General features: G+C 39.7%; 4 protein-coding genes and 1 long non-coding RNA gene across 5 annotated transcripts; 2 read left to right on the top strand and 3 right to left on the bottom strand.

The window, feature by feature from the left end:
• Positions 1-16,602: 16,602 nt before the first annotated feature.
• LOC126106814 (casein kinase II subunit beta) lies at positions 16,603-52,001 on the bottom strand. The gene is made up of 2 exons (XM_049913208.1): positions 51,048-52,001; positions 16,603-19,465 (listed from the first exon to the last, which is right to left on the bottom strand). Exon 2 carries the CDS (start codon positions 19,365-19,367, stop codon positions 18,702-18,704), a length of 666 nt encoding a protein of 221 aa, XP_049769165.1. The 5' UTR covers positions 19,368-19,465; positions 51,048-52,001; the 3' UTR covers positions 16,603-18,701.
• On the bottom strand, positions 26,192-50,501 carry LOC126106815 (casein kinase II subunit beta). The gene is made up of 2 exons (XM_049913209.1): positions 50,481-50,501; positions 26,192-29,702 (listed from the first exon to the last, which is right to left on the bottom strand). Exon 2 carries the CDS (start codon positions 29,602-29,604, stop codon positions 28,939-28,941), a length of 666 nt encoding a protein of 221 aa, XP_049769166.1. The 5' UTR covers positions 29,605-29,702; positions 50,481-50,501; the 3' UTR covers positions 26,192-28,938.
• A 9,405-nt stretch (positions 52,002-61,406) lies between the features above and the next one.
• On the top strand, positions 61,407-61,946 carry LOC126106725 (uncharacterized). The gene has a single exon (XM_049913105.1). It carries the CDS (start codon positions 61,407-61,409, stop codon positions 61,944-61,946), a length of 540 nt encoding a protein of 179 aa, XP_049769062.1.
• Positions 61,947-67,748: 5,802 nt separating this feature from the next.
• Positions 67,749-69,523, bottom strand: LOC126106817 (uncharacterized). The gene is made up of 3 exons (XR_007523395.1): positions 69,049-69,523; positions 68,814-68,945; positions 67,749-68,138 (listed from the first exon to the last, which is right to left on the bottom strand). It is a non-coding gene; the product is annotated as an uncharacterized LOC126106817 (long non-coding RNA).
• A 16,942-nt stretch (positions 69,524-86,465) lies between these two features.
• LOC126106816 (uncharacterized) lies at positions 86,466-88,563 on the top strand. Its single transcript, XM_049913210.1, has 2 exons — positions 86,466-86,746; positions 87,858-88,563. The coding sequence occupies exons 1-2, from the start codon at positions 86,504-86,506 to the stop codon at positions 88,275-88,277; spliced, it is 663 nt and encodes a 220-aa protein (XP_049769167.1). The 5' UTR covers positions 86,466-86,503; the 3' UTR covers positions 88,278-88,563.
• The last annotated feature ends 12,803 nt before the right edge of the window (positions 88,564-101,366 follow it).

The following is a 101,366-nucleotide window of genomic DNA, read 5'->3' as shown; positions in this document are numbered from 1 at the left end:
TCAGCCATCCACTAGCATGGTCTTTTCACATAACTTGGCAACTGTTACAGACTCTTGATGAAAAAAAGACTGTTCTTGTGTATTTGAATATTTTGTAATATTTTTTTTTCAGTTAAGAAACCATATTTAAAGAAAGTTGTCACTTTTTTGTTGTTGTTCTATTGCTCACTATGTGTATAGGCTTAATGCAGTCAGCAGCAAGGCTGTCTCTCTAATTTGTAATCTATAAACCATTCCAATTTATGAGATCTTACGTTCCTTCGCAGGAACCTGTAACAGATCAGGACAGAATGTTATGCGACATTTAACACTGTACGTAAGATAGACAGGATGTGTGAATTTGGATCAATTACAGTCAGCAATGGAATCTTTTCTTTCTTTCTCTCTCTCTCTCTCTCTCTCTTTCTTCTTTTTTTTTTTTTTTTGGGGGGGGGGGGGGGGGGGGGAGACATCTTGTCCCATGCCAGACTTTGAAGTGGACACAGGGGATGTGCTCATTTCAATGTATTTACTTGTAAGAAAAACAATTTATTTTCAATAACGGTGATTTTAACGTAAGTTGGTCACAAGTTATGAACAGAACTAGTGTCATCTGGTTTTTGAGGCTTTAAATAGATGGTACTGCTGTGCCTAGTGCTCCTTTGTCATGGTCTTTCATTCTTGTAGAGAGGTGTGGTGATTTGGATAGTGTTTGGCAGGAATTTAACTTAATTTCTAAGTGGTGGTACAGCCACAACGTTTCAACACTTTGCTTTGGTTCTTCTGTCAACTAGGGGGTCCAGCTTGCAGCATGATGTGTCAAACTGAAACGTCCTTCCACAAGTTATAGGACACAAATGTGAACAGATTTTATTGAAATGGTTGATGTTGACCTCAATTTGCACCTCAGTTGATAAAATGGCAAATCAGAAAATGGGTGATCCCAAAGAAATAAAAGCCAGCCAAGGTGACAGTGTGAGATTACCCACAGACTGCTACTAGCGGTTTGGACAAAGATATAATGGACTGCCTCCTCAACTGTGTCATTACTGAAGACATAAGTGATTTGTCCTTGGCCAGTTTCTGAGCAAATAATCAAATTACAAGCTTAACTCACTCAACATACTTTTTCTTCTTGGTGCCAGTAGACCAAATTTTTTTCACTAACAGAAAAGTTCTCTTTAGGGAACCTGGTGTGGGATGGATCGGTGTGCTGTGTTAGGCCCTTGGACACCTAGATATCTGAACATGACACCCAAGAATCTATTTTTATGGGGTTATATGAAAAACAGTGTATTTGTTTCTTTGGCCAAAAACAATTCCAGAACTCGGGTGCATTTCTAAGATGCTCATGTGAATGACTCCACATGTGCTTCAGATGTATGGTATATTTGGAGTATCACTAAATTGTGGTGATGATTTATGGTGGAGGGAGATAAACAGCTAGGCCATCCCTTGCATTAATGTTATACTGAAGAAGATTTTCACAATGTATCAAAGGAGATCAATAAACTAGAAAACTACATTTGATACCACCACAGGAAATGTAAAGCAACCCCACAAAGGTGAGGTTAAGGAAAAGCCCATAATAAAACCCCAGTGAGACACAGGGATAACTAAATAAAATCAGGGAGAAAATTTCCTGTAAGGATGCTGTTATATAAGGAACAAATAACTGTGACTGGATGACGACTTAGAAGTAATACGTGACCCAGCCACTCTGTGACACATTAACATCTCACACTAAGTATTTTGGGAAGAATTCCAGACACCACACAAAATCTTAAGACTCGTTATCAGTTAAAATAGAGGGAAGATCTTGTGGGAGACCCAGTTCAACCCTCAGATCATCATATAAAACACACTCAGTTAAAAGATGTCATACTGACAGCTGTGTCCTGCATCTCTGACATACTGGGGGCTCCTCCCAGCATACGAGGAAGCCATGCATCAATGGACAATGTCCCACTCTGAGCCGAGTAAGGGATACTTCGTCACACCGTCGCGAGTGGATGGAGGTGATCCGTGGCTGCACTGAAGTCTTGATGGAACGTAGCTTATTGTTCCTCACTTCCAGCCACTGGGACTCCCACCAACAAATGGCCTTCATAGTCACAAATGAAGTGACAGCCTACCCAGGGACTGAACAGGGACAGGAGGAGGAAGGGAGCAAGCCTCATTAGCACCAGCATCAGAGAGTTCATTTCCCTGTATGCCTATGTGCCCTGGAACCCAGCAAAAAATGACTTCCTTGTTTTGCCTTCACAAGAGGAGAGTGTCCTGCACTTGTCGCACCATCCGATGTGCTGGGCACATCTGTCCAACCGCGAGAAGGGCACTTTGAGAATCGGAGCAGACGATAAATTTTTTGTCACAACACCGTCCCATCAGCTCTATTGCCCTCAGAATAGCAAACAATTCCGTGTAATAACTGAAAACTGTTCTGGGAGCCCTACCCTGAGGACAATGTCGGGGAACACGACGGAACAACTGAAAACATCTCCCTGCTTAGAACTGTCCATGTAAATGGTAATAGAATATGGGCGGCTATGTAAAATTTCATTACATTTAATTTTAAAAACATGGTCTGGGGTACAATGCTGCTTGTAAGCAGTCAGTTCTAAAAGCAGTTTAGGCCTTGGTAGTAGCCAGGGGGAGACCCTACTCCACCCCTGGCTTTGGACCTTAATGCCGCCCCCCCCCCCCCCTCTCCCCCTGTAATAACTCAAGGCCCCCCTTGCACGAACCCCAAATGGCCGTGTTGCTAGTGGTTGATGATCAATCAGCCGTTCCAGTGGCATCTGAACAATGTAACTGGATCACGGCAATGTAGGAACGGGCAATGCCCTAGATGCTTGGTGTACCACGAGAAGACGACGTCGAATAGACAGCGGAGGCTGAGCAGCCTCTGCACCCAAGCTAACAGGGCTTGTGCAATAAGCCCCTGTTGACAGCCTAATACCCTCGTGGTGAACTGCATCCATCATTTTAAGGTATGAAGGCCTTGCTGACCCATAAATCTTTCATCTGTATTCAAGCCAGGGTCACACAAAGGCCTTATAAAGTTGGAGCAGATGCGCTCTGTTGGCTCCCCAAGACCTATGACTTAAAACATATAAGGATGTTTAAGGCCTTGAGACACCTTTTCCTTAAAAGTGAGAACAGTGTCCCCGTTTCAAAAACAGGCAAATTAAACAGACAGTGGGAATGATTAAAATCGACACAAACTGTTTTCTCTAATGAGAATTTCGTCCGCCGCTCGTGGTCTCGCGGTATCGTTCTCGCTTCCCGAGCACGGGGTCCCGGGTTCGATTCCCGGCGGGGTCAGGGATTTTCACCTGCCTCGAGATGACGGTGTTTGTGTTGTCCTCATCATTTCATCATCATCCAGGAAAGTGGCGAAATTGGACTGAGCAAAGATTGGATAATTGTACGGGCACTGATAACCACGCAGTTGAGCGCCCCACAAACCAACCATCATCATCATCTAATGAGAATTTAAAACCTGTGGTGCGAGACCATTCCTCCAACCACCTGATCATCATTTGCGATTGCCAAGTAGCCGTGGCGAGGCTGGAGGATGCACAGAATATGGAGAAGTCGTCCACAAACAAGGAACATAGTACTGGACGTCCCACTGTGGTTGTAATAATATTGATTGCGATGGAAAAAGCCATGACACTTAAAACACTCCCTTGAAGGACACCATTCTCCTGCTTCAAACGGTCAGACAGGACATTCCCAACCCTGTATCTAAAATATGTGTCAGAGAGAAAGGACCGCACGAAGGTCGGTAGATGTCCACGGAATTCCCACTGATGGAGCTGCGACAAAACATTATGCCTCCAAGTAGTGTCGTAGGCCTTTTCCAAATCGAAGAAAACACTGATAAGGTGTTGCTTAAAAAGGAAAGCTTGGTGAATTGTAGCTTCGAGCAGGGTCAGGTTATCGAGAGTGGAGCGATACCTCCTGAACCCACACTGGGAGCAACTGAGTAGGGACCTGGTTTCCAGAACCCACACTAGGTGCCAATTGACCATACGCTCCACTGTCTTTCCTACTCAGCTTGTTAGGCTAATACTACGATAACTACCAGGGTCCATCCGATCCTTTCCTGGTTTTAAAATTGAGATTAAAATAGATTCCTGCCACAAGTTGGGAAAGTGGTCAGTTATTCAAATTTTTATTGAGGAGCTGAAGGAGGGCTCTTTTGACAGTCGGTCCAACTGTTGCAACATGCTGTAGGTTATCATGTTGTTTCGAGAGGTCATATCACAAGCAACTGACAATGCAGAATCCAGCTCCCACAGAGAGAGAGACTGGTTGTATTCTTTCATGCTGGTGGAACAGAAATCAAGGTCAGCCTTCCCCTGTGCCTCCCGATATCGACGGAAGGCGGGATCAAGGCTGGAATCGGCCGTAATGAATTTATATGATTCAGCCACTGTTTGAGCTATATCCCTTGTCGATGTTTCAAAGAGACCCCTCTATTCGTACAGCTGCTATTGGTGGTCGAGAGTTGTGCCTTGAGATCCTCCCAATGGCTTCCCATACTTTACATGCAGGTGTGGACCTATTAATGGAGTTCAGGAACTCTTGCCAAGACCTCTGCTTACTCTCCTGAATTATTCTCCTCGCCTTTTCACGCATCATTTGAAAGTTTGCAAGATTCTCATCTGTAGGGCATCGATTGAATCTGCGCATTGCTGCCCTCCTGTGGCTGATTGCAAAACAACACTCATCGTTCCACTAAGGGGCAGGTCACTTCCTAGGCATTTCCACAGACTTTGGGATGGATGCATCATCAGCATGGTGAATCACAGTTGTAATGTGATCCACCCAGTCCTGGATGCCGTCACATTGCTCGAAAACAGCTAACTGACTGTAAAGCACCCAGTTAGCCTTTTTGAACAACCATCTCGGAGGCTTTCTTTCAGAATCAGCTCCAACAAGATGGATCCAGATATAGAAATGGTCACCACCATGAAGGTCATCGTCCACTGACCACTGAGCATTGTCCCCAAGAGCAGGTGAGCAGGAGAGGTCTATGGTGGTAGATGAACCCGTAGTGGTGCTAATATATGTAGCTTGACCCATGTTCAAAAGTATGTGATCTGTTGTGTGGAGTAGATCCGCAAGTGTCCAACCCTTTGGGCAAGTGGTGTGAGAACCCCATAGTGCACTGTGTGCATGAAAGTCCCAAAAAACGAGGAAGGGGTGGGGGAGTTCATCAAGAAGACGAATGAGGACCCCACTGTCAATGAGCACAATAACTACACAGTGAAGTCAACATGGGCCCCTATCCGAACAGCAACCGCTTGTAGTGTTGTCAAGGGAATAGGTGAGGCGTGAAAAGTGTCCTTTATGAATACTGCAACCTCACCTTTTCCCTGTCACCAGTAAGGTCCTCTTTTTTGTAAAGGTGATAGCTTCCAAGTACTGGCGGGTCAGTCTCTTTACAATGAGTCTCTTGAAGGCAAACGCAAAAGGGTCTGTCCTGTACAAGGAGTCTCAATTCCTCCAGACGAGTCCTGTATTCATTGATATTTCATCAATGTGGTCTTGACTTACCCGTCTTTGCGCCAAGGTGGTGAGGCGTTTGTAGAGGTCAGATGCACCAGAATGACGTCTGACGGCACCAGGCTCAGTTTCGACCCAAATATTGAGTTCCTTTCCCCACTCCCTTTCCCAGCAAGGATGTGGGGAAGTGGGGGCGGTTAGAGCCACCTTCTTTGAAAAAAGAGAGGCACTGTTTTTGGGGTGCCTTTGGGCTGCACGCTATGGAAGCATTACTTCAGTTTGCACCACAGTTGATACAGGGTGTTTCAAAAATGACCGGTATATTTGAAACGGCAATACAAACTAAACGAGCAGCGATAGAAATACACCGTTTGTTGCAATATGCTTGGGACAACAGTACATTTTCAGGCAGACAAACTTTCGAAATTACAGTAGTTACAATTTTCAACAACAGATGGCGCTGCAGTCTGGGAAACTCTATAGTACGATATTTTCCACATATCCACCATGCGTAGCAATAATATGGCGTAGTCTCTGAATGAAATTACCCGAAACCTTTGACAACGTGTCTGGCGGAATGGCTTCACATGTACTGCTTCAGCTGTTCAATTGTTTCTGGATTCTGGCGGTACACCTGGTCTTTCAAGTGTCCCCACAGAAAGAAGTCACAGGGGTTCATGTCTGGCGAATAGGGAGGCCAATCCACGTCGCCTCCTGTATGTTTCGGATAGCCCAAAGCAATCACACGATCATCGAAATATTCATTCAGGAAATTAAAGACGTCGGCCGTGCGATGTGGCCGGGCACCATCTTGCATAAACCACGAGGTGTTCGCAGTGTCGTCTAAGGCAGTTTGTACCGCCACAAATTCACGAAGAATGTCCAGATAGCGTGATGCAGTAATCGTTTCGGATCTGAAAAATGGGCCAATGATTCCTTTGGAAGAAATGGTGGCCCAGACCAGTACTTTTTGAGGATGCAGGGACGATGGGACTGCAACATGGGGCTTTTCGGTTCCCCATATGCGCCAGTTCTGTTTATTGACGAAGCCGTCCAGGTAAAAATAAGCTTCGTCAGTAAGCCAAATGCTGCCCACATGCATATCGCCGTCATCAATCCTGCGCACTATATCGTTAGCGAATGTCTCTCGTGCAGCAATGGTAGCGGCGCTGAGGGGTTGCCGCGTTTGAATTTTGTACGGATAGAGGTGTAAACTCTGGCGCACGAGACGATACGTGGACGTTGGCGTCATTTGGACCGCAGCTGCAACACGGCGAACGGAAACCCGAGGACGCTGTCGGATCACCTGCTGCACTAGCTGCGCGTTGCCCTCTGTGGTTGCCGTACGCGGTCGCCCTACCTTTCCAGCACGTTCGTCCGTCACGTTCCCAGTCCGTTGAAATTTTTCAAACAGATCCTTTATTGTATCGCTTTTCGGTCCTTTGGTTACATTAAACCTCCGTTGAAAACTTCGTCTTGTTGCAACAACACTGTGTTCTAGGCGGTGGAATTCCAACACCAGAAAAATCCTCTGTTCTAAGGAATAAACCATGTTGTCTACAGCACACTTGGACGTTGTGAACAGCACACGCTTACAGCAGAAAGACGACGTACAGAATGGCGCACCCACAGATTGCGTTGTCTTCTATATCTTTCACATCGCTTGCAGCGCCATCTGTTGTTGAAAATTGTAACTACTGTAATTTCGAAAGTTTGTCCGCCTGAAAATGTACTGTTGTCCCAAGCATATTGCAACAAACGGTGTATTTCTATCGCTGCTCGTTTAGTTTTTATTGCCATTTCAAATATACCGGTCATTTTTGAAACACCCTGTAAAATGGCAAATCAGAAAGTGGATGACCCCAAAGAAATAAAAGCCAGACAAGGTGATGCTGTGAGATTACCCACCAACTGCTACTAGCAATTTGGACAAAGACATACTGGACTGCCTCCTCAGCTGTGTCATTAATGAAAGCATGAGTGATTTGTCATTGGGCAGTTTCTTAGCAAATAATCAAATGACAAGCTTAACTCACTCTAATACTTACCCATCTTAGTGACATAGACCAGATTTTTTTCACTAACAGAAAAGTTCTCTTTAGGGAACCTGATATGGGAGCACTATGGACTGGTGACACTGTGTTCTGCCCTTGGACACCATCTGAACATGACACCCAAGAATCAATTTTATGGGATGATATGAAAAACAGTGTATTTGCTTCTTTGGTCAAAAACTATTCCAGAACTCAAAATGCAATTCTATGATGCTTGTGTGAATGACTCTACATGTGCTTCAGAATGTATGGTATGAAATGGAGTATCACGAGATTGTCTGTGTGACCGAAGTCATAAAGAACACCTATAAAGTACGCTATTTTTACAACTTATTTTTATATTCTCTGTAATTCTTGTTGATGTATCACTATGCACTAAACAGTTATAGCCATATGTGATTGCTATATATATTTTGAACTGCCCATAATGATACACTTCTTGTATTACATATCACTCTGGAAGAATGATGTGTATCTTTGTGTATGTAAAATGATTTTAATGGGGGAGGGGGTGGGGGGAACAAAGCTTATATAAGAGAATACAGCTATTGTGTGGATTTATTGTCCTATGTGCACGTACAGAAGCATATCTCCAAAATGGGGTGGATATCACAGTAACTTCACGAACGATCACAGTAGTATTGTGAGAGGCAGCACCTGTGTGAGCACAATGTAGACACTCCATGAATTGCTGACCTTCGTAGCAGTAGTAGTAGTAGTAGTAGTAGTAGTAGTGGGTAGTCCCTAGAATAGATGCACACAGGTAAAAATTGATATATCTGTAAAACAAACAAACTGAACTGTCAATTCTGATTCATAATTCTGAAGTTTCTCACATTTGAATACAGAGTCTGAAGTACTTTATTATGTGATCGACTTCATAAACAATTTTGAATATATAAAAAAACAAAGGAACGAGAAAGCGCCGGTAGAAAGACACAATAAAATAACACACAAATTTCAAGCTTTCGCAACACAGGCAGACACACTGTGTGTGTGTGTGTGTGTGTGTGTGTGTGTGTGTGCGCGCGCCCGTACGTGCGCGAGTGTATACCTGTTCTTCCCTCCCCCTCCCCCCCGCCCAAGGTAAGTCTTTCCGCTCCTGGGATTGGAATGACTCCTTACCCTCTCCCTTAAAACCTACATCCTTTCGTCTTTCCCTCTCCTTCCCTCTTTCCTGATGAAGCAACCTTGGGTTGCAAAAGCTTGCAATTTGTGTGTGTGTTTGTGTGTTTTTTATGTGTCTATCTACCAGCACTTTCTCATTTGGTAAGTCACAGCATCTTTGTTTTTTAATATATATATATATATAAAGAAAGATGATGAGACTTACCAAACAAAAGCGCTGGCAGGTCGATAGACACACAAACAAACACAAACATACACACAAAATTCAAGCTTTCGCAACCAACGGTTGCCTCATCAGGAAAGAGGGAAGGAGAGGGAAATACGAAAGGATTTGGGTTTTAAGGGAGAGGGTAAGGAGTCATTCCAATCCCGGGAGCGGAAAGACTTACCTTAGGGGGAAAAAAGGACAGGTATATACTCACGCACACACACATATCCATCCACATATACACAGACACAAGCAGACATTTGTAAAGGCAAAGAGTTTGGGCAGAGATGTCAGTCGAGGCGGAAGTAAGAGGCAAAGATGTTGTTGAAAGACAGGTGAGGTATGAGCGGCGACAAATTGAAATTAGAAATTAACGGAGATTGAGGCCTGGCGGATAGCGAGAAGAGAGGATATGCTGAAGGGCAAGTTCCCATCTCCGGAGTTCTGACAGGTTGGTGTTAGTGGGAAGTATCCAGATAACCCGGACGGTGTAACACTGTGCCAAGATGTGCTGGCCGTGCACCAAGGCATGTTTAGCCACAGGGTGATCCTCATTACCAACAAACACTGTCTGCCTGTGTCCATTCATGCGAATGGACAGTTTGTTGCTGGTCATTCCCACATAGAATGCGTCACAGTGTAGGCAGGTCAGTTGGTAGATCACGTGGGTGCTTTCACACGTGGCTCTGCCTTTGATCGTGTACACCCTCCGGGTTACAGGACTGGAGTAGGTGGTGGTGGGAGGGTGCATGGGACAGGTTTTACACCGGGGGCGGTTACAAGGGTAGGAGCCAGAGGGTAGGGAAGGTGGTCTGGGGATTTCATAGGGATGAACTAAGAGGTTACGAAGGTTAGGTAGACGGCGGAAAGACATTCTTGGTGGAGTGGGGAGGATTTCATGAAGGATGGATCTCATTTCAGAGCAGGATTTGAGGAAGTCGTATCCCTGCTGGAGAGCCACATTCAGAATCCTTTCGTCTTTCCCTCTCTCCTGATGAGGCAACCGTTGGTTGCGAAAGCTAGAATTTTGTGTGTATGTTGTGTGTGTGTCTATCGACCTGCCAGCGCTTTTGTTTGGTAAGTCTCATCATCTTTCTTTTTAGATATATTTTTCCCACGTGGAATGTTTCCCTCTATTATATTCATATATATGTCAGAACAATCATTTAAGAACAGTAGAAATTGTCTTATGCCATTCCTTCCGGCATAAATCATGCAATTTACAGTTAACAGTGACTGAAGAAAAACAGAATAATATTTAGTATTCATTGCTTGAAGTAAATCTAAACTCTGAGACACAACGAGAATACTACAAACTATTCTCCTTCTGGTTCCTAAAAGGGACTTTGGTTTCCAAAACTCAACATTCCCACTGTTACACTAGTTGTAATATTCCAGGCTTGTAGTCGCTACACAGTTTGCATAGATACTATACTTATATATATATTTTTTTTTAAACCCAAAGGATTCTGTGTTTAGTGCAATAATCGACAATGAGATTTATACTTTATTTTATTATTATTATTATTAGCGAATGTCCCCATGGGAGAACGATAAGCAGGTGATTAACATTTCTTAATGTTCTTCTTATTTTCCCAGTATTTCTTCATTGCCTCCCCAAAGGCCTTCTTCCTTTCTTCGGTCCACTTTGGTCGGAAAGGTTTAGATTCCGTCTCTGGAGTAAACTTCCACTTGTCGATTTTTCTTCTGAATGTATCCCGGTCTGATGTGTTTGTTATGTCAATTTTTGCCTTTTTCAAATCCTTCTTAACTTCAGTTACCCAGGGTATTGTTGCCTTAAGTGATGTCATATAGTCCAATAGACGTTTAGTTAACCTGTTTCCAGGTAATCTGTCTATATGTCCATAAAACTTCATCCGCCTCTTCCTGATATCTGCCTCGATGTTTGATATTTTTTCGGTTGTCTCGGTAGTCTGCAGCCTGTATCCATCTTGTGTGTATCGTGGTCCTAGGATTTTTCTAATAATTTTTCTCTCTACTTTCTTAATTTCGTGTAAATCTAATTTTCTATTCAGGGAGTGTTTCACTTGCATATGTGACTGTTGGTTTGATGACTGTGTTGTAGTGTCTGATTTTAGTGCCTTTTGATAGACATTTCTTGTTATATATATTTTGAATAAGTCCGAATGCTTTCTTGATTTTCTGTAATCGGTTTTTTTGTGCTATTTTCTCAAGTCCTGTTGGTTCAATAACTTCACCGAGATACTTAAAGTGCTTGACTCTAGTTATTTCACCATACTTTGTTTTTAGTTTCGAAATATCTAATTTTGAGCAGATGAATTCTGTCTTCTCAAAGGAGATTTGCAGGCCAACTTTCTCAGCACATTCTTTAAGTGTCTCAATTTGTTTTACTGCTGTTTCTTCACTGTCAGTTATAATTGCCAAGTCATCTGCAAACGCTAAATAAGGGATGTTCAATTTTCCTTTACCTCTTCCTAGTTCAATTGGCTTCCACAAGCTTTGTTTCCTTAGTGTTACTTCCCACTCTTTCATAACTTTGTCCAAAACTATATTGAATAATAGTGGTGAGATCCCATCTCCTTGTCTTACTCCTGTTTTAATTGAGAATGGTTCCGAAATTTCCCCTCTGAATTTAATTTTTGATTTGGTTTCTGTTAGTGTTTGTTCAATTAGTTTTCGGGTTTTAGTGTCTAGGCCTCGTTCTTCGAGAATGTGACATAGAGACTGTCTGTCTATGGAATCGTATGCCTTTTTGAAATCAACGAATGTGCAGATTATTGGTTTTGACCTGATTGCTTTAATCTTTAAAATAGTTTTAAGGTTGAATATCTGTTCCGGGCATGATCTATTAGGACGAAAGCCTGCTTGGTAGTCTGAAATTGTATGTTCTAGTTGTTCTTGTGCCCTCTTTAGGAGACATGCAGATAGAATTTTGTAGGTAACTGGTAAAAGTGAAATGCCTCTGTAGTTGTTTACGTCTGATCTCTCTCCCTTTTTGTGCAATGGGTGAATTAGTGCACACTTCCACTCCTCTGGGATATTTTCTGTCTGCCAAATTTCTTGGATGATGCTAGTGATCTCTTTTAACGAATTTGGACCAAGGTTTTTCAGTAGTTCAGCTACAATTCCATCTTCTCCCGATGATTTATTGTTTTTGAGTTTTCTAATGTGACTATAAATTTCTTCTTGAGATGGTGGTGGTGAAGTCTCATTCGTGTGTTCTGGTTGTACTCTGGGGAATCTTGTACTTGGTTGTGGGCAATTTAGGAGTTGTGAGAAATATTTAGCTAGTTCTTGGCAATTTTCTTTGTTAGTTAGTGCCAATTTTCCATTCTGTTTCCGGAAGCAGAGATTTTGTGGAGTGTATCCTTTGATTTGATTTGCGAATATTTTATAAAAATCTTGAGTGTTGTGGTTCTTAAAGTTTTCTTCAATTGTGTTTAGTTGTTCATTAAGGTATTTTCTTTTAGTTTGTCTAAGTATTTTAGCTGTTTGTTTTCTCACTTTGAAAAATGTTTGTTGTGTGGTTTCTGATTTGTCACAATTGTAATTTAAAAAGGCTTGTTGTCTCTCTTCTAATGCGTTATCACAATTCGAATTCCACCATGGATGCTTGGATATTTTCTTTAACGGAATCAAATCTCTTGCTTTCTGTATAATTTTCGTTCGGAAATCTTTCCAGTTGTTTGTTGGTTGTTTATCCCATGCTTCTGTAATTTCTGATTCCTTGATATTTTTCAAGTCAAATTTGGGAATTAGTGGTGATTTCCTTTGGCGTTTCCTTTTTGGAGTGAATTTAATTTTAACTCTGGTAAGGTAGTGGTCAGAATCTATATTTGTCCCTCTGCGGACTTGAACGTCGTGTATTTCTTTCTGGAAGTCATAGGAGATCGCAACATGGTCTATTTGAAATTCACCAAGCTGAAGGTTTGGTGATCTCCATGTTTTTTGTTTATTGGGGTCTTTTCGAAGTGATGTTGTCACGATTTTTAGGTTGTTTTGCTGACATAACTCGATGAGTCTCATGCCGTTCTTGTTTGTGAATTTGTGTGCAGGGTAATTACCGACTGTTTTTTTATATTTCCTCTCTTTGCCAATTTGCGCATTGAAATCCCCTAGAAGAATTTTTACATCCTCCTCTGGAATTTTGGACATTTCAGTTTAGAGTTTTTCCCAAAATTTTTCTGTCTTCTCCGGTTCTTTTTTGTTGGCAATGTTGGTAGGTGCATGAACATTAATAAATGTATATATTTTGTTGGTGTGCTTGATTCGCATGGTCATTAGTCTGTTACTGATTTGATTTATGTCTATAACAGAGTCAAGGGTGTCCTTATTTACAATAAAAGCCATGCCAAATATTGCAGCTCCTTTGCCAATTTTCTTGTCTGTTTTACTTTTAAAGATACGGTAATTGTTGTAGTCTATTGTTTCTGAATCAGTGAATCTGGTCTCTTGGAGAGCAAGGATTTGAATTTTCTGTTTGTTGAGTTCTGTTGTAAGATTATGAAGTTTGCCTGTCTGAATTAGTGTCTGAATGTTAAAAGTGCCAATAAATGTATGGGACTTTCGTGGACGTTTACTAGAGAACTCCGACTTTCTCTGTCGTACGAGCCCAAGCTCCCCAGAATCCGATAGCTTGGTTGTCGCCACAGGGCGAGTGGATTGGCCACCTGGGGTAATATTAATTTTACTTGTACGAATCATACTGCTTGTAATTAAGTTCCAGCTAATGCTGGGTAGTTAGAACCAGGGATTGTTAGTTCCTGGAGCTTGGTGTTCAGCCGCACCTCACATGGTGAACAGACGCTGGCCAGAGTACCGGTGGTTGCCACACAGACGTGTCTGGGCTTTTCAATATGCTTTATCTTGTTGATAATGCTTGCCTCTTCCGCCAGTTCCGCCGTACCGATGATCTTCATCTCCGTCTTCCCTACCGTTGAGGTCTTCGCCGTATCCCTGGCAAGGGACCCTCACAAGGTACTATCACCCGGGCCAGGTGAACCAAGGTTTTTTTACGAGGTGTTACTCCTCCCCCTCCTCCTTTTACATTATTTTTTTCACCAAACTAATGCAACTGTTGTGAGAGAATGAAAAGGAATTTGACAAGTACTACCCAAATGTAAACTGGTCAAATACACTGGGAAAATCCCTTAGGAAGGTGAGGAATGCAGGGAGCATTCAACAAATCTAACATCCAATTTCAAACAGACAAAAAAGTCTGATCAAACTAGGCTGCATTTTGGGGAGTCTGAAAAGACAAACTAGTCATGTATTTAAAATTACTGTAACCTCACAAGCATTCTCTTGAGGACAGACCAATATTTTCCAATTTTATAACAGAAATACACAAACTAATAAATAGAGTTAAAAGTAATATGAAGCTGATAGTAGTTTTCCATGTTTTAATATTTTGGCTGAAAATAATAATCAAATAAAATTCTGCCATAAACTTGCTATGTAAATATTTGTCTTTGGAAACATTTGACTTACTATAAATATTTATAGACAAATCTTGAACGTTTAGTTATACTGAATGTGAGCCACCAACTCACTCACTTAACAGAAGATACCAGACTCTTCTTCGTGTGTTTTTCTTATCTGACACCCGGCTAAAAATATACAACACAACAGTTCCAATTTTTTTCTGCTATTATGCAACTCAAATCAGTATAATAAACAAAATTTATAAACCAGGCATTTATAAACACTTATAATTAGAAGTAACTGTTAAACGTAGCAGATTTATTTCACTGTTAAGGAAGATAGATGCACTTGTGTGCTTATTAAAGATATTTAACAAAGATAAGCTTCAGATTCCGGGAGGCATACACAGAATGAGAGTACAGAGCATCTTGATCTTGCAAATAGCTAGAAAAATGTTGGGAGGGATAGAATTATTCAGTACTCTAGTAGGATCATCAGATAAGATTCTCAATTACCATATTTACTTGAATCTAAGCCGCACCTGAAAAATGAGACTCGAAATAAAGGGAAAAAAAAATTCCCGAATCTAAGCCGCACCTCAAATTTGAGACTCGAAATTCAAGGGGAGAGCGAAGTTGGCCCATTGTAATATGAGACACAATTTAGGTCGAATGAATGACGATACAGCTACAGTAGTTTGGTTCGCGTCGTAAGCTTAGCAGTTAAGCTTTACCACGTAGCCATTGCTATGCGTCAGGCGCTCCGTCCATATTTATACGGGTACCCTTCCTTTTTCACGTGCTTCATCTGGTTTGAATAGATTGCTTATTTTGCTTTGATCTGATAAATGCCGTTTTCTTTGTTATAGATGTTTGTGTCACTCTTAAGTTGAAAATGCATTACTGCACTGTGTCATGCATTGTTTGTCGCATTCTGATAGTGCGTGTTTACGGCCTGTCGGGGCTCGCGGCATGGCTTGATTTTGTGCGCGCTACCGCCGCGTACAATTAAAAAAAGAAAGAGAGGAATCGTCTCATTAGCGTAACAATGGCAAGAGACTGCTATTTGTTGTTACTTACACTGCTGCTTTCTTTGATAATGATCAACAAGAATCAAATAATAGACTGTGTATGATAGAACATGTTCTGAACGAGAGTTAGGCGAAAATTTTTCTCGGTTTGAAAATCTTTGCGGCCGCTTCTTTATTACATCAAATTCTGCACAGAAATTAGAGTCATCTTAGATTTAAAAATCTAGTCACTTGCCGTGCTTCATTTCTGACTGTAAGAATAATACGAAAATAAACATGACACGATACGTATATTCTTCCGCGTTTGCTGTTGTCTCACTCTAGTTTCGTAGTTTATTAGGCAGACAGGATTTAAATGAGATAGCAGCAAACACGAAAGAATACATGGCAAAATGTTTATATTCGTATTATTCTTATGGTGAAGAGAATACTGTATGTGATTCATATTTCATCAGGTTCCTATTAGCAACCATTTCTTCTCACAGATAGGAAAAAATTCAGAACGTAGAGTTGGCCATATTGACAAACATCCCGAACAGTCTTGCCAGTCAGATTTTCGTAATACACTGAAATTGTGCTACATTCGAAATTTAACAATACGGAATTTGTATTTACTTCGTTGGATAATGTATGAAAATGCAGTGGTCGAAACTCGCGGCGGAGAAAAAAAGCTCGTCTTCCACTTTTTTTAAAATTTATTTACTGACGCAGAGGTTTTGGCGCCAGTATTTATCTTTGTGCCTACAAAGCATGCCTGCGTAGCACTACATATATTCGACGGCAGAAGTTAGTTGTGCCGGCACGTACCAACATTTTTCATAACTTCCGCTTGCTTTGCACTTGATTCTAAGCCGCAGGCAGTTTTTTGGATTACGAAAACTGGAAAAAAAGTGCGGCTTAGATTCGAGTAAATACATTTTTCATAACTTCCGCTTGCTTTGCACTTGATTCTAAGCTGCAGGCGGTTTTTTGGATTACGAAAACTGGAAAAAAAGTGCGGCTTAGATTCGAGTAAATACGGTAAGGAAAATATAAGGGAAAAGGACAAGAGGAAAAATCAATGAAATAAAATGAGACTATTCACTGTATAAACAGGATAGTAAGAATAACTGAATTTAAATTTGGAGAAATCCTCCTTTGCGGTTATTTCACAACTTTGCAATTTTGGTATTCTCTTAAAATTTTAATAATTGCTACATTCAGAAACAGTTTTCACTTTCATCTGAAAGGTGCATCAATAACAAAAAGTCATTTTTGAAGAAATAAAACTTAGGTAATACAATACAAAATGGAATTTTTATTAACAAGTACATTTTATCATTATATAGACAAGAAAAACCTTTTTTATTAGCTCTGCAGTTTTTCTACTTATTCCCCTTTGGCTTATATAAACACTGTGACATTAAAACATTGTGTCTTTGTATAATCATCTCAGTTCAGTTTACTTCTCCAGACCATTAAATTGTAAATAGATAATCATAATGACACACAACATTTTTAACAGTGAGTTATAAATAAAACTGCAAAACCAAAAAACATGTTTTTGTCATTACAAAGAATATCGTAATGTTATGATGATACTACTATTAATTTACGCGAGAGTAACAAGTTAGTTTTGCACAACACTGACCGACTTTGGTGTTTGGATAGTCAGATTCAAGACAATAACTTACTTTCTAATAACAATTTGCTAATCACAAAAGGTGTGTGTGTGTGTGTGTGTGTGTGTGTGTGTGTGTGTGTGTGTGTGTGTGACATGCAAAATGTACATCATCAGAATAAATTTGCCAGTGATTCCACAAGGCATTGCAATTGCCACGACCATAGCATCTAGCTGCACATGGTCCACTGTCTGATGATGAGCCTGCAGTCACTTGAAAACTAGTTATTGGTATACTAAATAAATCTTACCAAAAATTCAAAAAAGTTACTGTATGCGTATGATACCTGAATAAGTTCCCAGTTGTCATAATGACTGTGAATGCATCATGTTTTCAGAATAATTACACGTGAAAAAATTAAACACAATAGCTTTCGAATCTCCACCACTTCCATGTCAACTCAATTTGAACCAACTGTTGACACTTTCATGTCAACTGAATCTGAACTAATCAGATCAAAATTATTGACTGTTTGGTGAAAAGTCACACTGTTTTGTAACTGTAAATGATCTGTTATCATTAACAGTCCATTTGATCTACATTATTTGTTTCATTCCACATACCGTTCACTATGTAGTGAATATTATACACATCTCATCTAAGTAACTGTGCAATGCAGGCAGAGCTCACGAGATCTTGGTCCAAATCGAAGGGGTAGTTGTTATAAAAGGGGAAACATGGTACGTCAGCTTATTAGGCCTTTTACGTTAAGGCAGTCTGATTTAATCAGAAACCACAGATTACAAGCTGTATTTTACCATCAGTAAACATCGGTCCATCCCGGTATTTCGCGCAATCTTTCTTAAATTAGCTGCTTCACTGAAAAGACTGCAATGATCAATATTTTCTAGGCTTCCATTTCTAAAAGACAATAATTTCAACAGGCCGGAATAAGTATGCATTAATTACTTCTACATGTACACTGACACAGCAGTAATTGTTGATTAGAACAATCACACTACTGTCATTTTATCAATATGTTATAGACGATACATGAAGTTAAAAAATCATTAAAATTACACTCTAAACTTGATATATCTACCCCCCCTCCTTTCATGGTAATTTGTTGTGCAACCCCCCTCTTATTTAAACTGTGAGGTACTCCACATTACATCCACAGTTTGTATATCACGATCCTTCAAACAATGGCACGTAACAAGTGACTATCAGAAATTCTGAAAAATGTTAAACTAGTAAAAACATCTTTTTTGTACCTACATTAAACAATTCTACCATCATAACAGCAATTTTCTCCGATTACAACAAACTATGATCAGAATAAATATCTAGCACCGTGACATATGATATGGCTAATGTTCTTTTTGTGTGAAACACGCAAACATTTTTTCTCTTGACAGCAAACTGTAGGGGAGTTCACAGAAAGAATATAGAAAGTTTTAAGTAACAGGGTGCATGGAGAAGAAAATGCTAATTTCCCACTTAAATGTCAAATACTCAGTTCATAGAGGAATACATGTAATAAAGAACTTGTTACTGAAGAAGTAAACATCCACAACTAAATATAATAAACAACCTACACAGAAATTCCAGCAACAAAGACAACTGCCAAGCTCCCTCAAAGGAACAGTCATACAATGCATCATGCATGTACTACAATTACGTAGCCTATGTGACACTAAACTATAAATACATAGGAGAAACATCTATTAAATGTTGATCTTAAAACTAAACAACATCCAAAATGTCAAACAATATTAGCGTTTGCCATTGTTGTAATTCATAGCACGAAGTGGGGTTTTGAAATTGCTGGCTGCCTGTTGCTGGATCTGATACGCAAGTGGATGAATCTTGAAGCCATACAGACGGGGAACAAACTGATTAACGGGACGCTTCGGTCGGTATTCTGGATGCACCATGAAAAGCATATGAGGAAAACCAGTGCCAAAATAAGCTCCGTCTGTGTGGTGGTGACGTGATGACTTCGGTGTGTAAACATCCATGCACTTGGGGCAGTATGTCTTGACCATAGCCTCCCCAGGTATGTCTGACAATCCGATAGGCAACATAGGTTGACTCTCACAGTACACCCGCGGGCAGTGGCCAAAATCTCCTGACTGGTATTTCTCGATCATCTGGCCAATCCCCCGATTGGTCAATATGTACCGAGCATGTATGAGGCCGTACAGCATCTCCGCCGCCTGCTCAATCAGATCCGACTGGTTCGGATTGTCGTCCAGCTCATCATCTGGCTCGAGGTCGAGTATCATGTCTAGAGCCTGTCGATAATGGGGCACCTGCTCATTCAAGCCAGTCAGATTGAATTTGTCCTGAATGTAATCCTCGTCCACCTCACAGAAGAACTCATTGCCCCTCAAGCCACAAAACCATGAGATCCAGGACACCTCTTCAGAACTACTCATCTTCAGTGTATTATTTGTTGCTAGTCTGTCAGGAACTTGGGTGTCTAATGAGGAATGCCACCTTCATAGACTTCTAGTGAGTGAAACTTTTACACCATCTGGAACAAAGTGTCATAAAAAGAATTTTGAGTCATTTATTTGTGGAAGGTAATGAATCATTGCAATGATCACGAAATAAAATGTACATGTTTACATTTCACAGCAACATTATTATGCAGAATTTTAACATAATCTGTGTTATGTTATATCACTATTTAAGTGACAGAAAATAAGAAATGTACGATTTAAAAAAATATAGTTACTGAATACAGCTAAAATCACTAAACAGAGAATAAAATCCACATTCTTCGAAGTAAGTAGCAAGGGAGGTAACAGTGAAACATTTGGGGACAAATTATGGAGATCCTAATGATGAGGTGGGGCAGATTAAAATAATACTATGTAATCATGGGTAACACAGGCAGTACTCACGATGCTGTAACAAAGGGAGAGAATGTATATGACAAAGAATACAGAAAGGACGCAGACAAAGCCAGAGGAAAGTATGTATACAAGCTATGTAAAGAAATAACATAATTTTTAAAATGAGTAAGGTATGATACGATGAACCAAAATGTGCAAGAACAAGGCAGGAGACATGGAAGAACAAACACATGCAGTGGCATCATAATAAACTAACAAGGTCGAGTAGTCACTGATCATACAATGAAGACTTTCACAACCAGCTGTGCAAATTGCCAGTGGATCTTCTACGTTGTATGGTAATGGTCCATAAAAAAAAAAATGTTTCCAACATATAACGAAGTTCTAGATGAAATGTCTTTGGAGATTATCCTCGATAATATGTCACTTTCAAAAAACTTTCATGAACCATAATCTTACAACCCAGAAAACCCGTCAGCAACGGAGGAGTAACTGATAAGCTAAAACATTAACATTCCAAGATGTATGCAAGTAGGATCTGTAGAACAAGAAGATTTCATCGAAATTTAACTTCTGTGGAATGGGAATAAAAGATGACAACAAATTTCAGAGACCAAAGAATTTTGAGCTATTAATGTAAAAAGTGATAAAGATAGAATATCTGATCTGGCGAAGGCATTATGAGGCAGTGCAAAACACACATTGACTGTACTTGCCAATAACATCCACAAAAGTGGAAGTTTACCAAATGATTTCTCCAGTGTAACAGATTGCACTATTAAAGGCTACAAGAGGGCATACACAACTGTATCATCAGGGCTGCTGCAAGTCTGATGGGACGGCTCTTGTCCTGATAGTGTGAGCAGCAATCTGCATCTGTTTGCTGATGACACTGTAGCATACAGGAAAGCACAATTTTTGAGTGGCTATAGGACGACACAAGACGACATTTGGTGTGATGAATGGCATCTGGCTCTAAATGTAGAAAAATGGAAGCCAATGTAGATGAGTAGTAAAAACAATCCTATAGTGCTTGTATACAGTATTTGTGGTATGCTGATTGACCTAGTCATGTCAATTAGATGTCTAGGCATACACTGCAAAGTGATATGAAATGGAGCGAGCACATCAAGTTGGTAGTAGGGAAGGCGTATGGCTGACTTCCACTTACTGGGACAATTCTATGTATGTGCAAACTCATTAATAAAGGCGGCAACATACAGAACACTTGTACAGCCCATTCTTGAGTACTGCTCGAATGTTTGAGATGCTCACCTGATTGGGTTAAATGAAGACATCACAGCAATTCAGTGGTATGCTGCTAGATTTGTTATTCGTAGGTTTGATCAACAAGCAAATATTATGGAAATGCTCCGTGAACTCAAACTGAAATTCCTGGTGGGAAGACATTCTTTTTGCGAAACACTGTTGGTCTGTACAACTACCACTCCAGCTGTGTGTCACACTGACCTCGACACCTGCAGACAACTGTTAACACACAGAGTCCGCATAAACACGGCACTGTCATTTCTGTCACTAGCTCATTCCGCACATGGGCAACTTTTCAGCACATTTAGCATGACAGTATGCTACCTTTCCAACAGTGGCAACTATAGTGGCCTTGCTTGGCATCTGTCAATAATGCTATCGAAATTGTGTTTTTCCGTGAAATTCACTTCTTAACACCACTATACTACGTAGGCAGACTATTTGTAATTCAGTCTCGAGACTGGCAACAACATACAAAACCCATCGCACTGTATAATTGGATACCCTAAATTGGTCACCACAATTTGACAATGTGTGTCAACTGGCACTGTACGACCAATTCTTGGTGCAGAATATTTAGTTCTACATTACGCATTTTCCTGAAGTACAATTCTTCATCTTTTCATTCAGTATTTGGCCAATATCTATGTTATCTCTATAAATATTTCAAGAACCTGCTTCCTCCATATTTTGAGACAATATAGACAAATTAATTTGCAGCACAAAACCTGTATGGCTCATTTTTCTTCAGTGAGTTTCAACGAATTTTTACCTGGACATGTTTAGCAATAATTGACACCACAGCTTAATAAGGTTTATATTTTCCAGCAAGAAGGAGCACCCTACCTTGGGGAATGGAAGTTTAGACACTTTTGACCTGACCCTCTCGGATAGAGTTGGCCTGAGAACATTTTTCCAGACAAGCAACACACGATTTAACCCTCCCTCCTCCTCCTCCCCCTGCTGTTCCTCAGGCTATCGGTAAAGCCTTCAAAAATAAATCTAAATCTAGCGTGTTTGGAAATGGGTTGTTTTCACTAGTAACTATTACATGCTTCCTGTACATATTCTGCCACCCTCCCCTCCCGCTGCCCTGTTCTGATCTGCTTACCACCCCCCCCAACCAGCCACTTGGGCCTTAAACCAGACCACAGATTTCATTTGGTGGTGGTCTGTGAAGGATCTATGGCATTTGTCTCCTTTGCTGAAAACTCTTAGAAATCTCAAAAATGTGCATTTATAATGTGCTTACAATTTCACATACACTTCAGGATGTACAGTGTGCAATGGAATAATTTTTTAGATGTGGTCTGTGTGAGCAAGTGGCATGATGTACGAGTCTAACACCTAAGAAGCAGGTACGGTTTTCTAAAATTTCTTTTACATTCTCTGTAATTGTTACTGATGTATCACTGCATTAAATTGTTAAAGTAATTTCTAATCAGCAAATTCATTCTGAACTGCCCTGCACATATTCCTCTGCATACTTACACAGGTTCCATTAATTGTTAGTTTCTTGAGGGTTGTTAGTATACATTATGTTGAAATTAAAAGCTTCATCAAGCTCCATGAATTGCAGGAAATCCCATAATTTGTACTCATTAGTCCATCTATAATACTGTGATGACTTCTACATGGTCCACTGTGGTCTATCTACTAAACCCAGCTTCCTCTATTCCTTGATCAAAATCCACTGATTTTCTGAACGATTTTTGATAACTATATGACAAGGGGACCTTCCAGATTGGCCCTCTAATTCTGGACAAAAATTTCCTAAAGCAATATGACAGAATCATTCCTAAAAATCACCTTGGAGATTTCTGAGAGCTGTTAAGTATAAAATTATCATTGCTAATTAATGAAGTATAAAATTATCATTGCTAATTAATGAATTCATTGGTAGCTATGTGGATAGCATAATCATTTGCAACTGTAAAGACACTGGTTAGAATGAAAATAACATTTGCTTATTTTTCATTACTTGTTGTATGAAACTGTATAATAATAAATAATAATAATGGCGTGTGACGAGGGCCTCCTGTCGGGTAGCCGCTCGCTGGCTGCAAGTCTTTCGATTTGATGCCACTTCGGCGACTTGCACGTTGATGGGGATGAAATGATGATGATTAGGACAACACAACACCCAGTCCCTGAGCGGAGAAAATCTCCGACCCAGCCGGGAATTGAACCCGGGCCCTTAGGATTGACAGTCCGTCGCGCTGACCACTCAGCTACAGGGGGCGGACGTATGAAAATGTGAGTACTGGTATTCACAGTGAACTAAAATTTGGTACAAACTTGGAAAACACTTCAAACAAAAAAGAACAGAACAGTTGCTTTAGAGCCTTACAACGTGAGTCTTTCTTTTCTTTCTTTTGCTTGTGCCATTTTCCCGCAATGATGCAGTGTCGGCATGGTTAATCGGATTTGGCAAGGTTAATTTAAGGGGTGGCCGGATGCCCATCCAGGTGCCACCCCGTACCCCCCGGGACGGAATCAGTGTACCCCACCTGTCTGTGTAATCCATGGAATAGTGCGAATGCGTTCAGATGTCTACGAGCCGGGTAACTGAGGCGGGACGTGGGGACCAGCCCATTATTCACCTAGTTGGATGTGGAAAACCGCCTAAAAACCACATCCAGGCTGACCGGCCACCGGCCTCCATCGTTAAGCCGCTGGGCGGATTCGATCCAGGGCCGGCACGCCTACCTGAGTCCAGGAAGCAGCGCATTAGCGCTCTCAGCTAACCTGGTGGGTAGCCTTACAACGTAAGTACTACGCATTACTAAATGACAAAAATGATGTTACTTCTTACATGGATGTGGAGAATTACTAATCTTATGAGTAGAAAACATAATAAATGAAGGCTAACCACTAATTAAAATAGAGACTGTCCTACAACAAGGTAGACTGGAAATTGCTAGAAAAGCATTCCTGAAGAAGTGAAATTTGTTAATGTCGAGTATAGATTTAAATACCAGGAAAACTTTTCTGAAAGTATTTATATGCAGTGTAGCCATGTAGTATGAAAGTGAAATGTGGATGATCAAAAGTTTAGACAAGAATAGAAGCTTTTGAAGTGAGGTGCTGTAGCAGAATGCTGAAGATCAGATGAGTAGATCACATAGCTAATGAGGAGGTACTGAATAGAATTGGGGAGCAGAGATATCCTGTGGCCACAACCTGACCAGAAGAAGGGATCAGTTGGTAGTACATATTCTAAGACATCAAGGGTTCACCAATTGAGTACTGGAGGGAAGTGTTAAGGGTCAAAATCATAGAAGACTGGAGGATGAATACAGTAAGCAGATTCAGAAGGATATAAGTTGCAGCTGTTACTCTGAGATGAAGAGGCTTGCACAGGATAGAGTAGCATAGAAAGCTGCATCAAACCAGTCTTTGGACTGAAGACCCAAACACACAACATAACCATTAATTTGTTAGGTTTCATGACAGCCAACTGGAAAGAGTTGCAGCTCTTACACTGCAATGTAAAACCACTTCACATAAGACTGAAAAGAAAGCCAAATTATGAAGGAAACAGTTTGCCATTAAAATCAGAATGTGAAATGCAATCATAAGAGAACAGATAATTTTTAAAAAAAGTGGAACATAAAACTGTTTCTTCACTCTGTCTATAACTCCGTAATAGAATTTTATGTTGTCTTCTGACCCACAGTGCACAGAGTATAGTAAACACAATATGATAAATTAGGAAGTAAGAGAAATAATTTACGGAAGGTGATGGTTAACTGAAACATGAAATATAGGAGGAGGAGGAGATCAGTGTTTCATGTCCTGTTGACACAGCGGTCATTCGGTCATTAGAAATGGCACAAGCTCGGGTTATGGATGGATGGGGAAGTAAATTAGCCATGCCCTTTCAAAGGAATCCCTGCATTTGTCTGAGCAATTTTAGGAAATCGTGGAAAACCTACATCAGGATGGTCAGACGAGAGTTTGAACCGTCGTCCTCCCGAATGCGAGTCTACAAGTCCAGTGTGCTAACAATATGAAATACAATACGTAATGTGAAAAGGAAGAACAGTGCAGTAAGACAATGATTCATGATGCAATAAAGTTTAATATCTTACTGGAGGTGGGGACTGTATGAACAAAACAATGCCTTGCATTTATTATGCAGTGAGGAAGAATTCAGTATGGGAAAACCCAGGGGTGAAGGGATTGTATCCCTATCATCATGATTTTGATCAGAAGCAGTTAAGCCCTCACTATTTTCACTTTCTCCAGGCCTACCCATGTGGACGAAAACATTACTGCACAGTTACAACATAGCTACAACATCTATTTATTCATCTCGCCCATTTGGATGCACAGCTTCTCCAGAGACTACTGCTCTTCTCTGTTAAACCCAATTAAACAGTTCCTGTTGTCTAAACAGGACATAAATAGTCAGTATACAAATGTATCACCAAAACAAATACAATCACTTCAAATATGGAAGAAACTGTACAATAAAACTGACCTGACAACAGCAAAATGATAAAATGTACTTCAACAGTTAAAACCTCTGCCCATAATTACTTGCTACAAAATTACTTTAATAATGTAGAAGTATACCTTTTAACATAAAGACCTATTGCTATCTTAATAATTGTAAAAATAGGAATGTTGGAGGAAAAGTTTTTTTGTACGTGTATAAGATTATGTTACCATCTTACAATTTTATAAGAAGTTACCCCATCAGTTTGCAGTATGTTACTCACCACAGCATTTCATTCATAACAATGCAAACTGATTTCTCCAAATCATTCAACAAACTGTTAAAATGATAAACAGAGATACAATACATATTAATAGAGCACTGTAAATGTTCGCTCACTTAGGTTACTTGGTTGCCATGACCTTCGCGCGTGCACGCGCCTGTGTGTGTGTGTGTGTGTGTGTGTGTGTGTGTGTGTGTGTAGATCCATCAGTGCAGAATGTGGATTTGTTGGAAACATGGAGACTTCTTAGGTGACACCCCTTCTACCACTTGTTATTGGATCACACTGTGTATTTAGATTCATCTTTTGTTTTGCTTTGCTTTGTGATTTCACTATTTCCTCCAGAACACCCAAATGTAATACATATAGGTGAACAATAGAAATTAGCATGCTTCAAACGCTTAGTATGTGACATTTCATTTATTAAGAAATTTTACATTGCAAGGCAAGTTTTGTACTAAAGAGAGTAATACAAGTACTGTAATGAATACAGAGTAAAGTTGTAATTGCAACAAATACTGAACATACACATTATGTGTGTACAACACTACAAAGGAACAGAAATCTTATTTAATATTGACAAAGACGGAGAAAGTAAAGAAGTTCAGACCTGAAGTAAAATTTGAAACTAGTACTAATTACACACATGGCTTGAGTTCCTACTGAATAAGGTAAAGTTTATATTTGAAGTAGCCCAATATTTCTATCTTAATTAAGAACACATTTCAAAAATATTTATGTACAATTACTGTGCAAGACCAAGTGTTGTTGATGCACGTACCTTTTATACCTGCAAAGTGTAAAACCTTTTATGACTGACTAGTAATACTTTCTAGTTTAATGACATGAAATAATGAAAGTTTGAAACTAAGGTGTCAACAACTGCTGAAAAGTGCATTGTGGAAATATCTCCTTTGTTTTTAATCATATTATCGGAATAGCTAAAAAATTCAGACAATACATACATTCTGCTAAATGGTAATTTATTACCACATTTCTCCAAACAGTTGTGTCAGCAAACACTTGTATAAATTTTGTACTCAAGTATTGTGAAACTTGTCAGCATATAACAAGAACCAAACACAGCAACTCTAATTAATTTGGCATATGAGAAAATTCATTCTGTTTAAAAGTATGAGAGAATAAACAGAAGTGAGCATAATACAATGCTTATTTGCTGTTACACATTTACTGACCTCCTGTATCTGCAATTATAATATTCTCACACCTACATTGTTTGCCTTTGACCCACAAAATTATCACCACAATAGTAATGGATTAACACTTGTTAAAATAAGTGATTCGATTTTGGTACATTGTTCCCAATAATCTTATAATGCAGAGAGACTATGCTATAAGAACATTGTAAAACTGATACAGAGCACTGACTCCACTCTTGCTATTATGAGAGTGAAAGATTATCTGATACCAAGAGCAGAGCAGCTCAGTTGTTCACTGAATACCATATTTTTTGGGAAACTCTCAGAATTAACATACATATTTATTGAAATGATCCATCCATAAACAACAGTCGTTCCCAAACTCATTTCTGTTTCATGTGTGAAATCACCCAGAAGTATGTAACCATCTACAGTAATTTTTAAAATATACTCTGCTTGTATATAATAATATCCAATTACTATAATAAAAATTCTGTTCCATAGTATTCAAGCCTCCAAAGCATCATGCAATCATTGAGTGTGTTCCTACATGAATATCTGATAAAGTAATGCCATATTCATGAAAAACAATCCAATTACAAGAGCTTACTTAAACAGTTCACAGTCATGAGACACTCTATGGTTACACTTAATTCCATCTTATATTTAAATAAATAGTAAAATTACCAAATATGCACTAATTTTGGCAAGAGGAGGATCTCAACAAATAATGGTAACAATATTTGACACCCAACTGTTTTAATCCCTACTCCCTTCCATATGTGGAAATTCTTTTAAAAAATGAAAATCATAAACTTTCCACACGAAGTCAGAATGCCATTAATTGGACACATGTAGTCTGGTGTCACATTACCAGTATTGATGCAAAGGCTTACATGTTTTAAATTATACCCAAACCTAAACTGCCTGTTGAATTAATTAGTTTATCTTTCTGGTAACTTTCAATTACCAATGTAAAAAATATCCTCTGGTATGGCCCTCTGTTACACGAGTGCCATACCAACAAATTTCTTGTTTCAATGCGTGAGACACGCTCATATTATGTATCATTATAACTTTCAATGCTCTCAGAATAAATTTATAACATCAGCTTAAACTTTATTTTTCCTTCAATTTGTAGAAATATTTTTAAAATACTTTTTAATGTACACTGTAATAATAGTTACATATCACAAACATGGGTGGCAGTCCTATTGTGTTCATTAAACCACGTGGTTGTTAAGAATTTATCAGTACAAATTACAATCTCCTCACTACAATCAATATCCCCGGAATTTTTCCAATCCCTTCTGCCTCTACAAACACAAAAATGTCGAGCCCGAGCCCCACTCTCAGTTCCCAGCATTGTATTATTACAAAATAAGGTGGTTTATGAATCTTTTAAATAAATAATTAGAAAACTTCCTAAAATTTTCTTTCCAGTTCTTATTATGTCTTTAAATATTCATCTATATGAATGAGCATCAAGCTGAAAAAATTTTATCCAATTAGATTGAATAATCCTCTCTCAAAATTACAATCCCTGATGCTGAATAACAAATATGGAAAAGATAAATAATTGGAATACATCATTCCTATGAACAATATGAAATGGGTGCAGCGTATAAAAGGGGAAGATAATGTCATGTGATATTCAACGACAACAATGAACTGTTACATATTCTGTTCATAAAATCATTAAATTAATAAAATTCGCCTAACCAAGCAGTAAACACAATTGAGACAATTTTTCCAAGATGTAAATGTACCAGACATAAATACACACAAATTATTCTGTACCAATTTCAGCACAAGAGGAATGATAAAACACGAAGCACTCCACAACACAATGTATGACAAGTACACTGTGATCAAATTTGGCAGTAGCCCATGTAATATTACATTAACCTACAAAGACAAAGAACGAATATCTATTAAATATTGATGCTAAGAAAAAAGCTGAGAAAGCTCTCTCAGGTGCCAGTCCAAATGTTAACGCTTCCCGTTGTTGTAACTGATAGCACGAAGTGGGGCCTTGAAATTGCTGGCTGCCTGTTGCTGGATCTGGTATGCAAGTGGATGAATCTTGAAGCCATACAGACGTGGGACAAACTGATTAACAGGACGTTTTGGACGATATTCTGGATGCACCATAAAAAGCATCTGCGGGAAACCAGTGCCGAAATAAGCACCGTCCGTATGGTGGTGACGTGATGACTTCGGTGTGTAAACATCCATGCACTTGGGACAGTATGTCTTGACCATAGCCTCCCCAGGTATGTCTGACAATCCGATAGGTAACATAGGTTGACTCTCACAGTACACTCGCGGGCAGTGGCCAAAATCTCCTGACTGGTATTTCTCGATCATCTGGCCAATCCCCCGATTGGTCAATATGTACCGAGCGTGTATGAGGCCGTACAGCATCTCCGCCGCCTGCTCGATCAGATCCGACTGGTTCGGATTGTCGTCCAGCTCATCATCCGGCTCGAGGTCGAGTATCATGTCTAGAGCCTGTCGATAATGGGGCACCTGCTCATTCAAGCCAGTCAGATTGAATTTGTCCTGAATGTAATCCTCGTCCACCTCACAGAAGAACTCATTGCCCCTCAAGCCACAAAACCATGAGATCCAGGATACCTCTTCAGAACTACTCATCTTCAGATCTGTATTTCTCTCTCCTTGCTGATCAGTCAAGGACACTTGTGCAGAGGGGCGCCTTTATAATTTGTTAATGAGGTGAACTTCTATATCATCTGGAACAGAGTGCCAGAGAAATCATTTTCATTAACTTAGTCATTACTGTCAATGAAACATTGAGTATTAACCAATATATTTTTCATCTACATCTACAGCTGCAAGCCACTTTTTCTGCATGGCAGGATACTTTCATCCCTTATCACTCGCCCATCCTCTTGTCCCTTTTTACTTTTCTGCAGAGTGGGGAAGAAAGAAAAAAAGGGGGGGGGGGGAGGGAGAAAATGTAAGTCAATATGCACACTAAGTTCTCCAAGTCATTAACTGTAGTCCCTGAGCATTTTGTACAGCAGAAGGTATGGAGTAAGATTTATTGCCTTTTGGGCACTGTGTCAGCCTCTATTGTCTTATCTCCAATTGGAGTTTGCCACACATTTCTGTAGTGTATTCACTACTACTGCTGCTACTGCAGGTATTTGTCACACTATGAGCAAGTCTTGTTATAATCATCGTACTCTCTTTAGCACTTCTAACTGGTAAGAGTACCAAAGAGATGACATGCGTCTACTTACGAATGGGCTACATAGGAATGTTGTATTTTACTTTACAGACAATCTAGGCATCACTATACTGCTTCAAAAGTATTTCAATCTGATACTGGCAGTTACAACAATCAAATGTCATGACTGCTTAATCTTCCATTACTTTAAAAAGAAATTACTCTTGGAGAGGGGTGCATACATAATCATTTCTTTGGTACTCATGTGAAAGTTTCATACTCCCATCGCCATCATCAGAACAACTGAAACAGCATCATCATCAGAATGAACTCCAATTAACGCTTTGTCAGACTCAGTGTTACTTGGTGCCAATCCTTATGCTGTTTTAATTGTTCTGGTGGTGGCCAGTTAAGAGTATAACATTTTTATGTGATCACACCAAAGAAAATATGAAGGATTGCCAAAAAGTAATACCTTCGCAGTTTTTATTCTGTTCTCAAAATCGGTTGTGGTAGTATACGCAACACATATTACTCTGTCAACTTTACCCCTTCACTGACCCAATTTGCAACCCTCTGCTGCTAAAGGGCTCTGAATTGTAGTGAGTAACATAACTACATCACTGTATGAGAAACATCTTGTTGTAGTTGAGTTTCTAACCACAGAAAATGTGACTCCAATTGAAATCCATTCTAGGACAAAAGCTGTTTACGGTGATGATTGTATTGACAGCTGTAATGTACTATGTTGAGTTATTCGTGCTTGTAATGAAGGAAATGGTTGTGCTAACCTCAATGTGTGTGACAGACTTCTGAGTGTTTCCCCAAACATAAAGACCTTCAAGGGCTTCACTTTGATAGTGGCGAAGCAGTGTAAGCACAAGTGAGGTTGTGGCTCCATCAACAACATTTTATAGTGACTGTATCAACAAACTGGTCTCTCACTGGGTGAAATGTATTTGCTGCCAAGATCAACATATTGAAAAAAATTAATATGTAAACATAAAGAATGAAGATGTAGAATGTTCAGAGAGTCTGTTTTATTGTGAAAACTTTAAGAGTTTCCATATGACAGATTTGGAGGCATTACTTTTCAGCAAGTTCTAGTATTAAATATACCAATAGAAAAGTTAATCACAATCTTCACGCAAAATATCATTTTTTCCCCAAAAGTGCCCTGACAGTGGCTGTTATTTGCAACTCCACTAATGATCATGCATCATTATATTAACTTCTGATGATTGCCAATATACATAGGGTCTAATAATAATCCACACTTTCAGTCTGCAAATCCTAGCCCAATCAGATACATATTTGGTCACACACATCTACGTATTACAATAAAAGGCTTTAAGAAAGCCGTGAAATAGGGCCCTCACTAGAATGGAATTGTCTACTCGGGTCTCTAAAACATACGCGGAAAGGGAGACCTGGGTCTTGTATCGGCACTATTCCTGAAATCTTTGCTTATTCCTACAGAGGTGCTACTCAGATTCACCATGTCTAATTTTCAAAGTAGAATCTAAGTTGTTGACCAGAATCGGGAGTACAACATGTGATAATACAAGCAGTTTGGAACACACTGTACAACAGTATCACAGGGATCTAACTGCCTATCTTACTCTCCTCTCAGAAACTGTGCTTTGTAACACGAAAATAAAACACAAAAAACGTCAAAGAATGAGACCAGTCATGGATCTTTATCAGAAATACCACAAACATAATTGCACCTAAATTCAAAAAGTTTTAATCCCATAGTACATTGAAAGATAAGTAAGAGAACAAGGTAACATTGGAACATAAAAGTGTAGCTATTACCTAAACCGACATATTCTGTATTTACACGTTTCTGCTGTGTATCATTGAATACCAGCTGGTGCATTAAACACTATCAAGAATTTCTTTTGGAAGCTTTTATCTACTAAATGTTGATCAATAACATGACAGAAAGAATGAAATTTAGAATTTTTATATTTTAGCAAAATACTTGCATGAACTGAAAGCGCTGCTTAACTATATATATTGGTAGCCTAACAGTTCTTGTATCTCTGCATCCTTTAACTGCAGCTTTTTTATTATAGATATTAGTAACAAGTCAGACCTCTCGTACTCCAATGACATCATAAGCATTTTTTAATAATGACAAACATTTAGTAGTACTTTCTACAACTCAGATGGAACTTCATCTGTGCCAATACTTTTTTCCAATCTTTCCAAGCTGTATCAAAAGTTAGGAGGTGAGCCTAGCAATTTTCATGTTTTTGGCACCATCTTGTTTTGACTGAACTGGGCATTGCTCGGCTTGAAAAGGTGCAACATATTTGTTCCTAAATCACTTCTTTCTTTTCCTCCTCCATAATTTCTCTAAGGAGACAGAATTCAAATTAGTACCTCTGAAAAGGTCATAATAAATTGTGAAAATGAAAACAGTGACTTGTTCAATATTACAGTTGGGAAGGACACGGTAGTAACAAAAGTTAAGTAATGGTACCATGAAGTGTGAGTATACAAGACTGTTGAAACTGGTAAAATATCAACGGTCAAAGGTTACCAGGCTTTCAACCCCCCCCCCCCCCCCCCCAGGCACACAACAACGTGGCAATTTCGTGCTTATACTAAGTGAAGCTGTGATGAAACAGGATGTTGTTGTTGTTGTTGGGATCTTCTCTGTTTCCTCTATAAATCTTATCTGGTACAGGCCCCAGACTGATGAGCAACATTCATGCATTGGTTGAATGAGGGTTTTGTAATCAACCTCCTCTGTAGATGGACTATACTTCTTAAGATTTTTTTTCCAGTGAATCACACTGCAGCATCTGTCTAACCTGTGATGTGGTCATTTCACTTCAAATTCCTCCATATGCATACTCCCAGATGCAGGTATTTAACAGATGTGAGCACTCCCAGTGTTGTTCTGCAGTTATGTAGTCACACAATACTGCATTTTTCCACCTATTTCTGGGCTATACATTACATTAATTTTTTTTGACGGTCAAGTGGTCTAATGTTACTTTTACGCCTCAAGATTTCTGTCTATTAAGAATGACATGCTGTCTTCTATCAATTAAAAATTCTTGAATTCGAGTATAAGGCCAATCTGATATTCTATAGGCTTGTATTTGGTCATACATCAGCAAGTCTGTGGTGACTTCATTTTCTAAAAGATTCTGGTAGGAAAACTGCTCTGGAAACCTTATTTGTATCCTATAATTTGCTCTCGGTAGTTAACTTTCTAACATGGGTGGATAAAGACAATAGATCCCTAATTGATAATTTTTTCTTTGATGAGGCACGAAGCAAGAAAATAACTGTTTACTCAGTAACAAATGCTCTCTCTGATCATGATGCACAATTAATCAGGATAAATGACATAGTGCCTTACAGTGTGGATACACCTCAGTGGAAGACAGGATCATTAGTGACTACAGGGCAAATATTTTTAAGAGTAGTTTACAAGAAACAACCTGGGATGAAATTTATAAAGAACCAAATACCAATAAAAAATTTAATCTATTCCAGGATAAAATCATATCAGTATATGAAAATAGCTTTCCGCGTAAGCTAATCAGGAGGGACATTAAACAGCCATGTAAAAAGTCAAGGATCACTAAGGCCATTAAAGCATCTTGTGAAAGGAAAAGGGAAATGTATCCTTTGGCAAGAACAAGTAGAAACCCTGCAGTAGTTGTGCACTACAAAAACTACTCAAAATTACTAAGAAAATCAAGAAACATGCACATAAAGTCGGAAATCAGTACATCTGACAACAGAGTTAAGGCAATAAGGAACATAGTGAAGCAAGAGACAGGACAACCAACCACAGAAGAGGATAACATTACAACTGAATTGAATGGAAGGGTTATGAATGACAAGTGATAGGTAGCAAATGTATTTAATAATCATTTATTAAACATAGTATAAAGCATAGGGACTAACAGTTTAAGAAAAAGATCACAGCAATATGTTGAAGAAGTAACTCTCATAAAATTACATCATAGTAATGTACCCCTATCTTCAGCTTCTGAAATTAAGGTCATACATTCTCTCAAGAATAAAAGCTCTTCTGGTTTAGATGGTGTTTCCAATACAGCACTAAAGATTTGTTCCCATATAATAAGTCCGGTATTGTCTGAAATATGTAATGCATCACTAACTCAAGGCATTTTCCCAAAGAGATTAAAATTTCCCATTGTTAAGCCCCTTGTTGGTCCACTTATCTCCATTCACAAACGTTGGCCCACTTCTATCCGTTAACAATAGCAGACCACTGCAGTTTCAAATGTACACAAAAACTTAGTTGTGACGATTTGACAGTAAAAGGTTTGTGCACAAATAACAAGCAGTAACATAATCAAGGCTGGAAACTCAAGCGATACAAATGTTGGATGGATAACCTCATCATATCCAGGATACTGAGTTGCAGATAGGCACAACAAAAATGGCTGTCACAAAATAAGTATTTTTACACACACACACACACACACACACACACACACACACACACACAGACAGAGAGAGAGAGAGAGAGAGAGAGAGAGAGAGAGACTGACTCTGGCAGCTAAAGCCACACTTATTGTAACATTACATCCTGGATTTTCCATTGTTTGATTTTATCATCATACAGTGTGCTTGAAAATGAATATCTGAGTTTTAAGGCTCTGTAGTATTTATTAAATCCAACTTACATTTATAAATAATACATCATATGAAAGAGCAACCGTAAGAAGCGTTTAATGTGAGCACCATTTGTCAAGTGGCACAGATCAAGTCGCTAGGAGAATTCTTTCCAAATCTCGAGCAGGGGGAAAAATAAATAAAATAAAAAAGGCCTATAAACTTTCCACTGGAATATGACACAAAAAGCATTCAATTTATGGTAGTATCGTTGCAACTGTACCATCTTGTGGGAGTTTGATGACCCCCAGATGCACACACTGTGTGTGTGTGTGTGGGGGGGGGGGGGCAATTCCACTTATGTGAAATGTCGATTCATCACTGAAGAAGACATGATCCAGAAAATCTTCATGTTCATGCAGTAACATTTTGTTTGCACAGCTGGCACATAAATCATAGTCTGTAGGCTTTCATGCTTGTAAAAAAAACAAAAAGGACATAATTATGAGCATCTCCACACAAATGTCACTGGAATGCCAATTCACGACTAGCCTTCTGAATTGATTTCTTGGGGTTACATGTGAAAGACCCTCACACTCGTTCCACATGTTGTTCTGTAACTGCTGTGCTGAGTGGCAAATGGTGTTCATATTCTACACTTGTAAAGAAAAGCTGAGTCACTTTTTGATTTGATGTATTCTTTATAATTGTTTAAAATCAGTCATATTCATTCTGAAACATCCAGTACAGTCATTTACAGTGAATGCAATAACACTGTCTGGTTTACGATTATCATCACAGAAAGGGAAAATTGACTTTCGACAAGTTACTGCTCAAAAGGTGTAGCTGTGAAGTGATGCCAATTTTTAAGACAGGTCTGGGGAATAAATACTGATGAAGTAGTGGGGCTTGATCATACTTGGGTCAATTGTTGCTATGTTCTCGAGTTAGACTGGGCAGATGACAACTCGAGAACAATGGTAATGCCTTCCAGCTAGTGAAGCAGACTTATTCTACTGGATGCAGACACCTCACATGCTTTTTAAATTGGTAGGATACAGGAGGTTACAGTGTATACATAAATTATGATAAATTTATAAGTGACTCAGACTACCTAATACCAAATATTCAAAAACTGGTCAACAATTATTCTCAATAACACTTCTTACCATTTTGTATTTGTGACAATGCATCTACACAGCAATGTGAAAAGAGATGGTGGATTGACTTCAGTGTCACAACATCAAAGTAAGTGGTGACCTTAATTTTTGTGCATTGTGGAGTATAATATAGGAAGTGTCAACAGGGAAGGTGGGCATCATTTCTGTTTTTTCAAAACCAATTTCAAATGCAATCTTTGTCACTAATTGTTTTGGCTCTTCTATCTGAAACTTTACTTCATCAATACTGTTTGCTAACACCACCAAATCATCTGCAACCCTAAGACGATTAAATCAAATCTTTCTTCCAATCTTAACAGATGGTGGACATGCCTTGTTCCATTCAAGCACAATTTTCTCCAGCATATAATTAAACAGTAATGGAGACAATGAATCACCTGGCCAAAGGCCAGTTCAATCTCAAAAGGTTCAGACAATTCATTTCCGAACCTTACTCTTGATTTAGTATTTTGAAGGGTGACCGCAATGTGGTTGAGAAGTTTCTGATACAAACCAAATTCTGTAAAGGTAGACAGTAGTGATTCATGATGGATACTATCATAGGCTTTTTTTTAAAAAATTGACTAACTTCTTGTTGCTGGCCCTTTGGTGTTTCATTATCCATTTAGACCAATAATTTGATAAGGGCAGCTTTGTCCTGCGCAAAAACTTCCTTAATATTCAACTAATTCACCATCAAGCTGTTCATGAATTCTGAAATACAGAACCTTACAGAATATTTTTAGCAGTATCCAGCAAGGATATACCTCTATAATTATTTGGATCTGATCTATGTCCTACATTGTGTAGTGGACGGATTAAGGCAACATTCCATTCCTCTGACAATTTCTCAGTATTTCAAACGACAATAAGATGTTTGAGTAAATTATGAATAGTTTGTATACTTGCATACTTATAAATTCTGCCATGTGTCTGTTTCTTACCAGCCACTTTGTAATTCCGAGGTGAATTAATCGCTCCTTGCAGTTCATATAGATGTCATCATCACCACCACCACGATTGCCTTCCAGCGAGCCAGGTAGGAACTTTGTGAGCGATATGCCTCCATTGGTTTATGTCCTGGTATAGCTTTCCCCTTCTCCACTATATCTCATGTTACTCCTCTCCTTTTGAGGTCTTCCTTAACCTGATCTGTCCATCTCTTTCTAGGCTACCCAACTGGTCTTCTTCCTGGTACCTTCATCTTCAAACACTGGCGTGTAGTTCAAGTCGGGTGCATTCACTTCACATGACCGAGCCTCTTCAATCTCAAAGCACTCATCCTCTCCTCTGTAGTCAATGTCACCTGCAGGTCTCTCCTTTCATAATCACTCCTGACGATCTCTCCTAGTTTGTTGTAGAGCTGAACTAAGGAACTTCATTTCACATGCTTGTATTTGACTCTCTTCACTCATATTTATGACACAGGCCTCTAGACTATACATCATGATTGGCAGGAGGTAAGTTTTGTACCTGGTCTGTTTGGTTCTTAGAGGGATTTCCTTGTCCCAGATGGATTTCATACTTGGTAGAAGAAGCTACCGTCTCTACCCAAATGGTGATGTCATCAGCAAAAACAAAAGCACCGAGATCTTAATTTTTCTTCTTCCTTGATTTCTTTCATGATTGTGTCCATAAGTGTAATGAAGAGTAAAGGGGAGAGCAAACTGCCTTGCTGAACACCTCTCTTTGTCTTAAACCATTTTGATCTTCCACCTCCTACTTGTACACTGCTCTCTCAACCATCGTACAGCATCTGGACTTTTTTAATTACTGAATCAGGAATATTATGTTTTCTCAAGCATTCCCATATTTTATTCCTTGGTACACTGTCATATGCTTTTTCCAAATCTGCAAATATCATTATCAAGACCTTTCCATTTTCCCAAAATTCTTCATTAACTGACAGAGGAAAAAAATGAGATCAGTTCCCCTATTACTTCTGAACCCACGCTGTTGTTCCTCTAACTGGTGTTCTAGAATTTTCTACAATTTTTTTTCTATGATCTTTTCCATGATCTTTAGGCAGTGTGATTCCTTGGTAGCTGGTGCATTTCTTTCTATACCTTTCTTGAACAATGTTGTTATAATTCCTTTTTGCCATTCATCTGGCACTACGTTTTCTTTCCATATCACCCACAGCACCCGGTGTAACCACTGTATTCCTTGGATTACTGCGGCTTTAATCATATCCGCTGTCAGCTCATCTACTCCAGCTGCCTTCCAACTTTTCATCAGTTTCAGAGAATTCTCAGTTTCTAACCAAGAGATTGGATCCTGCTCCTCCTCTAATTCAATGACTTCAGTGTCAATTTCTTGTGCACCTTCCCCATTCAGTAAGATTTCAAAATAATTCTTCATCTCTTCCCTGATACCTTCCATGTCCCTTGTAATATCCCCATCCTCTGTTTCAATCTCTTTGATGTCTTCTCTATCAGATCTTTTACTTTTCAATAACCTATATAGCATATTTAGTTCCCTTTGCTACCCTGCTCTAGTTTCTGGGTGAATATTTCCCAACTCTTCTCCTTTCTTCTTTCACAATTCTCTTTGCTTGGAGTTTGTTTTGTTGGTATTCCTTCTCCACTGTTGTAACCTTGTGTTCATCTTTTGGCACCAGCCCCTGGTTCTGATTTCTTTTTTCAAACTCCATGCTTTTCTTTGCCATATTACGTTTATAATTGCATCTTTTACTATATTGTTCCACCAACTGTTTTCTTTGTCTTTCACATAACCCTCTGTTTTGCCACATATCTGCACAGCACTGTTAACTATTGATGTTTTAAATACACTCCTGGAAATTGAAATAAGAACACCGTTAATTCATTGTCCCAGGAAGGGGAAACTTTATTGACACATTCCTGGGGGTCAGATACATCACATGATCACACTGACAGAACCACAGGCACATAGACACAGGCAACAGAGCATGCACAATGTCGGCACTAGTACAGTGTATATCCACCTTTCGCAGCAATGCAGGCTGCTATTCTCCCATGGAGACGATCGTAGAGATGCTGGATGTAGTCCTGTGGAACGGCTTGCCATGCCATTTCCACCTGGCGCCTCAGTTGGACCAGCGTTCGTGCTGGACGTGCAGACCGCATGAGACGACGCTTCATCCAGTCCCAAACATGCTCAATGGGGGACAGATCCGGAGATCTTGCTGGCCAGGGTAGTTGACTTACACCTTCTAGAGCACGTTGGGTGGCACGGGATACATGCAGACGTGCATTGTCCTGTTGGAACAGCAAGTTCCCTTGCCGGTCTAGGAATGGTAGAACGATGGGTTCGATGACGGTTTGGATGTACCGTGCACTATTCAGTGTCCCCTCGACGATCACCAGTGGTGTACGGCCAGTGTAGGAGATCGCTTCCCACACCATGATGCCGGGTGTTGGCCCTGTGTGCCTCGGTCGTATGCAGTCCTGATTGTGGCGCTCACCTGCACGGCGCCAAACACGCATACGACCATCATTGGCACCAAGGCAGAAGCGACTCTCATCGCTGAAGACGACACGTCTCCATTCGTCCCTCCATTCACGCCTGTCGCGACATCACTGGAGGCGGGCTGCACGATGTTGGGGCGTGAGCGGAAGACGGCCTAACGGTGTGCGGGACCGTAGCCCAGCTTCATGGAGACGGTTGCGAATGGTCCTCGCCGATACCCCAGGAGCAACAGTGTCCCTAATTTGCTGGGAAGTGGCGGTGCGGTCCCCTACGGCACTGCGTAGGATCACACGGTCTTGGCGTGCATCCGTGCGTCGCTGCGGTCCGGTCCCAGGTCGACGGGCACGTGCACCTTCCGCCGACCACTGGCGACAACATCGATGTACTGTGGAGACCTCACGCCCCACGTGTTGAGCAATTCGGCGGTACGTCCACCCGGCCTCCCGCATGCCCACTATACGCTCTCGCTCAAAGTCCGTCAACTGCACATACGGTTCACGTCCATGCTGTCGCGGCATGCTACCAGTGTTAAAGACTGCGATGGAGCTCCGTATGCCACGGCAAACTGGCTGACACTGACGGCGGCGGTGCACAAATGCTGCGCAGCTAGCGCCATTCGACGGCCAACACCGCGGTTCCTGGTGTGTCCGCTGTGCCGTGCGTGTGATCATTGCTTGTACAGCCCTCTCGCAGTGTCCAGAGCAAGTATGGTGGGTCTGACACACCGGTGTCAATGTGTTCTTTTTTCCATTTCCAGGAGTGTAGTTTCCACTCTTCCTCTACACTACCCCTTTCGATTTTTGCCAATTTTTGTGCTACAAGATTTTGGAAACTTTTCTTATTTTCTTCTTCTTTCAAGTTACACTCCTTAATTTTTGGCATTCTCTGTACAACATTCAATCTTTGAATCTTATAATTTAGGTCAGCTACTAGTAACCTATGGTCGCTATCCAAGCGCTAACTTGGTATGACTTTAGTGTCCCTTACTTTTCCTCCAATTAATTTGTCCCTTAATATATAGTATATAACTGTCTTAGATTTGCCATCCCAGCCATATCTAGTAATCTTATGGCTATCTTCACTAAAAGATGATTCCTTATGCACAGATTTAGAATTTCTTCTCCCTAAACATTTCGTCTTCCATATCCAAAAGGGCCCATTACCTCCTCATACCCATTTCTATCTGTGCCGATCTGAGCATTTAGATCCCCAATTATCATAATGTTACCTTCTCTTATGTGATCTTCCAGTTCTTCAAGGAATTTCGTTTTTTCTTCCTCACTGCACCCTTGCAGAGGTGCATACACTTTGAGTATAGTAAGACTATTCTTTCCCAAGTTCACTCTTGCTCTAGTTATCCTTGCTCTTACAAAGCTCACATCTGTAACTGGGTCAATATCTTTGTGAAACACAAACCCCACTCCATTTTTTTGCCTCTTTATTGTGATCCTGCCAGTTCATATGGATGTAAGGGTATAATTTTTTCTAGATGCATTTCATTTCTCCGACAAGAGTCAAATTCCAAATAATTTTGAGTTTCAGCACTATTTAGCAACTGTTTGATGTATTTAGCCAAAATCACTGAACTTTCATAATTGTTGTGTGTTACCTTTCCATTCATATCCTTTACTCATCATAAGAGTGGGTGGAGTATATTTTGACTGCACTGTTTAAATGCCCGATAGTAATCTCTCATCTTATGATGACCGAAAGCCTCCTTGACAAATTTTATCGAGTTCTGATGAAATTTCCTTTTTGACTCTTAATTTCTTTAGCCATTGATCATCTAGCATCGATTAATCTCTCTCTGCAATTTTCAGTTTTCTTTTATTGGTCACTTAACCAAGCTTTAAGCCTGCGTAGAATTGGAAGATCCCATTCCTCATTCCATCAAGCATGTTTCTTCCAGCTTCACGCGGGAGCAACTTCTCCAGTCAAGGCTTTTAACCCATTGACAGTTGCTTCTAGATAGTCACTGAAAGCTGTTCTAGACCTCTAGTAATATATTGGATTGTTAATAATGTAATTAGGATCACAAGTTCTTTTTCTAGCTTATAAGCTTGTTTTTATTTCAATTTTTTACATGTAGTGGTCTGAATCAATATTGATGCCACAATGACTTTATATATTTCTTTATGAAACTTCTGATCCATGGCCACATTATCTGGGACTCTCCTAGCTTGACACTGGGATATTTCCATGTCCCCAAAGCCAACCCATGTGTTGTACAAAATTCAAACAAACGTTCTCCAGACTGTTTGTAAGTTTATGCACTGGCCATTGTCCCACCACACTTTTGATGTTTTTTCTTTCATCCTATCTTAGCATTAAAATCTCCAAGTAGAATTTTATATTCGTAGCATGTACGGATGTTACAAATTGATCAAGTTCATCCCAAAATTTATCTGTTCCATCCTTATCATTTCTATTTTTAACATTAGTTAAAGCATGATAATTTGAAGAGGTCAGAATGATTCAAGCCTAAGCCACAAGAGGTAACTTTTACTGGGGAGCAAAATAAAGATTTGGAAAAAAATCTATAAATCAAGTTAATAAATTTCAATAATTTAAAATATGCTCACATTAATGGACCATCTGTTGAAAAAGCAACAAAACTGTTCATCAGTACATGCACTTAACTCTGTTCAGTCAATACACAATGATATTTTATTTTTCGAGACAGTGAAGGCCTGAAACATTCTGATCTCTTCATTTAACAGGGTGTCGATTTTGTTTTCCACCTTAGTTGTTAACAATGTCACTCACTGGGAATCAGATGAAAAATACTTGCCTGAATAATAATTATCTACCCTGTCTGTAACAATAGTTACCTCTGGAGACTGGAAGAAAGGTGTGAATCACATGCAGGGCATCATGGGAAATGAATGGCAGAGAAGAGATTTTAGACAATTGGAGCAAAATAATCATTTCATTAAATAAGAAAGTGATAAAGAAACAATGATAATGACAAGAAATGTCAAAGGGATTCTCCACTATCGTCACAGCACTGACGCACAGGCAGATTCAGCTGAATGTTCATAGTGGGTGGTTTAGAATGGTAAGTAGGTGTATAGTGAAATTAAATTTTGCTATGGTTTGACATAAGCAACTTACTCCAATTGAAGTGCCTTTCACCAACAAAATTCCCACGCTGTTTGCAACATAATGGCTGCTAGAATAGAGAGAGAGAGAGAGAGAGTGTGTGTGTGTGTGTGTGTGTGTGTGTGTGTGTGTGTGTGTGTGTGTGTGTGTTCCCCCCTTCCTCACTGTTATTCTTGTCCCAAAGCTGGTTGGATTATTTACAGTTTATCATCACAATTATTTTAGTTATGATAGAAATAAGGAAGCTGATCAGAAAATTTGAATACAGGTCATTGATACAGCTAGTAATCTGCTTCTCATAACAAAACTGAATGGGTAACTGCTTAGATACAGAAGATTGAGCTCAGCATAACGAGTCACATTTAACCCAATTTGTCTTGTGTCAGAGGTCTCTCATACAGAGTTCCAATTTGGAGCAGATGAAAATCTGATTTCTTCTTAATATTTTGTATGCATAATGTGGTCAGCTAAAATTAATAATCAAAAAGTTTCCCACCTGTTAAAAGTTCAATAACATTTACCCGGAAGTGCATTTCTGTGAATCATCTTAAGATTCTGTTTCTGCAAATAAAGATGAAATGAGACATTGGGTCAGCTCTCAAATCATATACTGATGCCAGTTCTATCTACGTATATCAAATAATTTGCGAGTTTGAGTCAAACAAAATATGTGTGTGTGTGTGTGTGTGTGTGTGTGTGTGTGTGTGTGTGTGTGTTCCATATGGGATGAGGAAACTGCACCACACCTCCATGTGCCTCTGCTAAGTGTTAACCCTGCAATACTGAACAGGATACAGAGACTAGTGATGGTGAAGAAAGCTTTATCAAATAAAAATTTCATACTGGTATTGAACTGATGTGAACAGAGAAAGAAGTTCCAATAAGTAAATACCTGTTGCAATGGATTGTCCTGAAGTAAACCAAGGGCCATGGGATATACAGTGAAGATGAAAGTGGAAGAATGTCAAAATTGGGGCGAGGGCACTGAAATGAAAATATACTAAAAAAGGATATGTTGTACTCATCAGTCTGAAGACTGGTTTGAGGATGTGGGTGATGATACATGCCTGTGCAAAAATATTATTGCAAAAGGGATACGTCAGTGGAATGAATATTTCAGCACCTAGAAAAAGTTAACTCTGAGCTGGAAAGAGTGGCATAGGAGAAACTCAGCACAGCTGGACAAAGATGAGTATATGAAAAACAAGTACAGGTATTCTGAGTGCACTAGTCACTTACAGTATGTTTATCAGCAATAAAGAACCAGAAGGTTCACCATTTCATTTGAAAACCAGTAGATCAGTACCTGAGCGTTGCCATTTCCCATTATGGGAGCAGCATTTTATTACTGCAACACTTTTTATGAACATACTACAGATGTAAAGGCCTCAATATTTTCACCTGGGAGGCAATACATGTTTTGCACCACACTGCATACACATTCACATATCGTTTATACTTCTTTTCTGGCTTGTACTAGTCTCCCTTCCCTTGTTTCTTTAAATTCCAAGAGGTGAACAATTAAGTGTCACATAGTGAGAATTTAACAACCCCTTTCCAAGTATCATCTGAAGACCTTTCTACCACTGCAATGCTGATTATTCAACCAACCAGTTGTAGGAACATTCTAGTAAAATGTAAATACTTTTTGATCAAAGGAATGGTCTCCTTCAATCCATGACTATTCAATAACTTCTAGATGCACCGAAATTGGATAAAATAATAGGCTAATGACACACAATAATTTGCACTGAATTTGTGGGGCACTCAACTGCATGGTCAACAGTGCCTGTACAAAGTCCCAATTTTTTAACATTCCAATTTTGCCACTGTCACGAATGATGGTGATGATATGATGAGGACAACACAAACACCCAGACCCCGGGCAGAGAAAATCCCCAACCTGATGAGGAATCTAACCAAGACCCTGTGATCCAGAGGCAGCAATGATAGCCACTAGACCATGAGCTGCGGACCTAAAAATCTTGAGAAGCCAGCTGCCACAAAATCTCTATTATTAACATACATTGTTGCATATACATATCATGACATTACTTCAACAGGCAAAATACTGTCAGCTAAATGTTATAATGGAAAAAAAACTTGAACTTACCATCACAAAGAGAGATCATTAAGAAGATTGTAAGCCCTAATTAAAGACCATTAATAAAGAAGTGACCGCTGCGCTCAATATGCAGTAGAGGCGAAAGCAGAAAAGAAATTAGTAATATGGGAATGGCAGATATAAACCAATAAATTCATAATGAATAGCTCTTGTCAGACCTTTTATAAGCCAGCAGAATGTAAAGATGACAACTTCCAAGTGCTGACAACTCCAAATATGTAATGTGATGTAATGCTTTTACTTTTACATTGCTCTCTATTGTAAGGAATGTTTATTTATCAAGAGGAACAAAGGTGAATGGTGTACAGAGCCAATACTTCTACAAAATGTAAAGAGGAGGAAGAAGGATGACTGTTTCTATAAAGTTTTGGGTCACTGCATTATTGTTTTCCATTAGTTGTATGGCAACACTGAAAGAAAAGGTAACCATTTTGGATAATAATGATCATTCTACAGGCAGGTGTACTTCCCAGTAACAGATTGCATATTCCATGATTTTAACATGTCATTCACACAGCTAAAACTGCCTAAAAGTGATTTGATGTGCTTAAGGTTGAAATAACGTATCACCTTACAATAAGAACAAGTTTAATATAAACAACACAGCTCATATATGTTAATGGTCAGTAATTAGCAATTAATACTCTTAAAGTGCACCTACACAATGCCTTTTTTCAGTTCAACTTTAGCATGTGGTGCAAATTTCCAGCAGTGCTCATGTGCATGTATTCGCACCCATAATTTGTTTGAAATAAAAGTGGGCATCATAGAGCATGGCTTCCTATGTTTAATATTAATCATTTCCATTGTTTAGCCAATAACAAGCAGATGGTGCCCATTGTGTGTTTCATTCTGTATCATGTTGGGTAATGCTTTTAGTTGATTTATGTACAATGACACCTGTTGACGTTGAAGGAAGTGCACTGAAATTTACAGATTACACACGGACAGATGACAGTTGTATAGAGCTCTGCTTCTAAAGATTTTCTGAAGAAAAATTTGAGATGTGATGCCCGTAATGCCAAGTGGAGTCTTCGCATGGTGGAAAATAAAAACTAGATAAAAAATTTCTTATCATATGACTGTAAATATGATAAATCTTTGTGTAGGAAAACAGAGAAGTAGCCTACAACTTTGTTAAAAGTGCATGTAAAAAACTGAATGATTATTCATGCTCTGGCAACTTTATGGGGCAAAAACTGAGGCATGATTACAACTGAAAGAGATGGCACAGGTGGAGCTCATAAAACTAGAAACTGAACTGCAGGACATTGAGGATGCAAATACAAATTTGGAAAACACAGTCTTCACTGTAGTGGATTCTGGGTCTATGACCTTCCCTAATTTGTGGAATCCAAGCACTTTTTGAGAGAGAGAAATTGTATAAATATTGTTCTTGTAAAATAAAATATAACTGGCATTACAAAAGCCAACTAACCAATGGTTTCAGAAATAGCCCATGAAATGTAAAATAAGTAGCTGAAACATGTATGCAATCACTGGTTACTAAATAACAAAACATTATTGCCTGCCATACTGCTGCAAAAACTGCATTACATGTGACAGTAGCTTCCCTGAACATACATATTCTCAGTTTCCCAAGCAGAAAAATCAGAATCGCTATTACAGTCTTCAGAAATTTGCAATCATAACCTCTTCACCACTTTGTGTTATTTATATAGCATTTACCCATAGTTGCATCCAGCCTCCCTTTTTTGAGGCCTGTCATCACAATAAAAACAGAACAAAAATGTGGATCAACAGTAGATTGCTTCTACAACTAGGCAATGTGTGGACATGAAAGCACACACAAGGATCAACAGCAGATTGCTTCTACAATTAGGCAATGTGTGGACATGAAAGCACACATGTGTATAGTAAGTTTGTTTCACTAATCTTTGCGCATTCACTTTTGTTTCCATGCATCTGCACTTGTGCAGAAGGAAAAGAGCACTGTGTGGCGATAACTTCATATATTATTTCATACATTCCACATAATCGGTGGAGTGTTTCGAACACTCCTCATGAACATTAACTTCTTACCGGCTAATAAGGGAGTCCGTGGTGGGGGAGTTGAAAAAGCGTGAGGGGAGCAGAAGGGGCTGGGTGGGAGGAAGGGTGTGTTTACTCCAAAGAAGATTTTAAATGTAAGTAGACTACTTTATGGATCCGCATGGAAAGGTTATCTGAAAGAAATGTTCAGATGAAGCCATTAATTTGACTGAAATGTTTTTGCTCACAGGAAGATCTAATGTTTTTAAAAAAAAAAAAAAAAAAAAAAAAAAAAAAAAAAAAAAAAAAAAAAAAAAAAAAAAAAAAAAAAGTCACATTGCCTCCTGTTACACCAATTTATCTCTCATAACAGAGATATATCACTGAAAGTACTCCAGTATAAGGAAAAACTTAATACACATGCAAAAATTACACTCACACTTTGCCTTTTTCATCTAGCTCTGACATATTCTTGTTACCTCTTGCAAGCCAGTTCAATATGATAAAATATGTACAGAAATAAATTTTGTACATACTGCATAGCAGTAGTAGCATTACAGTATTAACTTTCCATAATCACTGATCTTTTTAGGCAACCATGCCAACAGTTTTGCTGTTTTAGTTAAGAAAAAACTGAGAAACGCTGAATCATGAGACATAACATGGGAATAATTTTGATGAACACTCTGAATGTTTCTCTAGAGTTCCAAGCCTGTCCAGTATTGTGATAAATACATATGGTAACTAGCTACCAACAGTTTTAAGCAAGGAAACTGGAAGCCTACAGAAATACACATACGAGGAATGTCTAGTTCTACTTTCTAAAGTAAGGCCGGTATTACACTATAAAATTTCTTAGTCAAATATCTTTGTCAAAAATCTTTGTCAAATATATTTGATGGTGTAATAGGAACTTTGTCAAATGTCGTCCAATATTTGATCAAATCTAGGGCCTCGCTGTAGATTTGATCAAAGAAATCTTGTCTTCTGTTCACTGCAATGTGACATGTTACCACATGGAGCGCTAGCATAGCTGCAGCGTTCTGTCGTCTGTAGTGTTTTTTTAAACATTGCCAGTAAATACAATTGGTGTGTGCCGACAACTACAAAATTAATAGAGATGTATGAAGCTGATTAGGCGCTTTACAACGTAAGGCACCCTAAATACAAAAATAGATTAAGAAGATTGGAGACCTGACCTGACCTGACCTAACCTGACCTAACCTAACATAACCCTCTCCTGTAGCAAGGAATCTGAGTGTTACAGTGAGGCTGTCTTCTGAAGATGTAGCAGTTCTTAAGTGAATATTGTGCTTTGTGATATGAGGATACACTTCACTGAGCACATACAGAAATGTATGCTCATCCATTCTTAAGTAATTGTTGTACGGCTTGACGTCTTCCACTGTAAGCTCACGTAACAAGTTTTGTTGAATGCTTTTATCGTGTTGTCGTAAAACCCACGTCTTCACCCAGATCAGATTAGTTTTTCGTTTCATAGATACGTGCTGAGGAGATCCTCGTGGATGTGGAATATGTCAATTTTTTAAAGCTGAAATAACAATAACAATACTAATAGTATGAATAAATACAAACATCATTTGTTTCTATTAAAAATTTCGTCAATGGAGTAGGAGGAGTTGGCCACTAGTAAGTCTTTCAGGCTCCTTTTAAACTGATCTTTATTTGTAACTAAATTTTTTATGTTTGCTGGCAAATTATTGAAGATGAGTGTTCCTGAGTAGTGGACCCCTTTTTGAACTAAAGTAAGTGCTTTTAAGTCCTTCTGCAGATCATTTTTTTTCCTGGTATTGTATGTATGAACTGAGTTGTTTGTCAGAAAAAGAGGTATATTATTTAGGACAAATTTCATTAAGGAGTAAATATACTGAGAGGCAGTAGTTAGTAAACCCAGTTCTTTGAAGAGGTTTCTGCAGGACGTCTGTGAATTTACTCCACAAATAATACGTATTACACGCTTTTGGACTCTGAAAACTTTTGTTTGACTTGAAGAGTTCCCCCAAAATATTATACCATATGACATTATGGAATGAAAGTAGGCAAAGTATGCAAGCTTTTTCATTTTTATGTTGTCTATGTCTGCTAACTCTCGAATTTCAAATACAGATTTGTTAAGGCGTTTCTGCAGTTCTGTGGTGTGCTCCCCCGAATTGAATTTATTATCAACTTGTAATCCCAGGAATTTAAGACTGTCAACCTCATATGTATGGTTCCCCTTTTTCCCCACTTCTTTTCCGCATGTGCACACAATGCAATTGCAGTACGTGCAACTGCTACGGTTAATAACAAGTTGTTGTCAGCCATCTTGAACTTTGACAAAAAATTTGATGACGGTGTAAAACCCCTTCTAGCGCTACGTCAAAGATCTTTGTCAAATATATTTGATCACATCTTTGATCAAACCTTTGACAAAGAAATTTGATAGTGTAATACCGGCCTAAGCAACACTTAAAAAAAAAACGCACATCATAAAAACTTTTTTTTTTCAGACTGAAATTTCTTTTTACATGGAAGAGCATTTCTTCAACCAATTTTTCTATGTAGTCGCCATCACTGTTCAGACCTCTTTCACAGCAAGAAATCAACTTTCCTATACTCTCTTCAGAGAACAATGATGCCAGTGAAGACAGCAACTGCTAAACACAATTTTGTGCTTAGCTTTCCACTTGTTGAAATCCTTCCCAGGTGTGAAATAGTCGATGTGGTATGATACTGTGAAATACTGAGAAAAATTTAGCGCACAGTTCAAAACAAAAGGCAAGACATTGCATTGCTCCATAACACCACACACTATTCTGCTGGTGTCACTCAAAATCTTATCAACAATTCAGTTGAGACCAATGCGATCATTTGCCATAGGGCCCTGATCCCGCATCTTCTGACCTACCACTTGTTCTTGAACTTTAAGTTAGAGGAAGACACTTTGACAGTAATGATTGTGCAAAAAGATGGTTTTCAGCAATGGCTGTCTTCAATGGCGACATCTTTCTATGAAGAGAGCATACAAAAGTGGATTTCCCATTGTGACACTTGTCTGGACAATGGTAACAACTATGTAGAAAAATGGTACAAAAAGTGCTCTTCCTCACAAAAATAAATTTTGGTTGAAAAATATTTCTTTCCTAATCTGTAATTACTTTCCGGAATGCCTTGTAGAACACAGAAAGGCAAACAGCACTACTACATTTCTATGGGTAATTCAATTTCTGGATTCAAGATCTCAAACATCCACTCTGGCATCAATTACAATACACGTGAGTTAATATAGTAGCTACATAAATACATCATGCACACAAACTATCATAACATCCAGATTAACTACACACTGCTGATGTTCACCCACAGTTGAAACTGATCCTCACATATTTCTGACAATGCTCTTTTGCAGTGTGATACTGTGAAAATATTTCGTGAAACAGATGGACAAACCACTATGGTTTATGGTGCAATCAATGAGTGAATAACCTGCTTAAAAGGAAGTTATAAATGATAAAAATACGAAATTAAGAGAATAAAAGTATTAACTCTCAAACCATGTGGCAGAAGAATGCACACAGAGGGCTGCTCATTAGGGTGTTTATCAAGAAAACGTTTTTATTACAATCATAGTACTACATAAATAAAATCATGATGAAATTGTAATTCTTCTCAAATTTCTCGCAAGAAAAACGCCTCTCCTGCAGGCAGCAAATAACAAGAGATTAACAACGAAGAAAAAATGCAAATTCCTCCCAAAAAGTGTCATTTTCCCAGGTTCTTTCTTTCGTGCTCAATATTACCTCTCTCTCTCTGTGTAATTTTGTTTCTTATCACGTGCTTTAAAATATGTACACAGTTCCACATTTACCAATCAGTATGGACTGTAATACTTTACCATCTTCATTTCCTGGGCCTAATGAATACTGTGATTGCGACATATATCAAAATACATAAAAGAATAATTGGCGGCTAAGCTTTATCGTTTGCAATGTGCTTTGGAAAGATTTTCAGCTCCTTCCAACCTACTATGTGTGTGCCAATGCATGTCCACCCCATTCGCTTTATCAATTTGGCTTAATTGTTACAAACTTCGACTTGTTGAATTGCACATTATATCTTTCCATGCCACAAACTCATTTCCATCTATTTCATGTCAGAAAATAAATGGGAGACACCTAACATTTTTCAGGTACACGCCTACGTTCTGCACTTCATGGGCAGATTCCTTACCAGGATATTCCTATCTACTTAAGTAGATATTATATACTTTTTACAAAAGCGACATGTTAGTTCTGGCGATAATACGAAAGTAAAGTCAACTAATTAACACAACACATATCCACGAGATTCCATACAAACTAAAATTAATTTTGGACATTGCAGGAGAGAAAGTAAAACTTACATAATAATCTTATGTATGTCCACACACAATAATCGTTAGCTGAATAAAAAATGTACTTGCCTTCAACACTAACGCCCACAAAAATCTATACAACACACTTTCGCTTTCCCGGTGCACTAACCTATTGCAAACCAACAATTCACGTAATAACGAACAAAAGAATAGCGACGTGGTACAGCATCGTGTCAAGGATGACATTTGTCATTTAATTTTTGTAGCGGAAATAATAATTATTCACTTTTTTCCGTCACGAATTAATCCAGAATAATATTTGTACGACAAATAAAAACCTGATATCACATACTTAAATGTTCTGATATGAAATCATCGTGGTCTACTAGTCTAGTTGATGTCGCTTTTTTACCTTGACGGAAGAACTTTTACTTGAGTTGCAATTGCATTGCAACAAAAATGGTTGAGATATCGGAAAGTAGATTGAAGACGGTATTAACAGTGACATTCTTAACGGGCTTCATACTTGGATACAAAATGAAAGAATTTCGTTTATGGTGGCTACGAAGAAAACGAGACTTCCTAGCCAGTAAATTATCAGAAACACAGAAAAAAATCGATGTGATGTAGCGTGGGATTCGTTGTTAATTGTTATTACCCATTAATGTGTGTGTTGTAAAGTGGTATAGAAACATCAACGACTCTTCTGTGAAAGAAAGTCATTTGGTGCACGGTACATACAATGCAATTATTGGTGAAACACGTATTGTAGAACGTGTGGCGATTCCTATGAAGAAGTCTGCAGATTATAAACCAACTATCGTTCGTCAGTCACCAGTTTCATTTGCTTCCCCTTACAGCTGTGTAGATACTAACAAAAAAAGAACAGCCTTAGGTTTCAGTTTTTCGCACCATATGTAAAATGCTTGTGTGATAGACTTTCTGTGATAGAACTAAATTATCTGATAGAGAAACGCAGATGTTTGTGACATATTTAAGTAGAAAATACATATTTTTACATGCATCATTATTTGTAAACACACAAGTGTTTTTTTTACAATAAAATTATACTTTTCACTATTATTACGTTTAAGCTCAATTCTCAGTTACAGGCATGCCAACAAAGCATGTATTTATTTATTTATATTTTATTTATTTCGTGTTCCATAGATCCATATCGGAATGTCCCTGGATATAGAACGAGTCAAGGTTTTTACAGATTATTGTTTTGTGCACAGATACATTGATCTTATAATTAGATTAAAGAAACTGTGAAGTTTAGCATATACCATTACATATTACTTAAGATACAGGACATCTGAAAGAATATACAGTCATACATAAATTTGGGTATTGTTCTTAAGTTATACAGGCGTCATATACAGACATACATAAATTCGGGTATTGTATTAAGTTACACTGTACTTACAGAGTATGATTAATGAATTGTAGAGGTCACACAGTAAGGTTTAAGCACAAACAAGAGATTCTATGCGTTTTTGCTAAGAAATTCATCAATACTGTAACAAGATTCATCTAAATAGAACTGCATCAGATTTTCTTTAAACTTTGGCATGTTTCGAACCAGTTATTTATTGTGCGGTGGGAGGGCATTAAAAATCTTGGTGCCACTGTACAAAACCCCCTTCTCGACAGTGCTTTTCGTTTTTAGCTCATAATGGATATCCAGTTTCCTTTGGGTGTTAATAACTGTGGTATGAGCTCTTGATTTTGAATAAGTTGCTATTTTTTTAAACAAACCACATCAGGGAAAAAATATATTGGGCAGGTGTTGTAAGGATTTGTAAAGCTTTAAACAGATCCCTGCACGAGTGCCTAGGATGTACTCCACACATAATTCTTATTGCTCGCTTCTGTGCGTGGAACACTGTTTTTGCTATTGGTTGATTTCCCCAAAATATTATACCATAGCCCATAAGTTGGTGAAAATAGCCAAAATATGCAGTTTTTATTGTGCTCATTTCCCTAGTGTATGAAATTATTCTTAAGGCAAACATTGCTGAGCTTAGCCTTTTGCACAGATCTTGAATATCGTGGTGCCACTTCATTTTACTATCTATAAGCAGACCCAAGAACTTGGAGGACTCGACCTTCAAACTCTCATGCTCACCCATTTTTAGGTTCATTTCATTAGTAACATTTGTGTTAGAAGAGAAATGAATGTAGTTTGTCTTCTTTAGATTGACTGTAAGGCCATTGGTTTCAAACCAGTTTCTCAAATCTGCAAAAGCTTTATTTGCAGCCTCATTTGACACATTCCCTGAGAGATTATTAGCTGATAAATTGGTGTCGTCAGCAAACATGAGTATTTTCCCATATTCTGTACATAGTGCTAAGTCATTTATAAATATCAGAAAGAGCAGTGGGCCCAATACTGAGCCTTGGGGTACTCCTGCAGTAATGGAGCCCCATACTGAAGATATGATAGAAGGTTTTATACATGGAAGAACCCTGGAGATACTAAAAGGTATCAGATAGATTATATAATGGTAAGACAGAGATTTAGGAACCAGGTTTTAAATTGTAAGACTTTTCCAGGGGCAGATGTGGACTCTGACCACAATCTGTTGGTTATGACCTGTAGATTAAAACTGAAGAAACTGCAAAAAGGTGGGAATTTAAGGAGATGGGACATGGATAAACTGAAAGAACCAGAGGTTGTACAGAGTTTCAGGGAGAGCATAAGGGAACAATTGACAGGAATGGGGGAAAGAAATACTGTAGAAGAAGAATGGGTAGCTTTGAGGGATGAAGTAGAGAAGGCAGCAGAGGATCAAGTAGGTAAAAAAATGAGGACTGGTAGAAATCCTTGGGTAACAGAAGAAATATTGAATTTAACTGATGAAAGGAGAAAATATAAAAATGCAGTAAATGAAACAGGCAAAAAGGAATACTAATGTCTCAAAAATGAGATCGACAGGAAGTGCAAAATGGCTAAGCAGGGATGGCTAGTGGACAAATGTAAGGATGTAGAGGTTTATCTCACTAGGGGTAAGATAGATACTGCCTACAGGAAAATTAAAGAGACTTTTGGAGAAAAGAGAACCACTTGTATGAACATCAAGAGCTCTGATGGAAACCCAGTTCTAAGCAAAGAAGGGAAAGCAGAAAGGTGGAAGGAGTATATAGAGGGTCTATACAAGGGCGATGTACTTGAGGACAATATTATGGAAATGGAAGAGGATGTAGATGAAGATGAAATGGGAAATACGATACTGCGTGAAGAGTTTGACAGAGCACTGAAAGACCCGAGTCGAGACAAGGCCCCCGGAGTAGACAACATTCCATTGGAACTACTGACGGCCATTGGAGAGCCAGTCATGACAAAACTCTACCATCTGGTGAGGAAGATGTACGAGACAGGCAAAATACCCTCAGACTTCAAGAAGAATGTAATAATTCCAATCCCAAAGAAAGCAGGTGTTGACAGATGTGAAAATTACCGAACAATCAGTTTAATAAGCCACAGCTGCAAAATACTAACACGAATTCTTTACAGACGAATGGAAAAACTAGTAGAAGCCAACCTCGGGGAAGATCAGTTTGGATTCCGTAGAAATACTGGAACACGTGAGGCAATACTGACCTTACGACTTATCTTAGAAAAAAGATTAAGGAAAGGCAAACCTACGTTTCTAGCATTTGTAGACTTAGAGAAAGCTTTTGACAATGTTGACTGGAATACTCTCTTTCAAATTCTAAAGCTGGCAGGGGTAAAATACAGGGAGCGAAAGGCTATTTACAATTTGTACAGAAACCAGATGGCAGTTCTAAGAGTCGAGGGGCATGAAAGGGAATCAGTGGTTGGGGAGGGAGTGAGACAGGGCTGTAGCCTCTCCGCGATGTTATTCAATCTGTATATTGACCAAGCAGTAAAGGAAACAAAAGAAAAATTTGGAGTAGGTATTAAAATCCATGGAGAAGAAATAAAAACCTTGAGGTTTACCGATGACATTGTAATTCTGTCAGAGACAGCAAAGGACCCAGAAGAGCAGTTGAACGGAATGGACAGTGTCTTGAAAGGAGGATATAAGATGAACATCAACAAAAGCAAAACGAGGATAATGGAATGTAGTCGAATTAAGTCGGGTGATGCTGAGGGAATTAGATTAGGAAATGAGACACTTAAAAGTAGTAAAGGAGTTCTGCTATTTGGGGAGCAAAATAACTGATGATGGTCGAAGTAGAGAGGATATAAAATGTAGACTGGCATTGGCAAGGAAAGCGTTTCTGAAGAAGAGAAATTTGTTAACATCGAGTATAGATTTAAGTGTCAGGAAGTCATTTCTGAAAGTATTTGTATGGAGTGTAGCCATGTATGGAAGTGAAACATGGACGGTAAATAGTTTGTACAAGAAGAGAATAGAAGCTTTCGAAATGTGGTGCTACAGAAGAATGCTGAAGATTAGATGGGTAGATCACATGGGTAGATCACATAACTAATCCGGAAGTATTGAATAGGATTGGGGAGAAGAGAAGTTTGTGGCACAACTTGACCAGAAGAAGGGATCGGTTGGTAGGACATGTTCTGAGGCATCAAGGGATCACCAATGTAGTATTGGAGGGCAGTGTGGAGGGTAAAAATCGTAGGGGGAGACCAAGAGATGAATACACTAAGCAGATTCAGATGGATGTAGGTTGCAGTAGGTACTGGGAGATGAAGAAGCTTGCACAGGATAGAGTAGCATGGAGAGCTGCACCAAACCAGTCTCAGGACTGAAGACCACAACAACAACAACAACAACAACAAACAACAACTGAAGATATCTGGCCACCATGCAGTCCTTCCACGATTACTTTCTGCTTTCTATCACACAGATACGATTCATGCCACGTGCCTACGGTTCCACCCATTCCTAGGGTCTTGACTTTACTCAAGAGAATATGGTGACTTACACTGTCAAAAGCTTTTGACAGGTCGCAAAATATTCCAACCGTCATCATATTATTATTTATGGCTTCCATAACATTGTCAACAAAGGCATGTATTGCATCCACGGTTGATACCCCTTTCCAAAAGCCAAACTGGCTCCTGCTTAGGATGTTATATTTACTAAGATGCTCAACCATTCTGCTATGCATCAATTTCTCTAGCACCTTGAAGAAAACTGAGAGTAATGAAATTGGTCGATAGTTTGTAGCCTCAGCCTTTTCTCCCTTCTTATAAATTGGTCGTATAAGCCCATATTTTAGCCTGTCGGGAAAAACACCATCTTCCAATGACATATCACTAATATGGCAGAGGACTGTACTTATTTCTTTACAACAGTATTTCAGTAACTTGCTGGAAATGTTGTCAACTCCAGCAGAATTTTTACATTTTAAAGACATTATTATTTTTTCTAATTCTAACACTGTAGTTTTTCGAAGATGCATCTCATCTATGTTGCTAGTTAAGGTGTTATGCAAGTGTTCTTTAGCTTTCTTTACAGAACCCTGGCATCCCATTTGGTTGGTGACTGTTAGGAAATGATTGTTAAAGATATTAGCCACCATTTCGGGAGCATCCACCGAAAGGCTCCCAGTTCTTAAGGTAATCACTTCTTTGGCAGATTGGCTTTTCCCCGTCTCGCTTTTAACATATTTCCATATGGTTTTCATTTTGTTATTTGATTTGTCAATTTCCTTTTGTAGATACATACTTTTAGATTTCTGGATCACCTTCCTTAATATCTTAGAGTACACTTTATATTGCCCAATCACTGCAGTATTGTTAGACTGTCTGGTTCAGGCATACAATTCTCTTTTTGTTTTACATGAAATTTTGATGCCCTGGGTAATCCAAGGCTTAAATGCAGGATTACATTGATTTTCTGTGACTCTTTATTTGGAAACACCTCCTCAAAAAGATTTGATGTTAAATTAATAAATACATTAAATTTTGTGTTGACATCTGCTGAGTTGAATACTTCAGACCAGTCAACTTAACTGTAGCTTCTGCCTGTATGTCTCCATTGTCTCTTTACTTATTGGTCTCACATTTTTCCAGATAGCTCTTGGTTTTCTGTTAACATTTAAATGGTGGATTGTCAGAAGTATAGCATCATGGTCTGACAGCCTATTTAGGACTTGACTGACTGTCAAGCTACTGTGCCTAGACTTATCAACAAACACATTATCAATTAGAGTACTAGAGTGGTCAGTTACCCTAGTGGGAAATTCAACTACTGTAACAGCTCATTAGTTGCTCCAGCTCCATTCTGTCATAACTATCATTCAGGAAATTTACATTTAAGTCGCCTAGTATTATGACTGAAATGCTTTTTTCTGTACAATTTATCACAGATTGAAATTTCAGTTAACGTATTTTTGCCCCACTAGAACACAGTTTTCAGTTTTCACTCACCAGAAATTAAATGGAAGAATGGATGAAAGTTCTATGTCAGTTAAGCCGCTTGCACACGGGACGAGGCAGCTAACGTTGATGTGCACGCAAACGGGATACACCACGTCACGTGGCACAGCACAGCTGGCACACGGGATGAGCCGGTTAACGTGATCTCGAGCTCTCAGCACTATCCAGTGGCAGTTTTTGAATTTATTTAGTGCACGAGTTTTATGCCCAGCACACGTTTCACAAAGTGAATATGGATCAAACTCAATTAGCTGTGTTGGCTTTATTGGCTATTGTGGAAGATGAGCGGAGAAAACACTGCAGAAGTTTGTGGACATACAAGTGGAGTCGGCAGCACGATAATGGTAGAACAATAATTCATATGCTGCACAATGAACTGAGGTACATGCTAGTAGTAGTTGTTCAACAACACAAATTTGTCAGGCGTTCAAGATTTGTGTTGGAAACCGTTAAAATATAGTGTCAACCTTCAGTTTTTGCATAAATATTTTTTTTTAATTTGTATACAATTACTGCCCTAATGTAACTTATTTTCTCACGTAGATTACAAGACGCATAGTCTTTTCGGAACTTCACCAGAATGGATGAAGATGTGTTTTCGAAGTTACTGAGTATAATTGGCATCGATAAAACTGTTATCAGTAAGTATACTTTACATAAATCTTCGTTGATGATAAAAACATGCAGTGTGTAATGTTGTTTTGCTTATACCGGTGCTTATTTTATTGCAGACTGGCAGTCACTTTAAGATTTTTGGCGACTGGAGAAACGTTCCAGTCTCTGTGTTATGCAACAAGAATTGCGCCAAATACATTGTCAAAAATCATTCCAGATACACTGCAGGCAATTCTTAATAATTTGGAATACAAGTGCATAAAGGTAATGTGTACCTTTCACGTATTTGGTACTAATTGGCTACGGTAATCCTACTATCAAAATTTTGGCTGCATTAAGAAGAGTAATGCTTTAAGTACATAGTGCTGTCCGATTTTTGTTGTGATCATGCTTATTTATTTTGATCCTCTCTCAGTGCAGTAGTATATTAACCATGATATAGGGCTAATGAAAGTAAATAGCTCATATGTACATACACACAGAATATGTAATTATGTCTTTATGAGGGTAGGACAGCTGATCAGCAGTGACCTTACTGAAGAAATTATCCCAGCATTTCCCTTAAATGATTTAATCAAACCCAAATCAGGATAGCTGGACAGAGCAAACAAACTCCATCCTCCCCCATACGAGATCTGTGTGTTAACAACTGCACTGCATCACTAGGTTGGTCCCTGTCATACAATGTTGTTTCAATAATTCACACTTTTTATCAGATAACTTATACAATAATATGAAACATAGTTTATCACTCCACAAACTATGGAGGCTAAGGCCTAGATGAGGGCCAGCGGAGTCTTGGCATGGCCCTGTTCTACTCACTATGAACACCAGCTAATAACTCATCACCAAACACATGCACTCCCTCCAGTTTGTTCAAAAAAGTGGTTCCATGCCCATAGACATCACCTACACCTCTTCATGTCCACCTGTAAAACTAAGTCAGCATCCCAGCATGATGAACGACATGTTGAGCTCAGGAGAAAGTCATTACTATCATACACTTTAGGTCTAGGTAGATGATTTCTCTGTGAGAGTAGAACATTGTGATCACTTAATGCAATAGGAGTTGTAATTGTCCCCTTTCATTATTAACTGTTACTATACGGTAATTGTTAATAGTGCAGTATGCGTTATTCCTGAAGTACATTTTAGCTGCCTCTTCTGAAAGATGTATTTTAGAAATCTTTTTCATCTCCTTGTGCAATGTACTGTACAATTTCATTCCCTGATAAAATTGCTTTGAGGTTTTTTGTTTTTCCTGCAACTTCACCATACCAGAGAAAACTGATTCATAAAATTTGCCAGTTCCTGGGGATTTTCTGTTTACTCCCATCATAAATTTGTATGTTATATCCAGGTATGACTTTTTAGTTTTATGTTTTCACACATCCCACTCAGATTTTTATTTTCTGCATTGTATATTATTTTGTAACTCTGGTTTTCTGTTCACCAAGCAGTACCAGTATCTGCAGTTTGAACCTATGATAGTTAGCTAGGGAATGGCAAAAATTAGATTCAACAAGGTGCATATGCATTGTTTTCCATATACACTTGATTGCTAAGTTTGAATTACCAATGCCCAAGAGAAAGTATGTATTTGAAGTTATGACAAGATCCTTTTGTAGGCTGGCAGTTTTGCCAGCTTTACGGAGCCTGTCTTTGGTTAATTAGTTGACAGTTATAATCTGAGGTGCCAAAATCTTTCCTAAAACCTGTACAGTTTTGCCCGAAGTACATGGTCTTAAACAGTGCTAGGCTTTTAGATACCCTAGTTGCAGTGTTCACCATTTGTGCCACAAGTGTTCACAATGTTCAGGAAGTATTCACTAATTTCACCATGAACACTAATTCTAATATTCATGACTTGTGTACATAAATTGTTGTTCTTTGGGACTGAGCCTCTTCCCATGCCTTAAGATATTGGAGAAAGTGTCCACATTACAGCGAGCGAGCAGTACGTGCACAGACTGATTAACTTCACTTGGTTATCTAGCTTGGTTAGTTCAAAGGATACTGATTCGACAGTTTATCTGCACTATATGCAATCAGCTTTAAAATGTGTGCCATGTCTCTTCCCCCCTCCCCCTGTAAGGCAGCTAGATCTACAGTAACAACTTCCACATTTGTATGCTGACAGCACTACATGCTGTATTTGTGTCCATTTCAGTGGTCTCTAATGCGTACTACTTACAAGCTGTGCAAGGACTGTAGATCAGTGTGAAGCAGGTGTACTTATTAGTGATAGACTTCACATTTTGGAGAAGTATAGTAGCTATAAAGTGAATGACTTTAATGAAAGGGAACATCATGTGTTTTGGTGCTGCATGTTACAACTGTTTTCAGTAGACTGAATCACTTTATCTGGTGTTGAGAACTGTGTTTCTTTTTTGAGTGATTTAAAACTTTACAGTCTGCAAAAGGCTATATACAATTTGTACAGAAACCAGATGGCAATTATAAGAGTCGAGGGACATGAAAGGGAAGCAGTGGTTGGGAAGGGAGTAAGACAGGGTTGTAGCCTCTCCCCGATGTTATTCAATCTGTATATTGAGCAAGCAGTAAAGGAAACAAAAGAAAAATTTGGAGTAGGTATTAAAATCCATGGAGAAGAAATAAAAACTTTGAGGTTCGCCGATGACATTGTAATTCTGTCAGAGACAGCAAAGGACTTGGAAGAGCAGTTGAACGGAATGGATGGTGTCTTGAAGGGAGGATATAAGATGAACATCAACAAAAGCAAAATGAGGATAATGGAATGTAGTCGAATTAAGTCGGGTGATGCTGAGGGAATTAGATTAGAAAATGAGACACTTAAAGTAGTAAAGGAGTTTTGCTATTTGGGGAGCAAAATAACTGATGATGGTCGAAGTAGAGAGGATATTAAATGTAGACTGGCAATGGCAAGGAAGGCATTTCTGAGGAAGAGAAATTTGTTAACATCGAGTATAGATTTAAGTGTCAGGAAGTCATTTCTGAAAGTATTTGTATGGAGTGTAGCCATGTATGGAAGTGAAACATGGACAATAAATAGTTTGGACAAGAAGAGAATAGAAGCTTTTGAAATGTGGTGCTACAGAAGAATGCTGAAGATTAGATGGGTAGATCACGTAACTAATGAGGAAGTATTGAATAGGATTGGGGAGAAGAGAAGTTTGTGGCACAACTTGACCAGAAGAAGGGATCGGTTGGTAGGACATGTTCTGAGGCATCAAGGGATCACAAATTTAGTATTGGAGGGCAGCGTGGAGGGTAAAAATCGTAGGGGGAGACCAAGAGATGAATACACTAAGCAGATTCAGAAGGATGTAGGTTGCAGTAGGTACTGGGAGATGAAGAAGCTTGCACAGGATAGAGTAGCATGGAGAGCTGCATCAAACCAGTCTCAGGACTGAAGACCACAACAACAACAACAGTCTGCATTACCTATCTGGATTCTAAGGTAGGGCTTTACAAGATGTCCACTAATGATATTAATGTGCAATGGAAATATATTGTTTCAGATTCCAAACACGGCTAACGAGTGGAAGCAAGTAGCACACTCATTCAGTTTGCTGTGGCAATTCCCCCATTGCATAGATGCAGTTGATGGTAAAAAGGTAACCTTCCGGGCACTGAGAGCAGCAGACGCCTACTTCAGAGACTACAAAGGCCACAACAGTATTGTGCTCCTGGTGGTTGTTGATGCCCATTATAGGTTCTTATATACAAACATTGGTGCCAATGGTAGAGTTAATGATGGAGCAATTTTTAACCAAAGCAAACTATCAGAGGCCTTAGAGAGCAACAACATGAATTTGCCGCCTCCTGAGAAAGTGGAGTGTTTCGATGGGCCTGACCTGCCATATGTATTTGTGGCAGACGATGCCTTTGCTCTCAAACCATATATGATGAAACCCTATCCAGAGAGAGAGTTGTCAAAAGAACAGAAGGTTTTTCATTATAGATTAAGCAGAGCCCGGAAAGTAGTGGAGAATGCTTTCGGCATAATTAAAACAAATTTGGAGTTCTGCTAAACCCAATTCGTTTATCTCCAAATAAGGTTGATACAATCATCAGAACTTGCTGTGTTTTGCACAATTTTATTCTGGAGCAAAATCCCATATGGTATGTGCCAGGAGACATACATAACATATCTATGGACTCAACGATGGAAGGAATTCCAAGACAACGTTGAAGGCATGCAGCTGCATTGAAAGCCAGAGTTGACTTCAAGATGTATTTCAACTCCATAGGTACTGTCCCATGGCAAGAAGAGGCTGTTGATGCTGGGAGGTGGTGATGAAAGTAGAGCTTTGACAACAGTACACATTTATATGTCATTAATTTTTATGTACTTTATATCCGTTATGTAAGAACAATTTTTTTGTGAATGTATGCTTTCCCGGCGTATACAGCTGGCGAAGAGTTCTCGGGCTTCCAGCCGGGTGGCGGTGTCTTCAAACTGCGACGTTTCGACGAGTGACATACTCATCATCTTCTGGTGAAGTGCCGAGACTTTGCGGATGCCGGTCCCTTTATACCTGCGGTGTGCCCCCCACCACCTGGCCGTGGGAGGCTGGGTCCAGAGGAGCCGGCGGGCGAGGTGGAAGGGGAAGCGGGTTCGCCGTTCGTGTCTCCGTCAGAGCATTGTGATCGCGTCTCGTGAGCTGGACGGTTCTTGTTGCGTTCCTGGCGTATTGCGGCTAATACTGGATTCCAGGCCGCGCTCAGTTGATAGCCTTCGTCCCTGTTCACAAGATTCTCGTGGACCCGTATTTCTATTGATTCTTTAATGACGCTATCCCAATAGCTCCCGGCTCGGCACAGCACCCTGGTGTTTTCGAAGTCAAAGGTGTGGTTTTCTTTGATGCTATGTTCCGCTATAGCAGATTTCTCTATCTGTCCCAGTCGAACATGCCTGATGTGTTCTTCGCACCTTTTAGAGATGCAGCGCTGCGTTTGACCAATGTACTGCACACCACATTCACAGGCAATGTTGTATATACCAGGTGTGTTTAGTTTGAGTGGGTCTTTTTAGCTGAGCCCAGCAGCTCTTTCGTCTTCGGCGGTGGTCGGAAGACGGTATTTATGTTAGATTTTCTTAATAGCCTCCCGATTTTGGCCGATGTGGGCCCCAAATATGGGAGAAAGGCGAGTCTCTTGCTAACTTCCTCTTCCTCTTCCTCTTCCTGAAATTTGTCAGCCTGTCTCCTCTTGAAGGCCCTGTCAATCTGTGTTTCACTGTACCCGTTTTTCCGAAATGGAAAAACGGGTACAGTGAAACACAGATTGACAGGGCCTTCAAGAGGAGACAGGCTGACAAATTGGCCGAAATGGAAAAACGGGTACAGTGAAACACAGATTGACAGGGCCTTCAAGAGGAGACAGGCTGACAAATTTCAGGAAGAGGAAGAGGAAGTTAGCAAGAGACTCGCCTTTCTCCCATATTTGGGGCCCACATCGGCCAAAATCAGAAGGCTATTAAGAAAATCTAACATAAATACCGTCTTCCGACCACCGCCGAAGACGAAAGAGCTGCTGGGCTCAGCTAAAGACCCACTCAAACTAAACACACCTGGTATATACAACATTGCCTGTGAATGTGGTGTGCAGTACATTGGTCAAACGCAGCGCTGCATCTCTAAAAGGTGCGAAGAACACATCAGGCATGTTCGACTGGGACAGATAGAGAAATCTGCTATAGCGGAACATAGCATCAAAGAAAACCACACCTTTGACTTCAAAAACACCAGGGTGCTGTGCCGAGCCGGGAGCTATTGGGATAGCGTCATTAAAGAATCAATAGAAATACGGGTCCACGAGAATCTTGTGAACAGGGACGAAGGCTATCAACTGAGCGCGGCCTGGAATCCAGCATTAGCCGCAATACGCCAGGAACGCAACAAGAACCGTCCAGCTCACGAGACGCGATCACAATGCTCTGACGGAGACACGAACGGCGCACCCGCTTCCCCCTCCACCTCGCCCGCCGGCTCCCCTGGACCCAGCCTCCCGCGGCCAGGTGGTGGGGGGCACACCGCAGGTATAAAGGGACCGGCATCCGCAAAGTCTCGGCACTTCGCCAGAAGATGATGAGTATGTCACTCGTCGAAACGTCGCAGTTTGAAGACACCGCCACCCGGCTGGAAGCCCGAGAACTCTTCGCCAACAATTTTTTTTTTTTAAATCATCAAATATTTCTGTTATGCAATCTGTACTCAACATCTATTGTGTAAAGAAGTTGTAATCCAAAACTTAGTGTACTTTCCTGTACTTAATAAATGTTATTTTGTGGGCACCAGTGCCCAGTTGAGTAAAAATTTTAGTTTTCCATAACAATAAAGACTTACAGCAATTACTATGAAGTTGTGCTTATTGTCCACAATTATACAGAAGAGTAAATATAATTAACTGTTACATCATAGTTGGTGGTATTTCAATATTTATTCAGTCTCTAATAGCAATGATTTAAGGCACATAGTTACTGAATCCAACATTTGTTTGTTCCTTACCATAACATTCCCGAAAATATTACGAAATGCTAAAGTGATCTATTTCATGAAATAGATTGGAGAAATATGAGCTCATGAACTGTGTTCTGTTAGAACCAAACAGGATAAATACTCCTGCTGCTATTTTCTAAGATTTTGGTAGTACTTTTCCGTCTTATTCCTGACCCACACAAATAATTTACCAAAAACATTGAATTACTCTCCAAAAACTGTTGAACTATGGTATGCAGATACCAGTTAACAATAATGTGCATATTAATAACTTAATTTTACCAGTTTACTGAGTTCAGCCACATTAAATCAGTAAGTTTTCATGGAATAATGTTTTGGGGTCACTCTCGGCTCAAAAATGTGCTGTAAGAGTAATACCTGGTGCATCAATTATGATCTTGTAGGCATTAAGGAGTGGGGCTGACTAATGCTGCATAGTATATTCCCTTGAGAAATTTATTGAAAGCTACTGCAGTTCAAAAGAAACAACAATGTACAAAATTACAGTACCAGATGAGAAACTGACATTCATCAATCAATATTAAGGTTGTCTTTAGAACAAAGAAGTGTTGCATAATGCTGCGACAAAAATTAATAACTTACCCAGTAATTAGTTAGGTATGTTATGTGATCTGCCCATTTAATCATCAGCATTCTTCTGTAGCACCACATTTCGAAAGCTTCTATTCTTGTCTCTACTATTTATCGCCCACGTTTCACTTCCATAAATGGCTACACACCATAAAAATACTTTCAGAAACGACTTCCTGACACTTAAATCAATACTCGTGTTAACAAATTTCTCTTCTTCAGAAACGCTTTCCTTGCCATTGCCAGTCTACATTTTATATCCTGTCTACTTCGACCATCAGCTATTTTGCTCCCCACATAGCAGATCTCATTTACTACTTTAACTGTCTCATTTCCTAATCTAATTCCCTCAGCATCACCCAAGTTAATTCGACTACATTCCATTATCCTCATTTTGCTTTTGTTGATGTTCATCTTATACCCTCCTTTCAAGACACTGTCCATTCCGTTCAACTGCTCTTCCAAGTCCTTTGCTGTCTCTGACAGAATTACGTCACCAGCGAACCTCAAAGTTTTTATTTCTTCTCCATGGATTTTAATACCTACTTCGAACTTTTCTTTTGTTTCCTTTATTGCTTGCTCAATATACAGATTAAATAACATCGGGGATAGGCTACAATCCTGTCTAATTCCCTTCCCAACCACTTTTCACATAACTAATGAGGAGGTATTGAATAGAATTGGGGAGAAGAGGAGCTTGTGGCACAACTTGACTAGAAGAAGGGATCAGTTGGTAGGACATGTTCTGGGACATCGAGGGATCACCAATTTAGTATTGGAGAGCAGTGTGGAAGGTAAGAATTGTAGAGGGAGACCAAGAGATGAATACACTAACCAGATTCAGAAGGATGTAGGCTGCAGTAGGTACTGGGAGATGAAGCAGCTTGAACAGGATAGAGTAGCATGGAGAGCTGCATCAAACCAGTCTCAGGACTGAAGACCACAACAACAACCCAGTAGGCCTAATATAAAATGTCAGACAGCAAATTACAATTTTAAAGCAAATTTAAGTTTCTCTTTCACAACTCCTATTCTCTAGAAGAATTTCTATTACTGTAATTTGTAAAATGTGGTGGGCAGGAATTACCTTTTGTTTTAAACAGTCTTTATAAACGTCCAGCATATTGTCATATTTCAAAACTAACTTAAATGTTTATGTAAAAATCACTTTTTCTACATCACTACAATATTTATATCTAAAAACAAAGATGATGTGACTTACCAAACGAAAGTGCTGGCACGTCGATACACACAAAATTCTAGCTTTCGCAACCAACAATTGCCTCATCAGGAAAGAGGGAAGGAGAGGGAAAGACGAAAGGACTTGGGTTTTAAGGGAGAGGGTAAGAAGTCATTCCAATCCCGGGAGCGGAAAGACTTACATTAGGGGGGAAAAAAGGACGCGCGCGCACACACACACACACACACACACACATATATATATATATATATATATATATATATATATATATATATATATATATCCACACATATACAGACACAAGAAGACAAATACAGAGGCAAAGAAATCCTTTCGTCTTTCCCTCTCCTTCCCTCTTTCCTGAAGAGGCAACCGTTGGTTGCAAAAGCTAGAATTTTGTGTGTATGCTTGTGTGTCTATCGACGTGCCAGCACTTTCGTTTGGTAAGTCACATCATCTTTGTTTTTAGATATATTTTTCCCACGTGGAATGTTTCCCTCTATTATATTCACTACAATATTTCGTGCATGTGATCCGCGGAACATGAAACCAACCGGTATCTGTTGTGTGTTAAAGTTACACCTACATTTGGAATATTAAAATAACAGCTCAGTAGTGTTAACTTTCCTTGGCTATATGGAGGTGTTGCCTAACAGTCCCTATGACAGTTTTCACTATTCTTTGTGAGAATGACTAAGGTGAACTTGAAGCCTATTATAGGCCTAAAATTTTTCTGTCACTATTTACTTTATTAAGTTTATCATTGGTTTGGTATGTATTGCGTTAGCAATTATTTACTGTTCCATTATTAATCGTTTGTTCTTGCTGCTGGTTATGAAGATGACTAAACCTCAAGGTAGGACACTGCCTCTAAGTACTGATGATACTCATGTACAAAATGAGTAACACAAAATACTGAGGCTGAAGTCTACAGTAATCACCTATGACCTTAAAAAAAAAAATCTGTGCTGAGAATGTTGATTTGAAATGTGTAACAACTACTCACACTGCCATTCCCAAATGATAACTAAAATATTAACCTACTTCTCTTTCAAAATTCTTCACTAAAAATGGGAGTAGTTGTGTAAGTACACACAAATTGTGGAGTCATACTTACACTTCTAGACTGATTTACTTTTCTAAACACACTGCCAGCAGTGTGTCTTCAGTGTACACATGAATTGTGCAACTACTTTTACAACTTTCACTAATGAGATTTTAAAAGTTTGGTCCCATAGTTATTGTACAAAAATATTATAGCATTTAATTTAGCATGTATCACTTTCACTTTTATGATGCAACTCACACCAACAATGGAAAAATACAAGAAAATATGACTAATACTATCCACACTTTACCATCATTCTTCATACTTATGGGATTTAATGTGATTTGGTAGCACAAAGGTACATAACTGCTGCTGACAGTATTTTGAGAAGTCACACATATGAATAGGCCACTCTCAGATCTCTAGGGGTTGACAAGAAAATAATTTTCTCTGTGGATTCCATGAAAGAATGAGTAGATAAACAAAAAACAAATGGAATTCACACACCATTTATTGATTGAGAACAGCCTGATACAAGAGTTGGAGAATTTGTTGTTTAACTAACATTCTTGTTTCGTAACTTCTAATGGCCTTCATCTCAGTGGCCAAATATTTCACAAATGTGTCAACATCATCATTACTATTAGTCTGTAATCTTTCAGCTATTAATTGAAGAGCATTTGAATAGCTCTCTTCCTCACTCCATTTCCTTCTTTTTTGTGTAGAATTACTTGCTGCACCACTCTGTCCTATACTCAATGTAGTTGCTGGCGAAAGTACTTCAGCTATTACTTCAGTTTCTTCACTGAAGTCTATCATTCTCCACCATCACATCATGTGTGGGAGCTCGCACAGCGTTATTATCGACTGAGCTTTCATCCACCTGAAATACATAAAACAACTCAGATAAAAGTATCCAGCTTTGTATTTTAGGGTGCTGTAAACAAAAATTACTTTTTATGAGCATGTGACAAATTCACATTGATATCACAAACCACCAGCAGTAAAAGAATGTGTTAGGATGGGTTAGATATGTTGCCAGACAACATCCCAATCATATTTTTAAAAAAATATTAAGACAAACTCCAAATCAAGATTAGTTGAAAGTAGTGATCCTTACACTCCTGCTACTGGTGAGTATTAAAATCAGCCAATAAACAACAGTACCACGTAACAGGTTAAAAAGAGGTCTATGCAAACTTGACAGTGAAATACAGACAGACACTTCAAGCCAATTACAGATTCACTTTCAAAGGTGAAAATTCTCGACAATGTGATATTCCCGTCCTCTCTTCTGCACTCTCAACACACGAAATGCTTCAATTATATATTACATTTGATGCTACTACGTAAATAGACGCAACTTTTAACAATCAGGCTACCTGCATGCTGCACAGAAAAGTACACTATAATCGACACATTTATTTCCAAAAACCCCAAATAGTATGCAATTCGAACATAACTACATAAATAACGGGGAAATATTTCCGTGCAGTTCACAGTGCTTTTCAGAATACCAAACACTAGGACAAAATCGGTTTTAAGTAAATGTACAAACCTGAAAACTATAACTGTGTTCAGTTGATGGTGAGGATGACGACGATAATGGTGTTGCCACGCAATTGCGAGGGATGTAGTGTTCTTCCAGACATTCTAACCTATGAAAGTACCATAAAGCTGTCGTATACACCTGGAAAACGATTGAAAACAAATTATGAAATGTGCTGTACGGTACTTCTTTCCCAGATTAGAGTGTACTATCGAATACTAGTATTAAAGTTATTGGAAATTACCAAGTTATTAATAATCCACTACATGAACGGTGAATACATTATCTGTTCCAACTCCGCTTCTCATACTCTCTTTCCTTTTTCTATTCTGAACATTGTACATGTTCCTCATGTTGTAGAACTTTGTTTGGCAATCCTTTGGACTGTCTCCTGCAGATGTAGCAGTTCTTAAGTGAATATTGTGCTTTGTGATATGAGGATACACTTCGTTGAGCACATACAGAAATATATGCTCATCCATTATAAGTAATTTATGTATGACTTCACGTCCTCCACTATAAGCTCACTAACTAGTTTTGTTGAATGCTTTTATCGTGTCGTCGTAAAACCCACAGCTTCACCCAGGTGCGTTTCCTTTATTTCCCCCGCCTCTCTTCCGCATGCGCACACAGTGCAATTGTGGTACATGCAACTGCTACGGCTAATAAGTAGTTGTTATCAGCCATCTTGAACTTTGACGAAAATTATGATGACAGTAATACCCCTTCTAGCGCTACGTCAAAGATCTTTATCAAATATATGTGACCATCTTCGACCATAAATATAATCTATGGTCGAAGGTGACCATGGAGTACCTCCATGTATTTGACGGAATATTTGATCACATCTTTATCAAATTTCTTTGTCAGAGATTTGATCACTGTAATACCCGGCCTCGAAATATCGCAGAACTTATTTTGTGTTTCACGTGAGAAAAATGGCTCCTCAACGTGAAATAGCAGGAAGCTACAAAACTCGTAGAGCACCACGTCAACGTTAGCTATTTCTTCCTGTGTGCCACCGCCTTAATGCATTCCGTTGTTGGATACTTTCTTCCATTCTTCCAAATTTCCGGCACTCTTTTTTTTGGTAGATCATCCATGTTTTGTTTCGATTTCAGCTGCATATTTTCGTACTTCAGGCCGTCGTTTTCTCTTCTAAGGCTGTTGATTACACACTGAAAACATTTACGTTCATTATATTTAGCGATTTCACTTTGCACTTCACACACGCTATCTTTTTAATTACATCGCTATAATTCATTTTAGCAGCAAAATCGAGTACACCCATGCTCGCCGCCATCTTAACCCCTGACCTGTTATAGATGGTCCACAGAGGCGCAAGGTAACCAGGTAAATCCATCTACAAGAAATTACGCTGTACTGTGCCACAGTCACCGAACCTCACTTCCCATTTACGGGTCAGACCAGTAACTTACCCATCTCTCTCAGTCACTAAAACCTGATAAACGGAGGCGGTCACGTTCGCTACATCTGAAAAAAAATCAAATGAATCATTATATTAAAAGAAGCCCCCACAGAAGAAATTTGTGAGTATGGCAGAAGCTATCTAATAATTAGAGACAAGTACACCAGAGAGATTCCAAGATCTCTACTCTTATATTTCACCCATGCAACATTAAATGCGGCGACACACTGAAAGAGATAGCCACGGGGGTGATAGCTATATGGCCGAAGAGGCAACAAGCCACGTACTTCCATTCCAGACCATTAAAGGTGCTAGGGGTCACACGAAGCTGGAATTGACCAATGAGAGCTGTCTGAACTCCAATGGCGGTTGTTTTGAAATATTCTATCGTCTTGCTCTACACTGAAGTCTGTGGTCCTCGGTTACAGTCGTCTTTGTATCTGTCTCATATTTACAAACTACCCATCTTCATTATAAACAGGTTTTGTACTTTGTAAGTAGGCTGTTTATGTTTTCTTATTGGCAACGTTACGTAGCGCTCTGTATGAAAATCACTGGCTGTGCTGTGTGCAGTCTGTGGCTAGTTTGCATTGTTGTCTGCCATTGTAGTGTTAGGCAGCGGCAGCTGGATGTGAACAGCGCGTAGCGTTGCGCAGTTGGAGGTGAGCCGCCAGCAGTGGTGGATGTGAGGAGAGAGATGGCGGAGTTTTCAAATTTGCAATACTGGATATCATGAACTGCTATATATATTATGACTTTTGAACACTATTGAGGTAAATACATTGTTTGTTCTCTATTAAAGTCTTTCATTTGCTAACTATGCCTATCAGTAGTTAGTGCCTTCCGTAGTTTGAATCTTTTATTTAGCTGGCAGTAGTGGCGCTCGCTGTATTGCAGTAGTTCGAGTAACAAAGATTTTTGGTGAGGTAAGTGATTTGTGAAAGGTATAGGTTAATGTTAGTCAGGGCCATTCTTTTGTAGGGATTTCTGAAAGTCAGATTGCGTTGCGCTAAAAATATTGTGTCAGTTTAAGCACAGTCTTGTATACAATTCTTCTAAGGGGACGTCACATATGGCGACCCTGCCAGGATACCTCACTGGAATCTTCTGATTTTTTCTTGTAGTTTGTGTAATTAGTGTAGATTTTGTTTATTGCTAGTGCGTAATTGTATTGAGAATCTCCTTTGTAGTTGCAGTCTTTCATTGTTGTACAGTAACACAGTTGTGGCATGCATGTAGATTTGCACCAAGTATTTCGCAGCTGCGCTTGCAATTAACTAGATATTATTTTCATTGCTATCTTAATGTATTCCCCTATTTTTGCTCTTCAAATTGTGTATTTCTGTGTTGTTGTGTGAAATATTGTGACAATAATGGCGTGTGAAAAACGTAATACTAGGCTCCAAAGTAAACTGAGAAATGACAGTCAAGACGAAAGTAGTGTGTTAGCGCCACCATGTAATGAATTAACTAATGTTCAACATAGTAATTTGGTAACTGTGCATAGGGAAATGGAGCGGGCGGCAAACAATGACGTAGGCAGTGAAACAATTAGTGAACAGGGAAGCATTATCGATCGATCGCTCGGCAACAGCTCGCCTCAGGAATCCGAAATGATAGGACACAATTTTGCAAATACTGTAGATTCAGGTTTTGCGTCCTCACCGTTTTCTCAAATGAGTCAAGATACATTTTCTGCTTGTCAAAATGTGAATGTTGCCGGTGAAAATGCACTGCCAAAAAGCATAGAGAAACAGATTCCAGACACTAATACATTATTATTGCAATTAATGCAACAAATGGAACAAAATCAGAGACAAATGGTACAAAGGCTTCAAAAGTTAGACACAATGGAACAACACCAGAGACAAACACAGCAACAGTTAGACACAATGGAACAACACCAGAGACAAACACAGCAACAGTTAGACGCAATGGAACAAAATCTTCACATCACGCTTGAACAAACACGTGAAGATTTAACTACTGAGTTACATAACATTGAATCGAAATGTCAAAAAGTCTGTAATGACGTAAAAACACAAATTTGTGAGCATTTTCAACCTATTTTTTCGCGGCATGAAAATGCATTACAGAATCACGAAGCAGCCATAAAAGAACTGCAAACCATTGTTCATGAAAACCATGAGACCTTGTAGGCTAAAATTGACTCAGTTGCATCTACCGATTCGGTTATGCAACTTGCAAAAACTCAGGAAAACTTAAAGGACACAGTGGATTCGATTTCAACACAAATGGACACTATGAAACTTGGTTCAGAAAAACACACTGAGGAAATGTGTTCACTATCGGAGAAAGTAGCCGAACTTTCGGATCAGGTCACTAACTTATCTACAAAGGTAGACGATGATCTGAATGACACAAGACCCGTAGCCTTCACTGACACAGAACAGTATGAACAAATTAGAAAATTCAAACAAAATCAAAATCAAATCAATACACAGTACAAAAGAGAAATGCGGGAAGTACAAGATCAGTTGACGCAGGCAATACAAGAATTACATATTTCAGAGGACACTCGCGCCCCAGTACGGGAAGAGGGACATAGAAATACGGAACAACCACAAAATAATAACACAGGACACTTCGGAAATTATGAAAGAAATTGGCAAGGCGCATTGGATTTTGAGATGGAACCGCCGAAACGAAGTAACAATGAGCGATGTGCGACTCGCCGACACGATGATTTCGACTATAAGCTGTTCATTACTACACGTAAATTCAAAACATTTAAGAATTCTGGCAACGACATTCATCCACAAGCATGGCTTCATCAATTTTCTCATTGTTTTCCTCCCAACTGGTCATTGGAGCACAGGTTAGAATTTATGTGTGGCTACTTGGAGAATGAACCAGCTGTAAGAATGCGATCGGTCATTTACGATTGTCACAGTGAAGGAGAATTTTATCATGCCTTCCTCTCAGCATATTGGTCTCAAGCTACACAAGACCGAGTAAAGCATAGCATCATAATGATGAAACGTTTCGAACAATCTGAATTTTCCAGTCTTGTGAAATATTTTGAAGACATGTTGCACAAGAATCAGTACCTGTCAAACCCATACAGCCCCTCAGAACCCATCCGCATTTGCTTAATCAAACTGCCTGAACATTTGAGACATATTATTTTAGCAGGACGTTGCAAAGACGACATTGAAGCTTTTCAGGGACTCTTACAAGAATTAGAAATTGACACAGACAGCTGCGGGATGCGAAAACAGGAAAACAATCACTACAGGTCACATCCGTCGCAATTCCGCGATGAAAGAAATAATAACTGGACACGACAAGGCTATTCTCACAATACAAATCGTGAACAAAACAGACACCACCCATCGACAACCACTGGCAGAGTAATAGTTACAGAAAAAGATCGCACTTCCTAACTATGAATATGACAGAGATAACCATAGGAACAGACAATATGGAAACCAAAACAATTATTATCAAGGGAGACAGAATAACTTCAGACGCAACAGTTCAGCGCGCAGTTATGATTCCGGGAGAAATTCTCCACCACATGACCGACAAACAAGAAACTATGTAAACTACCGACAAAACGACAGGCCTGAATTCCATCAGGCTGCGCCCTCTCGGCAAGGCGAATTTGTGGAAGTTAGGCCTCCTAATCCAAGGAACGACACGCGCCAACAAAGAAACAGACAATGACTCGCACCACAGGCAGCCACTTGCGCCCGCTGGCTCAGGGAAAAATAACATTGACGCTAACCTTGAGCAAAATTCCAGTATTCTTTACGGACGAATACCGCATGATAATTGCGTTGAAGTTGAAACTCTGCGTACTAGGAAGAGTAATGGTTTACACGACATTTCACATGTAAAACCGTTTATTGAAAGATAATCTGCTTTTTAACTTTGTCTTTGCCATAAAACGTTTCACTTCACGTTACTAGTATGCTTTAGAAACTGTTACCATGCAACAATGTTGGAAGTTAAATATCAAATCAAGAGCCAAGAGAACTTACTTAAACAGAAATTACGAATGCATTGTTATAGTGAACAGACGTCACAGTGTTATTGTGTGTGTACATTCTTGCTTCTTAGTTGCACGATTACGTAACGACTATCAGGCTTACATACTTAGAACATTTACCAGTACTGCTAATGAGATTCTAATGCAACATTTTGGTCTACTTGAAAATACACTCCTGGAAATGGAAAAAAGAACACATTGACACCGGTGTGTCAGACCCACCATACTTGATCCGGACACTGCGAGAGGGCTGTACAAGCAATGATCACACGCACGGCATAGCGGACACACCAGGAACCGCGGTGTTGGCCGTCAAATGGCGCTAGCTACGCAGCATTTGTGCACCGCCGCCGTCAGTGTCAGCCAGTTTGCTGTGGCATACGGAGCTCCATCGCAGTCTTTAACACTGGTAGCATGCCGCGACAGCGTGGACGTGAACTGTATGTGCAGTTGACGGACTTTGAGCGAGGGCGTATAGTGGGCACGCGGGAGGCCAGGTATACGTACCGCCGAATTGCTCAACACGTGGGGCGTTAGGTCTCCACAGTACATCGATGTTGTCGCCAGTGGTCGGCGGAGGGTGCACGTGCCCGTCGACCTGGGACCGGACCGCAGCGACGCACGGATGCACGCCAAGACCGTAGGATCCTACGCAGTGCCGTAGGGGACCGCACCGCCACTTCCCAGCAAATTAGGGACACTGTTGCTCCTGGGGTATCAGCGAGGACCATTCGCAACCGTCTCCATGAAGCTGGGCTACGGTCCCGCACACCGTTAGGCCGTCTTCCGCTCACGCCCCAACATCGTGCAGCCTGCCTCCGGTGGTGTCGCGACAGGCGTGAATGGAGGGACGAATGGAGACGTGTCGTCTTCAGCGATGAGAGTCGCTTCTGCCTTGGTGCCAATGATGGTCGTATGCGTGTTTGGCGCCGTGCAGGTGAGCGCCACAATCAGGACTGCATACAACCGAGGCACACAGGGCCAACACCTGGCATCATGGTGTGGGGAGTGATCTCCTACACTGGCCGTACACCACTGGTGATCGTCGAGGGGACACTGAATAGTGCACGGTACATCCAAACCATCATCGAACCCATCGTTCTACTATTCCTAGACTGGCAAGGGAACTTGCTGTTCCAACAGGACAATGCAGGTCCGCATGTATCCCGTGCCACCCAACGTGCTCTAGAAGGTGTAAGTCAACTACCCTGGCCAGCAAGATCTCCGGATCTGTCCCCCATTGAGCATGTTTGGGACTGGATGAAGCGTTGTCTCACGTGGTCTGCACGTCCAGCACGAACGCTGGTCCAACTGAGGTGCCAGGTGGAAATGGCATGGCAAGCCGTTCCACAGGACCACATCCAGCATCTCTATGATCGTCTCCATGGGAGAATAGCAGCCTGCATTGCTGCGAGAGGTGGATATACACTGTACTAGTGCCGACATTGTGCATGCTCTGTTGCCTGTGTCTATGTGCCTGTGGTTCTGTCAGTGTGATCATGTGATGTATCTAACCCCAGGAATGTGTCAATAAAGTTTCCCCTTCCTGGGACAATGTATTCACGGTGTTCTTATTTCAATTTCCAGGAGTGTACATTCTGAATTAAAGTACTTTCTGAGAGATACCAGATGACGCAGTGGGTAGTTTATGTGACAGCTACACGATTATATCACGACGTTACTAATGTGTGACACAATTTACATTGTTGCTTTTGCGGACTATCTGTTTTATATCTGCACGGTTTTTCAGAATTCTTCTGGAAAGCAAAACATGTTTTAGTAGTAACTTTTGTGGTATAGCTACAAGGAGACAGCCTTATCTGTAGAACAACAATACGTTACAGCACAGTACTTTCTTCATCACGGCAATAAGCGTAATAAGTAAGATTTCTATACGCAAAGCATTTCACTTTTGTTTATCATGAGGTAAGTGCATTGACTTCTGCAGAACTTAGCTTTCGGAGGACGATAACTATGACACTTCCACAGAGATTATCTTACAACAAGACGCACAGTTTAGCGCTACAGTACACGTATTTGAGTGATTAATTCTCTACTTAAAACATTTACTTTTAAAGATTTTTGAATTACAATGATACAAAGGTTTTCCGTGACACATTTTATTCGATTGCTCTAATCTGTAACACCTGAGGGTATAATTACATTAATCCTCAGGGGGGTACACGCTTACTTTGTGTACCATGTGTGTGGCAAGCACAAGGAGCCCTAGCTAATATGGTATTTGCTTATACAACTTTACACATCGGTACCATATTTCTGTAACACATAAATTACACAGCTATCTGATCATTTAACTGAGAGATAAACATTTTTTTTTACTACATCAGTGACAGATGTTTACGTAATTACACCGTTGTATAACTTCACACTTACGAAATTGTATTTTGTCTGTACGTTGTGAACTGTTCATATTTTTTTGGTACCATTGTGATACTATGAGAGCTTTGAATGATGTATTTGGTAAGGGAGAATGATTTTAAAGTACGTTTGAGGTAGATGACGCTATTGAAATGAGCAGAGAATATTTTTTATGGTTTGAAATTATTGGAGGAAGCTACGACGATTTTGAGATTTGACTGAGGTGTAATGATGTTATTTTTACGACGACGATGTGTATTATGCTGTTGAGGTATGTTTATGATCATTAAGCCGATGTTATATGAGGAATTTGATTATGCTACATATTTATAATGATGAAATATTGAAGAATGTCGACGAATATGTATATGTGTAACAAGGTAAGGAATAAGGAGTAGTGGTTAGGCACTCTGATTTGTGAAAAAGGTTGTTGGAAACCAAGAATCGTACTTGTAAGAGTTATGAAATGTGTGTAAATGCGTAAATGTATCACAATGCCGGCAAAAATTTTTTGGACACTGTTATATTCATAAGATTTTGTTTCTACACATTTGCAACGCAAATTCTCGACCCGTGAAATTTTGTATATGAGACTGTCACTGTAGCGGATACTGCTGTCGTAAATATTTCAGTGAGAAAGGTAAGTGACCTTCACGTAATGCGTTTTGGGCGCCCAGCTGAGAGGTTGTCGTCTGACAAAAGAAAGCCATTAGGTGAAAAAAAAGAGGCCATTATCCTCGCCATTGATATTCCTTTAGAGAAAGCATCGCAAATACGACACGCTCATTACTTGGAAAGATACTTACATCTGCACACCTGATTATGACAAGTGTCTTTCTACGAGAGTTGAGAGAATTTCTACAAACTTATGAAATGTCACATGACTATTGAATGATATTTTTATGCTTTGCTTTTCATAGTTGCTTATTTCATTTAATATCTGGTTTCCAGCTGTGTTGCAGCATTAGTTTTATAAAATAAACTTAGATGCATTTGCTAATGTGAACACTTTCTGTCAACAGTTCTATTAAATAATTATTTTATGATCCACATTCTTCGAAAAAGGAGCTTTTGGAATGGAATGAACAATAAGAAGGGACTGATAACAGTAACTGCATATATAATTTTCTTTTCAAGTACTTGGTAATTTTTTGTAGCATTAGTTTTTATGGTGCACCATTTTAATTACATAGACATTAAGATGTGAATAGACATTTCCCTTTTCTGCATTGTTGTTTTTACTGTAATATTTTTTCTGCTTGAGCTATGTCATGTTTAGGTATAAGTTTGCCAGGCATAGTGTTACTGAATTTGACTTTGTGTTACTCTTCTAAGCTAGTTTTACTACTGTTTTATTTTTCTTGTTTGCTGCACAGTGCCTTATATTAGTTGTAGTACTGCAATTGCTTTGCCTATTTAAAATTTTTGTCTTTGATGTTTGTGTTAATTGTTTTTGCTGCTGCATTGCCTCGTCCCTTAGTTTATGCATCTGAGCTCAGTAGATTTAAGTTAGCTTAAGAGGGGGTAGACTATAAGAGTGTAGCGACGCTGCAGCGCGCTAATTCAAGCTCGCCGTGTGTGTGTGTGCTGTGCGCGTGTGTCAGTGCAGTGGTGCTGTAGCAATTACTCTACGCGACGTTGGTGTAGTTCCGCGCCCAGCCTCTAGAGGCGCTGTGTTTTCTATCTTTTATATACGTTCGGTTTATTGTTATTATTCCTTGTTTTTTGAGTTATGAGTAGTTCCTTGCCTCCTGACTTGTGTGGACGAGTACTGTTTCCTCTCCTAATTACGGAAGTTTTCCGAGGATTAAGGATACTCTGCTTAGGCCGGAAGCAAATTTTATAGCTCCGATCTGTCCATACATGCCGGGCGTCGCAAGATACGCGTTCGCAATAAAGTTATTGTTACTCAACTGAAGGTCTTCATTCTTCCGAATCACATTAAGCAAAGGTCGGACAGCCACCAGTTTAGCTGTACCCGACAAGTGGTGACCCCGACGGACCTGAGTATCATACCACGAACAGCCATACATCGTTGCCGGCCGCCAACTGCCTTCCGTCTGACGGCTGCCAACAATTCTTCCATCGCAACATATGGCACACAGAGGATGGAGCTTAATCTCGGCCTACGTCGCGCGTACGGGTGGAATTTTACAGTGGCTGACGTCACGGAGGCGATCGTCGGGGCTGATCTTCTCGCACACTACCACCTGCTGCCGGACGTCGCGAACGCACGCTTGGTGGACAGCGTCACTGGCTTAGCAGCCACGGGTTTCCATCGCGACACCGCAACGCACAGTGCCAAGTTGGTCCATGCTACGGAGGGTGAGTACACTGAATTACTGCTTAACTATCCGAACTTGACCAGGCCGCCCGGCGCTCCCAGGGTCATACCACATGACACGGTGCATCACATTCAAACGACGGACGGTCCCCCAGTAGCATGGCGACCTAGGCGTCTCGCTCCGGACCGATTGAAGATAGCGAAGGCAGAATTTGACGCCATGATTCGCGAGGGCATAATGCGGCCATCTAAGAGCCCGTGGTCCTCCGCATTACATCTTGTTCCGAAGAAGGGTGGAGCTTGGCGCCCATGCGGTGACTACCGTGCGCTTAACGTGCAAACAGTGCCGGACAGATATCCCGTTCCGTTACTGAGGGATTATAATCACGCTCTACATGGTGCCACGGTGTTCACAGTTCTGGACTGCGCTAAAGCGTATACACAGATTCCGGTGGCCAATGACGACATTCCAAAGACTGCAATAATAACGCCTTTCGGTTTGTTTGAAAGCAAATTTATGACTTTCGGTTTACGCAATGCCGCTCAGACCTGGCAAAGGTTTATAGACTCGGTTCTCCAGGGGCTGCCGTTCTGTTTCGCCTACCTGGACGATGTGTTAGTGTTCTCTGCTGACCACGATCGACACCGACAACATCTGCGAGAGATTTTCGAGCGGTTGGAGCGTTACGGTGTCGTCTTGAACGTGGACAAGTGTGTTTTTGGGCAGTCAGAGGTGACATTTCTTGGCCATAAGATTTCTGCTGAAGGCTCTCTTCCTCTGTCCGAGAAGGTGGACGCTATCTTGCAGCTACCCCGACCAACTACGATCAAAGAATTACGTCGTTTTTTGGGGATGCTCAATTTTTATCGACGACACCTTCCTCACGCTGCGGAGCTGCAGGAACCTTTGACGGCGGCATTATCGGGCCCTAAAGTAAATAGCAAGTCTCTGATACAGTGGACAGAGGACATGTGTTCTGCGTTTGAGGCAACAAAGAGGAGCATGGCCGACGCGGCGCTTCTCGCACACCCACGGCTCGACGCGCCATTAGCAATTGTTGTAGATGCGAGCCAGACGGCGATTGGTGCCGCGTTACAACAATGGTCCGACAACGCATGGCAGCCACTGGCGTATTATTCCCACAAGCTTTCGCCTGCACAGACAAAATGGAGCACATATGACCGTGAGCTCCTGGCAGTATACCAGGCAGTGAAATATTTTCGCCCCCAGGTGGAAGCGCGAACTTTCACGATATATACAGACCACAAGCCACTCACGTTCGCCTTCCGTCGGAATAGTGTCAACTGCTCTCCCCGTCAATTTCGTCACCTTGAGTTCGTGGCCCAGTTTACTACCGACATTAGACATATTTCTGGGATCGACAACATTGTTGCGGATTGCCTTTCACGGATCAGCAGTGTTTCCAGTACCATAGACTTTCCTGCACTGGCACAGGCACAGAGAGACGACGAAGAACTCCTTGCCTATGTCAAAGACACGGCTTCCGCAGTGCAACTGAAACTCGTTGATGTTCCGGGGGAAGATACACAGCTATACTGCGACGTTTCTCGCGGCCGACCTCGTCCCTTTCTGACGCCGGCTTTTAGAAGACAAGCCTTTGATATAGTACATGGATTGTGCCATCCCGGGGTACGCCCGACATTCCGCCTAGTATCGCAACGTTTTGTGTGGCCAGGCATGCAAAAAGACTGCCGCGAGTGGGTCCAATCTTGTCTTCAGTGCCAACGCTGCAAGATTAACCGCCATGTACACGCACCGATCGGCGATTTTCCGGATACCACCGCCCGCTTTGCCCACGTTCATTTAGATGTAGTCGGACCACTTCCACCTTCGAACGGGCAAAGATATCTGTTTACAATGATCGACCGTTTTACACGTTGGCCGGAAGCAGTGCCGGTGGATAATATCACAGCAGACACATTAGCTTCCGCTTTTGCAATGACTTGGTTGGCAAGATTTGGATGCCCACTACATATTACCACTGACCGCGGACGGCAATTTGAATCAGACCTGTTCTCACAGCTGGCCAAGTTTTGTGGTTACACCCACCATAAGACCACAAGTTATCACCCAGCAAGCAACGGAATGATCGAACGCTGGCACCGTTGTTTGAAGGCCGCGCTGATGTGCCACGAAGAAACCTGGACAACCGCACTACCGGTGGTCTTGTTAGGCTTACGGACGACTTTCAAACCAGACCTGGGGTCGTCAGCGGCAGAACTGGTTTATGGAGAAACACTGCGCCTTCCTGGTGACTTTGTAGACGCTGATGCCACAGAGACAGTGTCTACTGGCCAGCCGGATTTCTTGCGACGATTGAGGGACCATGTATCAAAGATTCGCCCTCCGAAAGCCACACGTCATGGCAAGCCGCCCACTTTCGTGCACCAGGACCTGGAACAATGTCGTCACGTCATGCTCCGCACTGAGGGCGTCAAACCGCCTCTACAAGCTCCTTATTCTGGTCCATATGAAGTGCTACGGCGCGGTGCCCACACCATGGATATCCTAGTGAACGGCAAAACTACGAATGTCGCGTTGAATCGGGTTAAACCTGCGTATGTTTTTCCTGACACCCCACTAGCGGCACCTCGTCGCAGGCATTCACCTACCGCTGTTCCAGACACTGACGCCACATCTCCGGCGCCGGCTCTTCAACATCTGCCGCCCAACGCAGCACAACATCCACCTCCTGACGTTGTTCCTCCTCCTCCTCCGACGAGGACGACCCGTTCTGGACGTCGGGTGCACTTTCCGGCGCGGTATCTCGACGCCGACGCTCCGCTTCCGCCCGGGGGGCTGATGTAGCGACGCTGCAGCGCGCTAATTCAAGCTCGCCGTGTGTGTGTGTGTGCTGTGCGCGTGTGTCAGTGCAGTGGTGCTGTAGCAATTACTCTACGCGACGTTGGTATAGTTCCGCGCCCAGCCTCTAGAGGCGCTGTGTTTTCTATCTTTTATATACGTTCGGTTTATTGTTATTATTCCTTGTTTTTTGAGTTATGAGTAGTTCCTTGCCTCCTGACTTGTGTGGACGAGTACTGTTTCCTCTCCTAATTACAGAAGTTTTCCGAGGATTAAGGATACTCTGCTTAGGCCGGAAGCAAATTTTATAGCTCCGATCTGTCCATACATGCCGGGCGTCGCAAGATACGCGTTCGCAATAAAGTTATTGTTACTCAACTGAAGGTCTTCATTCTTCCGAATCACGTTAAGCAAAGGTCGGACAGCCACCAGTTTAGCTGTACCCGACAAGAGAATGAGTTGCGATTAATTGGAGGAAATGCATTGAGAAGTTATACAAAAAAAGTACAGAAAGCAGGTATAGGTAGGATTTTCTTGGAAATAAATGATGAGGTAAGATAATGAAAAATAAATAATGACATAAGAAAAATGTGAATATATAAATACAGAAATCATGCTTGGATAGGATTTTTTGGTGGAAAAAAATGTTGAAATAAGACGAATAATCTATGGAATGAAGTTTTGGGTTGGACTGCAGTACCAAATGTTACACTGAAAACGAACCCTGTCTTTCCTTTCGTATTATTCTGCTATGTGTTTATGTATCCTTGTGTATTTGTCTTTTTCCTGTCTTTATGTGTTTAGCTGATGAGAGCTATGTTGTAGAATTTTTCTAATACTATGTTGTTTACTTTGTAAAGATGTTTAGACATTATTTATTCTGTTTTGTTTTAATGCTCATGTGTGAAGTTGATGTTTCGAAAGTTATTCTGATCTTTTATGTATTTACTTATGTCATAATTCCTGTAACACTGATGTATATGTTTATTTCTATTCTGTTGTAAAGCCTGTACTACAAATGTTATCTGTATTGTTATGTTTTCAATGATGTATTTTGTACCTTTGTTACTGTATTCTCATGTTATAATATTGTAATTGATACCAGTTCATCAAATTAAGTAACTTGTAAGCATTCATTTCACTGCACACTTTTCTGTTGGTCATAGTATATGGACAATATGTGAGAAGTAGGGACTGTTGTGTTGATAATTCAGCAAGGGACTGGATAACAGCATTGCTGGTTCTAAGGACAATTCCAAAATTTTTGTGAGTGCACAAGTGGTGGTTTATGGACTTGCTAAATTCTCCGCAAGAGTCTTTGATGGTGAATGTGCACCTGCCCAGTCGCAACAGATAGCTGCTGGCCATCTCTACAAGGACTACAGTGGGTCTACACCTTTGCTGACCCACCAGTACCATTATTTCTACAAGGACTGCAGTGGGTCTGCACCTCTGGTGGCCCACCAATACCATACTCTCTACCAGGACTCCAGTGGGTCTGCTCTGTGATGACCTACCTACCAATCTTCTTCAAAACGTCGAATGACTCTGCTGTGGGTTTGCTCTGTTGTGGCCCATTACCTGTCAGCATGTCAAGAGTCAGCACTGTCTTTCCGTTGGAAGGACAACACTACTTCTTCAAGACTGCATGGAAATCCACTACTTCCGTGTGCATTGTCTTTTACTGCTCAGACTTTGAAAAAAAAAAAAAAAAACACTGAAATTTTACTGTGATGAACAATCTGGACTGTCTTTATGGACTGTGAGAAAATTTTAGTTTTTGACCAACATTGTATAAATAAGTGTGTGCATTTGATATCTTTGTTATTGTAATTATGAAAAATTTATCAAATCATTATTGGTCACTGCCCAAAACAATTTGTAAAATTTTTTGTGGGGAGCATGGGGGCTATGTAAGTAGGCTGTTTATGTTTTCTTATTGGCAACGTTACGTAGCGCTCTGTATGAAAATCACTGGCTGTGCTGTGTGCAGTCTGTGGCTAGTTTGCATTGTTGTCTGCCATTGTAGTGTTGGGCAGCGGCAGCTGGATGTGAACAGCACGTAGTGTTGCGCAGTTGGAGGTGAGCCGCCAGCAGTGGTGGATGTGAGGAGAGAGATGGCGGAGTTTTGAAATTTGCAATACTGGATATCATGAACTGCTATATACATTATGACTTTTGAACACTACTGAGGTAAATACATTGTTTGTTCTCTATTAAAGTCTTTCATTTGCTAACTATGCCTATCAGTAGTTAGTGCCTTCCGTAGTTTGAATCTTTTATTTAGCTGGCAGTAGTGGCGCTCGCTGTATTGCAGTAGTTCGAGTAACGAAGATTTTTGGTGAGGTAAGTGATTTGTGAAAGGTATAGGTTAATGTTAGTCAGGGCCATTCTTTTGTAGGGATTTCTGAAAGTCAGATTGCGTTGCGCTAAAAATATTGTGTCAGTTTAAGCACAGTCTTGTATACAATTCTTCTAAGGGGACATCACAACTTTAAATTAATAAAGTTCTTCGTGGAATTGAAGAGATTTCCTGCTGAAAAATGTCCACAATTAATTGTAAGGTAAGACATTTAATTTTTCATTAAATAATCTTGTAACCTAAAAATAAAATGTATTCTCTTCTATCGTGAATTAAGCAGTGTGGTTTCCGTTTGTTTATTTAAATAACTTTGATATGTCTGTAGTAGTTTTATTTAATGAAGACTTATGTTTTTCTCAGAATATTCAACACAACAGATTGACATTGAAATACTCCTGCAAGTTCCCCGTCTGTTCATCTGGCTATTAAGTGGGTTCAACGGAGGAAATTTTCAACAAGCATTTCTACAGGTTTCCAAAACAACCACAAGAGTTGCTTCTAAAGTGGAAGAGTGTTTGTAAACTGTCACCAGATGTGAACTGTACTTCTTATTTTGTTTGTGAAGATCATTTTTTCGAAGCAGATTTTATGAATGAAAGTAGGCATAGGCTAAACAGGGGTGTGTTTCCAAATCAGGTGACATTTGTTAATAGTGAATTGGGCCTACCAAGCACTAGTGGTGCTGTGGCAACTGTTCTTGTTTTCATTTCAGTGTTTTCATTTCACTGTTTTTATCCACCTTTCCTGCTTTTGGTACTTGATGTTGATGTTTTCTTTTTTGTGTTGAAGTATTTACAGTAGTAAGATGTAGGAACCTTTTTAAGAAATTAATGGTGAGTAGTGCAAGTTTGCTGAGCAGTTACTCAGAACTTATAGTCCTGAAACATAGTTGTAACAAATTATAGAATTCTTCATTAATTAATACTGTGATAAATATTTCTTAATTGAACCTCTTTAACTGCTGCTTATTCTCTTAATAATAGGCTTTTTTTCTCCATTGATCCAGCGGCTTGTATGACATAAAAATTATGACATTATTCAGGAATATTTGTAGTCCAGTTTAGCTGCTACAACGTTATTTTTCTTTTGCTACAATTATTTACACTACAAGGTTGTTTTGACTTAGTCTCAGTTTCAAGTGTTTCATCTAGTTGTTATGAACCATAAAACATGCAGGAGCTTTTACATGTTGATAGATAACAATACAAGCATGTCAATTTAAAAGTCTATTTTTGACAGATTTTCACTCTGCAGCAGAGTATGTGCTGATATGAAACTTCCTGGCAGATTAAAACTGTGTGCCGGACAGAGACCCGAACTCGGGACCTTTGCCTTTCGCGGGCAAGTGCTCTACCAACTGAGCTACCTGAGCACGACTCACACCCTGTCTTCACAGCTTTACTTCTGCCAGTATCTCGTCTCCAACCTTCCAAACTTTACAGAAACTCTCCTGCGAACCTTGCAGAACTAACACTCCTGAAAGAAAGGATACTGCAGAGACATGGCTTAGCCACAGCCTGGGGGATGTTTCCAGAATGAGATTTTCACTCTGCAGTGGAGTGTGCGCTCCTGAGTTGCAGTCTTGGTCCGGTACACAGTTTTAATCTGCCAGGAAGTTTCTATTTTTGACGTTGGCGCCTGACAGTCGCTGCTCCTATCATGTTTTCTTGTCTGTCAGACGCAAACATCAAAAATAGACTGAAAATATTACTGAATAGGTTTCTCTCTGCTGTATTATCGTGTGCTATAACTGTGTTTCAATTATTTTATGATGCCAGCCAAAATAATTACATAGCACGCCCAGAAAAATAAGGTAATAGAATTAAAAGAAAAATAGAAACCTACAATGTAAGTTAACTGGGGGGGGGGGAAGGGGGGATGCAACCTACAATGTTGACATATTTTAGTTCATCTCCATACTACTTGAGGCAATGCTGCCGGTCTGTGTTTCCCACTTTTAACACAGGAGTTGCATTTGTCTTTTTTGTTGTTCTGTGGAGATAGCACTTGCCATTGGGGACCCCTCGGCTCGAAACAAGACCAACCATTGCGTTTACACTGTGATTTGTATCGGCACATGTATGAGATACATGTATATGCGATTTTGCGACATGTATCGCGACTTGTATGAGTTGACAAGTATCAACCTCATACATGTATGAGCGTGTGTTTACACTGGTTGATTTGTATCACTGTGCGATGGCTTTTGACGACGATTTGGAAGATTTCACAGTTTTATGTGCTGGTACACTTGCTCTTTTGGAAGATGATAGGAAGAAAAGGTGGTGGAAGCGTACATGGTGGCAGAGAGTGTTTCTTTGCAAACGCGCTACTCACGGAGCTTACGCAATGCTTGTTCAGGAATTAACGCTAGAGGATGGCGCATATTTTAGAAATTATGTTAGGATGAGTATGGAGGATTTCCGCGGTTTGTTATCTCTTGTGGCTCCTCCTGTGTCCAAAACCAACACAAACTTTCGGGAAGCGATTCCACCAGAGAATCAGTTGGCAGTAACACTCCGTTTTTTGGCCACTGGGGGTTCCTTTTCGACATTAATGTATCTGCATAGAATATCAAAAAGTGCCATATGCAACATTATTCTTCGTGTTTGCGAGGCCATTGTGCAAGTTTTATCCCAAGAAGTGAAGGTAAAAGTTTTATATATATCAATTTTTTGCTATTATTCCGGTGGCCTCACGTGATAATGTTGACAACAGATGCTAATGCCGACAATCGTGTGCGAGTCGTTGGCATTAGCAATTGCGCGACAATGCATATGTTTTGTCATGAAATCTTCGTTTTACGAGGGCAATTACTTTTAACAAGCAGACGAGTGTACATACAAGTTACTGTCAACCAGGAACAGCAGCACAAATTTTCTACCGCGTCAAAGTTGCCAACATAACCACGTGAGGCTGCTCGAATAGATAAATTTCTCAAATTTTGCTGAAATGGCTTAGCTTTTAGTTCTTTGGAATGACTGACATGCTTCACTCAGTAATACAATATCACAATTTCTGAGGACACATACTGCACAGTAAAGATATCCAACAACATTAATTTGTATCTAGTTTTATTAAGTAGTACTTGACAGCACATGACATGCATAGTTCAACATTTATACATGTTTTTAAAGAATCCATAAATTATGTTGCATTTGCATCTATTAGTTCATCGTTTGCCTCCTGCAAACATCTGTATATTCCGTTCTCAAGTCTTGCTATAATTCTAGTATGGCCATTTTCATAAAGAAATCTGAGCTTATTGGCGACAAAGTCACCCAAGTGGGAAAACTGGTCCCTTTTTCTGCCTGCTAAATTGTCGCCAACTTTTCTTAAGGTCTGTAAAAGACCTTCTCGGTATTCATCCAGGTCTCTCCTGGCTCTCTTCAGTGCACTTGATCTACCACTTCCACTCGGACTTGGAGTGGTACAGGGTGACACGGTTGCGGATCCACTTTCATGTGGAGGCACAGAGATGACTGGAGTGGTTTCCACTTCCAGAATGTCTTGTGGGGGCGTGGCAAATGTCACCTGCTCCATTTCTGTTACATCGAAAGGGAAACTAATGCTTCCTTCTCCTTCACAATCTCCTTCTGTGGCTGGGGCTTCCATGACCTTTAAAATACATAACACAGTTCCAAGGCAAAGTGAGCTATATGTTATATACATACATTATAATCAAAGCATCTTAATGTATTGAGAATTTTTTGAGTGTCCATCCATAAATTAAATTAAAATGTAACAATTTTCTTTCCAGCTTCCTGCTACTGAAGAGGAATGGCTGAAAATTGCCAAAGAATATGAAGAAAAATGGAATTTCCCCAGGTGTTTGGGAGCTATAGATGGGAGGCACATTGACACTGTGGCACCACCCAGCAGTGGAACAGTTTATTTTAATTATAAAGAGTGCTTCAGCATTGTTTTGCTAGCAATTGCTGGTGCTAATTATAGAATAATTTACGCTGATGTTGGCACACAGGGGAGGATTTCAGATGGTGGTGTCCTTAAAGGCACCTCATTTTACAAAATGTTAGAAACCAAAAATCTAAATATAGCACCATCAACTCCTCTTCCTGGTAGGAGCAAGCCTGTTCCATATGTTTTCATCGCTGACGAAGCCTTTGGCCTAGAGGAAAATATTGTGAAACCATTTCCACGTTTACATAAAAAAAAATAGTTGGCAACGTATTTTTAACTATAGAGCATGCAGAGCAAGAAGAGTAATAGAAAATGCATTTGGGATTATAAGTGCTGTTTACAGAGTGCTGAGGGAGCAAATGCTTCTCAGTCTGGAAAAGGCTACAGTGGTGGCACTATTCTGTGTTTATTTACATAATTTTCTTCAAAACAGAAAATCTCAAAGGTACTGTCCAGCAGAAACATACGACAGCGAGCGAGATAATGACAACGTAATACCTGGGTCCTGGAGGGACATCCCTACTATGCTGGAGCCACTGCCCAGAACTGGCCGAAGAACTTCATTGCTGAATTGCAGAAGAGAATATGCTGAATACTTCTGCAGTATTCAGAGTTCCATCCTATGGCAGTATGGAAAATAAGTTCCACATCATTGTTAAATGATGACAAAGGAATATGCTCTATTCTTCTGCAGTATTCAGGACTTCAAACCATAGCAGTATGGAGAATCATGTTTTTCAGTGAAATTGTAAATAATTGTAAATATTTACATTATGTAAAGCATTAGCATGAAAAAATGTTGCAAAATATATTATTAATAAAATAATATAACAAATTTACTTACTGGCACTACATCATGTGTGCTCCTATGAGAGAGTGGTTTGTAATTGTCTCTTATGAACTGCATACTTTCAAAAGCAAACCATGTAGAGTGGTATACATTGCTTGTAGCACTTCCAGTTCCTTTGCTGCTCTTCCTTTTCGCTAAGTCGCGACTATATTGGCTTTTTAAATTATGCCACTTGTCCTCACATTTCTTCCTTGACACGTTAAATGCCTTAGCAATTTTCTCCCACTCGTCGTACCTTTTCTGAGTGTTCTTATAGTCTCCTAGTTTCACATCCCATACACATGGACGCCTGCGCACTGCCTCTGAAAAATGCAGTGTATTTTGTTTTGGCCAAGAAGTCATGGCAAATTTTAAAGTATTACACGCGGGCACAACACACGACACAATACACAAATACCTACACAACAAATGACAGTCGGCACCTCCAAAACTCAAACAGCCGCCAAAGAGCCTGGTATTACGCATGCGCTAATCGTCAAAATAAGCGTCAGGTGACAAGACGACAGGAAATGAACAAATGATAGTACTGCGCATTGGCGAGTTCTTCAAATGTCGCTCGTGGAATGTGGAGATAGCACTAAGCACATGCCGTTTGGGATAACTCGGCTCGAAACGAGACCAACCAATAGCACTTCAAGGTAGCTAGAGCCAATAGGATGCTTTGTTTCAGATGAACCTGGCGTGGACATTTGTATCTTTGGTGTTTACATCTTCTAGTCATCAACAAAAACAGAGACTGCTTACGCTCTAACTTTTGAGACAGTTATTGTTTTTCTTATTTATAACGGAAATGAAGCATTAATTTTAACAATAAAAAGTCTTGTCATATTGCCTTTACCCATGTAGAGATACAGATAACGTAGTTACTGCGAAATTCCTTATATTAGTACGATAGTTACCGTTTTTACAAGTGTAAAGTGTTGACAGCTCTTTTCACGAGCACCAAAATTACGCATCATCAGTGAATACCTGTTTTTCTTGCACCAACAGTCTTTTAGTTGTAGAGTTACTCAGGAGAAGACAAATATCTGTTTGGCAACAGCTTTTTGGTGATTTCTCAACCATACTAGTGAAATCTTTCGTTACGTTTTTATAAGAAGTGGATTGGTGTATTTTGTCACTGCTGTTATTTTTGTGAAAAAGGGGAGGGAAACATAACGTGGCCCATATTTTTAACACGCTATTGCTTATCGTGCTGCAACATTCACGTATTGTGAGGATCCACTGATATTTTTGTAATTTGTGGTACTTAGTTTAATGAATATCTGTCTTGACGAAATTAGTTGCTTGCTACAATTATCTGTTTATTTTATTATTAAACGATCATTTATCTTATTAAAAAGTGTCAGTTTATATGCCGCGAAAAAGTCACGTTAAGCTGGTAGAAAAAGGATTCGTAACATTGCAATGTAAAATTCCTTTGAAAGTTTCAGTTTAGTTTCTTGTGGATTTATTCAAAGCCATCCACTTCTGCAACTTTTCATTCGACATCCCACCAAATTAATAATAAAGCGTTATTCCTTTGACAAACTTAAATCATTATGTTGTATGCAGTATCAGTAGGTATCACAAAAAACAATTTTGTACACAACAGAGAATGAACATTGAGATTAAGGTGTCTCGACTATGGTTTGTACCGTAATTTTCGCACTTTAGCCGTGTTTTAATTCTCATTATATTTGGGCCTAGTGAACGTGGTTAACTGTAGCTTCTCACATGTGTACTGCCTGTAGCCCTGTAACATTTAGTGGCTTTGTTCTGAAAGTGTTAACAGTTAGTGCAGCAAACTGACTGGGATATGGCATGTTCCATGATAGCATAACATAATGAAGAAGGTTGAGGCACCACTTAAGAACGATTCCAGACAGATTATATGATTGCTATACAAATGTAGTTTACAAATTAGTTCAGTAATCCTATTGTTTAAAAATTCTGTGGGGAGCAAGTGCTCTAGAATATGTAAAAAAAAAAAAAAAAAAAAAAAAAAAAAAAAAAAAAAAAAAAAAAAAAAAATATTGAAAATGGGGAAATGGCACATTTCCCCAGTTTTTGCCACGTTAAACCGCACTACGGCCAGACATTTCCTCACTTTTGGCTGCTACCTACTAGAAAGGAACTGAGGCTTTATATAATTTCAGAATCTAAATGCAAGAAAGCGATTTGTTCTTTGTACAAACATCAGGGTGGCCACCGAATCTTAATTTTCAAATTCAAGGTTGTCATGTATTATATTTACTGTATGGGGTTAGGAATACATACTATGCTGGAAAGAACAAATTGCGTATTTTTAAAATATATGACGTCCAATATGAACTGTGTCAAGATGTAAACCAAATACTGCATAGTGGAAGAAGTGGAATGATCATCTGGAGGATAGTGCACACCAAAATGTTACTTGGTTGCATTTATGCAACACTTTCTGTTTGTTTAAGCCAGACTTATTAGGGTCAACTGAAGGGTTAAACGTCCAGTGGATGGAAAAAGTGGCACTGACCAGACAGATTAAAATCCACAGTCACATCTCATGAATTAATTGTGGAAGAATGTTACAGTTAATTCTGAAAGAAAACCAAGTTTCATCTAGAAGTTTCTCATTGAATTTTGTTAAGGTATTCATAATCTTAAAAAAAGTCCTTTTGGAACAAATTGTATGTTACAAGTATTGTTGTTGTTGTTGTGGTCTTCAGTCCTGAGACTGATTTGATGCAGCTCTCCATGCTACTCTATCCTGTGCAAGCTTCTTCTTCTCCCAATACCTACTGCAACCTACATCCTTCTGAATCTGCTTAGTGTATTCATCTCTTGGTCTTGGTCTACGATTTTTACCCTCCACGCTGCCCTCCAATACTAAATTGGTGATCCCTTGATGCCTCAGAACATGTCCTACCAACCGATCCCTTCTTCTGGTCAAGTTGTGCCCCAAACTTCTCTTCTCCCCAATCCTATTCAATACTTCCTCATTAGTTATGTGGTCTACCCATCCAATCATCAGCATTCTTCTGTAGCACATTTTATATCCTCTCTACTACGACCATAATCAGTTATTTTGCTCCCCAAATAGCAAAACTCCTTTACTACTTTATAAGTGTCTCATTTCCTAATCTAATTCCCTCAGCACCACCCGACTTAATTCGACTACATTCCATTATCCTTGTTTTGCTTTTGTTGATGTTCATCTTATATCCTCCTTTCCAGACACTGTCCATTCCATTCAACTGTTCTTCCAAGTCCTTTGCTGTCTCTGACAGAATTACAATGTCATCGGCGAACCTCAAAGTTTTTATTTCTTCTCTATGGATTTTAATACCTACTCCGAATTTTTCTTTTGTTTCCTTTACTGCTTGCTCAATATACAGATTGAATAACATTGGGGAGAGGCTACAACCCTGTCTTACTCCCTTCCCAACCACTGCTTCCCTTTCATGTCTCTCGACTCTTATAACTGCCATCTGGTTTCTGTACAAATTGTAAATAGCCTTTCGTTCCCTGTATTTTACCCCTGCCACCTTTGGAATTTGAAAGAGAGTGTTCCAGTCAACATTGCCAAAAGCTTTCTCTAAGTCTACAAATGCTAGAAATGTAGGTTTGCCTTTCCTTAATCTTTCTTCTAAGATAAGTCGTAAGGTCAGTATTGCCTCACGTGTTCCAGTATTTCTACGGAATCCAAACTGATCTTCCCCGAGGTCGGCTTATACTAGTTTTTCCATTCGTCTGTAAAGAATTCGTGTTAGTATTTTGTAACTGTGGCTTATTAAACTGATTGTTCGGTAATTTTCACATCTGTCAACACCTGCTTTCTTTGGGATTGGAATTATTATATTCTTCTTGAAATCTGAGGGTATTTCGCCTGTTTCATACATCTTGCTCACCAGATGGTAGAGTTTTGTCAGGACTGGCTCTCCCAAGGCCGTCAGTAGTTCCAATGGAATGTTGTCTACTCAGGGGGCTATGTTTCGACTCAGGTCTTTCAGTGCTCTCTCAAACTCTTCACGCAGTATCATATCTCCCATTTCATCTTGATCTACATCCTCTTCCATTTCCATAATATTGTCCTCAAGTACATCGCCCTTGTATAGACCCTCTATATACTCCTTCCACCTTTCTGCTTTCCCTTCTTTGAAACTTCCTGGCAGATTAAAACTGTGTGCCCGACCGAGACTCGAACTCGGGACCTTTGCCTTTCGCGGGCAAGTGCTCTACCAACTGAGCTACCGAAGCACGACTCACGCCCGGTACTCACAGCTTTACTTCTGACAGTACCTCGTCTCCTACCTTCCAAACTTTACAGAAGCTCTCCTGCGAAACTTGCAGAACTAGCACTCCTGAAAGAAAGGATATTGCGGAGACATGGCTTAGCCACAGCCTGGGGGATGTTTCCAGAATGAGATTTTCACTCTGCAGCGGAGTGTGCGCAGCGCACACTCCGCTGCAGAGTGAAAATCTCATTCTGGAAACTTTCCCTTCTTTGCTTAGAACTGGGTTTCCATCTGAGCTCTTGATGTTCATGCAAGTGGTTCTCTTTTCTCCAAAAGTCTCTTTAATTTTCCTGTAGGCAGTATCTATCTTACCCCTAGTGAGATAAGCCTCTACATACTTACATTTGTCCTCTAGCCACCCCTGCTTAGCCATTTTGCACTTCCTGTCGATCTCATTTTTGAGACGTTTGTATTCCTTTTTGCCTGTTTCATTTACTGCATTTTTATATTTTCTCCTTTCATCAATTAAATTCAATATTTCTTCTGTTACCCAAGGATTTCTACTAGCCCTCACCTTTTTACCTACGTGATCCTCTGCTGCCTTCACTACTTCATCCCTCAAATCTACCCATTCTTCTTCTACTGTATTTCTTTCCCCCATTCCTGTCAATTGTTCCCTTATGCTCTCCCTGAAATTCTGTACAACCTCTGGTGTAGTCAGTTTATCCAGGTCCCATCTCCTTAAATTCCCACCTATTTGCAGTTTCTTCAGTTTTAATCTACAGATCATAACCAATAGATTGTGGTCAGAGTCCACATCTGCCCCTGGAAATGTCTTACAATTTAGAACCTGGTTCCTAAATCTCTGTCTTACCATTACATAATCTATCTGATACCTTTTAGTTACAAGTATTATGTTTCTCAATTTGTCATTATGCCTACACTATGCAATATGAAGTCACAGAACTGTGTATTAGCTATATTTCAATAAACTGTGGCTAGTCATCAATGATTGCGTGTGATGTGGCAGTTTGGATGTTTATCAAGACAGCTGATTTTTCATCCCATCAAGTCTGTCAAGACTAGCAATCAAGTGTGTGTAACAGGTTCAACATACACCATGCAAGTCCCAGCCCATCTGCATTAGCTACCCTGCATGTTTGATTTTGACCGGCCATTCTGTAGCACACATACCAATGTAATAAAACACACATACATACACTCACGAACTGAATTTCCTATGTGAAATAATTAAATCTACTTAAAACTACTTTCTGAAACAATCAATTTCTGACATAATTTAAGTGCTTCAGCTGACTTTTTTGTTTTCAGGGATTGTAAGACAATTTCAGATAGCATTCCTTTTCTGGCTAACTTTTGTTCTTGATGTTTTTAAGTTTCACTTAGTTGCTCCTTTTATCATCTTTGTACAAGCAACTTGTATTACACATTGACTGAATTAAACTTCTGTTGATTTTAAAATTGTCAACACTGTTAATATCATGAATTGCAGCATTAATAAGTCTTTTAGCAAGAATACTTTTCCCTCTAATTCTCAATGATACACTCAGAAACTTCCTGGCAGATTAAGACTGTGTGCCAGACCAAGACTCAAACTCAAGCAAGTGCTCTCTTATCTGAACTACTCGTGTACGACTCACACCCCGACCTCATTTCTGCCAGTATGTCGACTCCTACTAAAGTTTGAGTCTCGGTCCAGCACACATTTTTAATCTGACAGGAAGTATCATATCAGCGCAAGTGCAGCTGCAGAGTGAGCGTCAATTCTGGATATACATTCAGAGTTTCTTGAGAAATCTCTTTCTGCAACAGCATATCTAGGCAAAAGTACTGATTCTTTTTTTTTTTTTTAAAAAAAAGCTACAAAATTACAACATTTGTTTGTAGCAATGTAATGAGTTTCATCGAAACAAGTTTCTCTTATTTTGAACAATCCCAGTTTTTTCTTTTTGAATATGAGCATTGTTACAAATATTGACAAATTCTTTTTTGACACAAACAACAGACAAATTTTCACCAGAAAGAGAATTTAAAGTGACACTGTCAACCTTTCTACAGCTGTTTCTTGATTTAAAGCTGCTGATGGGTCCAAACATGAAACGGCATGTGTAAGTTTATATTTCAGTGGTGCTTCTTCAAGTAGCTTTTGTATTATACTAATAACACAAGAATGCATTTCTTCTTTTAGCCTCAAGATGTCAGTCAAGTCCTTAAATTTCTTTTGGTACCTTTGCAGAAAAATCCAAAGTACACAAAGCATTGTGCAGTGATCAGATTCTTATTATCCTTCATGTCAATCTCCATGAGGGATTTTTCGATTATGCAAAATGTCAGAACTGACAACTTGCTGCATTAATGAGGTGATAAAGGCAAACAACTCATTGCACAAAAAAATAAGCCATAGGTACATCAGTTAGGAAATCACATAAAAAATCTTTGAAAGCATGTGCTGTCACAGTGAAAAAAGCCAATTTCAGACCTAAGAATTTGTCTCCAGCTGTTAAGATACAGTTTTCAAATGCTCTGAATTAGATAAGAGTTTAATTTTAAGCCAATTGAGAAATATAAGTTCTTAGATGTGGAAAAATTTTCAAGCTAGTTTGGCCACATTTTCAATCTATTTTGTGCCACGGAATCACAAAGGAAAATCTGAAGGCACTATATTTTCTGTAAATTATGCATCTCCGTGTAGGCAAATTGTGAAACAAACAATACAAGGCTCTGAAAATGGTGGTCTTTCCCAATTTGTTTGTGACATGCACGTTTTAAAATGAACTATATGTAGGTTACAACTACCTAACTGCAAGAGTTTCATGTTATCAGAAATTTATTTTACTTCATTATTCAAATACTTCCAAGCTGCAAAATTTTAGGAATATTCTGCAAATTAAAAGGTCCTTTCAAAGCATAGGCTCTTCTGCATTGAATAAAGGCAGAATCAAAATATCAGGTTGACTTACACTCCTGGAAATGGAAAAAAGAACACATTGACACCGGTGTGTCAGACCCACCATACTTGCTCCGGACACTGTGAGAGGGCTGTACAAGAAATGATCACACGCACGGCACAGCGGACACACCAGGAACCGCGGTGTTGGCCGTCGAATGGCGCTAGCTGCGCAGCATTTGTGCACCGCCGCCGTCAGTGTCAGCCAGTTTGCCGTGGCATACGGAGCTCCATCGCAGTCTTTAACACTGGTAGCATGCCGCGACAGTGTGGACGTGAACCGTATGTGCATGTCGCCATTGGTCGGCGGAAGGTGCACGTGCCAGTCGACCTGGGACCGGACCGCAGTGACGCACGGATGCACGCCAAGACCGTAGGATCCTACGCAGTGCCGTAGGGGACCGCACCGCCACTTCCCAGCAAATTAGGGACACTGTTGCTCCTGGGGTATCGGCGAGGACCATTCGCAACTGTCTCCATGAAGCTGGGCTACGGTCCCGCACACCGTTAGGCCGTCTTCCGCTCACGCCCCAACATCGTGCAGCCCGCCTCCAGTGGTGTCGCGACAGGCGTGAATGTAGGGACGAATGGAGACATGTCATCTTCAGCGGTGAGAGTCGCTTCTGCCTTGGTGCCAATGATGGTCGTATGCGTGTTTGGCGCCGTGCAGGTGAGCGCCACAATCAGGACTGCATACGACCGAGGCACACAGGGCCAACACCCGGCATCATGGTGTGGGGAGCGATCTCCTACACTGGCCGTACACCACTGGTGATCGTCGAGGGGACACTGAATAGTGCACGGTACATCCAAACCGTCATCGAACCCATCGTTCTACCATTCCTAGACCGGCAAGGGAACTTGCTGTTCCAACAGGACAATGCATGTCCGCATGTATCCCGTGCCACCCAACGTGCTCTAGAAGGTGTAAGTCAACTACCCTGGCCAGCAAGATCTCCGGATCTGTCCCCCATTGAGCATGTTTGGGACTGGATGAAGCGTCATCTCACGCGGTCTGCACGTCCAGCACGAACGCTGGTCCAACTGAGGCGCCAGGTGGAAATGGCATGGCAAGCCGTTCCACAGGACTACATCCAGCATCTCTACGATCGTCTCCATGGGAGAATAGCAGCCTGCATTGCTGCGAAAGGTGGATATACACTGTACTAGTGCCGACATTGTGCATGCTCTGTTGCCTGTGTCTATGTGCCTGTGGTTCTGTCAGTGTGATCATGTGATGTATCTGACCCCAGGAGTGTGTCAATAAAGTTTCCCCTTCCTGGGACAATGAATTCACGGTGTTCTTATTTCAATTTCCAGGAGTGTATTTACTGTTATTTGGCACACATAAACATTGCAACACATAAGATACACCTGGGTCATCAGGTACAGACTTTTTGAAGTATTACAGTGATGTACAAAACATACAAAATGTGAAAATAATAGTTTCTGAAAATCCAACACATCAGCTACAAATATTAAGATACACAATTGAAACTTCATATTTAAACAGAAAATAGACTGTATATCAAAACTGTAAACCAAAAGAAAAGATTAAATTCAGTATAAAAGTTTCTGCAGGTGTAACTTACAAGAAGACTTTACTGTAACACTTTTAGCTGAATGCATACCGCAATTATAAAAATATTTCACAGTATGATGAATTGCAATAAAATTGTAGTTTTTGATAATTAAGTTTCTTTCCAGTCAGTTTCAGAAACTTGATTCATCCAAACTTCCTAAGCAGTTTGCACACAGAACAATGGAACTTCCAAACACAATGGTGCTCGTCATCTGGCACACACTCGTGATGTGTTCCTGTCTTTTGAATAACCAAGAGAAATGATACCGTTTATCTGTGAGTTTCCTGGCATCACAGGTTGCTGAAACATCAAAACGAAGGCAAAATCATAGACATTTCAAGGTAATAGTTGCTCTAAAATTCAGTCTACCAGTGCCGTTTATAGCATATAACCCATCCAGTTCTTCACCCTCTGATCTGAAAGGTCCCCAAAAATAACAAAAACCTATGATTATCTTGATTTATGTATTGTCAGGTACTTTTGAGACAGAATTTTGCTTTACTTATCTGGCAATGATGGAGTCTTTTTCAATGGTTCTGAGTACTATCTTCAAAATAATTTCATTGTTGAAAAGCAGTTCCCAAAACAAAAGAGAGTCCTTTTGTTTACCTGGCTATGGAGAATGCAATGTCAAAAGGCTACATAGTAAGCAACAAAGAGTTTTAAGTACTGGAACAAGGTGAAACAGATCAATATAGAGAATCTCCTCTCTTAGCACATTGTAGTACAAAAATAGTATGGGGAAATAACAGTGTGCAAATATTTTATCTGTTGCCAGTTTGACACGTCCTGACATTTTCTATAAAGCTTTTAAGTATCCCAACATTTCCATTCAGACAATGGGTCCAAATCGCATCATATCTCTTTTACCAGGTATTATTTCCAATCCACAGCAGCAGAAAGAGGTAAAATAAAGAGTAGCCCAGTATAGGATACATTGTTTGAGTAGTTCTATTTCTGTCTCAATGAAAACAAACAAATTGTGCTTAATTTTGAATGATATATCCTTAAATAATGTGCTTGAACATGTTGCTGAATATTATTAATTTATGTAGTATGTGCATAAACATTAATACTATTAACTACTGTACTTCTATGGGACACAGCAGATGACAATTTTTGTAAAGTCGTACAATGTAGACTTCCATGACTGGCATTTTCTTTACTCAAAATTTCCAGGTTAAAAGGCCATGGTTGTTGTATAAAATTACTTCTTCCTGACATTTCGTCTCTAACTGCGAGAGACATATTCCAAGGTAGAATGGAATTTACCATTGTACCTCTGAAGATGTCTCCCACACTTGGAGTAGTAGTTTTATACATTGACCACAGCCTTTCAACGCATTATAGCTCAAGAATTCTTGTAAGGTAGGTATTGTTTGGTGGAAACTATAAATAAGATATGTTACCATGAATAGTGTAGTGAGCTTATTCAGTTTCAATAAGTTACCTGTCTAAGAGAAAGCAGCATTGTAAATAAGTATTATAGTAGTTCTGTTACATGTTTATTACCTTATAAATAAATAAATTCTGCGCATTAGTTTTTGTAAAATGATTCTTTCATATAGGGTTGATTAAAAAAAATGATGATCATTCCACTTGGGACCTGTGGAAGGTATATTAACTTATTTGTTTCAGTTGTAAATATTTGTCATGTATTATTGTTTATCCGACATGTTCTACATCCTGTCCTCGCTACAGATCATTGGGAATGAAAATAAATCTAATCTAATCTAAGACATCAACAAGACATGGCAAACAAGACTCATTGCACCTCACATGTACAGAAAACCAGAGAATAAAAATTGATCATCCTGATCTGGAAATTTAATGCTGTCAAGCATAACCTTTGGATGTTTGTTAACTTTACAGGTGAGACTAACACAGGAGATGGGATGATGAATTACACTATATATTATGGAGGAAAAAGACACCGTTTATCCAACTGTCAACATCACACAGCAATCAGTAAAGTGATGGCAGTTTGTCATTTCCAGATGGGATAATCCCAGTTTTTACTTTGGTGATTTATTTGTTTTTAAAGAACACATTTATTGAAATATTTTTGGCAGTAAATAAAATATTTAGGAGTGACTGCCCAGTTTGGTGCTCTCCTGACATGCACTGAGCACGGACACATGATGGTAGCACTAGTACAGTATGTGTATTGAAAGTGTAATCAAGTCTACATCACAAGCCAGTGGTGAAAACTGCAAACAGTTTGGAAGTAGTAAAGTATGTTGGCCCAAGACTTTATTAATTTTACACACAATTAACAATTAGTAAAGATTATTGTGGCACAATCAGCAACATCATATGACATTTACAAACTAAATGTAATTAATCCTATTACAAAACAGTAGCTATGCGTCAATATGGAACAGTAAGTGGACAGTGGATAATGTGTGTTCAAAAAAATGAACAATTTGTGAGTTCCTTCCCAAGTACTGGAAATACTATAAGAAACTGTGTGAACAGATAATTTTAGACTACAGCATTAAAGAACGACTACATTAATGGAACTCTGGATTAGGAATTTAGGTAATACAGTTGCTCTGAGAATCACAGTAGAGAAGAAATGCAGAGCAGCCTCAATGTAACCAACACTAAGAACAAAAAGTTAGGCCCAAATGCAATCAAGTGTGCATGCTATCAAATAATTATTTGTAGGACATACTGAGAATCTGTCAACTTGACACATTCATCCTCACGAGTACTACCGTGTCTATTGGTGGCCACTGTCGTACCAGCAAGCTTGGGGCAATGTTCCGACTCACCAGAGGACAGGTAACTTATTAACTTACTGCTGTGCATTAGATGGTGCACTTGTGGCATGACATTGAGGAAACAAGATGGTGTCACATTTATATGGTTTAAACTTTACTTACAGCTTAGGTGCCCTCGTGCGGTGATGTTGGCAACGACCATTGAATGCTAGTTTTAATCTGCCAGGAAGTTTCATCTTAGCATTATATCATTTAGCTACTCACAAGTTTCAAATATTAGCAATTAACATATTTGCTGTTGGCTTATGCATGTGCTGTTAACGCATAATAAGTGTCAGCTGCAGAATATGTTAAGTATCGAATCAAGAGTGAACAGAATATTGTGTTGCTGGTCATTGCTTCAACTTACAGAGACAGTCTTCACGAAGAACTCATTTTTAGACATAATATGAGTGGCATGGGAGAGAATTATGGAGGAAAACGCTCATACAAAGTGACTTCTCAGTCTTGCTTATATACCGTATGGCACATTCTGAGAAAATAATCAAATAAAAGGAATAATGTTGCTCTAAGTTGAAAATAATTCAAAGCTCCTAGCACACAGCCTAACTAAATAAAAGTTGGCTGCACTTGACCAGAGGTGACCAATATGTCTAGTGCAGTCACATTGACTGACAGCAAATCATATATCTTCCACTCTCTCTCTCTCTGACATAAATTGAATGAAAATTATAAAAATGGTGGGTATTTTCTGTGTTGGCAACTTCATTTACTTCAAGCTAAAAAGCCTGTTCAACTAATCAAACTTTTGAAATTATGCACTAAAGACTAAAGATGTCAATATCTAGTGGTGGTTATACCATATTGAGAGCTGACTACCACACTGCGTTGTCTTCTTTAGCCTTTGTCATTTGGTGTTTACTGCATCTGACTATTTTTGAAACTCCCTCCAGACTAATAGCCAGAATGCTTCTTTTGAGAATTTGGGGATTTTCCCTCCAAACTTTGGATGCCTGTTTCGTTGT

This window comes from Schistocerca cancellata, chromosome 10, assembly GCF_023864275.1.
Source record: "Schistocerca cancellata isolate TAMUIC-IGC-003103 chromosome 10, iqSchCanc2.1, whole genome shotgun sequence".
In the NCBI taxonomy this organism is placed as follows: domain Eukaryota; kingdom Metazoa; phylum Arthropoda; class Insecta; order Orthoptera; family Acrididae; genus Schistocerca; species Schistocerca cancellata.
Note: the sequence above shows the minus strand (reverse complement) of the source record. Positions and strands in the feature narration are given on the sequence as shown.

Bases quoted from the DNA above. Each gene is read 5' to 3' on its own strand.
- LOC126106814 (XM_049913208.1), bottom strand. From the start codon at position 19,367: ATGAGTAGTTCTGAAGAGGTGTCCTGGATCTCATGGTTTTGTGGCTTG.
- LOC126106815 (XM_049913209.1), bottom strand. From the start codon at position 29,604: ATGAGTAGTTCTGAAGAGGTATCCTGGATCTCATGGTTTTGTGGCTTG.
- LOC126106725 (XM_049913105.1), top strand. From the start codon at position 61,407: ATGTGCAATGGAAATATATTGTTTCAGATTCCAAACACGGCTAACGAG.
- LOC126106816 (XM_049913210.1), top strand. From the start codon at position 86,504: ATGAGTATGGAGGATTTCCGCGGTTTGTTATCTCTTGTGGCTCCTCCT. The intron at 86,747-87,857 runs GTAAAAGTTTTA...TTTTCTTTCCAG, and splicing joins TTTTATCCCAAGAAGTGAAG to CTTCCTGCTACTGAAGAGGA.